Source organism: Cornus florida, unplaced genomic scaffold (assembly GCF_030987335.1).
Source record: "Cornus florida cultivar Cherokee Brave unplaced genomic scaffold, ASM3098733v1 CherokeeBrave_3.0.0_Hap2_Chr08, whole genome shotgun sequence".
NCBI classification, from domain to species: Eukaryota; Viridiplantae; Streptophyta; class Magnoliopsida; order Cornales; family Cornaceae; genus Cornus; species Cornus florida.
The window spans coordinates 9102705-9231641 of NW_026775578.1; the positions used below are offsets into that span (position 1 = coordinate 9102705).

The window sequence follows — 128937 nt, forward strand, 5'->3', positions numbered from 1 at the left end:
ATAATATTAAAAATTTATTTTCTAAAATTAAATGAAATAATTTTGGAGTAAACATTTTTTCTAAAATTAAAAAATGTATGCATAAACTCTGTTTTATTTTATAGAGTGAAAAATAAAAGAATTAAGTGCAAAAAACCCCTTCTACTATTGATATAGTGCAAAAAGGTTCTGTGTATTAAAACCCCCTATACTATCAATTTGGTGCAAATAGGTATCTGTGTGGTATAAAATGACGATAATACCCTCACTTCAATAAATAAATTAATAATTATAAATACAGGCCATGTAAAATGACCCTTTTGTCCAATTTGTGTAAAATTGTGTTTCTTTGGAACAAGAATATAATAAACCTCAATTTGTATAAAATTGGGATAAACTAAATCAAAAAAACTTAAAATTAGATATAATAAAAACTGAAACCAAACATTCCTAGCAAACTGGAATTGGACTCGAACAGAATAAAAGAAATACAGAAAACCATAACTGAGAAAAATCAGGACAAATATACATACATCCAAATATAGGAGTCTTAGGTGTGCATCAATGCAACTGAAGTCGCACGATGAACCCAGTGAAGCCAATCAATTAACCTTAACATATTAAATAATCCATTCGAGAACAATAAGCTACAACTTTAAATATTTGATTTACTTATGTTTTAACAAGAAAAAAAAGGGGAAAATCCTTCAGAAATTTCGACAACAAAATATAGGAAGGGAAAGACACGCTAAACAAAGAAACTGTTATCCCAGTAATTCCCATCCCATTAAATGTAAAAAAGGCGACACCAAAACTGATAAATATATCCTAAGATAAACCAAGTCACTGGGAAACACCCAACCACTTGGTGAAGTTATCAAACTCGATAGAATCACCGTCTGAGATCATTGTGTTTGTGCCACGCCTTGCTAGCAGCCTTAATAGAAGTCATCTCCTCCTAAAAAGAGGCAAGGAAAAAATGGAGTCAATAAAGATTCAACAGCATTCTAGTTTCTATAAAACATGAAGAACAGTATATTAATACAATTGACATTCGTTTATGGTACATGGAAGAAAGTGGGGGCTAATATTAAACTAGTATAGGAATTAATATATATATATATATATATATATATATATATATATATATATCTCATAAGACACTTAATAATTTTCTAACCATAGAGAGAGGAGGGGGGGGGGGGGGAGAGAGAGAGGCAGTAAATGGGTATGGGTTAAATGCACAAATGGGTGAGGGGCAAAATGGGAATCAAAAGGGTAAAATAGGGTTTCATATTTAGTTTTTTGTCAAAAAATGATCAGAGGGGTTTATTTGCACATTTTTTGAATTTTATGGACTAACATGCACATTTTTAAAAAGTATAGACTAGTTTTGCACATGTTTATTAGGTTTTACTTTTTGAAGGAACAATTGTGTTATTTTATTTGGGTAAATTACACTGACCTCCCCTGAGGTTTCATCAATACACGATCAATCCAACTGATGAGTGAACGCCCTCATCAAGGCATGAAAAGGTGAAACCCTAAATCAGAGTTTTGTTTGGACAAAGGTGTCCAAATCTATAAATCTCCAAAAAAAAAAAAACCTATCAGTCAAGTAACATAAATCACCAAAATAGCATATATTACTGCCATTAAACACACAGAGTTCAGAGTTCACATTAGCTCCATTGTTCTACAGAACTCCGGTTCATAAAGTTAAGTCGTCCTTGACTTTTTTAATCTAGAATCAAAACAACGCAAGGCATTAGATTCAATTTTTCTCTCTTTTCTTGCATTTTCTGAGCAACCAAACAGATCGGGAAAAAGAGGAGAACGTAGGTAAGGGGTTACCGAAAGATGATTGAGGTCGAAACTCCATATTTTCTGATTCAATCGTGTAGGGTTGGAGCTGTTGCGACCCTACGCCTTCTTCAATACGTTGCAATAATCCTTAAAAAGACCAAAAATGCATTAGTAAGCCCCCCCCCCCCAAAAAAAAAAAAAAAAGTGAATAAGTAAAGAAAAAACTAAAATACACTAAATTTGGAGATATTTGTAACATTTTATTCAATACTAACTTGAAAAAAAAGACTGTAAGTCTTTATGAAGCAAAGATAGAGATTGATTAATACAAGCTTATGTAAAATGATGCAATCGAACACCTGATTAATGAAAAAAGAAAAAGACGGCTAGTTTGAACTGTTCCATTATACATTGATTTAATATAATTTATATGCAAATTGAAAAGATAGATGCATATTAATTTAGCTAATCCGCTAATTGACATGTAGAAAAATCCTTTACTTTGAACTTGACTAATTCCTTTGCCCCCAATATGCTTGTATTGTGTTATTTTACACATGCGTCTTTCTGGATGCCATGACAACACAGTGTGTCTTAAGAAGCTTAACAACCATGCATGAGACTAACCTCGTGAATAAGAAGGCATTATGCATCCTTTGTCTTTTGTGATATGACCTCTAACGCAACTCAAGCAACATCTTGCTCGGTAGCCTTTCGATGAAAAAATGTGCTAGGAGATGTATAGCTTGATCCATCCACTTTGACAGTGGACCAAAACAACAGATAATTTTGAGATCCTTCATTATTCATTTGATATACTGGAAGCTGTATAGCAGATTTTTGTGTGTACTCTTGTAAGCGATTCCTGTACCGTGAGCGTTCTTGGAGATATAAAAAAAATCAAAGCAATTAAATTATTACATAAAGCATATTGAAATAGAGACATATGTATTCAACAAGGATACCAATGGCAAAGTAATGATGCAAAGATGTGTATATCCACATAATCGTACATGCTTACATATTTATAGTGTAATGGACATAAAATCACTATCAACACAAAGACTATTACACTCTAAAGTACTGCTATACTCCACATGTTTATTAGATTTTGACTTTTGAAAGATTAATAGTTTCATTTTTCTCAGATCCACATGTTTATTGGGTTTTACTTTTTAACGGAACAATTGTGTCATTTTATTTTGGGTAAATTACACAGATCTCCCTTGAGGTTTCGTCAATACATGCTCAATCCAACTGACGAGTGAGCGCCAAATCAGAGTTTTGTTTGGACAAAGGTGTCCAAATCTGTATATCTCAAAAAAAAAAAAAAAAAAAAAAAAAAAAAAAAAAAAACCTCTATCTATCAAGTAACATGAATCACTAAAAACACATCTATTACTGTCATTAAACGCATGGAGTTCGGAGTTCACATTGGCTCCATTGTCCTACAGAACTCCAGTTCATAAAGTTAAGTCGTCCTTGACTTTTTTTTTTTTTTTTTTATCCCAAATCAAAACAACGCAAGGCATTAGATTCAATTTTTCTATATTTTCTTGCATTTTCTGAGCAACCAAACAGATCGGGAAAAAGAGGAGAGCGTAAGTAAAGGGTTACCGGAACAGGATCGAGGTAGAAGCTTTGTATTCTCTGATTCAGCCGTGTAGGGTTGGAGCTATTGTGACCCTGCACCCTCTTCAATACGTTGCAATAATCCCTAAAGAGACCCAAAATGCATTCGTATGCCAAAAAAAAAGTGAATAAGTAAAGAAAAAACTAAAATACACTAAATCTGTAGATCTTTGTAACATTTTATTCAATACCAACTTGAAAAAGAAGATTGTAGGTCTTTATAGAGCAAAGAAAGAGATTGATTAATACAAGCTTATGTAAAATGATGCAATTGAACACCTGATTAATGAAAAAAGAAAAAGACGGCTTGTTTGAATTGTTCCATTATACATTGATTTAATAGAATTTTATATGCAAATTTAAAAGATAGATGCATATTAATTTAGCTAATCCACTAACTGACATGCTGAAAAATCATTTACTTTGATCTTGACTAATTCCTTTGCCCCCAATATACTTGTATTGTGCTATTTTACACATGCATCTTTTCGGATGCCATAACAACACAGTGTGTCTTAAGAAGCTTAACAACAATGCATGAGACTAACCTCGTGAATAAGAGGGCATTGTGCATCATTTGTCTTTTGTGATATAACCTCCAATGCAACTCGGGCAACATCTTGCTCGACAGCCTTTCGATGAAAAAATGTGCTAGGAGATGTATAGCTTGATCCATCCACTTTGACAGTGGACCTAAACCTCGGATAGTACTGAGATCCTTCACTATTCGTTTGATATACTCGGAGCTGTATAGTAGATTTTTGTGTGTACTCTTGTAAGCGATTCTTGTAGCGTGAGTGTTCTTGGAGATCTAAGAAAAATCAAAGCAATTCAATTATTACATAAAGCATATTGAAATAGCAGAGCCATATGTATTCAACAAGGATACCAATACTAAATAAATGACGCAAAGATGTGTATATCCACATAATTATACATGTTTACATATTTATAGTGCAATGGAAATAAAATCACTCTCAACACAAAGACGGTTACACCCTAAAGTACTGCTATACTCCACATGTTTATTAGATTTTGACTTTTGAAAGATTAATAGTTTCATTTTTTCATCTCTTTTCTTGCATTTTCTAAGCAACTAAACAGATCGGGAAAAAAAGGAGAGCGTAGATAAGGGGTTACCGGAAGAGGATTGAGGTAGAAGCTTCGTATTCTCTGATTCTGCCATATAGGGTTGGATCTGTTACGACCCTGTGTAACGACCCAAACCCGGGGGTCCGAATCGTTTACCGGGTCCTTACTCGAATCTGAGGTCGTCTAAAGTCACTTTGGTAAATTCTAAGGTCAATACATAATATACGTGACATCCCAAGGATTATAAAAAACAAATGAGATCACAAATACAAAATATGATAAAATAGTTCACTAAACCATTCAAACCTATTGAGGAATGTCATCCGCCACTTTCTTCCCGTGACCTAAAAAATGTAATAATATGACAGGGTAAGTTCAATAGCTCAGTAGGTAATGCATAAAACACTGGTTTTGGACTCCCTTGAGCCAACAACCAAAGAACGGGAAAAAAAATGATGTCGGGATCATACACGGGGGATTATCAAAATCACAATCCACGTCATTCAATTAAAAAAAAAAAATTATCATCACATAATCAATCATAATCATAGGTGCTAAAATGTCATGAATGGGAATATATTGCGTAACCATCCCGAGCTTGGTCTCACACCAACCCCAAGTCTTCATATACGCTAACTGACTTTACCAAGCTGGGATTGACACTCTTAGTGTTAACTTTTTCACGCCCTACACCGGGCCGCGCCCATTCTAGGTCACGTTAGCCGCTAACTGACCTTACCGAGCCGGGATTGACACATTTAGTGTCAATTTTTTCACACCCTACACCGGGCCGCGCCCACTTTAGGTCACATTAGTCACTAACTGACCTTACCGAGTCGGGATTGACACTCTTAGTGTTAACTTTTTCACGCCCTGCACCTGGCCGCGCCCACTCTAGGTCATGTTAGTGCTGGGCTCGCGATACCCGGTTCGTTTCTAAATCATTTTCTCACAGTTTCCTTTCAATCACATTTCTTTACAAGAATCATTTCAACCTCACTTTTCCCAAACCATGCTCATGCCATGAATGGAATCATGCATGAATGAAATTGACAATACACATACTTGCATTTTATCAACTTAATCATATATACTCGTCATCATCATCATGTATATATAGATATATATAACCTCTAGAGAACAATTCAACACGAGGCATGCTCATTTAACAACTTTGCAACTAAGCATGTATATATGCACAATTAACATCATTTAGATCATGTTTCGCCACATAAACATGTAAACACATAATCAACAATTAAATCCCGATATCCGTCTTTATGTGGCGAAACATGATCTAAATGATGTTAATTGTGCATATATACATGCTTAGTTGCAAAGTTGTTAAATCTTAGCAAGAAATCAAATACCGAACTCAACTAAAGTCAAAACGTGACGGTTTAAACATCCATACCCAAAAATAGCCAAAATGCATCCCTGACCGAAAAAGTCAATGTCGGTCAACGCGGTCAATACCAGCCAACAAAAGTCAACGTGTATGTATATATATACATCATATAATTACAATGACCAAGGGTGGGTCCCGCAAAAAAAAAAAAATCTAGTTTGCCACCAATGTGTATGTATATATATACATTATATAATTACACATTAAATTACATACCCAAATAAATATGCACAAAATATAACTGCCCAGACAAATAATCATGTGCATGACAAATCCGGTTACGGGTTCCGCTTGAGACCTCCCGGCCCGAAAAATTGAAAAAATGCCGAAATGGCAAATGATGCATTTTCAAGAGCCCTGAACTCAAGCAAATGCTCCAATCAACTCTAGGAACTTACACGGCACACCCCATAGTGTCCAACATGCAAAACGAGACAAGAATTAAAATAATCCAGAAAATCGAAAAATCCCAGAAATTGAAAAATGGGGAAAATCAGGATCATTACAATCTACCCTCCTTAAAAAGATTTCGTCCTCAAAATCTACCCTTCTTAAAGAAGGAAACCCACAGCCACACCCCTTCCCGAGAAACACCTCACCCAGCCACAGGACTATGAGCTCACCAACCTTATTGCCTTTGACACCAGACGCCAATAGGCAATCACACACCACTGCCACTAAAACCCAATGCTCACCACCCTATGAGGGTACTCATCACTCACAACATCATAACACAAAACTAGCTGGTACGCTCTACACTATACCCGACTCAAAACGGACATCGGTTCACTCTATATTGTCATGAAAGGCTCAAAAGCCCTAAAGAAGAAAGGTGATCAGACCACCAAACATGACAACATCCAAACTCCACTCATTCTTTAAAGGACACACAAAACCCAGACCCCCGTTGTAATACCCCTAATTTTAAAAGGATAGTCTCGGTATTTATTTATTTGTTTTAATTGTATTTTTTAATTATTTAATTTTTTATTTGATTAATTGCTTGTGTGTTTAATTGAATTAGGTATTACTTGATTATTTGATTATGTGTCTATGTATTATTTGTATTTGTCTATGTATTAATTGTTTAATTAGATTATGTACTTAAATGGTGTTTTGATTAATTGTAGATTAAATGTTTTCTTTTCTTTTATTATTTTATTTTATTTTTCTTTTATGGTTATGGTTAGTAGTAATGGGCCAACCAATTGGGTCCCATGGACTACTTGGATAGGAGGTTAGATGTGTATGGATTATTACCCATGGATAATGTATTTATATATATAGATATATATTATATACATATATAAAAAGGAAAGTAATTTATTAATTATTTTTATGGTAATTTGGGTAGTAATATTTAATCTGATATATATGTTTTATATTTAAATAATAAAAATATACATAGATTTGATACGTGTTATGTTTTAAATTATTTTATAATATTATGGTAACTTAAGTATTATTGGATAATCCATTAATAAATAATGGAATGTGTATAATTTATTTATTTAATAAACATATACATAAATTATATACGTAACATATTTTACTTACCTTTTTAATATATATATAAAAGATAAAGTAATTTATTAATTACTTTTATGGTAATTTGGGTAGTAATATTTAATCTGATGTATATGTTTATTTAAATAATAAAAATATACATAGATTTGATACGTGTTATGTTTTAAGTTACTTTATAATATTATGGTAACTTAAGTATTATTGGATAATCCATTAATAAATAATGGAATGTGTATAATTTATTTATTTAATAAACATATACATAAATTATATACGTAACATATTTTGCTTACCTTTTTAATATTTTTATTTTCATTTTTTTTTTAGTTGACTTGGATTGGGAAAAGGGTTAGGGTTATTTTATTTAGCCTATAAATATATAGCTATAGGTTGAAAAAGGGGGTTAGAAATATTCACGTGATATATACTGGGAAGATAGTGTTAGAGAGGGAAGGAGGAAAATGAAGGAATGAGGAGAAAAACCCTATAGAGAGAAGATCAAGGAAGAAGAGGTTTAACTTTCGATCCGAAAGTTTAAGGCAAGTTCTTCTTCTATCTCTTTCCCTTTGATTCGTGTTTCTATGCATGTCTAGGAAATTTCAGGATTTATTAAACACATAAAATTAAATAATTATGCATGTTTAATTGGATTAGAACATAGATTTTATGAAATTGGTTCATATTTGCTCTTATGTTATGAATTGATAAATGCATGATTTTGATTTGATTTCTGGTGTGAATTTTTATATGTTTACATTATGTATTTTTTCATATCTGTGGAATGATAGAACGTAGAAACATGCCTAGGATTCCTGAACATTAAATAGGAACTAGGTTTGGGTTTAAATAAATTTAAATAGACTCAATCATAATGATACTTGCTATTTGAATGTTTTAAACAAACGAATGAATTTAATCTTTTCATATGTTTAAGCAATTGAGATTAAATGTGTAGGATGAATTGGATATGGAGAATGCTTATTGAACGGTATAATAAAATATCATCATGTATAAGATTCAGTTTATGTAGGATATATGATATAGGAAGCTTAAATAAATAATAAGTCATTCATATTATGTGATAACTTGATATCACATTATCATAGTTATTTATGTTTGATGTGTAATACCCCTGATTTTAAAAGGATAGTCTCGGTATTTTTTAAAAATTATTTTAATTGCATTTAATTATTTAGTTGATTTCTTGGCTAATTGTTTACTTGTTTAATTGATTTAATTATTTTTTTAAATGTGTTAATTGATTTAATTGTTTAAATGAAATTGTGTGTGATGATGTGTATTTATTTAGGAATTTAATTATTTTATTTTATTTTTATTTTCATATTTTTAGGGAATTGGATATGGATAGTAGTAATGGACCAACTAATTGGGCTCCATGGACTACTTGGATAAGGGGTTTAATGGGTACGGATAATTACCCATGTATATGTATATTTAATAAATAAATAAATATATATATATATATATAAGGAAAGTCATATATATTTATATATTACATATAAAAAGGATTACACATAGATTATACGTACCATATATTTTAGTTACCTTTTTAGTATTTAGATTTTATTTTATTTTTATTATTAGTTTGGCTTGGATTGGGAAAAGGATTAGTGTTATTTTATTTGACTATAAATATATAATTATAGGGTTGTGAAAGAGGTTAGAAAATATATTACGTACTATATTTTAGAGAGAGAAAGAAGGAAGAGGAAGGAAGAGAAAAGGAATAAGGAGGTTAGGGTTTTTTATCTAATCCCTAAAGGCAAGTTTTAATTCTTCTCTTCTCCTTTGATTCATACCCTATGCATGCTATTTTAATTCTAGGTTCTTTAAATAAATTGATTGGATCAAATTACATGGATTAATTTAGAAATTTCAGTTTGTGCTTTAATAATGGATTTTGATTATTCTTTTATGATGAATTGGACATTGTTGGTGACCTTAGTTGTTAATTTAATTTATTTTAATTTTACTTGAATTAATGCTTACATGTGTCAGTATTGTGTATATATAAATATGAAATCAAAAAAAAAATTATTTATGCCTAAGGAATGCACACGAAAGATTAATGAATCAGTGTTGTGCAACAAACATAAACTAACTCATGCTTATCAGTTGTGTGACTAAAGTATGTGAAATCAAGAATTTTGGTTTCTTCATAGAGGCACGCCGAACGAGGAGGGAGAAAGATTATGCACGCAACACATGCAATTGAGTGAATCAGTTTGATGATTGTGGCTTGTAGTTGAAATTTTATTTATTTTATTTCTTTGTTTTCCTAAGGCATACACGCCACACGAGGAAGAAAAAATGAACATTTAACAAACTGTTAGATTAGGTAAGTAAGAATCAATCTTGTATACATGAAAAACATAAAAAATAATTGGTTATGCATTAAATATTTTAAATGTTATTTTGATTAATGTTAGAATATTAAATTAATATTTGTTGTTTTTGATTGATGGATCTAAATTAAGTATTTATTTAATTTAATTAGATCCATTAGGAATTGGAATGCATGATTTAAGTTTACATGCTAAGTATGGAATTTAATTAATGTTAGAAGGATAACTTAATTAAATATTGTTGGATTAAATTATTTTGATCAATTGTTTAGATTTAAATTAATTTAATCAGAACATGGAGATGTACAATTTAGTTGATATGCATGGTAATTTCTTGTGTTGTAAATTAAATTATACTATTTGAAATTGATATGTTTACTCAAGTAAATGCAAAGAATGTGTTTATGATTTATATCATATTTTTGGATTATTAGATGTAAATATTATTTACATTATTCTTGGATTGGAAACTTTTATTTGGCTATTTTATGGATTAATGCACCATTATGGGATGGGGGCATATTAGGGACGGATTAACTTGCTAGTTAAGTCCTACCTATTTTTTTTAATAAGGGAACGGATTAACCACAGTGTTAAGTCCTACTTATTCGTGTCAGGTCAACGGAATAGTTGGATGACATAGCATTGAAATAATAATTGGATAGTTTATTTTTTATGGTTGGATAGGACGGATTTTAAATATATAATTATACACCATGATATGAGCTTGAGTCTCAGAATCAGTGGTTAGGGTGCGTATATTGCCAGGGATGTGTAGCTAGATATAGCGTAGTTGTGTACCCTGGTAGGTCTAGGTACTCATGCCCACTATATGTGCGTTTTGCATGTTGCCTACTATTCAGGTTGAGACAACTTTATAGTTTAGTGAGGTTCCTTTAGTGTGTATATATATCTATATATGGACTATTTAGTTATTGTTGAATTAATTAGGATGTGTACGTGTATCGGGTCTCTGTTTGGGATGTAGTAGATTAGAACTTGTATGTGGGCCTGACCCACCATTATTTTTCAGGTGTTCGTCAGTTCCAGTCGTCTTAGAGATTGTTCGTGCCGAGCAGAGACAACCATTCATTCTTCCGACTCTACGTAGGACTCTTCTTCATTAGTAACTTATTATTTTTTTCGATTCAGTTATTTCAGTTAGGATATTATTAGGGGTCCACAGTATGGATTCCCGAGTTGTAGTTTAATTAATTACTGGCATCAGAAGATTGGAGGATTTTATTATGGGATTTTAATCATTATTTATTTGAGGATTTTTAAATAATAATTTATTATTTAGTTTTCCTTTCAGCTTATCTATTTATTTTTAATTCATCTTGTATTCCAATGCTTGTTTAAATATTAATTGTTTGATATCCCTCGGATCTGTGCTCGGACTTGATCACCCGTGGCTCTAGAATCGAGGGGTATCACATGATGTATTTCCTTAATTGTTACATCAATTGTTAGATTGTGTGGTTTAATGCACCGGTATGGGACGGTGGCATTTTAGGGACGGATTAACTTATCAGTTAAGTCTTACCTATTTTATATAAGGGAATGGATTAACTAAAATGTTAAGTTCTACTTATATTCAAGTCAGGTCAACTGAACAAGTTGAATGACTTATGGAGGATTAATTTATTATATAAGGGAATGGATTAACGAAAATGTTAAGTCCTACTTATATTCAAGTCAGGTCAGCTGAATAAGTTGAATGACTTATGGAAGATTAATTTATACTGGATAGGATGGTTAATAAATTATATATATAGAAGTATGGTGCCATGATATGAGCTTGAGTCTCAGAATCAGTGGTTAGGGTGCGTATATTGCCAGGGATGTGTAGCTAGATATAGTATAGTTGTGTACCTTGGTAGGTCTAGGTATCCATACCCACTATATGTGCGTTTTGCGTGTTGCCTACTATTCAGGTTGAAACAACCCTATAGTCTAATGAGGTTCCTTTAGTGTGTGTGTATATATATATATATATACGGACTACTATTTACTGTTGGATTGACTAGGATGTATACGTGTATCGGATCTCTGCTTGGACTGTAGTAGAGTAGAACTTATTTGTGGGCCTGACCCACCATTATTTTTCAGGTATTCGTCAGGAGTAGAGGTTATTCGTGCTGAGCGAGGATCAATCTACTTCATTCTTCCGATGCTACATAGGAGTTTCTTTATGATTTAGTTTCCTGATTTAGACAGTTATTGCTGTCATTTGTTTAGTTTGGATTTTCTAGGGGTCCACACAGTATGAATTCCCGAGTTGTATTTTGGAGGATCAGTTGTATCAGAAGAGTTTATTAACTAATGGAAATATATTCTGAGGTTTATTATTAGATTATCATTTTAGTTTCTTGTCAGCATTTTATTTATTCTTCTTTATTCTTTTGTACTCTGTGTTCGTTTATCATCAATTTATTTTGATATCCTCGGGTATTCGGGCGTGGGCCTGGCCAACCCGCATTCAGAAATTCGGGGGTATCACACCCGTCCATCTCATAATTAAGCTCAAACCCAAACCCAAATCCACAGATCCCTGTCAGACCACTCACTCACTATCTAACACAAAGCTACACTATCATATATTGGTACAAGTGACTACCAACCACACCATTCGGTAATCATTACACTTACCAACCTCAAGATGATTAAACAGCGAATCTCCCAACGACTACACAATCATGAGTCATCAGGACAATCAAACGAATTATTCTGTACCCAGGACACAAATCCTTAAAATGAGATCTTTAATAATCAATGGTCGTACCACAAACCCCTTTATCGGACACTTGGTCCTACCTAACATAGTTCATCACCCGAGATAAATCATCTTAATCCACATTGTCACACCGACATAACGCACAATACCACCCTCTCACTATCACTAACAAGTCAAAACAATCATTTACCTTTGACCCGACATCATGCTAAAGATGGAACTGATTCAGGATAAATGGTTGGCCAAGCCATTCTCATCATCGATCTGACCTTAACACAGACGTCATTCTTATCCTCAGGTCCAAACCTCAAACACAATCTCACATAGTCCACAAACAACTATGAGATCCACTCACATCAATCCAACGCTCTACGTAATCTCAACAATTATACAATCACATACCTACTCTAAAAATCCCAATAATACTTCAATCACCCAACCATAATAAGCTAAAAGCAATACGACACCAAATACCATAATCATCGACCCCCATAAAGGCTTTCCGATATCTTCATAAAACCCATACCATGTAAACAACTCCTTAATAACATTCGATTCAATTTTCACCTCGTCAAAACACGCAATACGACTATCTCATGCCTGAGATCTCAAAACTAGAGTCAATTACTACGATTACTCCTCAAAGGAATCATACATTCACATTTCAAATCATAAAATCCTGAGATGATACCGACACTAATCCTCAAAACACTGCTCGAATCAAACGTCTATAAAAAAAATCCAAGTACACGACTTACATTACCTCATATAATCATCCTCAAACTTATAGTTCTCAGCATATCCCCTAGCCATCACCGCTAATACCAGACATTGGAAACACACAATCCTTATTTGGTAACTCGTGCCTTACACACCACCGGTCAAGACCACTCTCAGAACAAGTATTACAAAAACCAGAGACTCCACTTCCTACACGGGAGTGAGTCGACCCATTCAACCAAACTTTTACCGGTGAACTCTAACAGCATAACAACCCACACATTGGTCCGTCCATCCGCGGACGCACACAACTCCTAAATGGAGAACAAAACTTACGACAAACGACGTCCTTGTCAGGACTAGAACAAACAGAAAGGGTAATGAACCCCACTCTCACAAGAGACTGACGATTTGCACCTGAATACATCTGACACCCTATCACACGCTGCTTACTAATTATCTAACCGTGGACACTCAATCTCACCTAAGATGAACTAACTCCTTACACACAAGGAGAAGAACTAACTGGATACCCATACGGAATTACGAACTCAAATCTAGGCGATCTCGCCACTAATGGACCGTCATACATTATCAATACCGGAACCTCGCATACGCTACTCCGCAACACCCATGCTATCCAAAACTAATCAGATAAGAGCACCAATTGCTCATAGCGTATTAACACTAGGAACGATAACAATCCTTCGGACACCGCGTCCTATTCTTGTAACGACCCGAACCCAGAGGTCCGAACAATTACCCGAACCCGAGGTCATCTAAGTCAAACCCGCCATAACTAGTGTAAAAAACAACATTCTTAAGTCATAAATACACTTCACGAAGGTTCTATATAACTTCCCAAGGCGTGGGATGATTCATACTCAAAGAAGGAACAAAAATGGGCAGAACTGGTACATTTCGGTCAACTTAAGTGGGGTTTCGGTCAGCCAAAACAACCCCCTGTACTGGTCGACCGAAATAAGCACTTCGGTCGACCAGTTGTGACTTCAACAGTGACTGAAGTCTCTAGATGAATCGGTCGGCCAAAACAGGCATTTCGGCCAGCCAAAATGGCTCTGCGTGCTACTCCTGCTACTGGAAATGCTGAAATTTGTAGAAGTGATAAAGGGAACTTTGCTCTAAACCTGCTCTAAGAACACTCCAAATGATTAAACCACCCACCATAGTCATGATCATCAACAATTTAATATGATACAACATTATCAAAATGTTTTCAAATGAAAAATCATGCATTGTCTTTACATTTAATTCAATTTACATCAAAATTGTGCTAAGGCACATAGTTGGATTACAAGACCATGCTAGCTAGCTTAAATACATTTCCAAAGTAATGTTATAAAAAAAAATGGCCTAAATACAAAAAAAAAAAAAAAAAAGAGAGAAAAAAAAAAAAAAAGAATGAACTTCTAGCACCCATCAAGCTTGTGGTGGATTGTCATCTGCCACCTCCTTCCCATGACCTAAAAAATATTAAATATAAGGGATGAGCAAATTGCTCAGTAGGTGGTGCCTGAGACACACCTCTTGTAACCCCGTGAACCCAAACAATGAATATAAATATAGAAAACGGAATTATGCTATGCCGGTGAAATACAACATCAATTTCAAGTCCAAAATGAATAATGTGATGCTATGCCATGCTATGTTGCTCCCCATTTTCAAAACCATCCATCACTTTTTAAATCGTTAACATAATCCGTCCCTCGGTAACTCCTCAGCGACACGAAAGAAGGATTGGGTACTGCCCTTGACCCTTGGTAACCCCGCGGCGTCATTTGGGGCTCAGATAGCTCAACCACGCTAGGGTAATTTCCCTATTTCCCTCTAGGTTCTATTAACGCCACGGACCCTTGGTACCCCCTGGGCGTCTGAGTTTTTCTAAAAAAAAACCCTTTGTATAAAAAATTTCCCAAAACCTTTTTTTTTTCATTTATTTCCAAATCAACTTCCCATTTCCTTCCCAATGCTTATGCATGAATGTATCATGCCCTTTTTATGCCATGTCAATGCATATTATCATGCATCCAATTTAAGCTCAAATCACATAGCATAAATTTTATAAGAAATCCCAAAGGAAATATAATACTTTCACATCATCAAAATTTGGCAAATTCGAAACATAATAGGCATAATATTATCAATTAAGCATGTTTTTCATATAAATCAACAACTCCACATAATCATACACATAACAATTTAATCATTTAAAGGAGATCAAAACAATTTAAGCATGCTTGATAACAAATAATGAGGAAAATTCACAAAAGTGCAAGAAGATTGTGAATTAAGAACCCCTACCTCAAGGAGGATGAAAAACACCCAAAATGGGTCCAAAATATTTGACATTCATAGGGTTGGCCAAATGAGGAATTGCTTATACCAACGTTTAGATCTCGCCGTGCTCTTCGATTTGTCGCAAACGACACCTAAAATTTCCACGAGATGAGAAAGTAATTGAAACTTGAATTTTTTTAAGGAAAGAAAAAAAAAAAAAACAAAAGAAAAGAGAGGGGAAGAGAAAGCTTACGGAAGTGAGAGAGAATGTAAGGCCAACATGGTCCTTTGGCCACAAATATGATAGTGGTGGGTCCCACACTAAAGGATTTTTCTTGTTAACTTTAATTTCCCACCACAATGCATATATATATGTGTGTGTGTGTGTGTGTGTGTGTGTGTGTGTGTATATGTATGTATGAATGTATATTAAGTTACACCCACACAAATAACACATTGCCATTAAATTATGCATAAAATAAATGTTCATAATATGTAATGAATCCAAAATAAAATCCCCGTACGCAACAATTCCGGTAACGGGTCCCGCCCAGGACCGTCCAGCCTGAAAAACAAAAAAATGCAAAAAATGACAATTCTTGCATTTCAAAGAGTTCTGAACTCAAAGAAATGTCCTAACCAACACTTGGACACACCTCGCACACCCCATGGTGTCCAGTACGTAAAACGAGAAAAGACGAAAATGCCCTCGCAAAAATAAAAAATTCCAGAAAATAGACAATGGTGAAAAACAGAAATATCACAGTTCCATCTGGAGCCCGTTACTCCCAAATGACAACATATATACTATAAAACGACATTTTACCACCCATTCCATCTCTTCCTTCCCAGGCGATACTGCCCAATCATCGTGCACACAAGACCCGTAACCTCAGTCACAACAACCCACGGACTCGTCAAAAGAAATAGGTGTCTATCTAGCAACATCGCCCTTACTAGCTCTAAAGGACCAAATCATTCACAATTGCCTCGACCAGCGCACAACTCCATCACCTGTATAACAATGTATAGCAAACAACTCGCCTCTCTTTTTCATACCCAGATCATACCTTAGACCGTTCCACTCATCAACACTAACACATCATACCATAATCATCAACTCGAACCTCTCACCTCACCGGATCAACAGACTGCCGCCCAGCAGTCTCCCTTTAAGCATCCCTATAAACCATTATAACAAGAGAATAAGCATTACTCTCAATACTCCCCACAATGACCACTACTCACAACAAGAAAGGAACCTTTATACGACAAAGCCAAACCGACAAATCCTCAAAGAAAAATGAGCACAAAAACCAGAGTGCTCAACACCTAATTATCTCCTTAGAATCATTAACAGCACAATAAGCTACTAACACTTAACCTGTTACTCTGACCATTCTCCCGAATACTCAACCAAAGAAACCTTACGCCCTAGGTTCAACATCATTACCGTTCCTCAGAACACCCTTAGCCACGACAAAAGTTAAAATAGGGCTGCCAGCTAAACCTACGGGATCACCTTCGTCCCAATTATTCCAATTGACAGTCCATCTCTCTGGATCCTCAAACAACCAGCACTATCTCCTCATACCCCAGACGCAACATGAAATTCAACTCCAATCCACAGCTTTCAATTTCTAAAACACAATGCAAATAGTAACACAGTACTTACCCTCTATCACCTCATCCGCAAATGACCAAACATACCGATGACCACATACTACCTGCCTTATCGTGCAATCTTGCACTACACAGCTAAAAGTGACCGCAACACACCACCTCGAGACTCTCTCGACAACCGTGACAACCTACAACCTCACTCATCCACCGAGTTATGCAATCAACTCACCGAGAGTCGATTACCCGCCACACTCCTGTAGCTCTCTGAAATGAGAATCACTCATCGACAAAACCAGTCTCGAAAACAGACTCTTACAACCCACGAACTGAATCACATCAAACAATCGATCACCCGGCACGAACAAGACTCCAGTTAATGCTTACGCCACCCTAGATTCACAGAGTCCAGCAAGTCCCCTTAACAATGATAACCAACACGTTTCCTCAGACTGTACCAGAATACTCAAAATACACATCTACAACCCATAGACTACACTCGTGACTCAAGCAACCTCTATCTATTATACTCACCACGAACCGGTTTGAAGAGAACCTCGGTACTAAACTGTGACCTAAGTCACAAACACTAACCCCTAAAAGTTATACATGCTTTACAAAAACCTCACATCGTACACCTGACCTCCACGATCACAGGAACCTACGCGCTAACACATGAAACTCGTATGTCTCACCCTGGATATCGCACTGTGCCATACACAATCGTTAGAAAGTCATGCTCTAAGCACTATGCCCTAAAAATAACGAGAAAACTGAAGCAACCATGCATCGAATAGCTCGATCCATGAGCTAAAGACCTACGCTATTCCTTTTATAAGAACCGGCACATAAAAAACCTTAGAGCAACCGGGCTCCTCGCTTACTCAGGTCGAAACCCACACAACTAGCTATGCCGCGACAAGTACTCTACTATACTAACAACCATCCCGTGCTCGACCACATACCGTTATACATGCATACATATGTATATAATAACCGAAACATATACCTTGACGCGACCATGTCCTATCCCATCAATTCAAATAACGAGTCCATTAAATAATTATGTGAAAATAAACATCCCGTTCATCATTGTCATCTTTTCACAATTAACATATTTTCAGATCACGTATACACTTCATTTACATACACTGGCATTTAAACACGTAAGCACTTAGCAAACAGGCATGCCTTTCAAAACATTAAACAGTTAAATAGGTAGCAAGTAAGCATGCTTCTTAAACAGTTAAGCACTTTAACACATAAGCACATAAACATGCAATTCAACTTTCCATGCAATCCTAGGTAGGCCTCGACCCGTCGTTTGAAAGGTATTCGAACCAAACGCTCTGATACTAAATTTGTAACGACCCGAACCTGGGGGTCTAAATCGTTTACTGGTTCTTTACCCAAACCCGAGGTCGTCTAAGGGCACTATGGTAAATTCTGAGGTCAATATATAATATACGTGCCATCCCAAAGCTTATACAAAAACAAATGAGATCACAAATACAAAATATGATAAAACAGTCTACTAACCCATTCAAACTTATGGAGGAACGTTGTCTGCCATTTTTTTCCCGTGACCTGGAAAATGTAATAATATGATGGGGTCAGCTCAACAGCTCAGTAGGTAATGCCTAAAACACTGGTTTTTGAATCCCTTGAGCCAAAAACCAAAGAACGGTAAAAAAAAAAAAGATGTCAGGATCATACACGGGGAATTATCAAAATCACAATCCACGTCATTCAATTTAAAAAAAAATTAAAAAAAAATTTATCATCACATAATCAATCATAATTATAGGTGCCAAAATGCCATGAAATGCAATGTATTACGTAACTGTCCCGAGCTTGGTCTCACACCAACCCCAAATCCCCACCTACACTAACTGACTTTACCGAGCTGGGATTGACACTCTTAGTGTCAACTTTTTCACGCCCTACAACGGGCCCTATTCTAGGTCACGTTAGCTGCTAACTGACTTTACCGAGCTGGGATTGACACTCTTAGTGTCAACTTTTTCACGCCCTACACTGGGCCGCGCCCACTCTAAGTTACGTTAGCCCCGAGCTCGCAATACCCGGTTCGTTTCTAAATCAATTTCTCACAATTTCCTTACAATCACATTTCTTTACAAGAATCATTTCAACCTCACTTTTCCCAAACCATACGCTTGCCATGAATAGAATCATGCATGAATGAAATTGACAATACACATACTTGCATTTTATCAACTTAATAATACATACTCATCATTATGATCATGTATATATATATATAACCTCTAGAGAACAATTCAACATAAGGCATGCTCATTAAACAACTTTACAACTAAGCACGTATATATACATAATTAACATCATTTAGATCATGTTTCGTTACATAAACATATAAACACATAATCAACAATTAAATCCCGATATCCGTCATTTTAAGCATGCTTAGCAAGAAATCAAATACCTAACTCAACTAAAGTCAAAACGTGACGGTTTAGACATCCCTACCTCAAAAGTAGCCAAAATGCACCACCGGCCGAAAAAGTCAACGCCGGTAAACGCGGTTAATGCCGGTCAACAAAAGTTAACGTCGGTCAACGGCGGCGGAACGAAAAACTGTTCGGTGGGAACTTAGCCGTCAATGAGGAAATTCTACTGTTCCAAAGGCTCAGTTCCGGAATCCGACTCCAAATGGCCTAAAACCCCCTTCGAAGCTTTAGATCCAAAAATTTCAAAAATTCGTAAAATAATAACTGCTCCTCCAAAAATTAAATCATTTGACTATGTGATAGAGAACGACGAGATGAACGTTTTCCGGAACCAAGACTGAAAACCATACTGATTGGCCAAAAAATGGAGGAGAAAATCGGAACTTAAAAGAAAGAAAAAAAAAAAGAAAAAAGAAAAAAAAAGTGGCGTAGAGAGAGAGAGAAAGCAGCGGCATAACTGGGAGAAGAAAATGGTTACGATGTGGTCATTTAAAATCCAATGACCAAAGGTGGGTCCCGCCCAACAAAAAATATATATATATATATAGTTTGCCACCAATGTGTGGTGTATATATATACATTATATAATTACACATTAAATCACATACCCAAATAAATAAGCACTAAATAATAATGCATGAAATATAACTGCCCAGACAAATAATCATGTGCACTACAAATCCGATTACGGGTTCCGCCTGAGACCTCCCAACCCGAAAAATAAAAAAATGTTGAAATGGCAAACGATGCATTTTCAAAAGCCCTGAACTTGAGGAAATGCTCCAATCAACTCCAGGAACTTACTCGGCACACCACACAGTGTTCGACACGCAAAACGAGACAAGGATTAAAATAATCCATAAAATTAAAAAATCCCAAAAATTCAAAAACTAGGAAAATCAGGATCATTACACCCTGCACCCTCTTCAATACGTTGCAATAATCCGTAAAGAGACCCAAAATGCATTAGTAAGCCCCAAAATTTTTTTTTTTTGAATAAGTAAAGAAAAAACTAAAATACATAAATCTGGAGATCTTTGTAACATTTTATTCAATACCAACTTGAAAAATATGACTGTAGGTCTTTATGGAGCAAAGATAGAGATTGATTAATATAAGCTGATGTAAAATGATGCAATCGAACACCTGATTAATGAAAAAAGAAAAAGACGGCTAGTTTGGACTGTTCCATTATACATTGATTTAATAGAATTTATATGCAAATTAAAAAGATAGATACATATTAATTTAGCTAATCTACTGATAGACATGTTAGAAAAATCCTTTACTTTGATCTTGACTGATTCCTTTGCCCCCAATATACTTATATTGTGCTATTTTACACATGCATCTTTTCGAATGCTATGACAACACAGTGTGTCTTAAGAATCTTAACAACCATGCATGAGACAAACCTCGTGAATAAGAGGGCATTGTGCATCCTTTATCTTTTGTGATATGACCTCCAACGCAACTCGGGCAACATATTGCTCGGCAACATTTCAATGAAAAAATGTGCTAGGAGATGTATAGCTTGATCCATCTACTTTGACAGTGGACCTAAACCTCGGATAATGCTGAGATCCTTCACTATTCGTTTGATATTCTGAGAGCTGTATAGTAGATTATTGTGTGTACTCTTGTAAGCAATTCTTGTATCGTGAATGTTTTTGGATATCTAAGAAAAATCAAAGCAATTAAATTATTACATAAAACATATTGAAATAGTAGAGCCATATGTATTCAACAAGGATACCAATAGCAAAGAAATGATGAAAAGACGTGTATATCCACATAATTGTACATGCTTACATATTTATAGTGCAATGGATATAAAATCACTTTTAACACGAAGACTGTTACACTCTAAAGTACTAATTTACTCCACGTGTTTATTAGACTTTGACTTTTGAAAGATTAATAGTTTCATTTTTCTCAGATCCACATGTTTATTGGGTTTTACTTTTTGAAGGAACAATTGTGTCATTTTATTTTGGGTAAATTACACTGACCTCCCCTAAGGTTTCGTCAATACACGCTGATGAGTGAGCGCCAAGTCAGGGTTTTGTTTGGACAAAGGTGTCCAAATTTGTAAATCTCACCAAAAAAAAAAAAAAAAAAAAAAAAAAACAAAACTATCTATGAAGTAGCATGAATCACCAAAAGAGCATCTATTGCTGTCTTTAAACGCACAAAGTTCAGAGTTCACATTGGCTCCGTTGTTCTACGGAACTTCGGTTCATAAAGTTAAGTCGTCTTTGACTTTTTTTAATCCGGAATCAAAACAACGCAAAGCATTAGATTCAATTTTTCTATCTTTTCTTGTATTTTCTGAGCAACCAAACAGATTGGGAAAAAAGATGAGAGCGTAGGTAAGGGGTTACCGGAAGAAGATTGAGGTAGAAGCTCCGTATTCTCTGATTCAACCATGTAGGGTTGGAACTGTTGCGACCCTACTTTTCAATACGTTGCAATAATCCCTAAAGAGACCCAAAATGCATTAGTAAGCCAAAAAAAAAAAAAAAAAAAAAAAGGTGAATAAGTAAAGAAAAAACTAAAATACACTAAATCTGGAGATTTTTGTAACATATTATTCAATACCCAACTTGAAAAAAAAGACTGTAGGTCTTTATGGAGCAAAGATAGAGATTGATTAATACAAGCTTATGTAAAATGACGCAATCGAAAACATGATTAATGAAAAATGAAAAAGATGGCTAGTTTGAACTGTTCCATTATACATTGATTTAATAGAATTTTACATGCAAATTGAAAAGATAAATGCATATTAATTTAGCTAATCCACTAGTTGACATGCAGAAAATTCCTTTACTTTGATCTTGATTAATTCCTTTGCCCCCAATATACTTGTATTGTGCTATTTTACACACGCGTCTTTCCAGATACCATGACAATTTGGTGCGAAACCTAAAAACCTAAAAACCCCCCTATACTATCAATTTGGCGCAAATAGATTTCTGTGTGGTATAAAATGACGATAATACCCTTACTTCAGTTGAATAAATTAATAACTATAAATACAGGCCATGTAAAATGACTCTTTTGTCCAATTTATGTAAAATTGTGTTTGTTTGGGACAAGATTATAATAAATCTCAATTTGTATAAAATTGTGATAAATCAAACAAAAAAAAAAAAAAACTTAAAATTGGATATAATAAAAACTGAAACCAAACATTCCCCATCCCAGTAATCAGCAAACTAGAATTGGAGTCATGGATGCGCATCAATGCAACTGAAGTCGCATAATGAACCCAGTGAAGCCAATCAATTAACCTTAAAATATTAAATAATCCATTCAAGAACAATAAGCTACAACTTTAAATATTTGATTTACTTCTGTTTTAATAAGAAAAAAAAGGGGAAAATCCTTCAGAAATTTCGACAACAAAATATAGGAAGGGAAAAACACGCTAAGCAAAGAAACTGTTATCCCAGTAATTCCCATCCCATTTAATGTCAAAAAGATGACACCAAAACTGATTAATATATCCTGAGATAAACCAAGTCACTGGGAAACACCCAACCACTTGGTGAAGTTATCAAACTCGGTAGAATCACCGTCTGAGATCATTGTTTTATGCCATGCCGTGCTAGCAGCCTTAATCATTTTCTAACCCTATAGGGGGGGGGGGGGGAGAGAGAGACGGTAAATAGGTATGGGTTATATACATAAATGGGTGAGGGGCAAAATGGGAATCAAAAGGTAAAATAGGGTTTTCATATTTAGTTTTTGTCAAAAAGTGATTAGAGGGGCTTATTTACACATTTTTTTTAAAAAATTGTATGGACTAATATGCACATTTTCAAAAAGTAGGGCTAATTCTACACAAACCCTATATATCATGGTTTTTTTTGCAGTTAACCCAAGATAAAATGGCATAGAGTGATTATATAAGTTTAAGTATGGCAAACAACTTTCCTAATTAATATTAAGTGATTATGATAAATTACTTATTTCAAAAATATATATATTTGTTTTTACTATCCAACTCCTAAAGCATTTTATATTTTATATTTCATTCAATTTCCACTTTTTTTATTTTTAAACCTAACAAAATAAATTGGATTTAGAAAAAACTATATATGAAGGAATTGAAAATAATTGAAACAAAATTTCATTTGAGTGTTTTGGGTAAACTAATATTTATATTTTATTTAATAAAAAAAAATACCCTTTCAGTTTTCCCAATAAAAAACAAAAGAGAACCAAATCACAATTTAGTGGGTTGCGAGAGCCTGAGCCATGAAGGGTACACAGACCACCATTATTGCATATGCCCATTTACTCAATTTGTGGAGCTATTACCGGGTACTGTTTACCAATGCCAAAACAACTATACATAAAGGAATTGAAAATAATTGAAACAAAATTTCATTTGAATGTTTTGAGTAAGGGTGCATAAAAGAACTGGAACCGTGAGAACCGGAACCGTTTTTTCCGGTTCTCACGGTTCCGGTCCCGGTTCCAAATTTAGGAACTGTGAGCATACAGTTCCAGTTCCGGTTCCAGCCTGCGGGAACCGGTAAGAACCGGAACCGTATATATATATATATATATATATATATATATATATAATAAAGACTAAAGTAAATTCAGACTATTCAGTCACTCATAGACCAGTCATAGTCTCAACCACGTGGTCACTCGTACAGCCACAAAAAAAAAAAGTAAAAAACTCATCTAAAGACTAATTTACCTAAAGTCTCATCTCATCTTTCAAGGAAACCCTCGTCTCCCCTCATCTCAAGCAGCCAAGCTTCCTCGACATTCATCGCCCTCGCCTCAAGCTTCCTCGAATCCTCATCACCTTCGGCACCTCGCCTCCTCTCATCCTCTCATCTTTAGATCGCAGGTAACCTCTCATTCATCATTTGTTTTGTTCGATTCCGGCACTTGCGTTCTCATGCCCGAAACCCCCACGATTGATTGGGAGAAATGAGGAGGTCGAAGGGATGAAAAGCTTATCCATGGGAGCAACATCTTGGAATTTTGTGTAATTAAATAATAAAGAAAGCTCAGTTCGATATGTCTCCAGGATCCCAAGTGGAGTTATTGAAATGGAAGTCATTCCGGCTCTGTAAAATCTGCCAACACATGAACGAGAAAACACTTTTGTGAGAAGCACAGAGTTAGATTGGAATTTCCACAATGCTGTGATTTGTCTCCAGATGCATGCCCATGAAGCAAAGGAAGAATATTTCATCTCATTTTATTTTGAAAGGTTATTCAGAATTTCAGATTTCAGACTATCAATTGATTTATTACCATGGGATGACTGTAATATTATATAATTTATACTATCAGTTTTTATTTTTTTTTGTATTATGTTAATTGTTTTAGCTATGGGCTCAACAAAGCTTTCAAATCAGTACTGATTCTACTGAACAAAGGAACAAAACAGCAAACAGTCGGACAGTTCGGTTCCTGTTCGGTTCCATACCTTCACGGTTCCGGTTCTGGTTCCATTTTTAAGGAACCATTGTGAACGGTTCCGGTTCCGACCGGAACCGTGTGCACCCCTAGTTTTGAGCAGACTAATATTTATATTTTATTGGTCGAATTGCAAAAAAAAACTCCTTAGACTTTCACCAGTTTCTGAAAATCATTACTTATGAATATCTTTAGTAATTAATCATTTCAATTATCATGAGGGGTCATTTTAACTAACCTATGTTAGAGTGATTGTGTGAGAAAAATTTTAGGACAAAATTACTCTTAACATGAAACATTTATTTGAGTGATTGTGTAGTAAAATTTTCGAAAGAAATTACTCTTAAAATAAAAAAAATACATTAGTATTACTAAAATACTCACCACTCAAATTTTTTTTTTTTTTTTTTTGTTTTTTGTTTTTTTTTTTCTTTAACTGCATAAAACACTAAATTGAGACCTCTAATTTTGAAACGAGGTTTTTGATTTTTTTTTCGAAATGTTCTTGCATTTGGAATATATATAGTAATATGGTAGTTATCTATCAAATGTCAACTTAAATTGACTTTGGTGGGAAAAAAAAAAAACTTTTACTATGATTTTTTATAAAATAAGATAAAAAAAGATATATATATATATATATATATATATATATATATATATATATATATATATATATAAGAGATTAAAAAATATCAGTATCATAATTTTTTATAAAATTTAAAAGTAGAAATTTATCAAACTACGTGACAAAATAATCTCATAATTAGGAGGAGGTGACTTTTTTCATTTATATATATGTATATGTGTGTGTGTGTGAATTTAATAGAAAAGTAGTGGGATTAAGATTTATGATGTTGAAATAAATCAAAATTTTTGTCATAATAAAAGTTTTTGCTACACAATAAATAAATAATTAAAGATAGTCGAAACAAATATTTGTTATTTAAGTGAAATATCTTTTTGGGTGGGGAAGGGGGTTTTGTTTTGATATTATGATACAAGCCTATGCTATATTCATAATTTTTTAGAATCTTATAAATTTATACTTCTAAATTTTATAAAAAGTCAAGGTAATTATATTTTTGAATCTCTAGTATATATATCTCTTTTTTTTTTTATATTATTTTATAAAAAATCATGGTAAAATTTTTTATTTTATTTTTATAATCACTCTAATTAGTTAAAATGACTACCCATGGTAGTTGAGGGGATTAATTGCTAAAGATATTATTCAGAAGTAGGGGTGATGTCTTTCTTCTTCTTCTTCTTTTTTTTTTTTTTTTTTTTCAATTTGCCCTATTTTATTTAATAGGAAAAATACCTTTTCAGTTTTGGCTAAACTAATATTTATGTTTCGGTCCGTAGGGTTTTACATAGGATATACCGGTTAAACTGAAAACGCCCTTTTCAAAGACTCATTTTCTCTCTCTCTTCACCGGGTACTGTTTACCAATGGCGGTCGGTGGTTGCACTTTCTCGTCGGACGATATCGTCCTAAAGTCACCGACCGATAGGCGATTATACAGATATATTCAATTGCAGAATGGTCTCTGCGCTCTGCTCGTTCACGATCCTGAAATTTACCCTGATGGGCCTCCCGAATCTTCGAAAACGGCCGAACACAGTGAAGAAGACGAAGACGACGACGAAGACGGAGAAGAAGACGAAGGAAGTGAGGAAGATGAAGAGGACGATGACGAAGAGGATGAAGAAGACGATGAAATGAAAGAAAAGGGAAAGAAAGGCGCTTCTCAGACTAAGCAGGTTTCTTTCTTTCAGCGTCTGAATTCCAAGATTGTTGTAGAAAATTAGAAATTGTTTTGCAGTTGCAATTGGGATTGAGGTTTATGTTATTCGTTTTTGTGAAAATTCTTATAGTATCTATAAGTATAGAAACTTTGAAATTGTTTTGCAATTGCAATTCGGATTGAAGTTTAAGTTGTTATTGTGATGTGTCCAAAACGGTACTTTCAATGTGTTTTGCGTTGTTATTTTGGTAGGTTTATTTTGTTGGATGTCTATTCTTTCTATTGATCATTTTCTTTTCCAGGCAGCCGCAGCAATGTGTGTTGGAATGGGAAGCTTCTCTGATCCTTTGGAGGCACAGGGTCTGGCCCATTTTCTAGGTTTGATCCTTCAACTGTATTCTGTATACAAATAGCAAAGTACATATATAAATACATATTAACTTGCATTGTCATGTCTTTCTGCTAGTAGATATGAAGGATAATCAATTGCATATGTTAGCTATATGAATGAGAAGTTTTTTAATTTTTAATTTTTTATGTTTCTGGTGTTTAGAGATGACATCATTAAGATAGGTGTGATGTAAAAAAATATTGCTCATCTAACCGCCTCAAAAATTGTTAGCTTAAGTGGTTTACTCAATTATTTATTTATTTATTTTTGAGGCGAATAGTCAAGTTTTGATATAAATGTTATGTGCTGTACTTCATCAGGAAAAGAAAGAATTGCAACCTACTTTTTTGAGTTATTCATTTTGGGAAAATCAAAATTGTTTGACCTAAGGTTAGGACAATGGGATGGCCAAAATTATTAAAGACATGGTGCTGAGAAAAGCTTTTGAAGTTAAAAAAATTTCAGCCATATTTGAGCAGAATGGTTAGTCAGGCTGTGTTAGAAGTAGTTTCAATAGAAACTTGGATGGTGATCGCAGTGATGAGATAGGTACAGTGGTTTGAAGATTCTTGAGAGGGATTTAATTAGCTGTCTGCCTGTGTTCTAATTTAGTTTGCTTCGTGGGTTCAACCTTCTCTCTCTCTCTCTCCTTTTTCCTTCTCTTGATGACGAATTCACATTTTATTTTGTATATTCTTGTTTCTTCTTAAGATATAATTTTTTTCTCCTTCAACGAACAAGAAGAGAAGAATCTTTTGACAGTTCAACGAGTATAAAGACACAAACTAGGGTAGAGTTTTACCTTATATGAAATTTGATTGTCAGACGCCACTCATGAATTATTATTTCTTGCAGAACACATGCTCTTCATGGGGAGTACTGAATTTCCAGATGAGAACGAGGTATGTTAATGTAATTTATTTTTCTTTAAATTTTTATCTTGAAACCACGTTACAGATGCTTATTGGTTTTTATATTTCATTGCTACCAAGCAGAATGATAACATATTCTGATTAGTCATAGAACTTTTTGTCTATTAATTTCCCGAAGCATTATCTGTATTTATGCCGTTATTCTGAAGTTATATCACTAATTGGAATAAGATGTGGATTCTGGATGGTGACTTGATGGCAATTTGACCTCCCAGATTGACTCTTTTCCTTGCTAGTATGATAGTTACTTATCCAAGCATGGGGGCTCGTCTAATGCATACACGGAAGCTGAGCATACCTGTTACCATTTTGATGTTAAGCGGGAGTTTCTGAATGGTGCCTTGAGAAGGTAAGCCGGCAGATCTGCTTGTGTTAATGAAACAAGGTTGAACTTTGAAGTATATATGCTGCTTTTCACATTGGCCTTAAGTCTTGCTCTTGTCTTCCTGATTATGATCATCAATGTAGGGTGGACAGAATTGTTTAATGGTTGTACAATTATATATGGATTAAAGGAAGTGCATCTTGGTGTACTGAAGGAATTAATTATTTTGTTTTTCATATGATTAGGTAGGGTGTTGATGGAGATTTTTTTTCTCAGGCATATCTTTTTCTTGATTTTGTTTATTGGTATTGCTTTGGATTTAGTAATTTTGTATTTTTTTGAACTGAAGGAAAAGTTCAACGAATTTCGCACTCATTGTTTGGTTTAGTGGTAAACAGGTCTAAGAAAAAGTGAAATAGCTAAAAGGTTATCAATATTTTTCATATTCATGTATTTGGCTCTGCCAAGAGCTTAAAACCTTTAATTTATAAGTGATAGTTAATAAAAATGTAATAGAGAACATGAATAATGCTCCCTCCGTCCCAATTTAAGTGTTGCTTTTGGGGAGTAGTAAATTTTATGGGGACATGTGGGACATGCATCGTCTTCCTAAAAGTTACTAACTTGCCATTTTAAGTTTTGAATATTCAAGTTTGAAATTTTAAACTCCAAGAACACATATGGAAAGATGTGAAATATATTGTTTGAAAAAAGAAAGTGGACAATTATTTTGGAACAGACCAAAAAGGAAAGCATGACAATTTTTTTTGGGGAGGAGGGAATACGAGAAAATAAAATGCTAAAGGAAATGAGTTCGAATTAAATTCCTTTATGCTCTAAAGGTGGCGCTGATAGAATTTTTCTAAGTAGAATAAACATAGTCAAATAACATGAGAGGGTATCTCAAGTAACGAATTTTTTTTTTTTGATAAGTAAGAATTTTATAAAAAAGCGCTCAAAGGGGAGCGAAACCCAAGGAAACAAGATGAAAAAAAACCATAAAGAGCCTCAAGCTTTCAAAGAGGCCAAAAAAATAACAATCTCCTCAACAGAACGATAATCTCTCCCTGAGACCCAACAAAAGAGAGTAGAAATAATAGAGAACTTAAGCATAGAAATGGGTTTCTCCTTGCCATCGAAGTATCTTTGATTCCTCTCGAGCCAAATGCACCATCAAACATATAGAGGGGTAGCCCTCCAAACATCCCAGATGAGCGCCCCAACAGAGACACCTCTCCAAGCCTCAATCAACCCTCTAGAGGAACAGGGCATAACCTAGGGAACCCCAAATAACCCAATCATCAAATCCCAACAATCTCTGGCCATACTACAATGCAACAGAAGGTGATCCACTGTCTCCTCATCGCAACGACACAAGTAACAGCGATTGATAACCACCTGCATTCTCCTCCTCAAATTATCCTGGGTTAAAATCCCACCCAAGACAGACGTCCAAGCAAAAAAGGCCACCTTAAGGGGAGCCTTGGAACGCCAAATAGCCTTCCAAGGGAAAGTGCCACCCTCCCCATTAGAAAGGCACCTGAAAAAGGATCTCACCTCGAAATGACCCTAAGAGTGAGGACTCCAGAGCCAACAATTAGCCTCCTCATGAGAGATCACCTGACGATTTAGTAACTCCAAAAAACGAGTGACCTCCTCAATTTCCCAATTCTGAAAATGCCTTCTAAACTGAACGTCCCAAGTTAGTCTTCCGTTATCAAGGTGATAACAGTCAACCACCAAGGCCTGCTTGTCAGAAGCAATCCTGTAAAGCCGAGGGAAAGAAAGAGCAAGGGGAAGATTCCTACACCAAAGGTCCTCCCAAAATCTGATCCTCCTACCATCCCTGATCCTAAAGCGAACATGATTACGAAAAACGTCCCATCCCTTTTGAATGCAAGTCCAAACCCCCACACCCCTAAGACCACGCCCCTCGAGAGAACACCACCCACCACTGATTTCCCCAAACTTGCTAGCAATAACTTTCCTCCAAAGCCAAAGTCTCTCAACCCCAAATCTCCAAAGCCATTTCCCAAGAAGAGCCCTATTGAAAGGCAACAACCTTCGAATCCCTAATCCTCCACTCCGAAGGGGACGACACACTTGCTCCCATCGAACCAGATGATATTTGAACTCCTCTCCTCTCCCTCCCCAAAGAAAATTCCGCTGCAAACTTTCAAACTCTCAAGTAACGAATTTTAACATCCATTATGAACAATTTAAACATGACGGCCACACTTTCTTATTACTTAATAGAAGCAATGAGACGAGCAAGGGATAACAATGCTAAACCTTTTACTTTTGATGATTTTTTGGAATGCTTTAAGCGAATGCTAAAAATTTCACGTTTTTTAATCCTTTTTCAAACCCCATAAGACTTGAAGTAGGGATTTGAAAAATTAAAACATATGCATTTTGGGCTACCTAGGGATGGGTGCAAAGGATGTTGGTAACTAGAAAAAAATAATATACTTCTGGTCATTTATACATATCCGAGGCTGTTATACTGCTGTGGATGGTGTAATCAGTGCTGCAATTGGATTTGAATTACATATAACTTGATATTTGGCTTGAGAGCCTGAGATTGTTACAAAATTCTATTTGTATAAACTAATTTTGTCTTTTTATTTTTTTGATGGATATAGTGTATAACCAGATCTAAGTTTCCGGGGAGATTTATTCTTGCTCTTTGTTTCACAGATTTTCTCAGTTCTTTATTTCACCTTTAGTTAAAGCTGAAGCCATGGAACGAGAGGTTCTTGCTGTGGATTCAGGTGTTTTTCAGTCTAATATGAGTCTGCTGATTTTGATTGTTTGTCTCAACAAACACAGCCCAGTCCTTGTGTTATAGTTCTTCATTGTTATGTTTTGATGTTGACACTTCTCTAATTCCTGAATTGTATGCCATAATGCGAAACGAAATGGTTCACAGAATTTAACCAAGCTTTGCAAAACGATTCTTGCCGCCTTCAACAACTACAATGCCATACATCAACGCCTGGCCATCCCATTAACAAATTCTTTTGGGGTAAACTTGGTTGTATTATTTGTTTATTTCTTTTTATTTATTTATAGTTATTGGTTAATTTATGTCAACTTGTTTTTCTTTCATTGCATGGAAGGGAACAAGAAGAGTCTGGTTGATGCTATGGAGAAAGGAATCAATCTGCGCGAACGAATATTGAAATTATATGGTGATAACTACCATGGTCGGTTAATGAAGCTAGTCGTCATCGGGGGAGGTACGACTCTTTTGCTTAATATTGATATTGTGTGACCTACCAAATAATAATAATAATAATAATAATAATAGTAATAGTAATAAAATAATAATAATAGTTGGAGGAGAGAAAACAGAATTGGATGAAATTACATGAGCTGGATTGATTCTTTTGCAACACTAGATTTTGTTCAGATAATTATTTTTGAGTCCCGAAAATTTGGAAGAGGTGGTGATGTATTGACTATTGTGCTGAAGAGGAGACAGATACTGTAAGTTGGTGATGATGTGGTGGCGGTGAGTTGTGCTTGTGCTATAATGAAGTTTATGGTGATGATGATGTTATAGGGGTGGAATGGTGATGGTAAAAACAGTGTTGGCGGTGGAAGTAATATGGTGGTTCATGTTGTTACTTGAGGTGGTTGTGGCGAGAATGGTGGTGTTGATGTTGGTTGAGGCGATTATAAGCGATTTTCTTTCTCAATGGCTACTAAATGACATTTTCGGGAATTAACTTTGATTGTTATATATATGATCAGTTCCCGTTCCCGCTGTGTATTTTCTCAATGGCACCAATTGATTGAATAAAATTAGTTTTGCATTCTAAATGTTTTTTCTTTGGAACTTCAGATTATGCTTATTTTTAATTTAGATGTGAATTTTCTTTCTGGAGGTCATGGGCCTTGGAGAATGGTAAGGTTGCTCCATTGTGAGCTGGAGATCATGTGTTTGAAACAAGAAACAACCTCTCCGCATGTGGAAGTAAGGCTGCGGACATTTGACCCTTCCGCAATGGTGGGAGCCTCGTCCACTAAGCGGGCCCTTTTAGATGTGAATTTTAGTTCTGCAAAAATTTGTTCCCGTTGGAAAATTTAAACTAGAAACCTTGTAGGAAAAAAGGTCACTTTTCTTCCTTAATTGTATACCGAACCAAATGAGTTTGTACTTATCAAAAAATAAATAAAAAATACTGAACCAAATAAGTATTTATTATTAGTTTTTTGATGATTATGGTGTGGGCAATGTGGTCTGTTTGAGAGGATTGATATATTTCTTCACTGTAATGTTAATGGTTCTTCTTTTAAATGCTGCAGAGACTCTAGATGTACTTGAAAGATGGGTTCTGGAATTATTTAGTAATGTAAGAAAAGGTCCTCCAGTAAAGCCAGAGGCTAATGTGGAAGTTCCCATATGGAAAGCCGGTAAAATTTACAGGTTACAGGCAGTTAAAGATGTTCATATCCTTAATTTGACATGGACATTACCATGCCTTCGAAAAGAGTATTTGAAAAAATCAGAAGATTACTTGGCTCATCTCATCGGGCATGGTAAGATATACTATGGGACCAACTGTTTGAAGTTGTTTCATTCAAATAAAGCACTTCTTTTAAGAGGAAAAGATGGGATCTTATTGTTTTTCTTGCTTATTTGTTTTTCTTATTGTTTCGCACCTGGGTTCTCTTGTATAAGACCTCTTATTCGGCTATTATTTTTGTGGATTTTTACCCTTTTTGTTTCTGCAGCCTCATGCTTCTTGTTAAAAGAAGGCAAAATCATGCTTGTGTTCCTTTATTATTTAATCCATTGCTATGAATATTTGCAAATCCCTTAAAGAAATGGATTTATGGTGCTTTAGGGTTCAGATTCGTCCGATATGAGAAGTAATGTGTTGCTTAAATATTATCACTTTGCTAGTTTGTTGTTCTTTATGGCAAATGTTAGTGTTGAGATGCTGTGAAATGATTTTTGCGATTCCTTTTGTATTGTGTTTTGAAAGTGGACATGTCAAGAATGCCAAGATTTAATGTTGTGGCTCATTTCAGAATGGGTGAGTGAACCACTTTTGAGTTTTCACTAATCGGAGTTGTGGTGAAGCGTTTTCCAAAGCCATTTCCCCTCTTTTTCTTTGGCTATGTATGGGTATGCTTGGTTTAATTTATGTCTCTGTCAATTTAGATTTTTATTTTTACCGCCATGTTCATAACACTTGATAAAAAATTTATGGGACTGGATCCCGTGATCTCAATCTAGAGAATGGTGAATGGGTCTTGCTGGTAACTTTAAATTATTTTAATAACTTTTTTGAATTTTTAATTAAATTACTGAAATTTCAAATTTAAATATAAACTTAATATTAAGTACGAATAAGTTCATAATGCTGATCATAACAACCATTCAAACACAAGTATATTAAGCAATATAAAGCATGAATAATGAAGACCAAGATTTTTGTGTGAAAAACTCTACGGAAAAAACTACTGAATCTAATCCAGTTAAATAAATAAATCCACTATCAGGAAGAGAGATTACATCAGGTCAAAGTTCATATACACTAGAACCCCTAGTTACCTCTTGACACAGACTGATCCACCAAATGTATGCACAGTCTCTAGGCACATAGTTTGCTTTATCAACAAACTTTGCTTATCAAGAAGCAGTTTCTTCAATAGCAAATATTATCTTTAAACAAATGTTCCACTCCAATCTAGAATGTTGGTATTGAACTATTGAAATTAGCCCCAAAGCAGTTATGTTGTCAACACACACTAATCTAATGTAATGATGAATGGTAAAAGAAAATTATATGAATGTACTCCAAATATGTTGCAAATCTCTCTAACTTGTGTATCTCTAAATTAAAAATAAAGTCTAAATTACAGACTCTACTTTTGATTCACGAAATATGCCAATAATTTTTTTTCTCTCTTTTAATGGTTCAGACTAAATTCGATTGAAAAACATAATTCAGAAAAAAAATCTAACCACATTTTGAATTTGAATTTGACTGAAAAATTCAAATTCAAGACCGGATCTTTTTGTGTTGAATTTGTATCCCATTCAAATTTGGATACTTAAATAGCAAATTTTAACCAAATTTCTGAATAACGTGTCAAGGGTTTTTGTTGTTGTTGTTTGGGAACCTCTATAGGATGTTATCGTCGAAGTTGCTTTATTTAGATCAAAGATGTAAGGTGTACCAACAGGCTAGTGGCCTAGCGATACCAGGCCCCTATATCCCAAAGGGAGACCAGGGGTTCGAGCCTAAGTGGAGGCATGTGTGCGTGAGTACCAACTAAGAAAAAAAAAAATGATGTAAGGCATAGTTTAATGTTTGTCTTGAGGTGTGTGGATAACTAGACAGTCAACCTCAACCACTTTCGAGCGTACTTTAATCGTCATTTTGGGTTAAGTGTCTTTTAGTGTAGCACTTTTTGGTCTTTTCCTGCATCTTTTGTATAGTCTTAAGTAGATACGAGACACTAGAATCGTTGGAGGGAGGCATCTAATGTGGAAGACATTTTAAATGTTGTTTTGATAATTTATTCGAAATTTGTTACCATTATACTTATCAAAATAATAATACTGATAACAACAACAACAGTGATGATTCCTCTAGCAGTAATTTCTACAGAATTGGAGTGAAATAGAACAATGCCCACATGTTAAATTAAGTATATAGGTTACATTTATAGAGGTGTCCTACTTGCTATAGGGCATTAGGAGTAGGAAGTTGACGAGGTGATCATGTTTTTAGTGTCTTGAGCAATGAGTAAGAAAAAAATGTTTTGTAGCAATTTTTTTATTTTTTGTTTTTTGTTTTCTGTTTTCTGTTTTCTTGCTTTGATTTATCCCTGATTGCATGTTATATAGGTAAAATAGTTCAAAAACTGACATTTCTTTGAGTGTCAATTTGGTTTATGTGCATGTTAATTTTTGGTTGACAACATTTTTAATGCATGGTTTTGATATCTGATCATAAAATTGTATCTTGTTCAGAGGGAAAAGGGAGCTTGCATTTCTTTTTAAAAGCTAAAGGGTGGGCAACTTCTATATCTGCTGGTGTCGGGGATGAAGGAATGCACCGATCTTCAATAGCTTATATTTTTGGCATGTCTATACACCTCACTGACTCTGGCTTGGAGAAGGTAGTTAATCTTATTACGCAATCCTTTAGTTGAAGAAATTAGTTCTATATTCTTTATTGTTTTTAGCTTTCCATATTGTGATATACTCATTTTTCCACTTTTTCAGAAGTAACTTATTAATTGGATTTTCTATCTTGGACATTGAAGGATGAAATTTGTAAACCATAAACACTTGCCTTAATTTAGGCCCTCAGGGTTATTGCATTCAAGAATTGGATTTGGTCAGATGATGTTTTTCGTCTTTCACATAATCATTCTCGAGCCTGCGGAAGGAATTAAACCATACTATATATTGGATTCTTTTAAAATAAGAGAAGATTGAGGATGAGTTACCAATAAAATTAGAAAAGAATGGAGGAATTTCTTTTAAAATTATAGCAGTATGGATTGGAGAAGTTTCCTTCAGAGTGTTCGCTTGACAGTAGAATTTTTATCATGTCTAAGAGGATTTTTTTTTTTTTTCCCTGTTCACATCTAAGAGGATTTGTGTTTTAAGAAAAAACAAGTAGAAGCAATGAATGTAGGCTTATGATCTCTAGTATAGACTTTTAGGTTAAGGGTTATGATCTCTGGGATAGATCTGATGAAAAGCCTTGTCACAATAGATTTAACTTTTTTTTGAATCAAATGAACGGGGGATCATCCTTTTCTTCTCCTTTTCTCTCTGTCTTTTTCTTGGCTAAGGAGATTAAGACAAAAGAGAATTTCTCCAGCCAGGGAGTCATTATTGGGCCTTCTTCCCTCTAAAAAGAAAAAAGCAATCATCATAGGAAAGGAATTTTTTCTTTTCAGTCATTTTGTTCCTGATAAAAGAAAATCCAAAAATATACAAATAAATGAAAAAGGAAAAGTTGTAGCTTGCGTTTGCATAGAGGCATGGAAGTGGGCACTTCCATTGTCTTCGTTCTTATATAGAGTGTGTGCCTCTTGTTTAATGCAACTGTATTCACACGCGCGCACATATATTTTGGATTCACCTTTTTTCTCTGCGGAATCTGATTAGTGGTCAATTGACGGTGAACATTATATAATTTACTACCTTTTTCTTAATTGACGGTGTTCTTCGAAGATGAAAGAGAATGAAAAACATTTAGATTTAAATAAACTGGGTGGGAACAGGATCCAATAGAAAAGTCAGCTCCATGGAATATATTGACGAAGTGGTGTCAAGCATGGTAGCAATCAAAATTTGTGTGAAATAATTGGCGCTTTAAATTGTAATGGACAGATGGGAATCTTTTAGTTGAATTATATGATCAATATGTCGTATAACCAACTCTTGTGATTTGTGTGTTAAAATGAAATGAAATAAAAAAATATAACTACAGTGATTTGTGAATAAGTACCCATTTAGGAAAACAACATATTTGTTTTTCTCTTGTTTCATCTTTCTAAATTGGGGTACACTTTCTTTTGCCATGTGATTCTGATGTGGCAGATACACGAGATCATTGGGTTTGTTTATCAATACATAAAGTTGCTACGTCAAGTTTCTCCCCAAGAATGGATTTTTAAGGAACTGAAGGATATTGGAAATATGGAATTTAGATTTGCAGAAGAACAGCCTCAGGATGATTATGCTGCTGATCTTGCAGGTTACCCCCCTTTTGTTTTGGTTCCTTTCACCTTTTCCATCTGCTTCTTTGTTGTATGTTTAATTGACAGTCTTTTATTTAAGATATTTTTACAATTATCTGTTAATGAATTTTATTCAGTAATCTATTTATCAGCTGCCTATTGAGCCTTGTGTTTAATCAAATTTGCTCCATTGCTTTGAATTATGTAGACTTTACCAGCCAAATTCGTACTTTGAGGTGTTGTTGATTCCCAATGAAACATGGATGCAGATACAAAATATGGATTGACACTATATAGATAAGTAACAAAACTAAAATGGGATGAAGTTATTAGAACTGATTTAAAGGCTTAAGATACAATAGGAGATATATAATTCATGTTGCTGACCCTATTCATATGGGATTAAGGTAAGGATGATGACGATGAAAAATTCTTAAAAAATAGGATAGGAGTATTAAAAATCACTTGCATGGGCTTAGGAGTTTGAACGGAATTAGGGGTGATATATTCTCTTTACATCTTCAACCCTTCTTCAATAAGAAGGTATTTGAACTATCATTACACATATTCCAACAATTATACTATTTTAATTTGCTAAAATTCTAGATTTATTGCTTGTTATAGTTATAAATGAATGGGCTGTCAAGTAGGAGAAAATGGGCTCAAATCTTGAGAACATCCATTTTTTGCAATTTTTGCCAACCGTTGGGTCCGTATCTGGTTTGCCCCTTCCAGTATTCTTGCTTAATAACCCTTATTATACTAAAAAGACTGCATTTTAATGTTAAAGATGTTTCCAGGAGTATTTCAGAAGCACTAGATACATGTTTGGTGTAGAAATTATTATTATTATTAATTTTTCTTTTAACATGTTACAAAGTATTCAATACATATCCATGAGTATCCAATGATAATATCTAATATAGTCGTGGCTCTATTGTTGAAGTACCATTCTTCATAGTTGGTTCCTTTATCAGTAGAGTCTGGAAGTTAGATTAAGAACATGTTTCAGGAAAATATTATCCGAAAGATTATTTAAATAAAGGATCTTTCTAACTTATTCAAAAGAACAAAATGACTAACCTCTTAATGAAAACATTGTCTCATTTGTATTTTTTAATCCATTTCACTGGAATGGCACTACAAAAAATGGTGAAAGTTTTTAGAATATCTCATAATTCCCTTGAACATATTTTAATCTTTCCACTTTAAAAAACTGTGCTTACCAACTAAGAAAAAAAGAAAAACTGTGCTTTCCCAAAAAAAAAAAAAAAAAAAAAAAAAAAATTGATATTAAAGAAAATCCTTTTGTATTTATCTGAAATGATTGTCCTCATCGAATGCATTCGAGTTTGTTTAGAGTAGTGTTATCATATATGGTACTTATTCTTTCAGTTAACCCAGTGATGAAAATTGTTTTATGCAGAGAACCTGCTTGTTTATCCACCTGAACACATTATTTATGGGGACTATGCATACAATGTGTGGGATGAGGAAATGATCAAATACGTTTTGAGTTTCTTTACTCCAGAAAATATGAGGGTGGATGTAGTATCGAAGTCTTTCAATAAGTTGCAAGGTAACTTTTATAAACCTTTCAGTTATTACTATGCCCTATAACATCATACTTATTTCAATTTTCCCTTCCACATGATATATCTTTTTGGTAAAGGGTGTCCGGGTTCATGGGCATAGTGTACAAAGGTGTCAGGAAGTGCTCCTTTGTCCAAGTTTTTGTATTTCTTTTAGAAAGAGATCCTACCTAGAAGTCTAATTGAGGTGTGAAGACATGCACCACTTCGTACAAGTATTCTAGCTGCAAAGCTTGAATGAGATGTGCATATATGTTTCTGGAAATTTCAGTATTAGAAAACTATAAGCTATTTATTCTTTCTGCATGGCTTTGATCATGTAAGTTGTTAGACATTTTGATTTGGAAGCTTATCATAATTGAAATGTGGGTTCCTTTAATGTAAAATATTTGAAAGCATAAAGAGAATATGATTTGGCTAGTAATAACTTGGTATAACAATGAGCAAGGTGAAAGATTTTCTCCTCTTGCCCAAAGGTGTCTTGTTTCCTATGTGCGTAGAATTGTTGTGCATCTTATCATGGTTTCCAGGGTTTCAATCCCTCTAGATTTCTTCATATTGTAAGACCCATTTGGATAATATTTGTCATCTTATCAATTCATGTTGGATTGTTCGAATTATTTATTTTGGATGATGTTTGAATGTAGCAGGTACCCCAAATAGTTGGGGAAAGACTTTGTTGAGTTGATGTACCCCGAGTAGTTGGGAAAAGACTTTGTTGAGTTGAGTTGAGGTGATGTTTGAATGTGATGAAAGATTGACAATTCTGAACAATGTTAAAGTATATAGTCTTGCATGATTTCTATGGGCACCTATGCTGTATTTATGAGAACTTTCTTCACGATTATAATTCAATGTAGAAGTTAGAAGTCAAATGTATGCCCTGTGCAAATGCTGCATTGAGGCATGCTTGATTATAGAATCATGTCACGACCCACCCACACCGTGTAGATAATGTCTGCTTTGCACACTCTCCTCTCTCCTCTTGGTGCTCACTATTTTCCTCAAAACGCGTCTACACAGTTGGGAGGATGTCCACACATATAAGTGTTATCAATCCTCTCCTCCCAGACGATGTGGAACGTCACTATAACGTCCCACATCGCCTGTGTGTTGTCTTTTCATTTATTAAAAATATTCAATGGAGTTGTCTTTTCATTTATTAAAAATATTCAATGGAGTGCTAATATCAACTGCCTTGACATAATTCTTGTTACATAGTGTGTATATAAAAACATTTTTGAAGTACTTTATACAATTTAATACATTGTTCGGTTGATTTACCCAGCAATTGAAGAGGCCCAGTAGTGCACCCTTCAATCTATTCATGAAATGATTGTTGGAAATTGTGTCTCAAATTCTTATTCTAATTATGTTTCTATTTTAGAGTTGTATCATGTTTGGTAATTTCTTATTTGGCAAGTTTTGACCTCTAAGAAATTGTAATCCTTGTCCAACAAGGAATTGGGTTTGAAACTCTATAAATAGATACATAGGCTTTGGGTTGAGACTTATGAGATTGAGAGAGATGTAGTCTCACGAGGGAGTTGATGGGTAGAGGTACTATGCGGGTTGGTAGAGTAGGAAAAACACCGGTGACGCTGATAGCGAGGAAATAGGCTTGTGGAGTGGTGGTGTTGGTACTCTATTGTTGTAATATTTTAATGAATCATAGTGGAATCTCTTCTCATCCATGGACGTGAACCATGTATATTTTGTTTTTGTGTGTGATTGCTTTGTTGGCTTTTGTTGGATCTTTGTTATTCGTGCGCTTCCGCTGCCCCCAACAAATGGTATTGATGAAATTATATTTAATAAGATGGTCTATTGTGCTGAAATTATACCGTGTCAAAGAAAATGTCAGCTCAGTTGCCAGTAATGTCTTGCTCATGATAGAAAAAAATTATGGAATTTTCTTTTTATAAGATGGAATATCCATGTTAAGTAGTTAACTATGGGAAATAGGATCTTTTTGTACCCATCTACTGCACAATTTAATTTGCCTTCTATGCATGAAAGGTTTGAGTTGCTAATGATCACTTTAAAGCTATTCAATGTTTCATGTATAATTTGGCTTTCTTTGCGACCCAAAAAAATGTGTGCACGACAAATTTGGAAGGCCCTTAGTAAACGGCAAGTAATATGTTGTGTTATTTGTGCAGGATCTTATGACAGTTATTCATAGTCCAGTAGTTTTCTGTTAATAGTCTTTATCCATTCAACTCAACAACTGTAATTCAATCTACCAGCTCTTAGCAACATGGATTTGTCATCGCCAGTCTAGTGGGCTCTTTCAAAGCCCCATATCCTTGATTAAATCTGGGGCGAAGTCATTTCTCACATCCTGAATTAACATTGTTTTGGCCTTCCTCGTCACTCTTGCAGCTTGCACTTGGCCATAACCATACTTCATAGTGATGCAATACTTGCCATATGTTGCATGAGGCTAAATCATCTTTAATTTCTTGAATCACATCCCTTCATTAGTTCATCTTATCTTCAGCCTTGCTGAGGACTTGGTGTTGTATATGGTTGGAAAATTTTGTAATAAAAGCTGGAGTATGGATATATATATTTGTAGCTTATTGTTTAGTTGAGTTGTGTTGAGTTTACTTTTGACTTGAAGTCAACTATGGCTAAAAGAAATACGTTCTTTAATGGAAGCCTAAAGAAAAGGGGAAAAAAAGAGATCATCTTTCTCATATATTAACACCCCATAAAAAATAAAAATAAATAAATAACTATGATTGAGCTACTTAACACTCTCCCTTGTTTTTTTATTTTTTTATTTCAGATTTACAATGCGAGCCATGGTTCGGATCACAATATACCGAGGAAGATATTTCTCCACATTTGATGGAGTTATGGAGGGACTCTCCTGATGTTGTCACGTCCTTGCATCTGCCTACAAAGAATGAGTTCATTCCGTGTGATTTCTCCATACGTGCCGAAAAGGTGTCCACAGATCTTGCAAATGTACATTATCCAAAATGTATAGTTGATGAACCTTTGATGAAGTGCTGGTACAAACTTGACAAGACATTCAAATTTCCTCGTGCGAATACGTATTTCCGCATTACATTAAAGGACGGATGCAAAAATGTGAAGAATGCTCTGTTGACTGAATTATTTATTCAGCTTCTAAAAGATGAGCTGAATGAGATTGTATATCAGGTTAGTTACTTGTCTTTTTAAACAGATGATTTGATGTTCTCGTTGAACTGAGAGGTTTTTCTTCTTCGCCTTGTTCCTTTTTTTCCCCCTCCTTTTAAATGTTTTTGTCAGGGAACATTAGATTTTAATCTTAAAACTTATTTGCACCATAGTTTATTTTGTATCAGGTCTTGATGAACTTCAATGCTTACCAGGAAAATCAATGGATTTGATACGCTTAACATGGACATATATCTATGCAAAGTAATCCAGTAAATGAGAATTTAATGGGGTATTTTTCTCTTGAACTTCCTTGGTGTTGAAGGATTCAAAGGAAATTATTTTCCATATTTTCTAATGAAAATCTTTAGAATTATATTATAGTTTATACATTGTAAGACTCTATGGTCATACTCTATAACCTTGCCAAAATTTCTGTTTTAATTGGATATTGTCCTACTTACTAACTATTTATGCAAATACTGCAACTTAAACTGTTCTTTCTGTCGGCCATCAATCAAAACAAACCTTCACTCTTATAATTCCACATACTGGATCGTTTAAATAATTGTTCTGTGGGCCACTATTGATTTGTTTGTTTGTGTTTTTTTCTTTCTTTCGTTCTTTTTATTTATTTATTTATTTATTTTATTAAATAATAATGAGCATACTATTTCTTTCTTGGGCTCTAATTAGATGTATGATATTAGAATACGTCATGAACCTTCATTTCTCTTTTGCAGGCCAGTGTTGCAAAGTTAGAAACTTCTGTATCACTTTTCAGTGACAAGCTGGAGCTGAAGGTCTATGGTTTTAATGACAAGCTTCCAGTTCTTTTGTCTAAAGTTTTGGAAATAGCCAAATCTTTCTCGCCAAGAGATGATCGCTTCAGTGTATGTCCAGAACAGCTTTTGCATCTCCTGCATCTTTTTATTCTCCACATTATCTATCTTCTTGTATTGTGCCTTACTTGACTGTCAATGAGTTGCACACTGTATAAGCTTCCTTACATAATCTTGTCATCTTGACATGAATAAGTATGTGACCATTGAAAAGTGCAAGAAACATTTTGGGACTGGCATATAGCAAACTAGGTGAATAACTTGTGATTGGGTCACCCAAGCACAGTTACAATGTCTTATTGCTCTTTTATATGCTCCTAATTGTTTAAAAGGATTGAGTCAATGATGGTTAAGCTGCAGTGTACTTCTGCATTTCCAGAATCAATTGTATATCCTCTCTGAATTTCATCTTACATTTCTGGAGATAATCTCACTTACTAAGACACTGTTTTTTGTCTGTCTGGCACCCTTACGGTGATTTTGACAGGTTATTAAAGAGAATTTGGAGAGAACCTTGAAAAACTCAAACATGAAGCCACTAAATCATTCATCATATTTGAGACTGCAAGTCCTGTGCCAGAGTTTCTGGGATGTAGATGAGAAGCTGTGCTTGCTAAATAATTTATCTCTTAATGATCTAAAGGATTTTATTCCAGAGCTTCTTTCTCAGGTGTGCAAGTTAATTAGCATACTAAATATGTGTATCGGATAATTTGTATAAATTCTGGCACCAGTTAACTCTTAACACTTCTGAATGCTCTTTAGTACTATACTGTTTTTGCCCTTTTGTCTTAAATCTGTTTGCCCTCGGTGTACTTTCCTTTACTAAGGTTTGCTTTGGGTACTGACATTCATATTAGATGCAAAATTGTAAGATGCAGACATTGAAGACTATGCTGCTAAGTTCTAACCATCTTTCTTTATTTATGTCTTGTGAAGTCCCCTCTGAGCCTGCTCCTTGCGACCAGTACATAGACATCAGGGTACTACATTTTGTCTCAATGATCATTCACAATTAATAATATAAAGTAAATTTGATGGTTAAACGATAAAGAAAAATTTTTTTTGATGGTTGGGTTATCTGACTAGAACTTTCGAGCCTCCTCAGGGTGCAACAGTATTGAATTGTGACATGTATTATTGCTGCCGCGAGGCCAACATTATTGGAGATACATGGCTGAATTATATAGGGAATCTATGTTTTGAAACTCAACTTGCATCTTCTGTTTGATGCACAGCAGGAATATCATATTTAACTGAAGCCAAAAAAATCATGAATCTAAAAGAAAATTAAGGAAAAATGCATTTCGTTCTCAAACCAGTAGTATTAGGTTGAGTTTATGCTTAGAATTGCACAATAGTAAATTGGCCTATATCGGTGTTAGTGTTGTAGAGAGGAAAAAAGGAAAAAGGTAAAGAAGAAGAAGAATATATATATATATATATATATATATATATATATATATATTTGTGGGTGGGGGTGAGAGAGAGAGGATTATTGTGGCCTGCTCCTGTCGAACTTAGGGTATAATTATTTACATAAGATCCCAACACTTGTAATAATTATACTACTTTGCAACTATTCCCCTCATGCTGGAACATGGATATTTATCATGCCCAGCTAGTTATACAATTCAGCGAAATGGCTCTTTCTCAATACCTTGGTAAAAATATCTATTGATTGAGCTCTTGATTTGAATGCAAGAAGTGTATATATTTACTCATCAGACGAATTCCTTACAAAATGACTGTATACTCTGATGCATTTCGTTCCCTGACAAAGCATTGTGTTACTAGTAATGTGCATAACTACCTTATTATCACTAAAAAACATACATTCTCAAGTATCTGATTAATAAGATCCATTTCCTGTAAAAGTGTCTGATCAATATGATCCATTTCCTTGTAAATACATTTTATTTACTTTCTTTTACAAGCTTTATTTGCTGCTTTGATGTTGTTCTCTTTAGCCCATTTTTACCCTTGACAAAACCGAGCTTATCAAAGAAAGCCTTTAGAGACTTTACTAGAACAGACATAGTTAAGTAAACTCAACAACAGAAAGAGGGTAATAAAAAATAAAATTTATCCACTAACTGAAAATAGATGATAGGGCAAGAGGTATTAATACCGACCATCATATCAATCTTTGATGAAAACAAAAGAGCATGGCAGAAGACTGTGAACTGATTTGGGAAGGATGAGAGAGAGAGTTACAATAGGGCCACAAAAGGAACATTTGTAACAAAAGAGGAGATGGTAGCATTTTCTATTTAAGCCATGGTTTTTTCCATAGGTCAGAAATGGTGGCACAAACTGCTACTTATTTTTTTTCTTTTTCAACTTGAATATGATAAATGATGCTATAAGCAAAAATCACGAGAAGTACCATTAATGAACTTAAGATTTTTAATGTTCTGTTTTGTACTGTTCTTCAATATATCCATATGGTTATATAAAAATGGTCAGAGCACCATTATTTACACGCTTCTGACTGTTTTGATGCAGCTATATATTGAGGGGGTTTGCCATGGCAATTTGCTGGAAGAAGAAGTGATCGAAATATCAAATATATTTAAAAGAAACTTTTCAATACAACCGCTCCCATTTGAGATGAGGCATAAAGAGTATGTTATGTGTCTCCCTTCTAGCGCTGACCTTGTTAGAGATGTAAGGGTGAAGAATAAGCTGGAAACAAACTCTGTAGTTGAGGTAAATGAATAGTGGGACGAGTTTGTAGACTTTTTTATTTGGTTACTATTTAAGCTCTCTTTGTTCCTACTGTTTCATCTGTCATAATTTTTCGGTTTTCATTTTTTCTTGCAGCTTTATTATCAGATTGAACCAGAACTAGGGAAAGAATCAACCAGATTGAAAGCAATTGTAGATCTTTTTGATGAAATTGTTGAAGAACCACTTTTTAATCAGCTAAGGCATGATGAATCTGAAACTATTAAAAGTATCTTAGTTTATTTTACAAATTCTGAGGTCCTACTGTATACTTATCTCTCAGTGTACATTTTTTTTTTTCTTTCTTTCTTGTGCGCGCGTCACTCTCTCACTCTCTGTGGTCATCCATCTCATTTATAGGTTACTTTTACGCAAATAGCTTCTATATGGATCTTATTGAGTTAATTGAATTGTTTTTGTTTGATTAATTCTTAAAATATTTCATTTATGTGTTAATATAGGACAAAAGAGCAGCTGGGTTATGTTGTTGATTGTAGCCCACGAGTAACATACCGCATATTAGGGTTCTGTTTCCGTGTTCAATCTTCCGAGTACAATCCAGTCTACTTGCAGGGAAGAATAGATAACTTCATAAATGGCCTAAAAGAGTTGTTGGTAAGCATCAAATTTAATATGCGTTTTTATCTTTTCGTAATTGCTGTTAAATTTTAGTGTGATTCTTCATGTAGTCTTTATAAGTATGCATTTTGTATTATTTAGTAAGAAGGTTTTGCAGTGTCCATGGTTAGAATATGAGTAATCATTGCAGCAGCAAAATGTATGCATGGGCAACTGCAAACTCGGATGACTTATGAGGCACGAGTTTAACCAAGTGATCATTCTTCCATATGGGATATGACTTATGGTTCAGTTGGATGATCCTGAATATTTATCTAATTTGGCAGTCAGATATAATGTTTTTTTTTTTTGTTGGTTACAGTTTCACCCATTTGATGGTACCTCAGAGCACACTCCGGTGTAGTATGCTAGATTAATTAACAGGAAACCATTATTTTATTATTCTACTTGATACAGTGCCTTGATTTCTCTTTTTCAACTTCTGTTTTTGGATACCTTATAAATATTACTGTATCACAGAAGAATAACAGGGTGGGTGGAGTCCTTTATCTTTCAAATTAATGCACTTTTATATTGTTAATATATGTTGCACAAGCATTTATACAGGAACTTTTTTGGCATTGCAGGATGGACTTGATGATGAATCCTTCGAGAATTACAGAAGTGGGTTAATTGCAAAGCTTCTGGAGAAAGATCCATCTCTCTCATATGAAACAAATCGATTGTGGGGTCAAATTGTAGATAGAAGGTCGTACTCATATGCTTCTTGTTGATGTCTAGGAATTTACTTCCTTAATTGGACAGAAAGGAGTAGTTTTCCAACTTTTAGTGATGACTTGTAGAAAGCCAACAAACAAGCTATTGCGGTTCCAGAGCTTTAATAAAGTGATTGGGACTGTCACAAATCTAGTCTTTCTTTCTTTTTTAGGGTTATGTACGGGTTAATTATTTAGTTTATTGAACTATGAAGGTGTTGGTAATTCCTATTATATTGAAGGGACCATCAGTTGGAGCCTTCCTTGAATAAAATAATTGAGGCACTTGGAATAATAATGACCATTAAAATATAAAAACTTCTGTTTTATTACACTGATGGTCATATAACTTACACTTCTTCAGGTATATGTTTGACTTGTCTGAGAAGGAGGCAGAGGAACTTAGGAATATCCAGAAGAGTGATGTTACCGATTGGTATAGTACTTATTTGAGACAATCATCTCCGAGGTGTCGGAGGCTTGCAGTTCGTGTTTGGGGTTGCAAAACTGACTGGAAAGAAGCCGACACACAAGTGACATCGGTGCAGGTCATCGATGATCTTGCAGCCTTCAAGATGTCATCTAAGTTCTATCCAGGCTTTTGTTGATCTTGCAGCCTTCAATATGTCATCTAAGTTCTATCCAAGCATTTGTTCAGAACCATTGCAGGCCTGAGTTTCGAGCCCAGGAAGTAGGTGGGAATGTGGGATTATTATTTTTTTATTTACCTCTAGAACTTGCTACAAATCCAAGAACAAGAATAAAAGGAAAAAATTAGATTAATTTGCTTAACAATAATAATAGTTTTTCTTTATTGATGTATCATCAATAAGATACTATAGATCGTAATTGTCTTCGTAAGAGGTTCACTAATGCTTCGAGGGGGTGCTTCCTAAATTGTTTGGCAGATAAAATTAGCTCAGAAGGCGTTATTCTCCGGGTGCAGATGCTCTCTATGAAGAAAAATTAGAAAGCCCCATTTTCTTCTGTCCAGAAATTAGAAGAGAGTAGGAAATTAATTTCCCACTTCCTCCAATATGCTGCAGCTGCTTCTCAGGTTTGACCCCCTCTTATTCGAGAACTGCTATTGTAATTCTTATTTATCGCTGTTCTTGTTTGTAACAGTTTGCAATTGATTGATTTTATTGACACAATAAGACCTATAGCCATGCATTTATAACAATTGATTGATTTTTTCACTATGATTTGTTTCTTGGCGAGTGAGCTGTTTGGACATGGAATATTATGCTTCTTAAAAGCAGAGGTGCTTTGTTTTACAGATCTATATTGTTATAATTTTTCACGATATTTGGTTTTCTTGGTTTGTTAGGTGTTTGGACACGGAATATTATGCTTGTTGAAACCAGAATAGCTTTATGGTCATTCTTAGGATGTCTCTAATGTAATATCTAGGCAATTGAAGGCAATTATCGAAACAGTTATGTACGAGAACTCGGTATAAAAAAAAAAATGCTTGATTTCAGATGAATTTCTTTTGTAGTCATAAATAAATTGCTTAACTGATGCAGCAAATAACAAATATGGCTGTAGGTTTGGTTTGGGTTGTAGCCAATCGACCCATTCTGGTGATGGGGACAGGTTAGACCATAATTCAGAATCACCAACCATTCTGCGTTGCATAAATGGAAAACTTACTTTCACATATTGAAATTCGTGGCTCAACTACCAGTTTAAAACAAATGAGAAAGTGATTGGAAACCATTTCTAGAGTGGGGTTATATTGCATACTTCTGAACCTTCTATTTTTGGAAATTACTCTTTTGATTCATTGAATTTGAAGGGTTGGGGTTTCTCTGTAAAGCAAACTAGTTTCTCAAGTAGCCTCATATACCTGATCATGAAAAAGGGCTTATTTTTCAATAAGATGCACATGGTAGGGTTTTAGTCTGGTCCATGTGATTTTAATTGCATGTTAATTTGTTTGTCATTTCAATCTTTCAGTGGCAAACACACAGATCTTGATCTTTAGGATATGATGGATACTCACAACTTAAACTTGTTTGCGTTGGGACAGCCTGGTTTAACTAGAGCCATTATTGACGACTTTAGCTTTGGTATTTCTTTCTTTTTTTTCAATATCTTTTACCATTGTTTTTAATGTTTTGGGACAGTATTCTTCTCTTCATGTGGTTTGTGAATGAGGCTATGGCCGACGGCGAGTAGTTGGAAAAATAAGTGCATGTATTATTATAGTCGTGGACAATCCATTGGTTCTGATCCGGCAACAAGAAGTAAATAGGTGACCTATTATTGCCTCTTTAATGTACAGAACCTAGTAAAAGAATGTTCAAGTATTATTATGTGCTTCTTATGGTCACGTAATTGTATGGTTCCATCATTGAAAAGGGGTGTACACTTTCAAATTAACTATATGTATGTATATGTGGGTGATGTATGAAAACTTTTCATATCCATATAAAGGGAATGGTGGGCCATTGGTTGGGGAGAGGATACAAGAAGATATGTCTAGATTTCGGCAGAATTACGAGACATCGCTATCTCTCTCGATCCAAACAAATAACCATACCAAGTTGTCACACACAAGAGGTTCCCTGTTTTTTTTGTTCTTTTAGTCTCACGAATAAAGAGGGTTTCTAAGTTGACCATAACATAACATGTGTACATATATTTATTATGTGACCCTTATTGAGAGTGCCATCTTCCAGACAGGCCACAAGCAATTCAGTTCAAGTGTTCTTTCCTTTCTTTAAATAGCAACATCAACTATACCAATAATTGATAATAATAATTGTCCTCCAATGAATTTTACAATTTGAGTTTTATTGAAATCTAATTGATGAAACAGATCAAAATCATATAATAAAACCTATTCAAAGTAATAAGATCTTAATGCGATCTTGTTAGAAAGATATGTCACGTGCATCAGAGATTGTTCGTCTTTCTCGTGCAATTTCGAAAAGCTGATACTTACATATATAATAAGTAATAATATAAATACCGTGTATGTGGGATATATATCTACAAACAAAACCTCCAAACCCATATTCCCTCTATTCAATGTCAGACAAGAACCGATTCCTACCTAATTGTTGCGTTAAAAATATATATATATATATATATATATATATAACAAAAAATTTGAACAGGATGTGTTTGATTAGAGTTCATTTCTATGTAACCGACCGTACAGATAGTGACCTGAAGATAACATTTCTTGTCTTTTTCGGAGTCATTTTTGATATACTGCTTCTTTAAAATTATGAAAGTGATGATGACTTGTGCAATTATAAATATATACTATACTACTATATAGTATATGGTATATTATGGACCTCCAAAGCCGGAACTCCCATGTGCTGCTAACATGGTGGGACCAACTTCAGTTTCAGCCTCAAGACGGTGATCCAGCACCCTTTTTGCTTACCATTTTCCATGTTAATTTCGATTTTCTTGTTAATTCCTCCTATTTTTAAGTATGGAAAGCTTTTATCTATATAATATATGCTTATATATATATATATATGTTTTGAGAGAGAGAGTGAAAAAAAGAAGTGATTGTTTACTAATAACAATGAATTGGATTAACAAATCTCCTATCAGGTTAAATGATCCTAGCGGGTGAAACGAACACCTGTTAACATTGTTTTACTCACACTAGCTAGCCGCTACTATGTGAAATGATTCCAACTCTCGAATGGCAGTAAAAGCTAGCTAGGTTCAGGGAAACAAACCATGCGTCGGTGTAGCTAGTAGCTACTACCTATATGATGATGCTTTTATAGATGGAGGAAGAATTTCATTTATTATCAGCCACACGTTTGCTTATATATATATTCACACACACACAAGTTATTAATTTAATTAGAAATATATAATCAATAGAACGAGGACAAAGATACATCTCCAAACCATTCTTGGCTACACCTAACAACAAATAATACAAATTATCAATAGAATATTTCGAGTCCTTTGACATAAAAAAAAGGAAAAAAAAAATCGAATATTTCGAGTCTTCGTAAGTAGACAAGTAGTAGTTGTGTATGTGAATTGGTTTTAACTTTTAAGAGTGTCTCATCTCCTAAAAGAATATTGTGATTTAAATTATATATCAACTTGCATAAAACCCTGTATAACTAATGAAATCATATGCTAGTAACACCAATTCCATTGCTATTCGCATGAAATATTATCTCAAAACCTCAATGATGACCTAAATTATATGTGTGTGTATATATATATATATATTTTAAATTTTATTAGAAGGGTATTTATACCATAAAAGATCTTTACAAAATGTATTCATTCGTATTAATCATCGTATATGCCGACAAGAGACTTATAATTTGATTTATAATTTTTTTTTAAAGGTCCAATATCATTACACATCAATATAAATCAATTAAATCGATGAATTTATACTGATATTCGTTCAAATCTCCACATCCACAACTGCCAACAACCATGTAACAATCTTATTGGGTAAACAATTGCACCGAATAACAGAAACCCGTGATTCAGGAATCTATAATTAAGAGTGACACGTCATTACTGGCCCACCTGACACCTCTGACTATATGCATTCCAAACAGTGGACATCAGCCTCAACTAAATAATGCAAAGCCGGTCATCGCCATGTGGCCCAACATCCAAACAAAACCAGACATATCACCCTTGTTGTCAGCCATGCCCATCCCCAGACATCCCAAATCCAAATCTCTGATCACACCAATTTTTGGAGGTTGTGAATAGGAATCAAAATATGTTTCCAATCATCTGCATTTCGGTGGACAATGAAGAAACAATGGGCAGTTGTTTAAAAATGTTCTGATTTGATAAAAAAATTGAAAAACACACACACACATTTGTGCAGACTTAACAACTAGGATAAGGAGACGTCTTTTTTCATGTTTTAAGGGTTGCTGAAGATAAGCTTGCTCCAATCTATGAATGAAGTTTGTAAGAGAAAGTCATTGCTTGCTACATATAGATTAGAAATAGAAAATGGTGTTAGAAAACAAATATACCAAGTTACTATACCTAACAGCTTTTTGACATCTTCAAATCATAAAACTAACTACTTAGATTTGTATATAGAGGAGTGCTTCACACAACGAACTTGTACAACATTGCATGGATGAGGTTGGTCTCAGGCAAGCCCACTATGCCACCCACCTCATCACACACACACACACATATTGTCAAACACCAATAAATTGCAGTCAAAATTAAATGGCATATGATTTGAGTCTACAGGAACAAACTTATAGGAAGCTTTCCATTAATGGTTTCGTTATTGATTAAAGAAAGGAAAAATTACATATAAATGGAGTCAAAATTTCATATTTACTTAGAGACGGAGTCAAAGTTCCATATTTCTCTAAAATGGATTGCTGAGGTGGCACATGATTTTTTACTGTTTAAAAAATTGTGATGCCTAAAATGCCCTTCCCTAATAAAAAAGTAGTACCTTCAGTTCAAAAAAGTAGTACCTTCAGTTCAAAAAAGTAATACCTTCGGAGAAAAAGTAGTACCTTCGCGAGTGTTTAAAAAACATGGTACCTGAACGCCAAAAAGTAGTACCTTCAGTTCAAAAAAGTAGTACCTTCGAAGAAAAAGTAGTACCTTCGCGGAAGGGTATTTTAGGCATCACAATTTCTAAACAGTAAAAACCATGTGCCACCTCAGCAATCCATTTTAGAGAAATATAGAACTTTGACTCAGCCTCTAAATAAATATGGAACTTTAACTCCATTTATATGTAATTTTCCCTTAAAGAAAGGCACAGTGCCAAGGGGCATCTTGTGTTTTTAATTCAAAGGATTCCCTACACAGCAAATGCAACGACACTAACATTTACAAATGCAAAGATACTAAATTACTAATGTTTACAAATCCTTCTCTCTTCTTCACATAAAAAAGGTGCAAATTCAACTTTTTCACCGCCATTAACCAAAGGGGATGCACTCTTAACGGCACAAAAAGGTTGTATTAGTTTAGTATAAAGTTATAAGAAGAGGTTGAGAAGTGCATGTGGAGTAGTAGGACCCACGGACTTAGCGGTTGGTAGCCAACCAGAACAAATGCATGTGCAGGTTGATTTGCTTTGCTCAATTTCTCGAACCGCCCTCGTGGGCTTGGGCAGGCTTTTATCCCAGCTTGTGTCACTGTGTGTTCATGTGTGTTAGTTACGCAGCTCCTCTATAAGTAGGCACCTTCCTCTTCCTCGCCAAAACCATCCTACTACTACTACACAAACCACACTTTCAATCGCTCCTCTTCTAAGCTCCTCTCTTCCTAAAAAGGCTCAAATCCTTGAAATGGCCGCTAGAATTTTATCGCCTGCTTGCCTACTTTTCTTCATTCTCTGCCACCTACACTTGCATGGTACTTCGGCTGATTACGGAGGTTGGCAGAGCGCTCACGCCACTTTCTATGGTGGCGGAGACGCATCAGGAACAATGGGTAAGTCCATTTTGGTACAAAATTGCACCATGTCCTTACTTTAATGGTACCCCATTGCTTGTGCTATGCATGCTATGTTTTTCTTTCGTTTTAAGAAAATGTCCTACTTACAATGCCTAAAGAGTAATCAATTTGTACAGGCTTGCTTATTGTAATTGTAGAGGATATAAACCTTAATACCTTATAAATCCTACTACTAACTTTTCCTTTTTGTTTAATTTGATATGGGAATTGTTTTTTATAGAGGGTTTTTGGATTTTGCAGGAGGTGCATGTGGGTATGGAAATTTGTACAGTCAAGGGTATGGGACAAACACTGCAGCACTAAGCACAGCCTTGTTCAACAATGGCCTAACCTGCGGGGCATGTTACGAGATGCGTTGCGACAACGATCCCAGATGGTGCAAGGGAGGCATCATCACCGTCACTGCCACAAACTTTTGCCCACCTAACTTTGCTCAGCCAAACGACAACGGTGGCTGGTGCAATCCCCCCCTCCAGCACTTTGACCTGGCAGAGCCTGCTTTCTTGCAAATTGCTCAATACCGTGCCGGAATTGTGCCCGTGGCTTTCAGAAGGTAGAATTATAGTAGCAATTGTAATAGTTTTGCTCTGCTTCGCCAAAAGCAGCTTATGTCTTGTGATTTCACTTTTTATATATAGACACATAATATGTACATGTATATATTATGATGACTATAATGTATTTGTATGGTTTTTGGCAGAGTGCCTTGTGTAAAGAAAGGAGGAATACGATTCACCATCAATGGGCACTCCTACTTCAACCTGGTTCTGATCAGCAATGTTGCAGGGGCAGGGGATGTTCATTCGGTGAAAATCAAGGGGTCGAGAACAGGGTGGCAAGCTATGTCAAGAAACTGGGGCCAGAATTGGCAGAGCAATTCATACCTCAATGGCCAAACCCTGTCCTTTCAAGTAACAACCAGTGACGGTAGAACCGTGACAAGCTACAACGCGGTCCCGGGAAATTGGCAGTTTGGCCAGACTTTCCAAGGGGGTCAGTTCTAAAGCTCTAGAGTGATGGATTTTCAATCCAAGGTATTGATCATTTGAGACAAAATATGTACATTTAAATTTCAATTTTACACTTGTATAAGCAGGAGTGGGTAGTACAAATCTGGGGAAAGTAGCCTTCTATAGCCGAGGTAGCTAAGTAGCACCCGCTGGGCTTTTCATGCTAGTGTTATTGTTGCCACTGATAGCTTGAGATTATATGCAATAATGGATTCAAAGTGTTATATAGTTTCAGATACATTCTAAATTTAACGAGTGTTGAAAAGTGGCTGAACATAGAGGGACCTATCTCATGAAATGGTCAGGTACCAACTTCCTCCTAATTAAGGGCAGTCCTCACAAGAATCTTCTCGGTCCCAAATTTTCATAAAAGAAAGTTAACGAATATATCGGGAAAACATAAGAAAACCTGATGAATGCTATGTGAATCACAATCTGAAATGAAGTAATAACCAATGCAAAAATCAAAGCATGACTCGAAGACAATTATGAATAGAACAGGAACAAGTTTTTTACCATTAAAGAACCAGTGCAAATTCCAGCAAACTTGAAGGAACCTGTTGGTATTATAAATTTATACTCTCTCTTATAAAAAAAATAGAAACGCGAGATTATGAACAAACGAAATGGCATCTCTGTCATCTGGGTCCTAATTACAGGATACAAGCATGTAATAGAAGGCCAAAAAAGGCCGAAAAGGGTTCAGAAACATTGCCTAAATACCATCTTTTTAAAACATAAAAACTCCAAATTTTAAAATGTGTCACTCTCTAACGCCAAAAGTATTCTCGCGTTTTACTCTAGACACCATTTTGACTCCTCATTGAAACCACCATACATAATCCAACTTTACGAGCACATCTGCTTCTATTGAGTATTACCACATCCAAAAAATGATCTAAAAGGGACAGATTGATTGCAATATATAGCAAATATCATATATATATATATATATATATAAATATGTATACAAACACATCAAATTGTACAAAAAGAAAAACAACACTCACGCACGCACAAAAAAAAATGACGAAATACCAACTCTAACGCAATATAGCTAACAGCAATACTAACATTAGATGATAAACAATTGGTACAACAAAATATACGAGAAATTATGATAAACAATTGGTACAACAAAATTTACGAGAAATAGCATTGGATAATAATATGCGACTTCTTTTTTATCTGATTATAGAATGTGATTGTTACCGCACTCGACACCCTGTATCCGCCGTTGTTCCTAGCTTGACAAACGCATAACCGAATTCCATTCTTCGCCTTCCCTCTAAGCCTCTGTTTGGGTGAGTGAGTTGAGAAGTAAAGGAGGGGAATGGAAATGGAGGAACTCGCTTTTGAGTTCAAATTGTGCAGGAAAAATGGACAAAGGCCATCTTTGTAAAGTGGAAAAGAAAAGAAAGAAGTGAAAGAAACTATAAGTTGAAAGAGATCGTGTTACGTCGGCCATGAAATCAGATTGGTTAATGCCTGCGAAACAAGTTTACAAATCCTAATAATGTTCACGCCTATACAAATCTTTATGTGTATAGACATGAATCTCTGTAAAGATACTGTATGAAAAACACGATAGAGCAATTCATCATGCAAATCCTTGTTTTAAACTAATCAGACGATAACCATCATCAACTTCTCACAACCATTTTGTTGTGTCAGATACGGTGGATTAGAACATAAATGTATTTTGGCAATATAGGCCACACACGTGTTATAAATACACCTGTCTAACAAGAAGGGCATTAGTTAGTAAAAATAAATAAATAAATAATTAAGAAAAGAAAATGACATGCTGTTTGATTGATTTAAATTATTATTATTATTATTATTATTTTTTTTTTTTTCAAATGTTTGATTGACCAACAAAGTATAAGAGATGAAATGATTGTAATTATACGAAAATAAAGGAAATAATCCTATTTTAATAAATTTTATCTTTTATAAAATAAAATAAATAGAAAAATACTGTATTAATAAATTTTCTTTTAAATTACTAGTAATTTCTTCTATTTCTTTCCATTTTGGGATAACAAAAACTACTATTTAGGTATATATACCTCTATTTTTTTTTTTTTTTTTACTTTTTTTTTTTTTTTTCTTTTCAACATTTTATACCAAACACATCATTCTTTTCTTTTTCTTTCATTGTACCAACTACCAAACTGACCTTAAAAGAATGATTTGGATAACTTGGGGTTGTTTGGGTCGTTTTTTTATTATAATATTTTTTTGTAACTAAAAAATTATCTAAATATTATAGTTAAGTGATATCTCTTCTTAGAATAATGAGAAATATTTATTTTAAAAATAATTATCTTGTATGCTTTCTAGAATCAATTAATTTTATAATACACGAAGTAAGTACTAGTGCTGTCATGCCGGAGTCAAACTTAGATTTGAGTTTTGTTGCTTTCACCCGTAGACCCAAACTTGGATTGGAGTTTTGTTCCTTTCATTATTAAGGATGCTCTAGATTCTGATTTGTGTTCTGTGTCTTAGTCTTGTCTCTATTATTAGTCTATTGTCATGTTAAAAAAAAAATGTATATAAATAAATTTAACCTACCTCAATATTTTTCTAAATTGTATATCTCATTAAAATATAAAAGTTAAAATTTTGCCATTATACTTTCATCTCTTTTATGTCTCTGCATGAGTTAATCTTATTAAGCGGGTTTTTTTTTTTTCATACATGATAAAAATATTACATTTTTCTTTCAATTTTTCTCATTAATTATAACTATTTTTTTTTCCCTCTCAGTCGTATTTATTCAAACGAACCGATGGAAAGGGAGAGAGAAGAGGAGCCTAAATAATTTAAGATTTGTTTTTCTAAAGGCTGAAGGAAAATAAAATAAAAAATAAAAAAACTACAATGATAATAATAACTATAATGTTTTCTCCATCCCTTATTAGATTGGATGTTGACCAGTGACTTTGATGCTATGTTTGGTAAGAAGGATGGGAAAGGTGAGAAGGGAAAATAGAATGGCTAAAACAAAAAAAACCTTTGTTCGGTGTAAATGATTTAAGGAAAAGAGGAAAGATGACTCATTCTTTCTCCTTTATAAATTATCATCAGTAAAAAAATGGACGTTAAAAATGACAAAAAACCTAAGTCACACAGAGTTGGAGCAAGTGCAAATGTGAAAGCATCAAAGTCTAAATTTTTTTAAAGCGGGAGCGTTTTGAGAACTTCTATATATTAGGTTTAAATAAAATTATATCAATTCATGACATATATATTTTATATTTATTTATTTATTTAAATCCATGTACAAATATATTCATTATTATTTATTCCATTAATGATATAGGTAACAAATAAGCTAACTTTTTTTCACGAATAGATGCGTGATTTTTATATATATATATATATATATATATATATATATATGTGGTAGTATAGCAATGTCATACAAGCGTGGCACACGTGAAATTTAAGTAATTAATATATATATTGAGTAATAGTGTAAGTAATAAATGCACATATGGTAATATAGGTCTTCCATATCACTAGGACTCTTTCAAATTTAAATTTAGTTATATAAAGTAAATTCGTATGAAAATCGTGAATAAGGAAAACAAATTCACGAGTTGCAAAAATTGAATTTGTGGAATTTATGTGAATTCGCTCCCAAATTGCAAATTCGGCGTGTGGAGCTTGAGAGCGGAGCCTTTTTGAACGAATTGTGTAACGAAGGGAAAGACAAATGAACTATTATAAAAATTTTCAATTAAATACTATCCTAAATTATACAAGTTTTAAATTACAGTCATATTCTTTACAAATTATAATATTATAAATATTATTAGATATAATAATAAAAATAATTAAAATTTTTTAACATAATAAATTATGAGCTTATTATATTCTCTTTTATTCAACCGAATAAAAAGAAGAAAATATATAATTTTTTCTTTAAAAATGTCTTATCCATCTCTTTTCCTCTCTATTCCATTTAAATTTTTTTATTTCCTACCGAACGGAGCAGGAGACTAAGACATGAACATTTTAATCAAAACCCAAGTTTAAAAAACACAAAAAAAAAAATTACAATCCTACATGGATAGAAAATGGAGTGTATTATTATATTATAAATAAATCTGAATAACGGTGTACATTAAACTAGGCCACCAAGTGTTAAAAAGGTGAATCGAACAATTTCTCATATTAGCCAATCATCTTCGAACACTCGTCACGCTAGCTGGGCTAGCGCCCATGTAATCTCGCTCTCATCATCTACAGTAATTTCTCTTTATAGAAAAATTACTTGCAGTATATTCATATCCGGTACTGGTAAGTGGTAAGAGCCCACGTTATTCCGGTGATTTACAAGAAGCCAACAGAAGAGAACACACCCGCGAGACTGTTAAGTAAAAGGGCCATCTCTAAAGATATTTCATATATAACCCACATTCGCCGGCATGAAATAAGCATGAACCACCAGAAAAGTCAAATTATTTCTTCAATTAATTACCCCCATTCTTCTTCTACTCAATTTCACTGATCCACTGTCCAACACAACACAAAGGATTTCACTGATCTATCATCCTCATAGCCACAGGTCTCTCTCTATATACACATATATGCACATATCTCTTTCTATGTATATATTTATATACATATGTATTGTAGATGTTAGATGTATGTATATATACACACTGTTTCTTCATCAAAAGTAGCAGATCTAGGGTTTTGGAATGCTTGAACTTGTCCAAATCTTCTTCGTTTGAATGTTGCTCGCTTTGGTTTTGATTGTGGTTTATATTTGCAGTTGAGCTGGCTGGTGTCTTATTTCTGTCTAATTTTGGGTAAATTATATGAATGGGGTATGATTTGTATACTTGTATGATTTATTAGTAACTTGATTACTACTAGAATTGTTGGATGTGCGGTCTGCGAGGAGTAGAATTCGAGATCGAGGCTGAGCGATTGAAGCGGAGTGAAGATGAGTGAGAGCCAGCGGTTTCAGCTGGGAACTGTTGGAGCATTGAGTTTGTCTGTGGTTTCGTCGGTGTCCATCGTGATTTGCAACAAGGCGCTTATTAGCACACTTGGTTTCACTTTTGGTGAGTCCTCATTCACTTCAGCTGTACAAATATAGCTAGGTTTATGGTTCAGTTTCTCCTCTCTCTCTTTTAATAATTTGGTGTTTCAACTTGTAACTTTTTCTGTCATTTCGATATGATTGATTTGGTGTTGTTTATTTACATCAATATGCAACAATGTCTGCAAAAAAAAAAAAATCAGTCTTTAGTGTATTAGAATTTGGATTTCAAACTAAAATGAAATTAATTGTGGTTATTAGATAGAATTTGGATAATGAAATCTTTAGTTTCATTATTCCAAGTGTAAAAAGGATATGAGTACCTTCACGAGAAAGTGAGGAAAAGATTGGCATTTGTTATCAACTTAATACACATCTAACTTTTTATGGCTGACGGTACATCTATCAGTTTTAATTCTTATGTGCAATGTGGTCAGGCTAATTAATGCTTTGTTGACTTAAATGAGATTGTTTTAATCACGTTAGAAATGTAAAATTCCAATTACAGTTATTGTTTATGATAAGTACGGTGCCTTGCAAAAACTAAGCCTTTGGTTTATTTATTATTCAAGAAATGTGTTTGGTAGTAATTCCCGTTGTTTCAATCACCTTGAGCTTGTTACTAACATTATGACGTTGAAGCTTGAACATTAGAACCTTCATTATGGCTGTATCTCGTTGAAAATGGTCTTTCATTCCATTAACTTCTTTTCATTTTTCTATATGTGGTGCTTCATTTGCTTTGCTATTTCTCTACTACTGCTGCAAAATACCAAGATCTCGTAGTTTCAGCAAGCTGTGTTATGTGTATACTGTCAGTTTTATGTAAGAGGGTGGGTAATTAACATGTTTCTCAATTGACCTATATATCTTTTTATGATGATGGTGCTTTTATGTATCATGATGCAACACCCTCACCACAATGGCAATTCCTACCAATTCTACCTCAGGTGGTTTTTCGTGCTTCTTTTTTAGAAGAAGGTACAAGGAACCTAGTAGAGGGACATCAGTTAAAGGTTTTATAGATAAGGTGAGGACCATGCCCAGCTATTAGGCCACACTGTTGGACAAGGGGAAAAAATGTGGCTGGTCTCTCATTTGATGTCATTCAGCATAGAGATTGGGAAGGAGAGGGCCAATGACTATTCAATTCTCCTCAAATGGTTGATTTGATTACCTTTTCTGTACCCACGTGAAAAAATGCTAGTCTTGCTCTCCTTCAGTGATATTTCGCTTAAGCAAGTTTAGTAGTATATTTGTTGGCATAAAGACAAGCATCGTGTTTCAAAATGGACAGGTGTGGTCGGCTGCAGCAACTGCAATGAACCTAGAGAGTTGGAGATATATGTGTGTGATTTGACTTTATTAATCATATTTGTTTATTAAGTTTATATTTAGGTATTTGCTGACTTGAAGTTGCAGGAGAACCATAAAAAATAAATATGAAAAATATTACTGTACAATAAGTTTGCTGACAAAATTCATAATGGCTTTATCCAGGAAAGTAAAGATAGACGTTTTCTATAAGTGATCAATAATTATTTGACTAGGCAGCATGGGTGTTGATCCACAAGTGTCAGACAATTATTTCTGTACAATAAGTTTCTTGACAAAAATACATAATATTCTTCATACTTTTGTACTCCTTTTAAGAGAAATAAAGGTGGATTTTTCCTAAGTGATCAAACAATGGCAGTCTCGGCAGATATAGGTGTCGTATTCACAAGTGTCAACCATGCTGATTCTCAATAAAGATAGGTGTCCTACATGTCACTGATTAATGTTCGTTAGCCATTGGCCTTTGTCATGTGAGACCTGCGTTGTATGTAGATACTACTATTCGAAACTTAAAACATTAAATATCACAGCTTTAATTGTATGCTTATTTTTTGTTGTATTGATATGCATGTATTGAATATTTTTTAGGTTAGTTTAAAAATGTCATTAATAATATTGTCAAACTAGAGTTAATTCTTAGTCGTCCAAATTTTAAAGCTGGCTCACTTATTATACCTCTCCCTACTACAAAATATTTATAGCATTTATTGCATATATAATCTCTCGAGTTGTGGATTCAACCATAAAGTCTAGAAGATTAGAGGCAAAGAGAAGGTTATTGATTACAATGCAGTTGTGACTTTGGAATTCCCTTATAGCTAGAATTTGATACTACTTATTCACATGCATGGACCTTGATTTAGTTTGTGTTTGGTTTTTAGCACGTTTTGGCAAATTGATTCAGACACACAATATTCCTACGTCTTTTTCGTGCACCATGGCATCGATATGACATATGCTTCATTGTGCTTTCTAGTGAAAACAATAAGATCACAAAGTCATGGTTCTTAGGTGCTGTTTGATAGTATTGAAAGTTGTGAAAAATTCAGTGCTGAAAATTTTAAGCAGCTGAAATTTTTAATTAAAAATGTAAGGATCAGTTAGTAAAGTATAAATTCTAAAACCACCTTTCACTGAAAATGTTTAGCATTCAATTAAAATCAAGGTCCTTTTTAAGTGACAGCTACTTTTTTTGTTATCAAAGCACACTTAAATTGAGGAACCACTGGAAGTTTTCAGTTTTTAGCACTTAACAGCATTACTAAACAATCCCTTAGTAATTTTAATATTACCTAATCAATGAAGGAAATCTATGACACTTATCAAAAAAAAAAAAAAATGAAGGAAATCTATGACAAATTAATCAAAGGTCCCTCACTAGAATTTGGTAGTCTCGCAGAAGTGCAAGCCCCTGTCTATCCATTTGACAGTGCAATGGACTAGGATCTTCCAACTGCTACCATTCATTTGAATGTGTTGGCCAAACAACTATTCGGTTATTAAATAATAGTCATATCCGTATTGATACTAAACATGTGTAATTCCTTGGAGCTTTATTAAATTAAGAGAAAAACTTAGTGGAATCTTTCTGCAAAATGTGGTGGTGAGTTAAACATGTTTTTTGCTACTTACTCAATAAACATGGATCATCTACCATTGCTTAAAACTAATAAATGGATACAAGTTTACATTACAAGGATCATTTACCAATTACCAGTGGTTAAAAGTTGAAAATAATAAATAGATATAAGTTTACATGATACACCATGCTTGTATTATGCAAAAGAAAAATTTGAAGACATCCTATTTTTATTTGAAGAGATTCTATTTTCTTGTGGATGAACTCATTTTAGTACAACATGCTACAGATCATCATAGTTTATTTGATTGTCTAGAGCCATCGAAATATAAGTTTTGAGTTGGGAAATTATTGATTCATTTCTAGGTCATTGAGTACAACCTTATTCTTTATTTTTTTTATTTTCTTAAATTCTGCGACTTTTTAAAGTGTTGGCATATGACTATATTTGTTGCTTTATGGTTGCTTAGTAATCATAGATCTGGATGACTTGCCATAAGACTAAACTTCCCATTGCTTGATATTGCTTAAACATTTTGTTCTGACTTCCCATATTGGACGTCTCAGCTACAACCTTGACAAGCTGGCATCTTCTGGTCACATTCTGTTCTCTTCATGTGGCAGTATGGATGAAATTGTTTGAGCACAAGCCTTTCGATCCAAAAGCTGTAATGGGTTTTGGCATACTGAATGGGACATCTATTGGACTTTTGAATCTTAGCTTAGGTTTCAACTCTGTTGGTTTCTACCAGGTAAAATTTTTCCTTCCCATTTTGAGTTATGGTTTGAGGTTACTGTTTTGAGTTTTGACCATTTTATCGCATAGACAATTGGATGGTTTTACATGTTGAATTTAGTTTCTATGACAAACCTGATACTTTGCTCATGGGCAATGTTTTATAGGTGATTTTGCATTTCAATTGATTGGTGATTAGTGAGTATATGAAATAATGAAACTGCACACAATTAGAATTTGTGAAAGGCATCTTCAGTGCTATGTGTTATTCTACATCACATTAACAATTCATTTTTCAACTTTCCTCCTAGCAAAAGATAATTCATGTTAAAAAATAGGGATGCGCTCTAAATGACTTTAATAGAGGAAATGATATAATTGCCCCTCAAAATTGGAGTGTGAGATGGGAAGAGTAGCTTTTGGGATAATTGTGGAGTGTAAGAGTGCTTTTGAGGACAAGTATGTCTTTCTTTCCCTCTAAAAACAAAGGAAGTGGAGTGCAATATCATTTCCTAAAAAAGTGGAGTGCAAATATCATTTCCCTGACATATATAGTGAAATTACAACGTCAAAACATCTAGCTGAGATTTTATAAGTTGGTAATGATTTGAAGTCTCCTTTGGTTTGGTGATTCATTAAAGTTTTTTGGATATGTTGTCATAAGATCCTCTCCTATCTTGATTATACAGACAACACGGAGTGAGCACTAAACACAGTTAGGGTAACTACATAATGGAAGTAGACTTTTCTAGAAAAATTGTTTGAATATTCTATTGATGTCAATATTAGAGAATGAAAAGAAACGGGTGTTTTGGCTTTTAAAAAATTGTAATTTCGGTTGTCTCTTTCTGATCTCTTGATTTTGCATGTAGATGACAAAATTGGCAATCATCCCGTGTACAGTACTTTTGGAGACTCTTTTCTTTAGGAAGATTTTCAGGTAAGTTTAATTCCACTCCTTAATTTCTGTTTTATCTACATTCTTCTTCCGATCTTGTGAAGAATTCTCAGTCTAACAAGTGAAGCACCGTGCACCCTCATGTCATGTGCTAGTTTTTTATTTTTCATTCCAAAATCTTTAGCTTATTTAGGTGTACTGTCATGCACAGAGCAATATATTGACCAAGTTATTTAATAAAATTGACATCAATTAAATTCAACTGTGAAGCCTTTTTATAGAATAAACACCGTCATGGCCAACTGATGAGGACTCATTTTAGGGAGTGATTTCAATGGGTTTAGCACTTGTGTTTTATGGCATTATGTTGTTCACTTGTCCTTTTCTTTAATATATCAAGAATGGACTGTGCGCGCTATGCACATGGCATATGTAGTGTCTTAACTTCTGTACAGTCTATAACGAAGATGTGCACACGCATATATCGCGGGCAAACTGGATACTATATTCTTAGTGGCATAAAGACTTGTTTGACGTGCTATCATTGCTAAGCTTCACCTCCTTGTCTCTAGTTTTCTTGTCCTATTTTCATTAGCATGCCGTGCATGTCAGTTGTTGTTGATAAAACTGAATTTTAAGTGCTGAAGTTTTTGAGTGAGACTTAAAAATTGAGATTTTTTTTTGGGTATGTTTTTTGAATTTTAAGTGTTTACTATTCAGTGATAAGTAAGTTATTATCACTTAAATTTTAGCACATTTTAAATGGTGTTTGCCTTTTTAAGTGTGATTCAAATTGCGTTATCAAACACACTTAAATAAACACTTAATCCATTCAGAATTAAGTGCTGGATTGGGTTATCAGACAGTCGCATGAAATCCTTGTCTCATGTCAGTTATCATGCAATCTGAAACTGCTGACAAGAGATGCTTCTTTAGTCTCATCAGACTAATGCTTGAGATCAAGGATTAATGTTAGAGTTTGAGAAGTGAAGTCAACTTGAAGAAGTTAAGGATTGATGTAAGATGCTTCAGCTTCATTGCATTGGCAAACCAGAAGAATTGCAAGCACTGACAAAATAGAGATTAAATATTGTCAATCCCTTCAATCCAACAAAAAATGCTTTGAATAGATGAACACTCAAGCCTACAAATGAGGCTACCATAATGCAAGCACATTCCCCCTAGTTATAAGGAGAAATTATTAGAGATCTTCTGGAGAAATGTCTTTAGATAGATTGATGGGAGCCTCTAGCAGCATTGATGGGTTATAGAGTTCACAGGGTTTTAAAATTTGACATCATCTACTTTGTATAACATCCCAAGCTCTTGAGCCCAGCCCTATTTTTTTCTGTTAATTTAACTTCATTTACTTGTCAAGAGAGGGGGGTATGGGTGAATTTATGAGCAATCAAACTGCAGCTGTCATCTCGTTGCACAAGCAACTTAATTTCAATATTGTAGAGGACTGAAACTGCACCTCTTTATTTTAGACTTTCATATTAGTTTTATTTATTTCATGTATGATCAGGATAATGCTTCGTTGAGTTGAGTTGTATTGTATGTGTAACTGCATCCTTGATAATCATTTTTGTTTTTCCCCCCACTATATTGTGTTTGTTCGATTACAAATGTGTGCTGATACAGTGATACTTCCTTAACTGCCATTAACAGTCGGAATGTTCAGCTTTCACTTACCGTCCTCCTTTTGGGTGTTGGAATTGCAACTGTAACTGATTTGCAGCTCAATGTCCTAGGTTCTGTCCTATCTCTGCTTGCAGTTGTTACAACGTGTGTTGCACAGATTGTATCCTCAGCTGAAGTGGCCTTTTGTTATTACTTTATGTGCTTCCTTTCTTCCACATGTTTCCATGTTGTATTAAAGCAAATAAAATAGTAATACTTTATCATAGAACAAATTCTTGTTTTTTATTTTCCTTTTCCATACTCTACAAACATTAGTGAGGTGGTGTTATCGCGTGTTTGTCCCTCTTGCCAGTAAAATTTCTCTTTTTGGTTCTTTTAAGACCTTAATCAGTTACTCTCAGATGACCAATACCATCCAGAAGAAGTTCAAGGTTTCTTCAACCCAACTCCTGTATCAGTCTTGTCCCTATCAGGCAATCACTTTGTTTCTCACTGGACCTTTCGTAGACGGGCTTTTGACAAATCAGAATGTTTTTGCTTTCAATTATACCCCTCAAGTGCTGGTGAGAATTGAAAGACTGATAAAATGCTGCCCTCCCCAAAAAATTTATAAGACATTATGTTAATTTCTCACTATATTGTCTTGGTTGCAGGCCTTCATTGTTCTGTCCTGCCTGATTTCAGTCTCTGTAAATTTCAGTACCTTTCTGGTGATTGGAAGGACATCTCCAGTTACCTATCAGGTCCTAGGACATCTAAAAACATGCCTAGTTTTGGCCTTCGGCTATGTTTTACTTCATGACCCTTTTAGTTGGCGAAACATTTTAGGAATCCTGATTGCTGTAGTTGGAATGGTACTCTATTCTTATTGTTGCACTCTTGAGAGCCAGCAAAAGGCTAGTGAAGCATCAGTGCAATTGTCCCAGGTATTTCACATTTCTTTTATATTTTCCCTATCGTGTACTCATCATAGGAAGCATGGATACTTCTATAAGGAATTCATATTCGTATAGGGTATTGATATTCAGATACTCGGATTTGTGTCCAAACTTCCTATACGAACACATAATTCAAGAATATCTTTTTCTTTTTATATTGAACAAATTTATGATACTTCTTAAATACTTTAAGGCACATATATGACAAATCTTGAACATTAAATATCAGCAACTTAGGACAATACCGTATCACAATTGTTAAAAGAAGCAAATAAAGGTTTCAAATGGGTACATTTTTCCAAGAAGAACTGAGATAGTGTGAGAATTCATGTCTCCATTCACCACAAAAATAATTTTTTACAAGAGTTTAATATTATAAAATAGGATTACAAAATATTTGATAGATTCACAGAGTACTTGTTCTTCATACATAGATACTTCCTACATATTTTAATTTGTATACATATGTAGGATTATTACATATAAATGGTGTTGATGACTCATATTACAATTTGATAGAGTCAAAGTCTCATAGTTTCAAAAAAATGAAGACATGTAAAAACACTGTTTATCCTCACAGAGGTACCACATTTAGGCACATAGGTACCACTTTTTGTGATGCACAAAAAAGTGGTCCCTGATGCACAAAAAGTGATACCTCTGTGCTTAATAGTGGTACACAGTGTTTTTCTATGTTTACGTTAACATTTTGGTCAATTCCATTTTTTCGAAACTAAGAGACTTTGACTCCATCAAATGGTAAATATGAACCATTAGCGCCATTTATATGTAATAATCCTTATAATATATATACCATTGTGGTCTAGGCATAATTGTATCCTTTTCTTTAATGTTTGCCATTTTAGATTCTTGATTGCCTTTCTGTTAATAGATCTCTCTAAATTTAAAGGGATGTTTTGTTCATCCTCACCCCTTATATCGATATACTAAATTCTTGACTGCCTTTCTATCAAGGATTTACTAATTCTGTCTTTTGAATGTTTCAAGGCAAAGGAAAGTGAATCTGATCCTCTAATAAGTGTGGAAAACGGAGCTAGCATTTTAACCGATGGTGTTGTCTCAAAAGCCCCTGCATGGAATTCAAATAAAGACTTTCAAGCTTGAAGTTTCCTGAAATCTCTATTAATTCGTTCAACCTAGTTCAAATTAGTAGACAAAAAGTTTTCCAGCGATGAAGATTTCGCTGCATGGGACTTTCATAGCACAAGGTGGGATGTTCCTAGATCACTTGTATTCTTGCGGTCACCGGTCACCAGAGCTAAGAATGTGTCTTCTGATATTGCAGTTTCAGTTAGCTTTGTAAGAGAGCTAGGTGTGCCAATAATATGCTTATATACGATGAGGTATTTATTTTTTAATACAGAAGATGTCTCCCTTGCTCTTATCGAGATTTGTTTGTTTTCTGTGAAGAAAATGGAGACATGAAGTTTTGAAGATCAAACTTCATCCATTGTAACGAAATTTGGTCTCTCTTGAGATTGCTTATATCTGTTATATAGCCTATTTATGAGAAACATACAGGTATTCTGAGATTGCTCATGTTTTTGCCAATAGCGAAGAAATGCATCCTTGAATGTTGTTAAAAACTATAGTATCGTCTCTCTATTTGATACTACAAATTGTGCAAAGATCAATGAATTCTTGTTTTAAACAGATTGTGTTTACAGCAGTTTTAGCAAATGAGTAAGTTTGATTAAGCTCCTTGATTCTGTCAAGTTGTGTTTTCAGCGCATTGTTAATCTATAAGCTGGACTTTCCGACCTTTTTCTCGTCTTAAAACTTGACAGTGAAGCGAAATTCAAGGAAGAACCAGGTGATATCATGGATGGTAACGGGTGGAGTTGGGGTGAGTTTGACTAAACCTTATTTTACCTTGGTAGAAAATTATGCCATCTCTGTCCTTATTTTGGCAGACAAAGTACCGACTCCACTCAAAGCACTCCATTTTAATTACGGGGTGGGGTAGGTTATGCCTATTTTATTATTTAGTTCAAAAAAAAAAAAACTAGCCAATGTAATCAAATTGGACTGCGAAATAAGCTGGCCCAACTTATAAATTACAAAAAAGTGTATTAATATATTAAATACACTTTACACAAAGTAACAACTAACAAGGTCTTAAAAATATTATATATATATATATATATATATATATATATTTTAAAAATGTATATAAAATCGGGACGGCTTCGAAGTTTTAATTATTTTATCATACAAGTTCCAAACCTATACAAGTTCCAAACCTATTTAAGAGCTACCAAATTCACCCCATTTGGGACGGAGCTGCTTCCGCCTGATCGAAGGAAATTGCCAGATATGTGAATGCTTCACTTTCAAGTAGTGTGTTTCAGTGTTTCAGATATTGGTTCGGGGAAGAGTAACAAACATGCTTTACTACAGTCAAGAAAAAGAGAGTAATAATTTGGGAAAAAAAATAATAAATGAGGAAAGCTCAGCTGCGCGTGATCTCGTCTTGAATCAGACGATTGTGTGGACCCAGCCAGAGCACATTGAGCGCAGTGTTTCATCACAGCTTATCTCTGAAATTGCACCAGCCGGGAATCGAACCGGGGTCTATACCGTGGCAGGGTACCATTATTCTACCCCTAGACCACTTGTGCTTCGTACTTGGAAAAGATCATCCTAATTTGCTGATAACAATTTCTATTGTTCATTTACTTTCTTTTTTTTTTATATAAAAAAAATCAATCTTATTATCATTTATCATAGAAGGTGTATGTTTTGTTTGTGATTTTTTATTTTTATTATTTAATATGTCTTTAAAAATTTACTACGTAGTAGTAATAATCAAAACATATAATAATACTTGTTAAAGTTGCTGATGCATAAAAAAAAATTTCCAAATTAAAATTGATGTATGGATCAGCCATATCTATTTGAAAAAAAAAAAAAAAAAAAAAAAAAAACTGAATTCAAAAATTAGATTAGTGATTTAAATTTGCATTACAAAAAGTAAGATGAATGATTTTAAAATAAAATAAAATATATTATTTGATTTCAATATTTTAAATATAATTCACAATTTTTGGCCTTAGGTCCCAACCATATTTAGCCCGCCCATCATGAGTCCAGGAAACTAAAATAAAAAAATAATCGAGGAGGAGAAAGCTCAGATGCGCATATTTTCATCTTGAAACCAGATGTAAGTGTGGACCCATCCATCACAGGAAGCGCATGGTTTCATCATAGCCATTCCCTGAGATTGCACCAGCCGGGAATCGAACCCGGGTCTGTACCGTGGCAGGGTACTATTCTACCACTAGACCACTGGTGCATCATATCTGCAAGGTAGGAGACATAAATATACATTCAAGTAGAATGATAGTAGTATTAACTAACCAACAAATACCTTCCGGGAGAAAAAAAACAAAAAACTTGCCAACAACAAAAAATAGTGCTTGACGCTGAAAGAATGTTCAATGATGTTCTCTCAATTGAAAGTCCTGTGGGTTAGGATCAAATAAGTTGTCTTTAGGATCCCAAAAACTATTGGGATAAAAGATATATGGAGTATAAGTAAAATGAGATTTAGGTGGTTGGATAAATTATTTAACTTCATTATTTTTTTATAAATTCAACTCATATTATTTTTCATTATAATTATTTCTTTCTCTCTCTACCTCTCTGTTTAAATTAATCTTTATTTATAGAGTTTTTAAAATTCAATTCTTTGTTGTGAAATAATTTCTCAACTTAACTACAAGGAGTTATTATATTAGTCACAATTCCAAAATAGAAGCATCCCAAATTAAAAAGGAAACTAATTTCTCTATATAAATTTCGAGTCACAAACTCAACAATCTTCACCTTGGCTTGAAATATGTCTTCTTGAGCTCCTCCATAACTCCACCTCCATTAAAGATCTCTCCACCTTGAACTTAACATTTTCTTTTTCCTTATCGTTCTTCGCCATTCCGCCACACTCATTTATTCCTAACAAATTCCAAAATTCAAATAATTGAACCTGGAATTTACCTTCACTTCACTAAATTGAACTCTTCTTGTTTCTAGAATAAAAGTTGGTACTCTTACAATTGTCAAGACTTCTTTTTTCTCTTGTAGCTCTTGATCCTCCAATTTAGTAGATCTTAAAACGGGCTTCCATTCCGTCTTTACAATTGCTCCACCTAGCATATTATTTTCCAACAAAATATAGATATTATTAACATTCCTTTCCAAAAGCATAACAAGTGGTCCTATTATAATTTTCATCAATCCATTCAATCCATTCTTTACTTCACACCAACAATCCTGGGAAGTCAATGCTCCCATAGAGATCACATTCATTCCAAGACTTAAAATATGACATATATTCGTTAGAGTTCTTTCCAAACCACTATTTATGAGGAAACACATGGAAGGAACAAGCAAAATCAAATATTCACTCCTTAACTTCTCCCTTGTTATCAATGATTTATAACACTTCATCATTATCACTCCATTTTTTTGTATCCTTAGACACAGTAGCGAATGTATTCTTCTTTCTTTCCGGAAATACCACTGAATATGCCCCTTTCTCCCACACTTGTAGTATATTTTCTCTGACAATGGCACAAGGTTTTTTGGAGCTACAAATATCTTCTTCTCTTAAGCAATAAGAACTTAAGCCTGAGCATCACGATTTTTCTTCATCATTCAACTTTTCATTAGAGAAACAAAACACTCTTAACTTGTTCCACCGAGATGGTATCTCTCCCATAAAGCAAGGTATTGAATAAATGCTTATGAGTAGAGTGTACCGATGTTAACAAAATAATTATTTTAATATCATCACTTAACTTGATATCAACATTGGATAAATAACAAATAATTTTGTTGAACTCACCAAAACGTTCTTGTAAGCTTACCATTTCTTTTCTCTTAAAGGAATACAACTCTTGCTTCAAGATTAACCGATTAATGAGATTACTTCCCATGTACAAATTTTCCAAGTTCTTCCATACATCCGCTGCTGAATCTTCTTCTATCACATCATACACAATATCATTTGCCAACAAGCCAAAGGCTGAAGTTTCTTCTCCATCAAACTTCTCGATCACATATTTTTCATTTGTAATAGTTGTCGTCATGGCTCTGAAACCACTTGTTAGGATCGCACACACACTATTGGCAAATAAAATATATAAAAACACACACAAGCAAAACGAGATTTACATGGTTCGACAAATTGTCTACTTCCACGAGCGAAGAACGACTATCTTTACTTCAAAATTTGATTACACACTCTTTATCTTCTCAAAAACTCAACTCACCTTTTTTCTCATTATAATTATTTCTTTCTCTCTCTACCTCTCTATCCAAACCGATCTCTATTTATAGAATTTTCAAAATCCAATTCTTTGTTGCACAATAATTTCATAACTTGACTACAAGAAGTTACATTATCAATCGCAATTCTAAAATAAAAGCATCTCGAACGAAAAAGGAAACTAATTTTTCCTTATGAATTTTGGACTAGGAACCTCTACGTTAAAACTTTTCTGCATTATCCTAAGTTGAATCTTAGAAACTTTGACATGTGGCCGGCCTTTATCACAGATCTATGACTTATAATGCACCACATCAGCAAATTAAAAATAAAAAATAAAAACTAGAATTGTTTATGTAACGACCCTCACCCTGGCTAGACACAATATTGTCCGCTTTTGGCTCACCCAGACCAGAGACTTCCCAGGGGGTCACCCATTCTGGTACTACTCCAAGTTAAGCACGCTTAACTACAGAGTTCTGATGGGTTCACGGCTATCACGGCTTTAAAACGCGTTGTTTCATAAAAGGGTGTTGAATCTACATATAGCATTTGCCCCATCCACGGTCGCCACAATCACCCCCCCTTTGGGGCCTAACGTCCTCGTTGGCCACACTTCCGGCTGGGTCAGGCTCTGATACCATTTGTAACGACCCTCACCCTGGCCAGACACAATATTGTCCGCTTTTGGCTCACCCAGACCAGAGACTTCCCAGGGGGTCACCCGTACTACTCCAAGTTAAGCACGCTTAACTACAGAGCTCTGATGGGTTCACGGCCATCACGGCTTTAAAACGCATGGTTTCATAGAAGGGTGTTGAATCTACATATAGCACTTGCCCCATCCACACCCAGACAATGTGGGATTGTGCACCTGTAGCTCGCCCAGTGTGGTAGCCTACTGGTGCCCCCTGCACACGCTTACACACACCCACCCACAAGGTCGCCACAGTTTAACCGATGAATAGAGAAACGTCGTTAACGAATGCTAAAACTTTTTCAACTCTCCATTTTTTCTGGTCTCTTATGCCTGAAACTAGTGGGTTCTTCATTGTTACAAACCTTCTCTCCCTCTTTCTAGTTTGTTCCTTCAGTAATTCTCTCTATGTGTTTATATATATTCTTAAAATTTTGAAAGAATTGAAGTAAATTGGGATTGGTATAGAATTGGTGGTGAAGTTTGCAAATTTGTGATGATCATCGGTGAGTTTTAACCTAATTTTTAATTTAGATTGAATAACTTGCGGTTAAACGGAATCAAATGCAGTTACCGTAATTAACAAATCATATATTCAAAAGAACACACTTGTATCATTGATTTAGATAATAAAGAAATAAAAACAAGAAAAATTGAACAACCTAGCTTTATGTACGGTGGGAGGAAATTGGAAGGAGCAGAGTTCAGGTTTAAACCAAAAAAAAAGAATTAGAATAGAGGGAAGACAATGGAAGGTGAAGAGATCTAAGAATCTAGTTGCATGAGATGAAACGGGAAAAAAATCAAACCAAGAATACTGGTAAAGAGAGGTGGTGGTTAGAAACCTAAAACTGTTTTTCTTCCTCAAAACATTGTCATTTCAAGCATTTTTTATCATTAAATTATGTGGAGCGTTGCCAACCCTAAATTTAGGTGAAATGACACGTGTTAAAACCATAACAATTCAACTTAATATAATGTAGAGAGATTTTAAGTTAGATGATAATAGTGTATGAATTTCTAACCGCAAACCAACACTTTAAAAGTTTGTGAAATTATTACGGCAGCCAATCCAAATATTTTTGTTGTTGCACAAAATCATCTTGGTTTTTTGATTGTCAATCACAAGCCAACAAGTAAAGGAGCAAGGGAAAAAAAGAAAAAAGAAAAAAAATGACATATTTGCTTATGCGTGCAAGTCCATAATAATTTCTTTTGGTTTTAGATAGTGGTCATATATGTCAGACCAATATATAGACTACCTAATTTATGCAGTTGGCATATGATAAATGCTATACATAAAGGTGCATTCTTCTCAGTTCTCTCCATACTACAAAAAGTTTCTTCCTCTATAGCTCACCCAGTGAAACTAGATGTGGGGCTAAACTGTCTGTGAATGTTTTCAACCTAGTTTAAACATGGAAAGGTTGCATAAATGTCCAGTCAAATTCTGATGATGAAATACTAAGTTTTATTCCATGCATTTAGTTTGTAGAGAATAGAATATTTATATTGCTATATACATACTCCAGTTCGCAGTTGTGTTCTTTATAGTACCTTCAAGAGCAGAATAATTTAATTTCAAAACTGGCTCTCTAACAAGCAACGTACATATTTTTTAATATTGAGCTAGAGATTGTGAGGAAGTTTGAAATAATTTGAAAGATTCTAAAATATTGGGGAGTTTGTAGAGATTTGTAAAGTGTGAAAAGTTTTACAAATATTAAAGAGTTTTGTAGATATATAAATATTTGAAAGAGAGTGTTCTAGAGGAGTGATCTTACCCATATATGTAATGTAGGTTACAACTTCATTAAAGACAATGCCTATATATATATAGATAGGAGTTTCATAGTTTCAAATTTGGAAGACCAAGAGTGTAATAAGTCAAAAACATATTAAATAGAATAAAATGATTCAGTATAGCCCAACAAGAAATACCTAAAAGATAGGTTTAAAGAAAATCCTTTAGTTACATAACTTTGGTTTGTTAAATGTCAACTTCTTGAATTAATAATTAAAGTTATATATACAAATCCTTGTATATATATACAAGGATTTGTATATAAGAAATCAAAAATTTATAAACTTCTAATTTGATGCTCCTTCTTTCTCTCTCTCAATTGTTTTTTTAATTTTTCTCCAATCATTCCAACTCTATAAAAGGTTTTCTTCAGTTTTTTTCTCCTCTGTAACGGTATCCTCTCCCCTAAACTTAACATACTACTTAGAATTTATTTATTTTTTTTGGGGAAAAAAAAAAAAAAAACTAAACAAAAATCAAAGAAGAACACAGAAGAAGCCATGCAGTACACTTTCCCACACCCTTACAATCTTGCAATATCAACTTCATGAGCCAATCTGTTACGTGTTCAGAGAACCCATGCAATAGTTGACCCCCACACTGCCTCCCAATACATCTTTTACAATAACTAACAATAGAGTTTTCAATTTATTTTTTTGTCAAAAACCTAAATAACTAAATTATCTTTAAAAAATCAATAAAAATAATTAAAAGGTGTATTCGGTTATATGAAATTAAAACTTTGAAATTAGAATTTATAAAATTTGAGAAAAATAACTAAAAAAATTGAATTGAAATTTTCTCAAATTTTATCGATTTCAATTTCAAGGCTATTCCTAAAATTTATTTTTTTAAAAAAACGTATTTTTTAGATTTGTAATTAAAAGTGCATTTTGTGCCCTAGGTACCAGATTTAAAAAATTCACCATTACGGCACTCAATTTTGTGCCTTTTTCGGACTGAAGGCAGGTGTTGGCTCTGTTTGGGCTTGTTTTTGGACCTTTTTTTTTTTTTTTGGTTGGTTCTTCTTTGTTCAGCTTAGCAGCCCAATGGACTAGTTGTGGCTCACTCACTGTATGGTCACCTTTTATCTACATATATGTCGCTTAATCATTTGAAGGGAAAGAAATAAAAAAAAAAAAATGAACATTGACAACCTTATTTATCTTAAAAATATATATTAAAAAGGGATTTGTACACTTATATGTAAAAATTCCTATTAAAAATGTATCAAAACAAAAATAGTTTAAAAATCAATTTTTAAGATTTTATTTTATATCACTACTTAGATTCTCTAATAAATTTTTTTGTCTTCCCTCCTAGTACGGAAGGAGGTTTGAGCAACAAAAGAAGGATAACAGTTCTAAAATGAATAAATAAATAATATTATATCAAAAAAAATTAAATAATAATAGAGCTCATTTAATTAGCAATTACTATCTCTATTCCAAAAAAAAAAAATCTTTATCAAAAAACTGTAACTCACAAACCCCAAAAGAGACATTTTTTTTTTTTTAACGGAAGAAGTATTATTTTTATATAATTATATTTTCATAGTTACGAAACTATTTTATAATTACATTTTGTTTTATATTTTTTTATTTTATTGTGAATAACGATTGTTCCCAGAATACTCATCTCGAACGATTTATTTATTTATTAATTTTTTTTTTTCCCAACAGCGATTTGTTTTTTTACCCGATTAATAAGTTAAACAACTCAGAACAATTTTTTCTCAAATATTTATTTAAAGAAAAAATAAAAATAAAATTAAGGAACTCTCACTCGCTAGTGGCGTCTCTCTAGTCTCTACATAAGTCTATATTAGCAACCGTTCTCTCCCAAAAAAAAAAACCCTAGAAGAGAGTGGCGGCGAAAGAAAAAGCAGGGTTTCAGGAGGCTCTAAGTCATCAATAAACATGGTGGATCTGATATCTTAGCGTAGTTTCTCACTCATCGCTAGTCGATCATTTAACTGAATCTGCTTGTATTTCTCTATTCGTGCAGACTTTCAAGCGAAGGAATGGAGGCCGCAACAAACATGGCCGTGGACACACCAAATTCATCCGCTGCTCCAACTGTGGCAAATGCTGCCCCAAGGTCCCCCATTTTTTTTCTCTCTTGATAATATATGTATATATATGTATGTGTGTGTGAATTCAAGGACATTTTGTGTTTGTATGTATATATCTTTCAAGATTCGGTCAATTTTTGAGTTTTCCTAATTGTTATGCCTGTGATTGGTTTTATTGTAAGCTGATTGGAATATTTCTCTGATTTGAACTGTACGGGTTGATATGCTGGCTAGATAGTGTTTCTGTAATTTCAGAACTGTAATGCATATGTGTGCCCTGACATAATTAATTTGGAATTTTCAGAAGTTTGATTAATTTTGAATCTGGTTATTAGGATAAAGCTATCAAGAGGTTTCTGGTTAGGAACATTGTTGAGCAGGCTGCTGTTCGCGATGTTCAGGAGGCCTGTACTTTTGAGGGTAGTTCTTTCTTCTTTTTCTTCAAATTTTTTTTTTTATTTTTTTATTTTTACATATTATTATTTTGTCGGATGATACATTTAATGATGACTAATGACCGAAAAAGTGCTGATTTAATTTTTTTTTTTTTTAAAGCATATGTCCTTCCCAAGCTGTACGTGAAGATGCAGTACTGTGTTTCATGTGCAATTCACTCCAAAGTTGTTAGGGTCCGCTCTCGTACTAATAGGAGGGTTCGTGAGCCGCCTCAACGCTTTAGGCGCAGGGTAAGCTAGCCTGCTATGGTGCCTTCTGATATAGTTGGTTTTGCTTGTTTCTTTGCCATAATTGTTAGCTTTTGTTACTGAGCAACCTATTGGTCTGTCATGTTTCAGTAATTTTCTCCATTACTGCTGTTTGAGATGGGCGCATTAAGTATGAGTCGCTTGTTATCTTGTGCCTGAGGCTTTGATTGGTTTTGGTGTCTAATTTTATTCTTCTGACACATATCATTGAGCTTATTATCATACTGGATGCGTATGTTCTATTGGTGCTGCAATTTATTAGTCTTTCTTTTCTAGTGATTTCATGTACTAGAGTAGTTTTTTTTTTTTTTTTTTTCATTCATTCATTCATTTTGGTTATTTATCAATATTAGTTTTTAATTGTCAAAATGTTTTGCTTTTCATGCACTTTATCTCTTCTTATTTTTATCTGGTTCATTTATGAAATTTCAGTTAGTCCAAGAGCCAGGTTGGTGGCCTATATTTCGATTAATTGCCTTTAGAAAATGTCCTTTACATGAGTGGAGGTCCTAAACCTCTCAGTGTGCTGTGTTAATAAAATTATTTTGAACTTGTAATTGTGGAGTGGCTTTGGATGTTCAAATGTTCTATTTTGGCACTTGCTTGAATAGTTGAATGGTTTGGGATATTTTTGTATGCTGGCATTTTCTGCATATCCCTGATGTTGATTTGGTTGTGGCGATGAATTGGGTAATATCAACCTGCTAAAGATTTTTGTTGTTTTTGTAACCTTTTCTGATGTTTTCCGGGCTATCGAAGTCTGTGCGGATACAAGGAATAATATATCTTTTAGTCCACCCTTTGTATCTCATAAGAAGTATGTTCCTGTAATGGCATATGAGTATATGACATAATTTTGATATTGGCCAAGAGATTTCTCCAGAAAGTGAATTACATGAATCTGTGTGGGTGTTAGAGGCAATATTGTGTACTCTGCTGAGATCCAATCACTCCTTAATGAGCTTCAATAGTCTTTGTTGGATGGACTTGTTTATGTGTGTCGACTTAGATTAAAATCCAAGTGTCATCTGATTAAATCCCAGAACTATAGGATACAAGACATGGCTAAATATTTATATATTTTAATATTGTATGTCTAGGTACAAGGTAAAATTTATCTTAACATAGGCATTTTACATGTGAACCTCTCTTTTGAATTAATGATGTGGCAAAATGAGAATATTAATCTAGCTTTATGTTAAATTTTATAATAAATTTGTATTATTGGATGTGCATGCGCAACTATCAAGTGCAAATATGGACACAAGATACATGTATGGCACAATAAGAACACACTGATACGACAAATCTCAAAAAAATAGGAATCGCACACTGTAGGGATATGTCAAAAAGTAAAAATATTATTATATATAGTTGATTTCCTCATTTTATTTACATTATAATAATTTAATTACTCATTGGGAGGCTAGAGTGTCGTTTTTGTTTTATAAAACTTCATATTGTTTTTCTATTACTATTACTTTTTAAATATTTTTTTGATAAGTTTATTCTATTACCATTCTTTGTTTTGATATTGTCTTTATTTTTTTTTTGAAAACTAATTAAAAAGTTCCCCCCGCCTTGCCCTGATGAACGTGTTCTCGCCATATCCTGCAGTGTTTCCGCTGTGTTCTATGTCGTGTCCAACCAAGAAAAAGATTATTCAAGTTCTAGGACACTCCTAAAAGTAACAGACACGTGTCTGGTTGTCTCTCACACATGTCCAACATTGCCACGGCACTCCTAGAAGTGTCTGTGCTTTCTAGATGTCCAACAAGATAAGTTGGACACATATCGTGACCTATATCGAGGTGTTGTCTAATACGGATGGTTCACTCATTTAGAAGAGTCCATGACTCGAGGTATCTGTATAATTGTTCACACAAGTTGGTGCTGCTTGGAAAATGTCTTTCAGACTCCGCAAAACTTGCATTCTTAAATTACATGCACTCACACAATACAATTGATATTTTCAAGTCTAGTTTATATGTTAATCTTCAATGAATTTGAAGCTGATATGCTTGTTGAATCTATCTGAAACTGGTTTGTAGACCATGAAGAGGCTGTTGGTTTAATTGAAATGCTTATTCAATGGGGCTGACTAAATGAGCCATCTATTTGCCTCATTTAGCTCTCTATTTCCTTTTCAATTTGTGTAGCTTGTGCACTTTTCTCTGTTAGTGGGACTAAAGCTGTCTGATGGTGTTATATTAAGTTATACTTCTGTAAATATGGTAGTAATGCCTTTTTATCCTTTCTTACATGGGTTTTCTGTCTCTCTTTGGAATATCAGGAGGATCTGCCAAAGCCAGCTCCAGGACCACGCCCTGCCGGAGCACCGCCAATTCCTCCTCGCCCCTAAAAAAAACCAACTGGTCACATTACATTCTGCTGCTAGGATTTGAAATTGGGTTTTGCACTGATTTATTATGGATTTTGTTATTTATGTTTTAGTTATGTGGCTTAGTGCCCGGATATCATGTTGAATTCAGGCGAATCAAATTATTGCATTTTATTAATGAAGTTTGTGACATTTTTCTGCGGATAAGCATCATGCTGTCGAAGAGACTATTTCATTCTGAAATTTAAACAGTAGATGGGATTGTGAAGAAAAACCTTGAAAGCATTCATCTCAGGCGTTGAGCAAAGGTATTCATCATCTTTCATGTGAAAACTTTTGATTGATTCAGTGATATTGTTTGTTCTTGAGATCTGTCGCCTTATATAAGGCAACTTTACTTGGTTGCTTGTTCTTGCACACCGGCCGAAATTGGTTGAATTTATTCTATTTCCATGTTTCATTTGTCACGAAAACTGGACCAATGTTGATGTCCATAGCGTTTTAAGTTAAAAAGCTGTAACAGAAGCTTTTGAACTTGAAACGCTTTTGAACTTAAAACGTTTTTTCCCCACATGAATTATGCATGATGGACAGTTTTTGTAAAATTCTCTCAACTGCCATTTGTTATGTTGCTGCATCATCAAATAAAAATTATGCAGTGTGAGAAAATGCGCTTGTGATTATTGATTGGGATCATGTAATAAATTTTTCTTAAGAAATGGCTCCTAATTTATATGCCTTATGGTTTTATTATTGCTGGTAAGATCATGCTTAAATATATGAAATTATTCCAGGTACTGCCACAGTTGCCTAAAGTTTGAGTACTTGAAAAGAAAAAGGGTGTATTAGGCGAATTTTTGGGAGAATTGTCTTCAACGTTAACAAAATTACGAAGCAAATCAAATCTTGTTTGTTTTGTTAATATTAAAAATTACTGGACTAATTGCAGACAATCCTTCTATACTATTAAATTACTAAATTTTTCCTCCATTTTTATTTTTATTTACAAATAATCAGGTTTTACTCCTTTTTTTTACACCAAACTTATTGGGGGCTAAATGCAATAAAATAAATAAAATTATAGTAAGAGGGGGGTCATTTACAAGACTACAATTAACATATGCTAAATATTCATATGACGGTGAAAAAATGTCTTATTATGTGCTATCAAGCAACACTCGTTGCAAGTTTGTATTGGCGGTTTACTGGTGATATTATCTATTATTTATTTTCTTTTTAATTAAAAAATAATATTTTCTTCAATTCCGTGAATAAGATTATCTTTTTTCTTTTTAATTAAAAAATAATATTTTCTTCAATTCCGTGAATCAGATTATCTTTTGCTTCAAATAAGTGTCTTCATCAACCCTAAAATATTGTTAAAAACATCCTATTGTAAGTAGTGTGATCTCTATTGCAAAGGGTATGTCACCAATTGATCATTCAATTTATATTTAAAAAGGTACAGGAGGAGGCTTGATATATCTTTTCCTCTTGGTAGGGATGAAAATGTGTATTAAATTTGGGGATATGTCCATAGAGATTTCTTCCTGTTATACGATATTCTTGATTTGTAACTTTAAGAATAGTTTTCTGTTTTCAGAAAACTGAAAACTGTACAAAAAAAAATCTGCTTGGTTCAATTTTCTAAAACTGTTTTATGAAAAGTCAGTTATAAAAAGGTCTTTTTCAGAGAGACTCTTTTATTGTTATCTAAAAATTGTTTTCTTTTCTGTGAATTATTTTCAAAATTATAAACCAAGCAAGCCCTAAACTTTTCATGATTCTCAGTCTCTCATGTTTGGTGCAACGGTAATCGGTGACTTGTACTCACGTTTCTTCTTGCGGGGTGATTTGGTTTCGGATATATGGTTCTCTTCGATTGACTTGTACTCTTGTTTCTTCTAGCGGGGTGATTTGGTTTTGGATATGGTTCTTTCTTCGTTCCCTCCTTCGATCTTTCGATTTGCTGAGCAGGTTGGTCGTGTTGCTTCGTGTTGCTCGTTGTTAATTTCTTTATTGTTGTTGTTGTTGTTGTTGTTGTTGTTATTGTCGTCACTTAACAGGAAAAATAATAATTTAATAGTAGGATTAAAATTTAATAAATATGGAGATTTCACTATGCATGTAAAATGGCCTATATCCACAAAAGGGCACTGTTGTAACATAAAAAAAAATATATGTATATATGAGTTTACAATACAAATGTGAATTTTGGCTACCGGAGGTGAAATTCCTTGAACATGTAGGGTCTGGGGATGGGGTTTCTGTGAATCCTTCAAAGATTGAGGCTGTGGTGAATTGGGGAACAGCCGAAGAATGTATTTGAGATTCGTAGTTTCTTGGAACTAGCAGGTTACTATCGCCGATTTGTGGGGAATTTCTCACGACTAGGTGCATCTATGACTGGACTCACTCGCAAGGGAGTTTAGTTCATTTGGGATTAGGCTTTTGAGCGTGCTTTTCAGGAATTGAAGAAAAGACTAACAACTGCCTTAGTTTTAGTGATACCTGAGCGTGGCTTGGGTTACACCATTTATTGTGATGCCTCACGGGACAATTTGGGTTGTGTGTTAATGCAAATCGAAAGGGTGGTAGCTTATGGTTCACGTCAGTTGAAGACCCATGAGCAGAATTATCCAACTCATGACTTAGAGTTAGTAGCAGTGATTTTTGCCCTAAAGATGTGGAGACATTATTTGTACGGAAAGAAATTTGAGGTGTTCTCTGATCATAAAAGCCTCAAATACCTCTTCTCACAGAAAGACTTGAATTTGAGACAGAGATGATGGATGGAGTATATGGAGGATTATGACTTCGACTTGCAGTATCATCCTGGGAAAGTTAATGTGATAACTGATGCTTTAAGCCGAAAGTCACGGGGTAGTATGGCTAGCATTGCCATTCGGGAATGGAAAATGATGGAAAACATAACAGAGTTAGGCTTATATTTCTGTGAAGACAGAGAGCCAGCCACCTTATTTAGCCTTATTACTCAACCAACTCTAGTGAGTAGAGTGATTGAGGTGTAGCAGCACGACAACGAGGCTATTGCAGCTCGTACTCGCATTTTGAGCAGCGAGGTAGTAGAGGATTGGGCAGTTCATTCTGATGGAGGTTTGAGGTTTAGAGGTAAGTTGTTTGTGCCTTTGCCCTGTAGAAATGATATCCTTAGGGAGTTTCATTACTCTCGACTTGCAGTGCATCCAGGTGGCATAAAGATGTATCACAACTTGCGTCACCAGTATTGGTGGAAGGAGATGAAGAAGGATGTAGCTCAGTTTGTGGCTAGATGCCTTACTTGTCAACAAGTTAAGGAAAAGCATCGGAGGCCTGCAGGGTTGTTGCAGCCATTGCCAGTGGCAAAGTGGAAATGGGAACATGTTACTATTGACTTAATGATAGGGCTACCGAGATCGCAACAAGGACATGATGTTATTTGGGTTGTGGTTGACAGACTAACCAAGTAGGTCCATTTCCTACCTATCCGGACCACAGATAGTGGGAAAACCCTAGGAAATTTGTATATCAAAGAGATAGTGAAACTACATGGTACTCCAGTATCTATTGTGTCAGATTGGGATACTCGATTTATAGCCCGATATTGGCGAGGTCTTCAAGAAGCTTTTGAAACTCAATTGAAATTTAGCACAGCTTATCATCCTCAGACTGATGGGTAGTCAGAGCGGACTATTCAGATTTTAGAGGACATGTTACGTGCTTGTATCTTTGGATTTTCGTGGTAGTTGGGAGGATCATCTTTCATTAGTGGAGTTTGCCTATAACAACAGTTATCGATCTAGTATTGGGATGGCACCATTTGAGGCGTTGTATGGTAGGCCATGTAGGTCACCTATTTGTTGGGTTGAAGTAGGGGATGCAACTACCTTAGGTCCTGATTTAGTACGGGAGACTACAGAGAAAATCAGAACGATACGCTAACGATTGGTCACAGTTCAGAGTCGCCAAAAGAGCTATGCCGATCGGAGACAGCGACTTTTGTCATTTGAAGTGGGGGATCATGTGTTTCTCAAAGTTTCTCCATGCAAGGGGTTATTGCGATTTCGTCTAAGTGGGAAGCTATCTGCACGGTTTATTAGACCCTTTAAGATTTTGGAGAGAGTTGGAGAGGTACATAGCTTATCATTTGGCACTACCACCACGGTTTTTCGATATACATAATGTTTTTCATGTGTCCATGCTACGAAAATATGATCTAGATCCTTCATATGTGCTTAATTGGAAGGACCTTGAGATTGAGAAAGATGTGTCATATAAGGAGCAACTGATGGATATTTTGGACTCTGGGGAGAAAGTTCTTCGAAGCAAGACCATTCCTTTGGTCAAAGTACTATGGAAACACCATGGAGTGGATGAGGCTACGTGGGAACGTGAGACAGACGTCCGATCCATGTATCCTGATCTATTTACCAATGAAGATATGTTTTAAATTTTGAGGACGAAATTTTTTGACCCAAAAATATATATATTTATTTATTTATTGGTACTATTAATTGTATATTAATATTTAGGTTAGTTGATATTATTTTGATTAATTATATATATTAATATATATGTGTATCTATGCCTTGATATTTATTATATGTAGTATAGAAAGTACATATAATTGATTAAAAGAGAATAAAATAGTTAGAATGGTTACAAAGGAAAAGGTGCCAAGGATGTTTTGACATTCTGTGGGTAGCTAGAGTCATGGTCAAAAGAAAATACTGTGATAATAATATTAATAATGTAATTATATGAAAGTGTAATGATATAAAAGCTATTTAAGGTCACGTGAGTATTTGGGAAAAGATTGGGTGATGGAAAAGCAGAGGACTACATAAGTTATCAAGAAATAAGAAATCAATTATATATAATCGTAACAATAGAAACATCAAAAAAAAGAAAAATAAAAGAAAAAATAAAAGAACGGTGTGAAGCACTAACCCCTTTCTTCTTCAATTCTTCTCTCTAAAATTTGAAGATCTAAGGAGTTAGGTTTTGCAAGGAGTTTAAGAATTAAAGTTGTTCTATTCAACGCGTTCTATAATTGGAGCAACAATTCGTGGTTATTGATCTTTTAGAGTTTTAATTATCTTTAATTGAGGTAGGGGTATAATAACCTGACTAACCCTTAATTATGTGATTTGTTCTTCCTTGTGATTTTGTTGAATATCATGTTCTATATGTATTTTTTTAATTATTGTTTAATTATTTTAAAGTAGAGTAATTTTGTGATTTAATTTGTGTATTAATCAAAAATATACTATTGTTAATTGCTATGGATCATGGACATAAATTGTTGCACAATTTGGAGTTTAAATTCTGATTTTTGATTTATTTGAGAATTAATGCATTCAAGGTGTTTGATAATATATTTTGTTGAATGGTAATATTTTGACACACTTGGTAAAGGTATGGAACTTGGTTTAAGTATTGTTGATTGGTTAACGGGGTTGTACCATAAAAGCAAGATAGGGCTCGGTGCCCTTAGGTGAAAAACCTTAGACTTGGCCAAGTGGTGCTCGTACCCAACGGGTTAGTAGCCCGTGAACTGAGTAGGTGTTACGTGATTTGCGATGTCAAGTGCACGGAATTACGGACAATGCCCGTATTTGATTGAGACGTGATAAATATTTAGGATGAATATTTCGGAGGAAATTGATTAAAAAGTTTATATTATATTAATATAATTATTTTTATATTCAAGCTTTCATCAAAGTTGCTTGGTTGTGGCATCTCATATACTAATGGTTATTTTTGGGCTTTGCTCACCCCCTTACCCCCTAACCAAACAATTTGCAGGTGAAGGAAACGGTACCGAAAATATTTAGCACGCTTGGAAAAGATTTACTTAATGTTGCTTGGCTTGGAGAATTTCTAATAGTTGATAATTTTGATGTCAACATGGATTTGGAATTATTATTTACTGACATAGAGTTTAGATCTATAAACGGATCGGATTCGGATAAGATCATGGCTTATCCGATTCGAATCCGATAAGAATATGCTCAAATCAATTCGATCCGATAATTCGACAAATATTTTGTGGATCAATTTATATCTAATTTGTTAATAAACGGATATCCGATCCAATAATCTAGTCCGATCCAATAAGGGTTTGTATATATATATATTTTTTTTTTGTAAAAAACAATTAATGTCAAAAAAGAATTAAAAAAAAAAAAAGAAAGATAAATAAAATATGAAAAAGGAAAATTAAATCTTTTACTTTTGTTAAAGAATAAATACTTGAGAATAAGGAAAAATAGAGAGATTGAAAAAAAAGGAGAAAATAATAATAAGAATATTTTAATAATATATAAAAATATATATCATAAAATTTCATTTTATATATTTAACATATTATATAATATATTATTTCGGATAGGATTATTATCGAATCGGATTGACCATAATCCTTATCCGATTTGTTTAGCTAACCAGTTTTCGAATTCGAATCGTTATTGAATTAAATCTTCAATCCATAGCCAAGTTATTGGATTGGATTCGGATCAAAATCCGATCTATTGACAAGTCTATTTGAGTTTCAAACGATCATTTTTTGAAGAATTTTTCTAAAATTTAAAAGAAATAGTGAATTAATTCCTCCTTGGACATCACATTTTTAGAAGATATTAATCGTAAATTCCCCCTACTAGTAGCGAAACAAAAGTACGAAGCATGTATGGTAATGTTTGCTATAATTTTGAATAGTATGAAGGTGTTTCGGAAAGAGAAGCCAAAACTGGAAGCAAAAATTTGATACTTCCGATTGCTTCAACACTGTAGCAAAAGTATTGTTCACGAAAAAAGAAGAAGATATTTTTAACTAGCCATTTAATTTTTCAAACTTTCAACATTTTTTTGCCAAATATGTTTTCATGTTTTTGCTTATAAATATATGTTACTAAACATGCTCCCAAATAGTATTGAATACATTTCAAAACAGAAACTTTACTTCTGTTTCGGGCAGTGATGGACCTAGAAAATTTTGTGAGGGGGGCAGCCTTTTAATTTGTGGGCACTGGGGGTAAACTTATATAGTGGGTCCATTTTTGTAATTTCAATAGGGTTTTCTTCATAAAATTTAAAAATTTAAAGTATAAAATGTAAAAAAATAAAATTTAGTGGGTGAATTGTAATTTTAGTAGGGCATCTTCATAAATTCTCAAAAGTTTGAAGTATAAATGAAAAAAAAAAATCCATTGAGGGCGAATTATAATTTTAGTGGGGACATCTTCATAAATTTTTTAAAAATTAAGGTATAAAATAAAAATATAAAAAATTCAGTGGGGGTATCTGCCCCTACTACTCCTATGTTGGAACCGTGCCTGGCTTCGAGTAAAAGTAAGCACGTTAATCAACATGTAGTCTACAATGACATGACATCATGGAGAGAGCCAGAAATTATTTTTCAAAAGGCACAATTCAAATATATATATATATATAATGTAGCAAATTAAAATTTTTAAATAATTATACATACAAAAATGTAATTTTTTAAACGTTGATGGTGAGCAAAATGTCCCCAGCCTTAATTGGCTTGGTTCTTCTTGCATGAGATGAGTCAAAATAAGAGATAGTCCAATTGCCACATAAAATAAAATAAAACATGCTAAATTGTAATTAACTATTATAAATATGTATTTTCTTTTTAAAAACAAAAGTTATGTTTGATTTTAGCACTATATCTTAATTGACTAGTTGGTCCACAACAATGCAGCATGTCTCATACTAAATGCCATATTATTTGTATTTATTTATTGCAGTCGAAAATTTAAGCAATTTGGCAGAGCTATAGTTCCTTGGAAATTAATTTAAATTTATTTTCTGGATTTAAACTATATTTAAAGGGGAATCAAAATCTAGGTTAGGATATAGATTTATTGGTTCAGATTTTGAATATAAATAGGCATTAAATGAATTTAATTTAACACGAGACCAAATCCAATCCGATTATGTTCTATAAGGTAAGAACTTTATTTGTATTTATCCATTATGGACTAAATGGGGTTGGATATGAATTGTAATCATAACATCTAACTGCTTACCAATTTTATTTTTGTGTACCGAACTTCAGTTACTTCACATTAATTAATATACAAGAAAATAATAATAATAATAATAATAAGTCATTGGTGCGTAAAATGTACGCGTATTGTCGTGGTGACTGGTGAGACGAGCCAAAAACTTTTGCTCAAATTTCAGTACGTCGCGTCGCGGCGAGAGAGGGGAAGACAGGTTAACAGGAGCGATGTAGAGAGAGAAACCATCAATCTCTCTTTCTCTATATATAGAGAGAGAGAGGTTTTTGGGTGGGTTTCTTTTCGCTGCGAAGGTTCAAGAAAAGACCAAACCGTTTCTCTAAAACCTCCATCATCATTTAGTTTTGTCTCAAACTTCCGAATTTCACGTCGTTATATCTTTCAGATATAGAAATATAGATATAAATACAGCATTACAGATATACAATTTCCATATGTCGCTTCATGCACCTCCAAACCTTTCCAAATCAAACCATTCACATAATAAAACCCCCTCTTAACATACTAGTAATTCCAACTCTAAACCCTCCTTCTCTCTCAAGAATTTCACATGTTCGTGAAGCCCTTTTCTGCCGAAACCCTTTCGAAGTCATTGGGTCTCTGAAAGTTCTTCTGGGTTTTGATATATAATCTTCTTGGGTCTTGTATAATTTGTGTATATATCTTGATCACATATATGGGCGATCTTCAACTTTGTTGTCGACAGCCAAACGGCCTCGTATTGGAAGATCACCTGTTCCCACCGTCTTTCTCGCCGCCTCCGTCGCCGTCGGCGTCATCTAACCCCGACCCATCGTCAGTTCAAGACGATAGTTGGGTGGTAGCTGAAAAGACGGCCCAAGAAGTGGTGTGTTGTGTTCAATCCACTATAGCTTCTGATAAGAAGAGGGACGATGTCATTGAATACGTACATAGACTAATCAGATGTCTTGGATGCGTGGTGAATTCATTTTCCTTCAATGTCTCTGTTTTGGTTTTGAACAGTGTAGTATGGTTTAATTGTTATATGGGTTGTGTTCTTTTAGTTGGCTTCTGTTGGTTTTTGTCATCTTCATTCTATATTCGTTAGGTTCTTTACGCAATTCAGTTTTTCATTTGATTGACAGATTGTATGTTCTTTCCACAATTTCCCTTTCTTTTGTAAGGCAAGCCTGATTCACGAAGAGTGGAGTTAAAACTAGTCTGATACTAATGCGTATAACAAGAAATTCATATCTGAGGTGCTTAGTTATTACTATTATTTTTCATTTCACTCTGTGTAGAATCACTTCATTCTATTCTGAATTTTGTAGAATTTTGGCAGTTTGGGCAAATTATTGGTATGAGGGTTGCAGCAATCAGTCGAGTCTTAAAACATATGCCTTCAAAAAGATCCACAAAATATGGGTTTTCAACCTTATTATTTGTTAAATTCATATGGTATTTAAACTGCAGTTTTGTTTAGCCTATCAAGATGATTTGCCTTCCTTGTAACGTGGTCAGGGGTCCTTTCCTGAATGCCTAAAATTAATTGCTAATTTGGTTTTCCCCTTGTCATGCTAGCTCTTTCTAGATGAGTCCACACTGATTTTTTTAGGATGAATTGCACCAAGAAAACATAGTCACTGATTTTGTTGTCAATGCTTTTTTAATTGAAGACAGTATACCATGATTTCATGGGAGATTGAATTGCACAAAATGCTTTCAATGGAAATTGGCGAGTGTACAACTATTGAAGAGGCTAAGCTTGGAATCCTAATTTAAGACTCTCAACTTCTTTGGAAGGAATTGGGAAGAAATGAAATGCTTGGTTATTACTGGTGTTTGTCCCTCTAGTGTGCTAGGGGGAAATGAAATGCAATATACAAAGTTTTCATCTGATTGATGGGAATTATGTAATATTCAAGAAAACCAAGGCAGAGGTTTCCCTCTCCCTCTTTCAAGCCTAAAAGAAAAAATGTGAGAACAATCTGGAGCACGCGAAGTGTGTTGTGCATTGCTGTGTTCTGTGTCTAATCTACCTAGGTATTTTTTTATTGTGTGGTGTGGTTTCATTAATCTTATCTTGTCATTCTAAAGCATGCGGGCACACACATATATGATCTTTCAATTATTTAGGTGTAATTTCCGATTCTACTTTATAAGGGTAAAATTCACCAATTATAAGCTGGATTACGTAGTTAGATTTGGAATAGTTTTATTTGTTTCTACATTTTTTTTTTCAATATTCCTTTTCACATCCTTATTGATGTTAAAGACAATTAAGATGACTCTATGCACAATTATTTAGAAATTAGGGCTCCTTATGGGACAGTGGGAGAGTTTTCAATATACTTTTGCTTCTTTGTTATTAAAAAAAAATATATACTTTTGCTTCTTTGTTGGGGATGGTTGTTTTGTATGCTCTGGCATGATATTTGGCACAGAGAAGAAGTTTTGAAGCGAGATATATAGTGCATTATAGTATTCCCCTGAATAAAGGGACAGTCATGACTGATTAAGTCAGGTTGTTTGAGGCTGGATTCCTGGAAGCCGCTTTCACTGGGTTTGCGCAGGATTGGAAAACCGAAGAGGTGAGCGGATTCTTTTAGTGCTTTACGGGATGGAGGTTGGGAAAGACAGTGAAGATGCTTTGAGGTGGAAGCTGAATTGGCATGGGATTTGGAATGAATTTCTATTATAAGATTTTCAGGGTAAGGGTACAATAATTTCCCTTGATGAGGTTAAAGGCCTGAAGGAAGAATGCTAATTAGTTCGCATTTTTTTACTTCAGGAGTTACTAGTAACCCTAAACTTCACAACTTCTAGCAGATACAAGGACTATTTCTCCCAAAATAGGTATTATTTGGAACACCGTGAGTAATGAATTGAAATATCTCTGTTACCAAGGCTGAGGGGTTTAAGGGCCTAAAAGCAGAGTTCTTATTTATGCAATATTTTTGACTTTAGTAATACTAACTAAAATTTTACGACTTCTAGCAGATACAAGCACTGATCTTCGAAAATAAGAACTATATGGAGGACCCCGTGGTAATGAACTGGGGTATCTTGTTACTTAGGCCGAGAGGTAATCCAACAAAGAAGATTAAATAAAAAGGCTGAGGGATATTCCTTACTACGCAATCAGTATCAAGTTTCACTTATCTGAACATCTAATTTTTTGTGCAATTTTGTTGTGAAACATCTTTACGGGAGCCAGCCATGTGGGAAATGTTATTGTTCCATTTTGTTGTAGTTCTTGTAAGTCAAGTTTTACTGATTCTGTATGCACATTTTGTAGGTCGTCCCATATGGATCAGTACCACTAAAAACCTATCTTCCTGATGGAGACATTGATCTGACTGTTATCAGCAAGCCTAATGTTGAGGATGCTTTAGCTAGGGATGTAATTGCTATGTTGCAGGGAGAGGAGCAGAATAAAAATGTGGAGTATGAAGTGAAGGATACCCAATTCATCGATGCTGAGGTTTTCAACACTTTTGATGCTCCATTATAAATGTTTATTCAAATCAGTTGGTATGTTCCACCATATGGAGAGTATGGATTTTAATATCTTGATCTGGATCCCATTATCTCAGGATCCTATGATCCAAAAATACTGAAGCAATCTGAATCCCACAAAAATCTCATGTGAGTAAAATCTGTATAAGGCTGTAGGAATCCTGGGATCCCGTGCCTCCATATTCTATCGATTCTACTATACAACCTTATAATGTTATTCTTGTATATCTTTTTCGTAAGTTACTGCCCAATGCTCAAGTAACATTATAGAATGAAGATTGAGACCCTTTACATCTCCTAAATATGAAAAGTGTGTCAAAATTTACATGTCATTTTGAATCCATTGATTCTTCGAGTATGCTTCAGAGTTGAATTAAGTTGTTCTTGAGTTTGCTCATATTATATTTGCCTTTCTCCCCAGAATGTGTTTGTCAGCTTGTTTTCCAGTCATCGGGTTTCCTCTTTCTGGAATTTTGAAATTCTCTCTTTTCTCAGACATTTATGTGCTTACCCGCAGCAGGTCCTATCCATTCTTTGGATACAATAACCTCCACTTTTGTTCCAAGTTATGGGGATTAGCTCTTCCCCCAATTATGTGTTTGCGGATTGAATGTTCATGAGTTTTATTTACTTAGTTCTGAAGATCTTTAGTCATTTAAATATAAATGTTCTATCTATCCTTTTCTTTTCATCTGTATGGTGTTATGGAATTAGGAGTATTTGTGTTTCTGATGGCAGGTTAAACTTGTGAAATGCCTTGTAAATAACATGGTAATAGATATCTCCTTCAATCAGTTAGGAGGACTTCGTACACTATGTTTTCTGGGACAGGTATGGTTCAAGGCTTCTTGTCAAGATTTTAAATGCTCACTTGCTTGCTTTCTTCCTGTGTTTTTATTTCTATCATGCCAAAGTATAAATTCATTGTGTTTATTTTACTTAGCCTTATGAATTTAGTTGAATTATTTTTAAACACTTTTTAAATATCTACAGTGCTGAATTAAAAATCTCTTGTAAAATCTCAAGAATTGGCATTTTTTGTTTCTTTTTCTGATGATTCCATTGGTACTAACGCCTTCCAACACCATGGAAAACATAGGATTTGTTGATGTCTTTCTCCCTAAACTATTTTTTCTCTCCTTGTTTCACCATTCTAACAAATAAAATTTTACTGTTTGCAATTCTTTTCGGTTTCTGTGTCAGCATATGTATCTATTTCCCTAATCTGTTTGTCTACATTAGTAAGATTGCAAATCTGTGGTCTGATATATACAGAATTACATCTCTTTGCCACTTTTCCCTTCGTGCACATGTTTTTTTTTTCTTTCTATTATTTCAGTTTGTTTATGTTTACGTATCTTCTTTTTAGCTCCACTATTTCAGCATTTGTATCTATTTCCCTAACATAGGATTTGTTGAGTCTGAATGTTGTCTTCTTTTTGATGCTTATAGTAAAATCTCAGTATAAGCTTGAACTATTTTGTACTTCATGTTCTTAGCTGAATAACATTTATGCCTCAGAGTCCAATCAAGAGTAGGCCAGTCTGATTTGCTCTAGACACATTTTGAAGATCATGGCTTGCTGAAATACCATATTGTCCTTTTTTGGATTTTGACATTATTTTTATTTTTCAAAGCAGGTTGATCGCCTTATTGGCAAAAATAATCTCTTTAAGCGTAGCATTATTCTGATAAAAGCTTGGTGCTACTATGAAAGCCGTATTCTAGGTGCTCATCATGGTCTAATTTCTACATATGCGTTGGAAACATTGGTCCTATATATCTTCCATGTGTTTCATTCATTCTTAAATGGCCCTCTAATGGTAACTATCTGTGGTCGTCCTACTCGTGATTACTTTTATACAAGCAGTGTATGCAAGAGTTTGATATGTGATACTTGTTTGTCTGTTTATAGGTTCTCTATAGATTTTTGGATTATTTTAGCACATTTGATTGGGAGAACTATTGTATCAGTTTAAATGGTGCAGTTTGCAAAGCTTCCCTGCCTGATATAGTTGGTAAGCGATACCTCTTTTTCCTGTGAAGTTTAGTACGTTTTGTTAATAGTTATGATCTGTCCTCTTTCTGCAGTTGAGATGCCAAAAAATGGGGGTAATAATTGGATGCTTAGTGAAGAGTTTCTTAGAAACTGTGTGGACGTGTTCTCAGTTCCATCAAGTGAGACAAACTTGCGAGCATTTCCCCAAAAACATCTAAACATAATTGATCCATTGAGAAAAAATAACAACCTTGGACGCAGTGTCCACAGAGGTAAAGATCATTTGCTATATTTTAGTTTATTTTTAGAATGTATTTCTGGATGTTTCTTAAAAATATATGGAGGCTTATACTAAGTTACTGTTGTTGTGAGAAATGTAGTAGGTTATTTTCAGTGATCATGAGTTTCATTTTTGAAAACTTTTTGCTGATGTGGACAGGCGTTTGAAGAATTTTTCTTGTTTGGTGACTAGGAGAATTGAGCTTGTGTAAAGAAAAATGCAAACCTTAATTTTATGTTTTATGATGTTTTGGAGATCAACTCAGTTGAGACAAATAGTATTTAAGACCTAGTCGAGTGGAGTTTCTTGGTCCACATTGAGGGTAATGCTAGAGGAAGGGGAAGACAAAGTTAACATGAGTAGAATTAGGGCCTGTTTGGATTGGCTTCTCAAACACTGCTTTCGGCTTTTTGGGCTTGAAAGCTGCTTTGAATAGTGTTTGGCTAATTTGTTTCAAATAGCTTTGGGCCTTGGAAGAGCATTTTTGAGAAGCGGGGGGTACCAGCTTATCCAAAACGCTCTTTCAAGAAGCACAGGAAGCCAATGTTTTGTTTTAATGAACTTTTTAAACACTGGTCATGCCCTTTCTATTACCAAGTGAACAAATTGAAATTCCTGCCGCATCCCAATAAAAGTCCCCCCTAGCATGAAAAACTCGCGTCTGCAGAAGATGTCTCTGAAATTTCTCATCTCCTGTTACCAGGCGTGAGTTTTTTTTTCTTTTTCATCTTCCCAAACACCCAAATTCCTCATTTTTCTTCGTTTCCAACCAAAACCAATGAAATACTCGTGCCAACAAAAATCCTTGGATCGATGAGAGCATGAAAGTAGATGCAATTTTAATTATCTGAACCTCAGGCTCACCTGAGTTTGAAGCTCTATTTTCTGTATAGATTTTCTCCATATGTAACCGGAGTTTGAGTCGATCGATTTGGGTGTTGCTGATATTGATGATTGGAATTTTTCATTTAGAAAGGAAAGTTTTTTTTAACATAGAGGCGTCTTTTTCAGAAAAAGTAATCTTGATATTTGCTGATTTCTGAAAAGTAAAATTGGGTAAACCTCCAGTGATACTGTGGGAAGATGAATTCCCAGCTGGGCTGGTTGCTAAAAGTAATCTTGATATTGCTGGTCTCTGAAATAAAATTTAGTTTCTTCTTGTGGAAAAAAAAATAAAAAAACCGTTTCTTAGATAATTTTTAAGTCATACTTTTTAATTATACAGATTGTGTTACCCATGTATGTGTGTATTTAAATGTTCAGTCTACTGTTATGGGAATTTTTCTGGCCTCGTTAAACCTCTAATTATGGTTTGGATTATGGGCTTGTTCTCTTTGTCAAGTTCAACCTGGAAAGGGATTTTTTTTTTTTTTTGGATTATTTGTGCTCACACCTCGTATTTGTTTAGGAATGAAATATGCCACGAGTTCTGTTTGTGAGAATAGTTAGTTGAAAAGTACTTTCTTCATGCTCTTGTGGTGATTTGAAGTGCAAAATAGCATATGTAACATTAGCAAACATATTTTATTTACAAATTTTTTTCAATAGATGGATTTTGCCAAACTTTATTTCTGTTTTTACAAAAAAATTATAGTTAAACACAAACACTAGAAGAATGAGTAACTGAAAAATGATTGGTAACAAAAGACGATGGATGGGACAAGGTAAGACAAGACGTAAGAAACTCAAAAATCATTGGGACAAGGTAAGAAAAGATTAGTTGCTTAGAGACGGTAGTTATTTCAATTTGAGGGCAAAATAATTATTTAAATAATAGAAGAGCTTCAGAAAATGTTTTGCCAGACAGACAAAAAAAAACTCTTCTGCCATTAAAAGTTCTTCTAAAATATAGTTCCCAAGCACTATCCCATAATGAAGTGGAAGTGATAGCTTTTGCTGCTCTTTTTCTTCTGCATAAAAGCAAAAGCAAAAGCTATGCCAAACAAGACCTTAGTAAGGAAGGATATTATATCGTATGGTCTGAGGCTATGGCCTTGGATAGAGCGGATTGGAAAAATAGGATTCGGGCCCCAAGTAGTTGGAAAAACGCTTTGCTGTTGTTGCATTGGTAATGGACCTTTAAGAATTTTTCATTGTTAAATAACAAGATGTTGCTTTCTTTATATATATATTTGGTGGGTAAGCATGCAGACCTATTATTGCTCCAGTGGACACTTGAACCCTCAACCTGCCACGCAGGGGGCAGACCTAGAAATTTTCACTCGCGGGAAGGGAGTTTGCAAAATGAAAACTAAATTCAAGCTAGTAGTATGCACAGAAACAAAATTCAGAAATATATACATATACATATTCTGTAACTAATTTTTCTAGATGGAAGACTTATTTTAATAAATTTTTGGTACTTCATAAAATGAGAATAGAGATGGAAAAACTTATTATTTAGGTTTTCTTTCTTTTACCTTTCCCTTGAAATGATATTTACCAAAAAAATACCTTTCTCTTAAACTGGAGACTCCCAAAAGTAGGTTTTTCAAATTAAGGTTTTGTTTAGACTTTAAAAGGGCCACAAGTTAAATCCTTCTATTTGGAAATTACTCTTCACCTACATGTTTAGTAGGAAAGTTTTTCAAATTTATTTATTTATTTGCCACGGAGAATTGCCTCCCTCTAATTCCCATGTAGGTCCGCCCATTGCTCCTACGTGGTGGGGAGGAGATACCAGCTGAGCTAAAGCCTTGATGGAAAAACATTGTGTTTAAGTGAAAGCAGAAAACTGAAACAAGGAGCTATTTCATTTTAATACTAATATATGAAATCAAAGATATTGCTTATCATTTTCCTCATGTCCACACTGTCTCCATAATGATCAAGATGAGCAATGACACCACCATACCACCTCCTCAACTGATGGCTGCTCTCAGTAATTTGGTGGAGTGGAATTTTAATTTGAATTTTCAGTTCAATAATGGGGGTCTGGTTGATTTTAGTCACAAGCTGTTGCTTAATCTACTTGCTGAGTTGCTGCTGGTCCTTGCTTTGTTAATTCTGTTTCTACTTTCTGGTTTTGGGGAGTGGTTCTTTTCTATTTGTATCTCAGTTGATTAGGTGGTTGTGTAATTTCTTGTTTGGTTTCTTGATGGCCTTCCCTCTGGTTTGTAGCCTTTGCTTGGTTTAATAGAATGTGATTTAGGGAAAAAAACATTATTGCCACCATAAACATCATTATTGACCTCACCTCCGATACTGTTTGCAGTCTTTCAGCAGTATAGTTGAATGTGGTTTTTACTTATGCTTTATTATATTGGCAAATATGAAAACTAGAAAACGGATTGCTTTTGTTAACTTTTTTGTACATGCTCTCTATGTCGTGGTAAAATGACAGACTCTCCTTGTAGGCAATTTCTATCGAATATGCAGTGCTTTCAAGTATGGGGCTCACAAGCTTGGTCGAATCCTTTTGTTACCAAGAGAGAGAATCGCAGATGAGATCAAGAAGTTCTTTGCTCACACCCTGGCGAGGCATGGAAGTAAATGTGAAGCTGATGTGCAAAATACTGTAGTAACAGCTTGTGCTAATGAGTCTTCCACTTTGTCATCGTCATTTCATTCAGATTCATTTTCTGAGGATAAGATGCATTTAAAATCTTCAAATTTTGATATTGGCAATAATATATCGGAGATGGAAGATAAACTTTCGGTGTTCAGAAATGACCAAGACATAAACTCCATGGAAGTCATTTCTACACAGGTTGTGTCAGAAACAGGATTTTTGATAGATGGAACTGCTGTTTTTGGTTATAGTTTAGATGGGGATGCCAGTTTGGCAATTGCAAATGAAACATCCGATTGTTCATCTCCAGTCAGAAATGACCAAGACAGAAACTCCATGGAAGTCATTTCTACACAGATTGTGTCAGAAACAGGATTTTTGATAGATGGAACTGCTGTTTTTGGATATAGTTTAGGTGGGGATGCCAGTTTGGCAATTGCAAATGAAACATCCGATTGTTCATCTCCAAGTAGCAACTTTAGTAGTTCTCTTTCTGAGCAATTTCACTTTGTACCTTTTTTCTATATCTCTAGGTTTTCTACAGAATGTAGGAAGTTCAGAAACAGGAACTTGTTCCAAGAACGTGCAACAATTGATGAGAGGATGCCCTTTACTTCAAGGGTGGAACACAGAGAGAAAGACGTGGCAGTCTTTTCATGTTATAATAATCAAGCGGGTGTGATCTCCAGTAGTCCACCAATCTCTTGCCCGGATGCCAATATCTCAGAAAGTTTGCCCCTTAATATTAAGGAAAGGGACTTAGTTGGCATTGCTGGAGGTTCAGAAACTTTGAATTCCTTGTCAGACCTCAATGGAGATTATGATAGTCACATAAGGAGCCTGCAGTATGGTCTGTGTTGCCATGGATATGCTTTATCAGCACCTGAACTAACTCCTCCAACTTTGCCTTCTCAGTTCCAGAGAAAGAAGCCTTGGGATACTGTTCGTCAGTCCATGCCACTCATGCAGAATTCCTTTTCTCGAACCAACACAAATGGTGTGGTCTTGCATGATGTAAAGAGCCCTGTGAACCACCCCACAACATCCAGTCTTGCTGCCTTCAGTTCAGAAGGAAAACATAAACCACTAGGAATTGGCACATACTTTCCCCACAAGGTACTCCATTATGTAACCCGTTTGGCATGTTTTATGATATTATTGTTCTGATATTGATATCCAAATTTGGGCCCATATCATGTTTGGGACGGCTGATATTAGTGTGGAATAGTTCATAACATATCAGATTTTTTGGCCAAAACCCATATCACCAAATTGGTGATATTGTGTGTTATTTGGTGATATTGTGTGTTTTGATATTGTAGCAGAGGCAGTAAAGCAATTTTTCGAATTTCTCAAAATTTCGTTACCAAACGTGGTTCCGATTCTACCCAAAATACCCCCACAACAAAACGGTTGTTTTGGTATTGACCAAAAACATAACACCTAAAACACACCGCATGCCAAACGGGCCCTAAATATTCGTGGTTTGGTTTTTCTTTTCTTTTCTTTTTGTGCGTTTGTTTCGTGTTATGCATGCAGTTTTTATTTTTCACATTGGTCTTAAGCTTGAAAATTTCCAGAACTGGCCTTCACCAGGGAGGGGAAGTAAGGGTTCAAGGAATATTGGTCAGTTGCAGAGACGCACATGTAATAATGGCTTAGCTCCCATTCTGTCTAAGAGAAACTCAGCTGAAGAAGGCAGTCTTGGGAGCTTAAATTCAGAGTCCCAGGCTCCAGGCCCTGTAAAGTCGGGGATATCACGCGAATCTCACATGTTTGGTAATTCCCATGCCAATGGTGTCCCTGTTTCATCTCAAAAATTTGAATTTGGGTCACTTGGGCATCTGGAAGAAGAATACAGCACTTCTCATAATTGGGGCTCTACTCAAAGCCTGGCGGTACAGAGTTCAAAACCAGTCTCGGGTTGTAATAAAAAAAAGTAAGGGTATTTTCTGAGCACATAAATACTGTCAGGCAATGAATAACATATTAGGATGTGGGCGGTGTTCTTCTTTCATACTGAATTCCATCTAAAGGTCTGTACATGGTTTTGTTTTTCAGGGTTGCAGGGCAGTCGTATCAACTTAAGAATGAAGATGACTTCCCCCCTTTGCCCTCTGGATGCCATCGGTAAGGTAATCAATTCAAACTAAGAATGGAAAAAGGTCGCCGAGATAATAGAATCTTCCATGGCAACACTGTTATGAGGCAATAAACAAGAGATGCTAAAAAACCAAACCAAGCTATAGGGAGTGCAATGTTTTCTTCTCTTTCGTATTTCTTTTTTTTTTTTTTTTTCCCAAATTTCCGGAGGAGGTTGGTATTATGTACAAAAAGTGGATATTCTGTATACATTCGTCTGGCTTGTTTTCCCTCTATGCATCAACACGCCATATTGGCGTACAGTGAGGGCCATCACATTCCAAGTGATGTTCTTCCCTTAGCTATTTGCTTGTAGCTGTCCTGGATACATAAGCAAATTTCACTTTTCCTTGTTGACATGCGTACACTTCTGCTGGACAAAAAGAGAAAATTTTATACATTTTCCATTGTAATGATATCCACATTTGGAATGGTTAGTGGTGAATATTGGATATATTGGTACTTTTTTGTTGAGGAATTCTCATTCTTATTGTTTTTTTTTTTTTTTTTTTTTCTGAGCGGAGTGGGGATCTGTGCTATATTGTTAATTACAGGTATTATATTCGAAGTCACAGAATGCTTATGGTATGGTGTTGTTAATTACAGGTATTATATTCGAAGTCACAGAATGCTTATGGTATGGTGTGCGAATTGGCAAATCTTTTTATAATTTGTAAATTTAATTTTCTCAATTTCCGAATTCAAATTTTAAATCCTTGAATTCTCAATAATTTTTCATTAATTAAATCATGGACGGTGATATTTATTATTGACGGCGATTTATCAAAATATAATGTTCAAAATTAAGAATAAACTTACAATATAAAAAATAATAATAATAACAAATCTTTGCCATGTTATACAAATTCTTTTTTTAATTTTAGTTAGAATTTTTATTATTCTATAATTCTTTAAAGTATTCATTTCACGATTTAAACAATAATGTATATCTTTAAGAATCTAGATTAAGCATATAGATTATTACTAATATTATGTATAACACCTTTTTTAATGCTTATGAAATTACATGGTAGCGTTTTATTCTATGTACAAATATCAAGAATATTTCACACATATAATAATATGTAAGTCTATTGACTACATTTTAAATTTTATCAACGTTCATCATCGCTATTCTCTGACACTGCACCAGCCGGGAATCGAACCCGGGTCTGTACCGTGGCAGGGTACTATTCTACCACTAGACCACTGGTGCTTATTGTACATGTCTTCATTCTATTTCATAATAAATTGAGATTTCTAAATACTTCCGCCCCCCTTCGCTCTCGTTTTTTTCCATCGTGCCGACGACCTTTTCTTATATACGAAGAAGTGCGTAAGATCTACTAATCTAGTGTTTAAAAAAAAAATATATATATATATATATATTTTTTTTTTAAACACTAGATTAGTAGATCTTACGCACTTCTTCGTATATAAGAAAAGGTCATCGGCACGATGGAAAAAAACGAGAGCGAAGGGGGGCGGAAGTATTTAGAAATCTCAATTTATTATGAAATAGAATGAAGACATGTACAATAAGCACCAGTGGTCTAGTGGTAGAATAGTACCCTGCCACGGTACAGACCCGGGTTCGATTCCCGGCTGGTGCAGTGTCAGAGAATAGCGATGATGAAATCATGCGCTTCCTGTGATGGATGGGTCCACACAAACATCTGATTTCAAGATGAAAATATGCGCATCTGAGCTTTCTCCTCTTTCCTTTTTTAATTCTAGTTTCCTTGGACTTCAGTGTGATGGGCGGCCTAAAAATCTGGAAATTTTATTTAAAATATTAAAATCAAATAATATATTTTATTTTATTTTATTTTAAAATCAAATTTAAATCACTAATCTAATTTTTGAATTCAGTGATTTATTTTTTTTATTTTTTTTATTTTTTTTATTTTCAAATAGATATGGCCGATTCATAAGGATGGCAATGGAGCAGAGTTGGGTACGAGTTTGGCTAAACCCAACTCCGCCCTGTTAGAAAATTTATCACTTCAATTTCGTCCTTATTTTGGAACGGGTTTGTAATTGTTATATCATTCCCGTCCTTATTTCAATAGACAAAGTTTCGACTCTGTCCTATGAAATAATTTAAAGCTTTGAAATTTAATATATTTACTTAAAAGTAAATATAATATTAAAACTATTATATTAAATGTATTATATTAAAAATATTATATTAAAAGTGATGTTTGAAATTATTATATTAAATTTTTGATTTAATAATATTATAACATTACAATATGATGTAATACGTTGTATCTCGGGTATAATATAATATATTGTATAACTCTTTAAAATAAATGTATCTATAGAGAATATATAGCAAATTATATACAGATAAATATCTAGAGTGGGGCCTACTTTAAATACATCCAATGAGATATTCTAAGTCACCCGGTGGTTAAGCCGGCTTCTTTGTATTGTTTAGTGTAAATGGTACACACTGCCCTTAACTAACAAAAAAATGAAATAATTTTAAACTCTGTTTGGTTAATAATATGTTTAAGAACTTATTTATAAAAACAAAGTTGGAGGAAGATCCAACTTCGTAGAACAATTTTCCCTTTCTTTATGATGTATAATATTATGTATGTGTTAGAGAAAGTTTGTGTGTGAAATAAAAAATATAATATATATATATATATATAAGGAAAAAAATGTGAGGAAATAGGTTAGGTGGTGACATATAGTGTCAAAGCTTCCCATCTCATGTTGAGGTCAGCTCCTCAACGGAGGATTGAGCACATTAATCATGCCACTCCCCATTTCTCATTAATTGTTTAAATTGCCAAACATGGCCTTGCATTGCATGGTTCCGTTTTCGCTTTCTTCATGGCAATGGTTGCAAGCAATTAATTACGTAAATAAATAAATAAATCATTGTTTAATATTGACTTTTTTTTTTTTTACAGAATATGCTGATCACTCTTAGTTATTTTGCACAAAATGATCACTATTTTGTTAAATTTGGCCATTGACCTTATCTAGCATGATCAAGAATGAAGTAAATGTCTTCAAACTTAAACTCGATTTGGCGTAATCGCTAAAATGAAAATAATAATAATAATAATAATTAATTAGTCTATTTGGTAACAATATTTTTTAAAGCACTTCTATTACTAATTTTATAACAACATCCTTTAATATAATGTTAGTGTATTTGATAATAACAATTTTATAAAAGAATAGATGAAATTGAATATTTATAAAATATAAAAAAATGAAAAAAAATTGTCTAAAAAAAAATTTCACATGAAATATAGAATCTCTATCTAATAAAAAAAAGAGCAAAGTGATAACTTAATTTTGATTCTATAAATCAAAGGTAAGTTTAATACTCCACTGAATAAGAGCCAAAATCCAAAATTATAACTATTTCATATGACAAAAATAGCATGAGAGTTTGTTGAATTCAATTTGGCTTCGTGAGAAAATTCTAAGTTATCCACAACCATTAAATTTATGATTAAAAGAGACCACACAACCCGTGGAAATTTTCCTTCATTGCTTAATCAGCACCACCAAAAACCTCGTTCTTTTATAGTTTGGTCAATTTACAAATCATGTGATAAAAAAATAATTTAACAAATCATTTCTATCATGTTTTACTTAGATTTTTGTCTTTCATATGAGGTCCCCCATCGCCAAGCTGAGACATGACAAATTGACAATGAATTAGACGTTTTAGATAAAAATACATGTACTTGATCAAAACATGTTAAGGTGGTGGGCCCCGGATCATTTCATGATTAAAACAAAAGCAAGTTGTTTCTAAAGGGCTGTTCCCTACGTGTCTTGTTTTAACTCAAAACAAGAAAAGTTAATAGTATTCATAATTATGATTGGTAACCTCCCTTTGTTATAAAATTTTTACAATAAAAAATATAAAAAAATATTTAATATAAAAGTATTACAAGTTTAAAAAATATAACGTTTGGCTTAAAAATGTCACTTAAAGATTTTTTTATTTTTTATTTTTTATTTTTTTTGTTAATTTATTGTTCATTGTTATAATACCAAATGATATAGTGTGAAAACATACAAAAATACAGTGTTTCGAATCTTTCGATTTTTGGTCACTAAACAAAAAGATTTTTGTCAAACACGTTTTTGCACTATTTATTGCTACAGTATCCAATTAAAAAAAAAAAAAACAAAAAATAAAACGCAAATCAAACATGCCCTAAAGCAATTGGGTTAAGTCATGAAAACTGTGTAAATATTATTTTTGCACTTACAATTTTTATAACGCATTTACACAATTAGAAAGTATATGGGATGTCACGGACAAATATACTAATAATGATGTATTTGAGAGTGTATAGTTAGATTTTAATACAAAAATGGTTTTTAATTCTTATTTATAAATGAGGATTTTATGTTGCTAGTCATAACATTAATCTAACCGACGGCTGTATGGTTTAGTGAAAAATTTTCACCTTGAAAGATGACGGTTTAAGTTTGCATTAGGTACTATTATCTATTAAAAGTTCTCTCAAATTTTATAACCGTTTTAGAAAATACTCTCACGTATTCAATTTTCAAAGAATAATAGAATTATTTGGTTTATTTAAAAAAAATTAAAAGTGTAAAAGTACAATAATAGAGTTGGAAACACGACATCATCATCCTATCGCTTACTTTCCAATTTTAAAAAATCATTAGATACATGAACCAAACAATCCCTGAGACTCGCCCACAAAAGGTTTTAGCCATGTAATCCAAGCTTATAGTTGTTGCCTTCATATATATATATATATATATATATATCGGACTCCGTACATAAAAACGCACATGTGTCTACGTGGCATGCAATATGAAACACAACCATTTTTTTCTTTGTGGAAGAAATTTTAAATGGTTGAAGTTGGTGCCGTGATGCATAACACCACTCCTCACAGTGACTTGTTCTATTTGCATAACCAATTACCCATTGATTAGCTTAATTTCATCAATAATAAAATTTAAATTAATATTAGTCGAATGAATTTACCATCATTATAAATAAAACATATTTTTCTTTTTCAAAACTCAACAATTTAATTGAGCTTTTGAGACCTTCATGTACTTTACACTTTGTAATAAAAATTAGTGAGAGAAAATGATGATGTTCACACCCTATTCAGACTATTCATATACACTTACATTTCACTTATTTTATTTAAAGAAAATAATTTAATTGTCCTTCATAAACATTAATTTATAATACTTGTTGTAAAAGTTGTTGCAATAGTGGGGTTTAGGCATATAAATTGGGATGATACTTGTGATGTGGCCGGAAATGGATGAAGCGTGGACAAATTCATGCTGATCATTTTTTAAGAGTGTAGATACATTTTAAGAAAAATAAATACTGTGATGCAAAAGGAATAATATTTTCATACGATTTCTCGGCTGCTACCACCTAGCCAATTAACTAATGTTATTTTTCTTTATTTATCTAATAAATTTTAATTATTTTGATCCCCTAGGGTCTCTTTAGGCATTTGTTGGCTGAGAACATAGATTACTTTTATAGCCATCAGTCGGCCGATGATCTCCGCATGTTGGATGTTATTTGCAGCAGATTTTCCACATTTTAGACGTGTAATGAAACAAGTCTCAATTGACAGGCATACTGGAGGTTGTTCTTGTTGGTTTTTGAAATAGTGGAATAATAATAATAATATTTCACTCAATTGTTTTTTATTTGTATAATATTGACTTTAAATTAGTAATTATATTATTTATAATATACATACGTGTATGTACAGTGTAATATAAAGACAAAAGGTGTTTGAGATCATTAGTGGGTTGCAGTGATTGTGACACCAAAAAAAGTGGGCGAAAGAGAACATGAGAATCAAATAAATGGTGGGACCCTTTCAAAATTGAGTGGGTTAGAGGACGAAGAGGTACCAAAGGCTTAAAGTACCTTTAGATTCATCAATCTTCTCCATTTTTAAAATCTAATTCCAAGTTGTTCGTCAGTTTATATGAGAGCCTATTTTAGTAATTTCGTTACAGAATAAATGGCCTTTTCGTTTTTTTTTTTTTTCCTAAATAAATGGCCTTTTCGTTTTATTTATGATGATTAGATCATGCCCCAATAAACAAAGGTTACGTGTATAAATAAAATAAAATAAAATAAAAGGTAAGGTCTATAAATAAAATGGTATTTCAAAAACAGAAAAAAAGGAGGAAAAATAACTAAGAAACAAAGAAAAGTAACGATAGAAATTATATTATTTGATTTAAAAAGAATAATTTAGTATTTTAAAGTAAGAGTTTGGAGGGCATTTTAGACTTGAAAAATAGTAATTGATGCATATGTAATTTATTTTACTTAATTCAACAAACTGAAAAATAAACTGTTAAAATGGGACATTTTATTATTTAAAACTTCTAACTCTGTGTGTGAGTATAATTTTTTATTTTTATTTTATATGAGTAAGAAATAACGTCAACAACGATATTAATGAGTCAATGATGAGATTACCACTAGCTTTTTGATTATTGGACTCTAATCAATTCTACAAACAAATGTGATAGAATAAAAGATAGTATGAAATAGAGTATGGAATTGTTTGAATTTGAATATCTAATTTGAAATCAATTTTATTTTATTTAGAGTGTAATCTTAATTTGAATTTATGAGGGATGTTCATTACAAATAATTGCTTTGGATTAAGGAATAAGAACGACATAAAATATATAGCCTTTAGCCCAAAATAAATTTATTCAAATTCATATTTTACTTTTTTTTTCTTATCTTATTATTGTGGATTCGATTTGATGGTTCGTCGTATTTTCCGATATGCAATTTTTTTTTCAAATTCGATACATGATCTGTATCGATTAATTTACACCGATTACCGCGGTCACGACCAATACCACAAACCATGCAGCGCGATCGGTGAATTTGGATTCGTGTTTATGTACAGAAGAGGCTTCAAATATGCTCCATTCAATACTTAATCGTTCTCACCAACGAATGTAGCTTAGTATTACTTGTTCGTTTGCGTGTGTAAATTTTTTACTCAGGTAATTATAAAATTACCTATTATTCTTCAAAAATGTCTTACCCATTGACAGATCACTCAACTCTACTATCAAGGCATATATTTCTTCCTCTCCTTTCAATGCAAAATGTGGATGGTTTAAGAATGTAAATCGCTAATAATATTTTGGGAGTTATTACCATAAAAATAAAAATAAAAAAATAAAAAAGATTTGACTAAGCAACTCTGACTTTTGAAATCAAATCGCCATCTCCAATTTAAGTGCAAACAAATAGACATGCTTTAAAAGAAAGTTTGACATCAATTTAATCTTTAAATTAAGTTGAAAATGAAACTAGTGTTTTAATTTCTAAAGGAAAAAACAAAATTTGAAACTAGTTTAATAGTAATCGGGATTTTTTTTAAAATATATATATACACACACATATGCATATTCCAAACACACCCTTCTTCAACCTCACTTCAAAAAGAGCCGGTCAAGAACTAAAACGTTACTCTATAAATGGATTAAAACTTTCAAGAATCCTCCTTTTTTCCAATTTTTTGAATTTATATTTTTAGAAACTTTCTGAATACCTGTTATGCTGAAAATGTAGTATTTTCTAAAACTGGTTAATCAGCAAATCACAGCTGTACAAAGGCGGTGACTATGATTGATACAACATATACTATGACATTATTTGATGTGTTGCATCATTCGTATGTTATTCTATATACCATGTCAACTGTAATTATTATAAAGTATTTAACGATGAAACCCATAGCTTTCAAAAGATGGTGAAATTAACCATCCAAATAGTTATGTTTATTTTCGAAACTTCAATACAGATTCTACGAATTCAAAAGCATAATTAAAGTTATTCTATGAAGGTATAAGAAAAATTTGAGGATGAAAAGACAAAAAAGGCAAAACTAACATAAAATGAAGGGATAAGAAGTAATTTTAAAAAGTATAAGTTATGATAAAAAAGAGTTAAAAAAAGAACTCATTTGCCCAATTGATGAGGATGATGACCATGACATACACAACATTTAAGAATACAGAAGTTCAGAACCTTCAAAAGTTAGATTAATTATTATTATTATTATTTTTTTACACAAAACTACATTAACTATGCTCTTTTATTATTTAAATATTTATTTTTCATCCGTATTAATAAATTTTTAAATACCATTAATTAATTTTAAGATAATAATTCGTAATCAACTGAATCTTATCTTTGAATACATTAGACAAGATTAAAATTTTGCTTTGTCCAATACATTCCATGACTAAAATATTATATATAATAGATTCTTTTGAAATACATTATTAAAGGCATATTTGATATTGTTATTCAACGTTTAACTCATCACACCGTAAGCGATTTTTTAAAATTAGTGCGTTTGATAACTATTTATGCTACCACAAAGCCGCCAAAATTTTAATTGACAAAAACCGCTAAACGTTCATCTTAGAAGACGGTAAGTGATTTTAAGCTTAAATTTTTTTTGTTAATGACAATGTTACCCTCACATATTATATTTTAGATTCTCCATTGTACTATTCAAATTAAACCATATTAATTGGATTTCTATTTGCACTTTCCATTTCTATTCCCTCCTTATATTACAATGAAATTTTTTTAAAGTTTATTTCAAGTTCTCAAATGTTTCATTCTACTTTTTTTCTCGAATAATGTAAGCATAAATAATATTTAGCAATATATATATATACATATACTGAAAGGGTCACTCAAGTTTATAATCAACAATCATGCTTGTTATGATGCAAAACTATTATATAAGTAAAAATAGAATAATTTGTGCGTGAATTCTAATCTCCTTCTCATAAATATTTCATTTTAATAACTTATTCATTTTGTATTTTGATTTTGAAATTTTTATGAATAGTTTTGACATTAATATCTATTGTTAAATTGATATATATATATATATATATATGGTAAAATTTATTATTTTATATATATGTTTATGTTTTAATATAGTATCTTTTATAATAATATAATGTGCAGGCAAAAATGTAATATATGCAACATTCAGATTTTGCATTTAATATACAATTTTAATGAAATCAACACTTAAAATTAATATAGTATCAAACAATTTTACAGATTAATATATTCATAACTTAAAATTCAGTTCTTGAAAATTTCAATGCTTAATTTTTTATTTTATCAAACAGTACCTAAATCTTAATAACATTGTTTTATCCATCACGATTAAGTAATTGGGATAGATTAGAACTTGAGATACAATTAAATGTGTGACCTTATTAAAATAGGGATTATTACAAATAAATGATGTTAATGATTCATATTTATTATTTGATTGAGTCAAAGTCTTATAATTTTTTTAAAAATGAAGATATGGAAAAACACTATTTATCTTTACTGAGGTACCATTTTTGGACACATAAGTACCACTTTTTTGTACAGTGGTACCTGATGCACAAAAAGTGATACCTATGTGAATAAAAGTGGTACATCTATACTCAAAATAAAAGTAATATCTGGTGTATAAAAAGTGATACTTTCGTGCATAAAAAGTAATACCTTCGCGCACAACAAGTGGTACCCGCTCCATATTATAACTTCTTTGTCACCGACCTGGTTGCTAGTGATTGAGCTGACCCAACTCTCATTAGAAGCCGAAATGAATGCGTCCGACAGAGGGGGAATTTGCCCTCATGGGGGCTAGCTTCTTGGCTTTATTCTTCCTATTTACCTCATGGGGGCTTCTTGGCTTTCTTAGGAAGGGAATTAGGGACCTAAAAGTGACGACTCAGTGAGAGTAAACATTCACATTAATATTTTGGTTAATTTTATTTTTTTTAAATTATAAAATTTTGACTCTATTAAATAATAAATAAGAATCATTAACATCATTTATTTTATAATAATTTCATTAAAATATATATATATATATATATATATTGTACGCAGTAGTATCCAATCGTAAGTAGTTGAAACCCTGTAGTGCGGTACCATGTCAAAATTTGTTGCCAAGTGGGGTTGAGACTCGAGCGGTTGAGCCGTAAGTAATTCACTTACAAAATATTCAAAGCTAGGCGTCGTCACAAATTGGAACGTGTCACCATGTAACGCCGTTCAACTGTAACGTCATCAACAAACGTCCAACCCGCATCATACCCTCACGGAAGATGCCATCTCCGTTATGTAGGCCCCACCACATACACACAGTTTCTTCTACCGTCGCTCTTATTTACCCTCCCCAGTCGGAGCTCCACAGGCGCTCCCACTTCCAACAATTTCATTCACTTTCTCTCTCTACCAATTTGCATTCTCTCTCAAACTTTTTGATTCAAATTCTTTACATTTTCTCTCTCTAAACACTCTCTCTCCAACATCTGTATCATCAACCACAAATGGAACCAGCAAAGCGTAGCCGGAGATTCTTCAAGTTCAGGTCCCTACCACTGTCTCAATCCTTGTTCTAAAATCTTTTTTTTTTTTTTTTCCTTCTAAATTCCCGATATTATCCCTATATTTTCCAAAACCCTCGACGAATTTAATTTTCCCAGGAAAGTCCAATTTTCGAGAAAAAGATATCAACCTCTTATAGGACCAACACGCCACTCTCATTTTTCTGCTGTCAAATCCAACCCCACATTACTTTTACATCAAATGTTTGCCAAAAACTACGTCTTCTCACGCGCTGTTGTGGAGATGGCTTGGATTATGCTAAGGATTGACTACTCAAGACTCTTTTGGCTCCTCTTCGGCGTCTTCTCTTATGAAAATCACGAAGGAAAGCCTCGGATTTAGAACCTAGTCTCTTTCTTTCAAAATTCTAGATAAATACCTAAACTCTATTTATAAGTCATAATCTTTTTTGATTGATCAACTCAGCTCAGATTTTCGGGTCACAATTAACGTTTTTAGTAGCTCAAATACTCGAACATGTACAAGGGACGGGTAACCGAGCACACCAATGAAGCACAGTCCGATCATGGATATGCTGAAACTGATCCTTCTGGTCGCTATGCTCGTGTAAGTTCATTATTCATATATATGCATTTAACATGTTTGATATTTTTTCTTTTTGGATTTTTTAATTGCCATATTTCAATTTTTAAACATTTTTAATGTCAAAGAACACACAAGTTTCATTTCCAGCATGACGAAGAGGGTGTTATAATTTATTGTGCTACTGAGCACTTCCTAAAAGTCATACCATAATATAATATTTGTTTATAAATTACGACCACTTGTTATTGGTTTTTTTTTTTTTTTTTTTTTTTCTCCTTCAATGGTTTTTGTAGTCTATGGAATTTTCATCTTGTGGGTTTTCATTGCTTCAAATGATTATAAAAGAAACATGGTTAATTAGGAAAAACCGGGACGTGTGTCTCAAAATTACCACAATATAGCGATTTTATACGGTTCACATTAATCTGGGCACCAAAAATTGATGGCACATCTGAAGTAGTACATAACTTCATCATTGTCATCAACAATTTTGCTTAATTGAAGTAGAAACTAAGACTAGGATGATTTTCAGATGTTCTTAAATGCAATATCGTTGTATTAAGACAATCATGTCCAAGTTCTGGTTCTTTTTTCTTCTGTCTGAATTATTAAGTAGTTTTAGATTCCCATCTGTTTACTTAAACACTAAAATATCGTTAAAGATTGATCTTTGTATTATTATCAATTATCATATTAATTGACCAACTGGTTGATTGATTAATTCTGTGAAATGACACACGTGTGTGTCTTGTATGTATCATGGACAGTTTGACGAAGTTCTTGGGAAAGGTGCAATGAAAACGGTATACAGGGCGATTGACGAGGTTCTTGGAATGGAAGTGGCATGGAGCCAGGTTAAACTCAATGACTTGCTCAGGTCAGCGGAGGATTTACAGCGGCTGTACTCGGAGGTTCACCTCCTCAGCACCCTCAATCATGGCTCGATCATCAAATTCTACACGTCTTGGATCGATGTTGATCGAAGAACGTTCAATTTCATCACCGAGATGTTCACCTCTGGCACCCTCAGAGAGTAATCTTCTAACTTCTATTGTAATCAAAACTCCACTCTAACATGCATGTGTGCTTTGAAAATGGAGGCCTTTGATTTTATCTTGGAATAATCCTTACCATTATATTTGTTAATTAATTCCCAATATTGTTACGTCAATGATGTTCTTGAACTACACGACCAACAAAATTGCTTTTAGTTTTTCATCATTTAATTATATTTGTAAATGAACATACATCTAGAGCAGATTCTCTAAAGGTAGGTCTCATACATGAGATGGGATCTACCTGCAATTTTGTTTAATGATGACTATGACAACGAAAGAAATAGTACTATATATTACTAAAAAATATTTAATAAATGAACAATCTGAATCAAAAGTTATATAATTTTATCTTATTGTGTTGTCCAAGTGTAAAAGTATTTATAATTTATTTAATTCGTGCGTTGTTTAACTGCCACAAGGTGTATTTATTACCTTCTTTTCCTCCCACTTGTGAATGTTTTAATCATATAAAAGCACCTATGTATGCATCCATTGTAAGTGCCTACGAAGAAGCTGAAAAGGAGGGGGAAAAAAGAAAACAAAACTATAATTGTGTGTTTATGCTCCTCTAGCTAATTGCATGTCTTTTTTAATTTTTTTTTTACATGTACTACTAGATAATAGGCTAATGACCAAAAGGATATGTTGCAGATACAGGAAGAAATATAAGCGAGTGGACATTCGAGCCATTAAGGTTTGGGCCCGCCAGATCCTAGCTGGCCTTATTTATCTGCATGACCATGATCCCCCAGTTATCCATAGAGACCTCAAGTGTGACAACATCTTTGTCAACGGTCATCTTGGACAAGTGAAGATTGGTGATCTAGGCCTTGCAGCAATTCTTCGCGGTTCCCGAACAGCGCACAGTGTTATTGGTACTCATGTCTTCACCATTGTTGCATTTATTGTCTTAGACAACTTCCATTTCGATTTGATTATCACCATAAGGTTTATACAACTATTCATAGCTTTTATTAGATCCTAGCTGGCCTTAAAACTTTCTCACTTTATGAAGTAAGATTGGTGATATTACATTATCCAAATTAGTCATTAATCTTTTATTAAAGTATTGTTTGTTAAAAAAAATACTCAGTCCAGTTCAAACTATCTTAATTATTTACACTACTATATGGATTCTGTTATTCAAGATTTGAAGTAACAATGAGAGAAGGTTGGATAATAACTGATCTTCTAACTTTTAATTTCATTAACTTACAGAATATAGCTCAATACCAACTACATCAATTTGGTAGTTTGACTTAAATTTATTTAGGACAGGAAAGAAAAAAGTAGTAGTTAACGTAATCTTCCATGGCCAAGAGGCCCAACAAAGACCTTACCTAATATTTCAGGGGTAGAAAAATGCAACCACAGTTCAGTAGATTCATAAAGTATGGTCAAAACTCTCAGTAAATGAAACTAAATCCGGATATATTTTTTTTTAATTATTAATATTTTTTGGGCTTTTGCTTGTTTCGTTCCTAAACTATCTACTATAATTTTAAATTTTTCATCACAACGCTAGGCACACCAGAGTTCATGGCGCCAGAACTATACGAGGAAAGTTACAATGAACTGGTGGATGTCTACTCATTTGGGATGTGTGTTCTAGAGATGCTTACTTCGGACTACCCCTACAGCGAATGCACCAACCCAGCACAAATTTACAAGAAAGTGACATTGGTAAGGTCCGGTTTCAATGTGGCAATAAGTATAAATATCAGTGGAAGTCTGACCTACATGCCACTTTCTTCGTTTTAGGGAAAGCTACCAAGAGCATTCTACAAAATTCAGGACTTAGATGCACAGCGATTCATAGGACAATGCTTAGCAACTGCTTCAAAAAGATTATCAGCAAAAGAACTATTGCTTGACCCTTTTCTTGCATGTGGCGAAGACGAACTGTTGTATGTAACAAAGCTTGAAAGTCCGAAGCCATTTCTGAATGATAACTTGGGGCTTGAGGAACTGCAATTGAGTGAAGATCCACCCCGGACCAACATGACCATAACAGGGAAGTTGAATCCTGAAGATGACACCATCTTTCTTAAAGTGCAGATTGCTGATAAAAAAGGTAAGACTTCAGAAACATTAGTTTGTTTTTGTTTTTGTTGTTGTTGCACACACGAATGCTTTAGGGTATTCTCTGGCTCACAAATACTCAATATATAAAATAAAAAAGAGATTTACCTTGAGTATGATAGATAAATAGACAATTAAAAGCGGCTCATGTCTGTAATTGTGATGCAACCAGTTGAGTTGCATATGGGTCAGGCTTGGCCTCCACTTGGTATGCCCAAGTCTGGTCTAGAAGATAACCCTAGATTAATTGTCTTTTCAGAAGCTGATAGCTAAGGTCTAAGAGTGTTGCAAGAGAGTTCGTGTGGTTAAGGTTTTCATATTTTCTGTCTTGCAGGTTCTGTTAGACATGTATACTTTCCATTTGACATTTTAAATGACACTTCAACGGATGTTGCAACTGAAATGGTGAAGGAGTTGGAGATCATTGATTGGGAACCATTTGAAATAGCTGATATGATTGATGGAGAACTATCTGCTTTGGTACCGGATTGGAAGAAATGGGCCCAGCCTCAATCAGATGGTCACTGCAATATACTTAATTACCAAGAGAATGACGACGGGCACCACCATCCTTTCTACTCTTACTCTTCTTGTTCATCGTCCCAAGTGTCGCACTCAGGCTTGATCACTTCTCATGGGGCTGATGGAAGGACTCGCAGTTGTGATTGGCTCCAAGGTATTAGCTCTCGTAATCTTTTTTACTAGGTCAATGTGGGTTGTGACATAGGTCAAATAGTAATGTGCTTCATAATTCTGTTGGACAATACAACGTGGCACTAATGTCAGACTTAGTAGCATAATTATCTGGCTGGGACTTATGGGGTCATATCACACATGTCTGATTCTGCAATCCTCTGCTTTTCATGATTTGCAAAGAGAAAAAGAGAATTGCCTTTCTTGCTCTTTTTCCAGAGGAATCATATTTATTTCAAGTTCCTAAACAAATTCATATAGAGTAAACATTTAAGATATGGAGGGAAATCTTAAGGGTGCCTATCAGGATAATTAACTAGCACTAATTTGTCGAGATAGTGTATTATTGTGTATTCTCTCTAATTGTTCTCCATTTCATTTACATAGATTAAATTAAACACAAAGCTTAACAATCTTTCCGTCTCCAGATGACTTGTTTGATGATACAAGCTCTGAAAGCTCTTTGCAGTCTGGAAAATATTCCAACATGAATTACTATTCTGGCGAGGAACACGGTTTGATTACGAGCCCTGCAAGGAAAAATCAGCATCCTACCGTAAACGCCCACAACGCTACTCGGTTCTGTGCTGAGGAAAATTGTAGCACCAGGGTGGCTAGAAATTGTTACAAGCAAAGCAAGGTTTTATTAGATTCACAAAGACCTTCTACTTCTAAAGAGAATTGGATGATGGATAGCTATAGATTGACAAGGAACCGGTCCTTGGTGGATATGCGTAGCCAGTTGCTGCACCGGTCATTGGTGGAAGAGTTGAATAAGAGACGGTTGTTCAAGACTGTTGGGGCCGTGGAAAATATCGGGTTTCAGACACCTTGTGATGTCTCCAGCAAGGCATCACGGTTAGTTGGAGGTGCCTATTCTGTGAGAACTAGAGGTGATGGCGGTACGAGGCAAGGGCATAGAGGAAAAAGAGTTTAGTTCTCAGCTCTCATGAAACTGAAAGGATGGATACTTCTTCGAAGATATACTAATAAAGGTGGTAAATATACATGTGCGTGTCTTATGCGTGAGACTAAATATGCTTGTACAGAACTCTTGGTTTGTTAATGTGAGAGATGATGTTTCCCCTTTATCAGTGTCAACTGTCAACAATCATTGAAAAAAAAAAAAAAGGTGACATGTCCACAATTATTATTAGAACAAGGCTTTCAAGAGCCAAGAGCATTTTTAATTAGATTGAAAATTTGAAATAAATTTTTTTTTTTTTTTTTTTTTAATAAGGCAAGAAGTGTTAGAATTTAGATTAGTAAATACAGAGAGTTAAAATCTAGCATTCCAAAATTCCCGGAAACACTAATTCATTAGACTATCAAGATATCTACACTAACATGACTATCAAGATAACATGGATATCTAGCTACGCTGTGTAATAAAGATATGGTCAGGACTACACGACATGCAGCAATCAGAGTCCAGGGACAAGAGCAACCCTAGCCACTCAAACATAGCCCACTCCAGTAGGTCCAGTTACACTTGAAGGCCTGACATGGTATAAGGTGAAAGTGAAAGCCACACACATGGCAATAGGGCTCATGTTTATGCATTGGACTGTACAGTCAATGGATCACACGCTGACTCGGGGCGAAGCCAATTAAGGCCCAGAGGGGGCAAGTCCCCCTCCCCTCACTTTGCTCCAACCTAATATATATAAGTACATATTTTTATATATACATATACTTCATGGTAATTTTAAATAATGGCCCCCTCAAAATTTCAAATTCTTATAATTTTCTTTTGAAAAAAAAAAAATTACGTATATCCCTTATTCAAATATATAATATATTTTTCCTTCTCTAATTTTTGTTTCCTTTTTCAAAAAAAATTTCTTTTTTCAGTTATGTATAATTATGTATTTTTCTATTTTTTTTAAACTTATTTCTTTTATCAATGACATTTGTGATTGTATTTAATTAAAGTATTATTAATTATTATTTTGATTCTTATATTTGTAACTATATTTTTTTACAGTATTTATTTAGCATATTATTTTACAACTATTTTTTTCTTATTTGCCTTTTTGATTTAAAAAAATTATACTTCCTATTTGTCATGTTTATTAATTTTTTTTTTTTTTAACAAGTACATTGTGCCCCCTCTGAAATAAAATTCTGGCTCCTCCCCTGCGCTGACTTGCCCAATTCTGAGAGCACCGGGCCTTATTGTATACACATTGAATCATAGTTTCAAGACAAACTCGATTACAAATCTTGATCCATAGCTAGGGGTGCACACGGTCTAGTTTTGAGAATTTTTGAAACTAAACTGCTCCCAACGGTTCTAGAAAATCTGAAACCAAACCAACCCAAACCATGAAAAAAGGGTTTGGTTCGGTTCGATTCGGTTCCATGGTTGTAGTTGAATTTTATTTCCCTTTTCTTTTTTCTTAAATTGTATATACAACAAAAATATCAATAAAAGCATTCACATTCCCGAATCCAAGACTAAAATAAAGAAAGAAAAAAAGAAAGAAGGGAAAGTGGGTGAAATAGACCCAAAAACTGAACCCTAAAAATTAAAATAAGGTTGAATTTTACTGAAACTGAAAATGATGACAAATCCGTGATTGAAAACTAAGAAACTTGATTCTTTGTGGTTGTTGGTTGTGCTTGAGGTGTAAACACGCCGTGGGACATAGAGATATGTGAATTGGAAGTGAGAGAAAAGAGGTGAGAGTGTGAAAAAGAAGATGTCACCGATAGTAACGATAAAAAATAGACGGCGATGACTGAACTTCGAAGGTTGCTTGAGAGAGATTGATAAACAACTGGATCCCGCGACTATGAGAACTAAGAAGTAAATGAGGCGGCGTGAGCAAAGAAAAATAATGAGATAGTGGAGGAATGTTAGCACGCACCCAAAAATCTAAATATTGGGATAAAAAAAGAAAAAGAAAAAAGAATCAAATAATAAAGAATGTTGGCTCCCGTTTGATCGTTGAGCCGAAATCTCTTCCAAAATTAAGAGTACTATATATGTATAGCTATATAATATATTATAACGTATAAGAGTAATATATAGGTACAGCTATAACATATATTTGTATACATATTATAACGGTTCGGTCTGGGCAGTCCGTTCCTATAGGACCCTAATCCTGGACCAAATCAAAAATTCAAGGTTCCATTATTTTAAAACCGTTACCGGACCGAACCGCTATGGAACCAGCCCAGACTGTCCGATTTGGTCCAGTCCGGTTTGATTATTCGGGTTGATGATTTTTTTCCATACCCCTATCCATAGCAAGAAACTCAAGGGACTCCAACTCTTATCATATTTTTAGGAGGGAGATGAGATATCACTAAGCTAAAATCTTATCATATATTTTGGAAGGGAGATGAGATATCATTAGGCTAAAGCCTTGGGTGGTGAAAAAAAAAAAAAAAAATCCCCGACATGTTCATTCACTAGATTGAAAGGAGACATGCATCAAAATTCTAAGAAGTCTTATATGAGTGATAAAGTGTAGCTCCTTTCTCCATTTGCTTCACTTCTCATCATCACTATTGTTGATGGTTACCAGGAACGCGTCCTAGAAGCGTTTTGTAAACAGTAAGTACGGAGTGTATGTAAAACGAATAATATTTTCACGATACGAAGTGTGGGTCCTGATATGTAATCCATGCAATGATGAAACGAGATGAGGTAAACACATAAAATTTGTGTCTTATGGTTCATGAGACATTTTTCATGCAAATCATTTACCTTAACGAAGTGATTAGTAACCCTTTTATTATGGGATATAACATGTTATGATTGATTTGATTAAATTGCAGACACCAAAACAGCAGGCGCAGAGATTGATGCCGTATTTGCATGCTCGATCAGTTGTTTATAATTAATACTATATAAAAAGCTTTAGCATGAATTATGATGTTCCATGCAACTTTTAGTAAAGGTGGCTTTATAAATCCACTTATATGGGATAAAGTATCATATCATAGCACTTGTTAGTAACTTTCTTTCAATTTGAAGAGACATCACAGTTTTGTGTGTCTCCTCAATCTCTAAATTTAGAGGGGGCTAGAGCTATATAACAATAAAGTCACTATTAATTGAGTAGTGTTTGAAAGTAAGTAGTCCTGAGGAGGAGTATTTCATTTTCTACAGAGAAAGAGACTCATCATCATGGGTGGGGGTTCAAAAACAACATGGTGGCCTGCCTAGTAATTGGCTTTCCTCATGCTCCTCTATTCCTTTATATACAAAAAGATGCCTTGCTGCTTCTTTTCATGTGAAGGTTTCTTGTTATATATCCAATTCTTTATGGAGCTTTAATGAATCAAGATTCCCTAAGGTATTGATCTTGTATATCAAAACGGTACTATTTTGATACACAGACATAATACCCTGTATAAAGTTTCTACACAGAATTGTTTCGGTATATAGGATCATGACAAAATCCCCTCTATTCCCAACCCACTATTGTGTGCTTAATTGACACATGTACTGTAATACCGAGTGAGTGGATTAGAAGCATTTCGATATTGTACTGCATCTTAGGGTTCACAATTCTCGGACACGTATATTGTACTAAAAAGAATATTTGCTCGTGAAACCAATGATGTGGCATGAGAGTGGTCTGTCTTGTAGCACACGTGTAGACACAAACGTATATGCGACAAGGAGAGAAATGGATGGATCATGGCTATGGGTGGTGATGGGATTGAGTAGCAAGTCCTGGACTGGAGTGGAGAGTCCTAGTATAAATGCTTGTTTGGCCCTCAAAGGACTGAATTCACTCATCGCATGTGTTTTCCTTTTCTATAGGGACCCTGTTTTGGGAAAGGATATATACCGACATGTTGATTCCTTACCTATATACTGTATCTTTAAACTCTTTTCTTTTCTTTTCTTTTTTTTTTTTATTATGTTTTTTTGGCTGCAATAAGAGTGTCCTCATTTATGAGTTGGTGTAGGTCGGGTGGTTGTTGCTTTTTACTCTTGAAATATTTACCAAAATGATAATTGAAAGAGGTTTTGCAGCCTAAAAGTTTTGATTGAGTGAAGAGAGATGGGGAAAATAAAAAGAAAAATAATAGTAATAATAATATAAGGTTCCTTATGATTTAAATGGTTGGGTTATAATCTATCTAGTCCTCTTACATATTGATAACATTATGTATTCATGGTGTTGCAATAAGTTCCCTCGTAATTAAAAGGGCAAATTGCATAAAATTTTCCTCCACTTCCAATTTGGTCACAAAATTTCCTGTAAGAAATTTGGCCTAAACATCTAAACTATATATTATTACAAAGTAATGTTATAATGACAAAAGACCCCTAACTAGAAATTTTATAAAATTTTAGTTTTTTAAAAATAATTTTTATTTTAGAATTTTTTTTCCTTTTTAATTTTTAAAAATTAAATTTTTTTTTAAAAAATTGTTCTGAAGTATTTTCATTTTCTTACAGATGCACCACCGATTTTTTTTTTTTTTTGAAAATAATTTTTATAAACACTATGTCGAATGAGTTATTTGTATTAATTTTTATCTTATATTAAAGGAACTATTTTCTCAAAATTATATTAATTGGCATTTTTATAATTATATCATCACTTTGCAAACAATTGGATATTTCATAGATTTTGAGGCCTGTTTTTTTTTCTTTTCCCCCTTGTAAGGAGGTCTTGTGCCAAAAATAAAAAATATGCCAAAGTTTAAAAATGGAGGGAGTTTTATGCAATTTGCGCTTAGATACTCCCGTATTTTGCATAAAGCAACCATTTTCGTATTTGAGTCATCTTTCCTTGCTTGAATTTTAACAACTCCGTTTTATTTAGTAATAACCACCACCAAATCCTGAACTTAAAAAAAATAAATAACCACCACCAATTCGTAGAAACCATGTTTAGTCATAGCCACCGACGCGGTGCAACTCAAAAAAGTACAATCAATCGGATCAGATTTTTTTTTTTTTTTGACAAAAACATACAAGATCAGATTTATATTATATATGTGCTTCAAGGTTTACTTTACATACATTTATTATTTTTATCTTTATTGTTATTATTCTTTCCCTCTCAAATTAAAGGTCTGTCTTTTTATTTTAAGTTATTTCAAAGTAAATATCTCATTTTAAAAGTTAAAATATTATATATTTTCTTGTAATATTATTAATTTAATTTTTTTTATTAAATTTATAACAAGTAAATTATCACATCATATAGACCCAAACACATTTGTTCATTCATTTAACTGTACAAAAATTACATGATAAAATAAATTTTAAGAAACTAATATATATATATATGAAGAAAAAATATCATATATACACTGATCAAATTATATGATGTCAGTATTGTATTCTTAACTCTTTTTTATTTTTATTTTTTTAATTAACAAAAAATATATTCACAGCCCCTATACTTTGAACCCTTGACAATCCGATTAGACTAGACTGCAAGACAAACACCACAAAATCTGGCATAATTTATAGTATGATGGGGTAGCCTCAATTGACTTTCCTCAAACGTGAGAGTATGCCTAACCACCTCTTTCTTTCCCATACTGTTTATGCATGTGTTGCCGTAGCTTACAATCAATCAATTTTATTTAATGCAGTGGTACAATATTCAACCAACCCAATCCTATAAGCTTTCTGAATAGAGTAATGACACATGCGAATTGTTCCAATGTTTCGATTATTTATATATAATATATATAAGTAGAGGATTGTACTTCTTTATTTATGAAATTTATTATAACGAATTTTGAGATATATTTATTTTAATAGGTTAATTTATACGCAAATAAAAAAATGGGACCTTCCACTTACATATATTGTGTATAAATAACAAATCAAAGACACTTCAGTGCAACAATTCGAAGCAACAAATCGATGCAAGTACCATTACTCTTTTGAAAATATTCTTTGCATTCAATATTGTATCTTTTGAAAGGACTAAAATCCTATCATGCCAGATAGCACAGGGCCCTCCACTTACATATACTATGCATAAATAATCAATTAAAAACACTTCGGTGTAATAAATCGGTACAAATACCATTACTCTTTTGAAAACATTCTTTGCATTCAATATTGTATCTTTTGAAAGGACTAAAATCCTATCATGCCAGACAGCACATTCAATTAATTTTGTATTTTACAAAAATACTGTGATGTGCGCTTTCAAATTACAACATTTTTATAATATAAATCACTAATTAAAAGGAACATGACTAATATTACGAAGGATAAGAGTTTAATCATTTTTTACATGATGCGTAAGTGCATGAGATAAAATAACAAGATTGGGGGACAATAATCTTTTCCTATATAGAATTTGTAACAAAATTATTCTAATTAAAATGTAAAATATATCCATATTGTAAAAGGAGTACTATGTTAATCTTCCATTGAATATATATATATATATATATATTGGACTTTTTATATTCTAGACCTTTCACTTTAGACAAGAACGCAAACTCAAAAGGTGTGCTTTACATTGCTCATTTGCCTTATCTATATATTTGCAGTTTACACTCTATTAACATGTGAATCTATTTGATGATACCATAATTATGCTTGTGGCTTGGGGGTGCAAATCATCATCTAAAAGCTGACTATTGAGTTTGAGCATTTCCATATTTCCATGTAGGGTTCATGACTATGGCATGCACCAGCTCATGCCAAGCTTCAGCTTCAATCAATTTTAACTACCCCTCTTCAGAATTGGCTTCTCCGTGAAGCTCTCTCACTTAGGTCTCATTCAAGTAGTTCGCTGACATGGAATGACGGAAGGTTGTGAGGTCCATTATTTTTTTGAGATAAAGCGGTACAAGCTGATTCGACTTGTATAACATTATTTAATTTTTTTGCTCCGTATATGTTTAAAGATTATGCTGTTATGATGTATTCATCTCCACAAAGAGCAATACAAGCTGATTCGATTGTATAATATTATTCTAATTTTTTTGCTCGGTATATGTTTAAAGATTCTACAGTCATGGTGAGTTCATCTCCACAACTTTTTTGGGTAAACATAGCCCTTGACCTGAGTAGCATAATGCAAAAACTAATTAATTTCTTAAGAAAATGGTTTTTAAATTTTCCAAATCAATGTAGATAGTGGAAGGATTCTTTTCACTTTGATGCAGTAACACTTGGGAATAAAAATTCGTTCGATGACACATATCGACTTGAAAAATAAACCTATATAGTTTCAATTTCTTATTGGTGGAACATTAAGTGCTTAGTTTGGTGTAAGAGAAGCCTCAAAAATTTTTAGGAAGATGGACAAAGGGTAAAAAAATAATATCCTAGGGTTGACCCCAGGCGGTTATTTTCTTCCGAATAAAATGGAGTTGTGCAGAAGAATTTGTCAGTTTGCAGTACTTTTGGATTTATTTATCGTACATATACGAAGTGGTCAAGTGAGGCCTTTTACTTTAGTACAGTAAAAACAAAGTAGTCTGATTTGATTTGGGCATGGCCCAGCACCAGTATTGTAACACAGTCGTATGTATTCTGTTAATTTTCCAATCCAATTTTAAGAATTTAGATACCATACAGTGAAAATAAAATAAAATAAAATAAAACATAGACAAATAATACATATATGTAAAGGTTAGATTAAAGGAAATCCTTTGCTTGTGGAGGAGAATGACAAACCATAAATTTCACTATACAATTTAAAATATATATATATATTTTTTTCCTGAATGAATTTAAAATAATTATTCTACAATTACAAAGATGGTTGTCCAAAGTGAACTCTTACTTTCAAAATTCTAATTTTTATATCTTTATACTTTTATGATCAAACACAAAACACACCAAAATTTGCACAAACTTTCTAATACTATGCACGGACTTTCTCACTCTTCCTCAGAAATTGAAGAAACACCAATAAGACAGTGACCTTCTTCTTAAAGGGAGATCAGGAATTTAAGTTGTGTGTGAGTACCAACTAAAAATAAATAAATAAAAAATTAAAGAAACAATCACATAATGCAAATTATATTTTTTTACACTCTGTTGAGTTTTGTACTGAAAAACACAAAAGGCTGTTCCTTTTGGCAAGAAACATATATAAACACTTGAAGATAATTGTTTTTTAATCTAGCAAACTCTAAAGATAATAAGAGATCCAAAAAATTCTAATTAGAAAAAATTACATGTTTAGAAAGGAGTGGCAATTCTTATAAGATTATACAAATTTACAATGTACTGGAATTTTAATTCTTAAAATCATTCATGTCAAACCAGATTTGCTCAAAGGCCTTAACAATCAGATCATGATACTCATTCGAATTCAATGAAAGGTAACAAGCAAGAAGCTCTTCCAAATCCTTCGAAGCCCGGATATTATTTTCCACAATCATCTCCATCATTGATTCTCTGAAGTCTCTCTGAGGATCGAACGACGACTTCACAATTGCAAAGCTCTGCGAAAAGCTTCTTCTCCGCGACTTTGAGCTTGCACTCGATGACACACTCTTTCGGCCGCATGCTTGAATTTTCTTGCTGGCGATTCGCGGAGAATTGGGTCTGAGCTTCACTCCGGTTGAGTAGGAATTGGGCTGCTTTCGAAGGACAGGATTTGGACTAGCTCTAGTTTGTTTCTGAGTTCTAAAGCTATCCTCTTCTTTGACAACCTCGATAGAAAGTGAACCATTAGCTTCCAAGTCCTCCAATTTTGATGAACTTCTTGTAAACTTGGTAAATTCCAAGTTGGCGTCGTTGAATTTTGCTGGCTTTGTCAGGATTGGAGGGAGTTCTAGCTCTGAAATTGGATCAAACAAGTCTAGCTTCTCAATTTTCCTAGTGAATGATGATTTCTCATTCATGTCGATTATGATGTCAGAAGCCGAAGAACCAACTCTGCAACTGCAAGAACTGGACCACGAGGCAAGTCCATTGAATGGGTCAGGACCATCAATTGTATCGGACTCGAATTCTGATAAGGTAGATTCATGGAAGTGATGATCAGACTCAGGAGAGCTATCTATAGAAGAGAGAAAGTAGTCCTGATCCAGAGCTGGTTCGGAATTGGTCCGGATTGAGGGTGTGACAAGTCTGGGAGAGGGCTTATAGATGGTTTTTCTCTTGGTTTTTTTCTTGGATGATTTTCTTGGTGGATCAGGAAAATGGGTATCTGAGGCTTTTGGATTTGTGGGTGAATTATAGAATTTTTCAGTTGATGATCTGGTTGGTTCTGTTGTATAGTAGTAGGAGTGTCTAGGCTGAGAAAGATTGAGTGACTTCTGTGATATTGTAGTTGAAGGTAGGCTTTTCTTGACAGTGTGAGGTGTGTTATGCTTTTTGGTTCTGCTCATATCTCTCAGCTTGTAAAACCAAGCATTGGGCATCATATCTGACAATCTGAACTTGTAGTTGCCCATCAAACACTGTGTGTGTGGGTATGCTGAGGTTGGTATTTGTTACCCTCTATTTAATAACTGATAATTGATGATGAGAAAATAGATTTGGAGAGGTTTATATAGACGAATCCGGATCCCCTCCACAGAAGGGACCTTGTGCTTTTGGTTTGTCATCATTAGTGGAACGCACTACATCATAGTATAATAATTTCATCATGAAATGTAACACCGTAAAATAACGATGTAATGTAATTATTGTATAAGCGATAGTGAAATAGTTGAATAACCGATGTGATTTACTGCATAATCGATGTAAAAATATAAAGACGCAACATAAAATGAAACAGCACACGACATATGAATTCTAAAAGAAAGTATGATGATACATCTACATGTGTATATAATGTGGCGTGGAAAAGGATGACATGGTCCCTGTGAAAAAGCAAATGAAGAAGATGGGTTGTTAAATGGCTATCTTTCATTATCACCAACAGCACAGTTTTTGTTTTTATGCTTAAATTAACATAAACAGGATTAGTTCATAGCAGTCAGCGTGATGTTGAAAATCTCTAAAAATGGGTACATATGAAATTGATCGAAAGATGGGGGAGGTCTTTGATTTTGCTTCACCCAACTTTTCTGGTCCAATGGACTGCTGCCACGTCAAGAATTCACGAAACCTTGTCAGGTACCGCGCAATTCAATTATTTCCTAAGACAATACCAAGGATAATGATAATTTACAACTAAGGCCCCATATGTCTTTGCAGTGCTGTTTTTCTAAATTTCCAATGCTCCACGAATGATGACATTCTTTCCCTTTTATAGGTATAGTCAATACACGAGTGCTAGACATTCAATAATGGGAAATGCTTAAAAATATATATAAACAAATAATGGAAAGGCCATGAAGAATTTCTATCATACTTTATTTTTTTATGTTTCAAAAAAGAAAAATGATAAAATTTAGAAGAGAAATTTAATAATAATTAAGACAAATTAGTCATTCTAATTACAACTTTCAGTATGTAAACTAAAAGGGACTGACAGAATGTTGTTAGTCTCAATACTCAGAAGTTACATGAAAACATATTTGATTTTAGATTTGTTTAGTTATACTTGTATAATACAATTGCAACAAGTAAAACTCATATGTGTATAATTACAGCAACAAATAAAAGTATAATGTTACAGTTCAGTATAAACCTACACTTGTAACTAATTTCAGCAATTAATTAATTTATTTGTTGATGGTCGACATGTCAGTATAAACCTAGCTTAATGCCACCAACTTAAACTCACTCTTGAAACTTCTCCGTCTTGTATCTCATTGTTACAAATAAAAATCTCACCTTATATACAAGAAACTCTACACATAAATATCCCAGATATTTACAACTATACAAATATATATATATATCCATAGATAAATATAAATTGTTGTTCTACCAAGTCTCCAATATTGTAAAATTCCATATATCTTTCTACAACACTCCATACTTCTCTACACAAATGTAAAAGAGTCTAAAACTAAACTCTATTTATGCCATGCAGACATTCTTTTCAGTGTTCCGGTATCACTTAATCTCCAATAACTTCACCGCCCTCATAAACTACAATCAAGATTGACAATTTTGAAAATAATGGATGCTCATGATTATTATAACCAGGTGAGGGCATTTTATATGAATTGCAATGCATGAGCATACAAACTGCAGAGTATAGAATAGCTAATCAAACCATACTAGATATTGAAAAGAAAGCAAATCAACCAAGTGAAATTTTGATTTGGCCCATCTGAGGAGGTATTATGAAGCATGTGAAATTGTGCTAGGCTGTTGGGTAATCAAATGAATAGTAATCAAAAACTGTATCTGCCTTGTGTGTGTTTTTCTATTTTGTAATCCTGAGAAGTGAGAATGGACCAACTTATGTGGTTAAAATTAAATATAAACAACACGCAATATTTTGAAAGAACCAAGTAAATGGCGTTCAGAAGCCTTCTTATTTGGTTTAAAGGTAGGAGAAAGATGGGCCCAACCAATTCTACCATTGGGCTAGCAAGTCTTAACCAATGACTGGGCCAGATTGTAAATCATGAGCTACAATCCTCGAGGCTGAAGCCCAGTATATACTACTGTACAACACATTGTTGACTTCTGATTTTTTGTTTTTCTACAACAACTCTATGTGGTTGAGACGTCATCAGAATTGGCTGTTACCTGGCTGGTTCTAATAACAGTTGATAGAGAGGTTGAGGTTCATTTCATGGGATACCACTTTCCCTTCCAGACGTGAACTCCACTGGCACCTGACCTAATTAGACTTCCACCCTACAAAAGAGAAGTGCAAACGACCAATCTAACATCTCTCTCATACACCAACCGTCATTTCAACAAATTTCTCAGAATATCCAACTTCTCTTAACGAAATTGAAAGCAACATAAAAGCCAAAAAGTCACCATTGTTTTCATTCCTTGATCAACACTCTGTCTTTATTCATTAAACGATGAAAGTGAAAGCTCCGGTTTCCTTCAAATGCAAGAAGCTTCTCAACCCATGCAGAAAAATACTACAAATCTTCAAATTCAGATTCAAAAAGCCCCTCTTTATAAAATCCCTTCAGTTTCGCCGAAGCCAGACCGAAGTCAGAAAGAGGCCTAAGAGAAATCGAGTCCTTGCATTACTATCAGTTTTGCGTTCACGTAAAGAGTCGAGAAAGATGGACCGAGCCATGGAGCTCAAGAGCTTTTCAGATGCAGGACATCAGAAAGCGCCCTTCCCATCGCCTCTCACGCCAGCTTATGTAAGAATGAGTGTAGCTGCTAAGAAGGAAGTTTCAGGTCAGGATGATGTGGAAGACGCGTGTAGGAGTTTCGAGAACTATTTGGCGGAGATGATTGTGGAAGAGGGGAAAGTGAAGGATTTGATAGACGTAGAAGAGCTTCTCTATTGCTGGAAGAACCTAAAGTGTCCTGTCTTCATTGATCTGGTATGCAGATTCTATGGAGAGCTATGCAAGGACCTGTTTTCCAGTAATGAGCACTGCATTGAAAGTCCCTAATGCCCATGTTAGAATTGTTCTTGCCAAGCGCGCATGTATGTTTCTGTGCAACAAATAATGCAGGGATAATTTTTCTGGAAATGTAATTTTTCATCTATTTCAAATCCAATCATAATATAAAAAGTAAAAAAGAAGAAAAAAATAGCATACCCACTAAAGATTGCCAAAAGGGGTTACAAATCAATTTTGCAAGTTCTTCCAAGTTTGTGATAGTATTTTATGTCAGTCAAATGTCTTAGAGGTTCGATGTAAAAATGTAAAATAAAAAATAGTAATAATCTCTTAGAGGGACATTGAAATGTAGGAAAGCAACCAATCTTGATTATGCTATCACATGTCATGCTCAAGAAATCAAGATCAGGCAGCTTTTTCATGATCTTCTCAAGATGAAGAGCATTATTTTAGTATACCATCAAAAAAAATATTAACGAAAATTAATGATCTTATCAAAGCGTATAGCTGCAATTTACAATAAACTAGACTGTGAGATCTTATAATATGTTGTAATCCTGTCAACAAGAGCATCAATAAGATTATCAGTATACTAAGGCCCTGTTTGGGGGAGCTTCCTGATTCTAAAATTCCTTTTATTTGAATGTCTTTGCAAAATGCCTTTTAATGAAAGGGATTAAAAAGATAGAAGTTGTTTGGTGGATGCAATTTTTTGAAATCCTGCAACAATTAACATAGTTTTAACTTGGCACTTATATTCTTAATAATTACTGTTAATATTTTCTCTCCAAAAACATCAAAAGCTCCTATAATACAAACCTATAAATGAAACAACAACAATTGCAAATCATGTCTAACAGTTACTTTCATGCATTCAATCTGAAACAAACTATTGTTGGATTTTGTAATACCCCGATAATTTTAAAAGATTTATTAATTAGGATTAATTATTTTATTTTATTTTTCAATGATTTATTTTATTTTATTGAGTGCTAGATTAATTATCTTATTTTAATTAAGTTATATTTCGTGATTATGTATGATGATTGATTGTTTGTGTGGTTGATTATTGATTGAATTATTGGTGTGTTGATTTTATTGGTATTATATGACTTAGTTGTAAATTCTTGTTTGTTTATGTGCTTCATGTAATTAGTTATTTTAATTTCGGTATTTAATTAATTATCTTATTTATTTAAATTAATTGGATTGGGCTTAAGGAAAGTTGGACCAAAAGATGTGGTCTTGGGCTTGTATGAAACCTTATTGGGTTAATTAATGAAGGTTCGTGGTTATTTAATTATTTAAATGATCACTTTTGTATCAATTATATTTATATATATATATATATATAATTATATATAAATATAATGAATTAATAATTGTTATGGAAAGATATATATATAGATATATATTTATTGATATTTATAAGTATATATGATTTAATTAACTAATGAGTTAATTATGGAAGGAATATATATTTATATATAATATATGTTTATAGATATAAATTATTTAAAGGTTATTATTTCAATTCATAATACTAGTTGGAATAGGATTTGGAATTTAAGGTGTATAAAAATACACATAAAGCTTTAGGGTTAAAGGTTTTACACGTTAGAAAAATAAAATAGACAGAGAGGAAGAAGAAGGGCTGCTGACAAGGAGGAGGTCGGATCTGAAAAGGAGGACGTCGGAATTGGAAGAGATAATTAAAGCTTGAAGCGTCGGTTTCGTTTCGAAACCTTCAGGCGAGTTTTCTCTATTTTTCCTCTTAGAACCT

The 128937-nt window shown here is 33.8% G+C and overlaps 9 protein-coding genes and 6 non-coding genes across 20 annotated transcripts; 10 read left to right on the top strand and 5 right to left on the bottom strand.

Moving 5' to 3' along the window:
- Positions 1-26494: 26494 nt before the first annotated feature.
- LOC132269261 (nardilysin-like) lies at positions 26495-48104 on the top strand. Of its 4 annotated transcripts, none has more exons than XR_009469442.1 (20): positions 26495-26895; positions 27182-27257; positions 28126-28172; positions 28439-28551; positions 31228-31301; positions 31460-31555; positions 31650-31769; positions 32842-33075; positions 35525-35673; positions 37112-37268; positions 38678-38830; positions 41638-42017; positions 42740-42889; positions 43326-43508; positions 45347-45550; positions 45665-45771; positions 46030-46183; positions 46774-46895; positions 47267-47597; positions 47811-48104. XR_009469442.1 is itself a non-coding variant. In XM_059770397.1 (19 exons), the coding sequence occupies exons 1-19, from the start codon at positions 26584-26586 to the stop codon at positions 47508-47510; spliced, it is 3075 nt and encodes a 1024-aa protein (XP_059626380.1). In that variant the 5' UTR covers positions 26495-26583; the 3' UTR covers positions 47511-48104. The 4 variants fall into 4 exon arrangements, 2 of the variants coding, with proteins under 2 accessions (XP_059626380.1, XP_059626381.1); XR_009469443.1 differs by having other exon boundaries at positions 47267-47593; XM_059770397.1 differs by having other exon boundaries at positions 47267-48104.
- A 5006-nt stretch (positions 48105-53110) lies between these two features.
- LOC132269263 (expansin-A8-like) lies at positions 53111-54618 on the top strand. The gene is made up of 3 exons (XM_059770399.1): positions 53111-53346; positions 53611-53923; positions 54071-54618. Exons 1-3 carry the CDS (start codon positions 53202-53204, stop codon positions 54372-54374), a joined length of 762 nt encoding a protein of 253 aa, XP_059626382.1. The 5' UTR covers positions 53111-53201; the 3' UTR covers positions 54375-54618.
- Positions 54619-58750: 4132 nt separating this feature from the next.
- On the top strand, positions 58751-68138 carry LOC132269264 (UDP-xylose transporter 3-like). 3 transcript variants are annotated; one of them, XM_059770400.1, is made up of 8 exons: positions 58751-58962; positions 59173-59467; positions 62930-63114; positions 63971-64038; positions 65668-65800; positions 66042-66203; positions 66294-66566; positions 67587-68138. In XM_059770400.1, exons 2-8 carry the CDS (start codon positions 59347-59349, stop codon positions 67701-67703), a joined length of 1059 nt encoding a protein of 352 aa, XP_059626383.1. In that variant the 5' UTR covers positions 58751-58962; positions 59173-59346; the 3' UTR covers positions 67704-68138. The 3 variants fall into 3 exon arrangements, with proteins under 3 accessions (XP_059626383.1, XP_059626385.1, XP_059626384.1); XM_059770402.1 differs by having other exon boundaries at positions 59259-59467; XM_059770401.1 differs by having other exon boundaries at positions 59277-59467.
- A 909-nt stretch (positions 68139-69047) lies between these two features.
- Positions 69048-69135, bottom strand: LOC132272293 (small nucleolar RNA snoR114). Its single transcript, XR_009470033.1, has one exon. It is a non-coding gene; the product is annotated as a small nucleolar RNA snoR114 (small nucleolar RNA).
- A 590-nt stretch (positions 69136-69725) lies between these two features.
- On the bottom strand, positions 69726-69812 carry LOC132272292 (small nucleolar RNA snoR114). Its single transcript, XR_009470032.1, has one exon. It is a non-coding gene; the product is annotated as a small nucleolar RNA snoR114 (small nucleolar RNA).
- Positions 69813-69823: 11 nt separating this feature from the next.
- TRNAG-GCC (transfer RNA glycine (anticodon GCC)) lies at positions 69824-69894 on the bottom strand. Its single transcript has one exon. It is a non-coding gene; the product is annotated as a tRNA-Gly (tRNA).
- A 6250-nt stretch (positions 69895-76144) lies between these two features.
- On the top strand, positions 76145-79695 carry LOC132269265 (small ribosomal subunit protein eS26x-like). Its single transcript, XM_059770404.1, has 5 exons — positions 76145-76291; positions 76377-76469; positions 76779-76863; positions 76999-77129; positions 79441-79695. Exons 1-5 carry the CDS (start codon positions 76289-76291, stop codon positions 79507-79509), a joined length of 381 nt encoding a protein of 126 aa, XP_059626387.1. The 5' UTR covers positions 76145-76288; the 3' UTR covers positions 79510-79695.
- Positions 79696-82289: 2594 nt separating this feature from the next.
- LOC132269686 (uncharacterized) lies at positions 82290-83938 on the top strand. The gene is made up of 5 exons (XM_059770942.1): positions 82290-82426; positions 82649-82954; positions 83235-83332; positions 83444-83619; positions 83735-83938. Exons 1-5 carry the CDS (start codon positions 82290-82292, stop codon positions 83936-83938), a joined length of 921 nt encoding a protein of 306 aa, XP_059626925.1.
- Positions 83939-87713: 3775 nt separating this feature from the next.
- LOC132269266 (uncharacterized) lies at positions 87714-99106 on the top strand. Its single transcript, XM_059770405.1, has 9 exons — positions 87714-88479; positions 90799-90984; positions 91758-91850; positions 92660-92842; positions 92935-93037; positions 93111-93290; positions 96655-97925; positions 98390-98748; positions 98871-99106. The coding sequence occupies exons 1-9, from the start codon at positions 88216-88218 to the stop codon at positions 98941-98943; spliced, it is 2712 nt and encodes a 903-aa protein (XP_059626388.1). The 5' UTR covers positions 87714-88215; the 3' UTR covers positions 98944-99106.
- A 990-nt stretch (positions 99107-100096) lies between these two features.
- Positions 100097-100167, bottom strand: TRNAG-GCC (transfer RNA glycine (anticodon GCC)). The gene has a single exon. It is a non-coding gene; the product is annotated as a tRNA-Gly (tRNA).
- Positions 100168-100493: 326 nt separating this feature from the next.
- Positions 100494-100564, top strand: TRNAG-GCC (transfer RNA glycine (anticodon GCC)). The gene has a single exon. It is a non-coding gene; the product is annotated as a tRNA-Gly (tRNA).
- Positions 100565-100575: 11 nt separating this feature from the next.
- On the top strand, positions 100576-100662 carry LOC132272291 (small nucleolar RNA snoR114). Its single transcript, XR_009470031.1, has one exon. It is a non-coding gene; the product is annotated as a small nucleolar RNA snoR114 (small nucleolar RNA).
- An 8542-nt stretch (positions 100663-109204) lies between these two features.
- On the top strand, positions 109205-114883 carry LOC132269267 (probable serine/threonine-protein kinase WNK4). The gene is made up of 7 exons (XM_059770406.1): positions 109205-109980; positions 110727-110992; positions 111669-111892; positions 112543-112700; positions 112779-113091; positions 113434-113775; positions 114221-114883. Exons 1-7 carry the CDS (start codon positions 109891-109893, stop codon positions 114727-114729), a joined length of 1902 nt encoding a protein of 633 aa, XP_059626389.1. The 5' UTR covers positions 109205-109890; the 3' UTR covers positions 114730-114883.
- Positions 114884-122798: 7915 nt separating this feature from the next.
- On the bottom strand, positions 122799-124313 carry LOC132269268 (transcription repressor OFP2). Its single transcript, XM_059770407.1, has one exon. The coding sequence runs from the start codon at positions 124158-124160 to the stop codon at positions 122994-122996; it is 1167 nt and encodes a 388-aa protein (XP_059626390.1). The 5' UTR covers positions 124161-124313; the 3' UTR covers positions 122799-122993.
- A 2334-nt stretch (positions 124314-126647) lies between these two features.
- LOC132268386 (transcription repressor OFP17) lies at positions 126648-127722 on the top strand. Its single transcript, XM_059769240.1, has one exon. It carries the CDS (start codon positions 126648-126650, stop codon positions 127200-127202), a length of 555 nt encoding a protein of 184 aa, XP_059625223.1. The 3' UTR covers positions 127203-127722.
- The last annotated feature ends 1215 nt before the right edge of the window (positions 127723-128937 follow it).

Coding starts and splice junctions, on each gene's coding strand:
- LOC132269268 (XM_059770407.1), bottom strand. CDS start 124,160: ATGGGCAACTACAAGTTCAGATTGTCAGATATGATGCCCAATGCTTGG.
- LOC132269261 (XM_059770397.1), top strand. CDS start 26,584: ATGGCGGTCGGTGGTTGCACTTTCTCGTCGGACGATATCGTCCTAAAG. Junction 26,896..27,181: donor GCGCTTCTCAGACTAAGCAG/GTTTCTTTCTTT, acceptor TTTCTTTTCCAG/GCAGCCGCAGCAATGTGTGT. Junction 38,831..41,637: donor GTCTTTCAATAAGTTGCAAG/GTAACTTTTATA, acceptor TTTTTATTTCAG/ATTTACAATGCGAGCCATGG.
- LOC132268386 (XM_059769240.1), top strand. CDS start 126,648: ATGAAAGTGAAAGCTCCGGTTTCCTTCAAATGCAAGAAGCTTCTCAAC.
- LOC132269263 (XM_059770399.1), top strand. CDS start 53,202: ATGGCCGCTAGAATTTTATCGCCTGCTTGCCTACTTTTCTTCATTCTC. Junction 53,347..53,610: donor AGACGCATCAGGAACAATGG/GTAAGTCCATTT, acceptor TGGATTTTGCAG/GAGGTGCATGTGGGTATGGA. Junction 53,924..54,070: donor GTGCCCGTGGCTTTCAGAAG/GTAGAATTATAG, acceptor GGTTTTTGGCAG/AGTGCCTTGTGTAAAGAAAG.
- LOC132269265 (XM_059770404.1), top strand. Junction 76,470..76,778: donor GTGGCAAATGCTGCCCCAAG/GTCCCCCATTTT, acceptor TCTGGTTATTAG/GATAAAGCTATCAAGAGGTT. Junction 77,130..79,440: donor CTCAACGCTTTAGGCGCAGG/GTAAGCTAGCCT, acceptor TTGGAATATCAG/GAGGATCTGCCAAAGCCAGC.
- LOC132269686 (XM_059770942.1), top strand. CDS start 82,290: ATGGAGGATTATGACTTCGACTTGCAGTATCATCCTGGGAAAGTTAAT. Junction 82,955..83,234: donor GTGGTTGACAGACTAACCAA/GTAGGTCCATTT, acceptor TTTTCGTGGTAG/TTGGGAGGATCATCTTTCAT. Junction 83,333..83,443: donor GGCGTTGTATGGTAGGCCAT/GTAGGTCACCTA, acceptor GATTGGTCACAG/TTCAGAGTCGCCAAAAGAGC.
- LOC132269264 (XM_059770400.1), top strand. CDS start 59,347: ATGAGTGAGAGCCAGCGGTTTCAGCTGGGAACTGTTGGAGCATTGAGT. Junction 59,468..62,929: donor CACACTTGGTTTCACTTTTG/GTGAGTCCTCAT, acceptor TGGACGTCTCAG/CTACAACCTTGACAAGCTGG. Junction 65,801..66,041: donor CAACGTGTGTTGCACAGATT/GTATCCTCAGCT, acceptor AGTTACTCTCAG/ATGACCAATACCATCCAGAA.
- LOC132269267 (XM_059770406.1), top strand. CDS start 109,891: ATGTACAAGGGACGGGTAACCGAGCACACCAATGAAGCACAGTCCGAT. Junction 109,981..110,726: donor CTTCTGGTCGCTATGCTCGT/GTAAGTTCATTA, acceptor TATCATGGACAG/TTTGACGAAGTTCTTGGGAA. Junction 110,993..111,668: donor ACCTCTGGCACCCTCAGAGA/GTAATCTTCTAA, acceptor GATATGTTGCAG/ATACAGGAAGAAATATAAGC.
- LOC132269266 (XM_059770405.1), top strand. CDS start 88,216: ATGGGCGATCTTCAACTTTGTTGTCGACAGCCAAACGGCCTCGTATTG. Junction 88,480..90,798: donor TCAGATGTCTTGGATGCGTG/GTGAATTCATTT, acceptor CACATTTTGTAG/GTCGTCCCATATGGATCAGT. Junction 97,926..98,389: donor GCACATACTTTCCCCACAAG/GTACTCCATTAT, acceptor GAAAATTTCCAG/AACTGGCCTTCACCAGGGAG.